Source organism: Marmota monax, unplaced genomic scaffold (assembly GCF_021218885.2).
Source record: "Marmota monax isolate L192 unplaced genomic scaffold, Marmota_monax_Labrador192_F-V1.1 WCK01_AAM20220418_F8-fsc00052, whole genome shotgun sequence".
Taxonomy (NCBI): Eukaryota; Metazoa; Chordata; class Mammalia; order Rodentia; family Sciuridae; genus Marmota; species Marmota monax.
The window spans coordinates 6,422,280-6,535,909 of record NW_026693473.1 but is presented as its reverse complement, the minus strand read 5'-3'; the positions used below and the strand labels follow the sequence as shown (position 1 = coordinate 6,535,909).

General features: G+C 39.3%; 3 protein-coding genes, 1 non-coding gene and 2 pseudogenes across 6 annotated transcripts; all 6 read left to right on the top strand.

The window, feature by feature from the left end:
* Positions 1–11,906: 11,906 nt before the first annotated feature.
* On the top strand, positions 11,907–22,139 carry LOC124101722 (palmitoyltransferase ZDHHC19-like). The gene is made up of 8 exons (XM_046457841.1): positions 11,907–12,037; positions 12,386–12,507; positions 13,053–13,192; positions 13,963–14,135; positions 14,586–14,667; positions 18,046–18,131; positions 18,484–18,676; positions 22,026–22,139. The coding sequence occupies exons 1-8, from the start codon at positions 11,907–11,909 to the stop codon at positions 22,137–22,139; spliced, it is 1,041 nt and encodes a 346-aa protein (XP_046313797.1).
* A 9,928-nt stretch (positions 22,140–32,067) lies between these two features.
* Positions 32,068–32,274, top strand: LOC124101743 (guanine nucleotide-binding protein G(I)/G(S)/G(O) subunit gamma-5-like). The gene has a single exon (XM_046457852.1). The coding sequence runs from the start codon at positions 32,068–32,070 to the stop codon at positions 32,272–32,274; it is 207 nt and encodes a 68-aa protein (XP_046313808.1).
* A 1,764-nt stretch (positions 32,275–34,038) lies between these two features.
* Positions 34,039–34,496, top strand: LOC124101696 (small nuclear ribonucleoprotein E-like; annotated as a pseudogene).
* A 3,584-nt stretch (positions 34,497–38,080) lies between these two features.
* Positions 38,081–103,905, top strand: Snx4 (sorting nexin 4). Of its 3 annotated transcripts, XM_046457973.2 has the most exons (14): positions 38,082–38,267; positions 53,706–53,827; positions 58,103–58,238; positions 58,313–58,462; positions 64,746–64,793; positions 70,307–70,362; positions 78,107–78,179; positions 84,757–84,818; positions 89,068–89,133; positions 93,659–93,748; positions 95,536–95,635; positions 98,463–98,608; positions 100,606–100,720; positions 102,742–103,905. In XM_046457973.2, exons 1-14 carry the CDS (start codon positions 38,127–38,129, stop codon positions 102,787–102,789), a joined length of 1,353 nt encoding a protein of 450 aa, XP_046313929.1. In that variant the 5' UTR covers positions 38,082–38,126; the 3' UTR covers positions 102,790–103,905. The 3 variants fall into 3 exon arrangements, with proteins under 3 accessions (XP_046313930.1, XP_058439513.1, XP_046313929.1); XM_046457974.2 differs by lacking the exon at positions 58,313–58,462 and having other exon boundaries at positions 38,081–38,267; XM_058583530.1 differs by lacking the exon at positions 89,068–89,133 and having other exon boundaries at positions 38,081–38,267.
* On the top strand, positions 53,834–58,096 carry LOC131424671 (poly(rC)-binding protein 2-like; annotated as a pseudogene).
* Positions 66,178–66,284, top strand: LOC124101901 (U6 spliceosomal RNA). The gene has a single exon (XR_006854741.1). It is a non-coding gene; the product is annotated as a U6 spliceosomal RNA (small nuclear RNA).
* Positions 103,906–113,630: the final 9,725 nt, after the last annotated feature.

The following is a 113,630-nucleotide window of genomic DNA, read 5'->3' as shown; positions in this document are numbered from 1 at the left end:
TCTTTTATATCAGGAATAAAATAAAGAAAAGATGGCATTTCACTTTTATTTCTTCTCCAGTGCTCTCCTTTTCTTTATGTAGATCCAGGTTTCTGATCTACATCATTTTTCTTCTCCTTGAAGAACTTGTTTGAATGTTTGCTCAGAGCAGGTTGCTGGTGATGAATTCCCTTTGTTTTTGTTTATGTGAGGAACTCTATTTCTGCTTCACTTTTGAAGAATAATTTCACTGTTTTAGTCAGCTTTTGTATCACTGTGACCAAAATACCCAACGAGGAACAATTTAGAGGAGGAAAAATTTATTTTAGCTCACATTTTCAAAGGTTCAGTCCATGGTCAGCTGACTCCATAGTGCTGGGCTCAAGCTGAGTCAGAGCATGAGGGCAGAAGGTGGCAGAGAAAAGCAGCTCAGAACATGACAACCAGGAAAGAGAGAGAGAGAGAGAGAGAGAGAGCACTTCAGTTCACCAGGAACAAAATACAAGCCCCAAAGGCATGCCCCTAGTTGACCCACCTGTCTACACATATCACTGGGTTAATCCTTAACAGTGGATTCATCTAATGATTAGGCTACAACTCTCACAATCCAACTGTTCCACCTTTGATATTCCTGCATGTCTCCCACATAAGCTTTTGGAGGACACACCATATCAAACCATGATACGCTGGATAGAGGATTATAGGCTGGTGGGTTTTCCTTTCAACACTTCAAAATTTCACTCAACTCTCTTTCTAGCACATTTTAGGAGAAGTCCACTAAGATTCTTATCTTGGCTCCTCTATGAGTAAGATTATTTCTTTGAATACCATCTCTTTGGCTTTGATTTTCAGCAATTTGAAAGATGCTAGGTGTAGATTTTGGGTATTTGCCTTGTTTGATGTTCTCAGAACTCCCTGTATCTATTACTTCATAAAAGTTTTCCGTCATTATTACTCGAAGTCTTTCCTCAACTCTGTTCTATTTTGCTTCTCCTCCTCCTATTCCAACTGCACTTGTGTTTATCTTTTGCAATGGCCCCGTTGTTCTTAAATTTTCTGTTTCAATTTTTCTTTTCTCATTGCAATTTTACCTGAGAAGTTTCTTCTAACCTACCTGCAAGTCCACTAATATTCTCCCCAGTCATGTCCAGGATACTGGTGAGCCCATCAAAGGTGTTAAGCATTCATCTTAGTCATTTTGATCTCCACTCTTTCCTTTTTTTTCTTGTTTACCATTTCCATCATCAGCTTACATTATCTTTTCTTTAATATTCTTGTTCAGCTATAACCCTCTATAACCCTTAGCATCTCAATCATAGTTGTTTCAAGTTCCCTATCTGATAATTCCCACAGCCTCATCATCTGAGGGTCTCATTCTAATGCTCGCTTTATGTCCTTAGACTTTCTTTCTTTTTGCTTTTTAGTATGTATGCCTTATAATTATTTTTGATTGAAAGCTAGACATAGTGTACTGAATAATAGGAACTGAGGTAAATAGGCCATTTATTTGGTGAGATTTTGTGCTCATCTGTCTAGAAGTTCGGTCATATTTAGTGTTTTCTGTCACCAAAGAGGCCAGAAACTTTCAGATTCCTAAAATGTGTTTATTTTCATTTCTTGCTCAGAAATAATTTGTGTCTTCAACTCTTTCAGCTGTAATTCTCTAGAGTTGTGCTGGAGGCTTTTTGGTATAGTGGCATAGTAGAGAGGAAGGAAGGATTCTGTGGTCTATGATTAGATCATGGTGTTCAGTGAGCCTGCATTGCTGGAGTGTGACTTTCACTGTGTTTCCTCATTTCCCACCACCACTAGCACCTTGCATGAGACAAGAGCCTGGAGTAGGAGAAATGCCTTCCCCCTCAAGGGACAAGGCTCTGGTGAAGTCCTTGTCCTTAGAGAGTAGGTTTCTGTTCTGGAGAATGGATGCTCTTTTCACAATGGTTACCTTTCTCCAACCCCTGCCTGAGCCATGAGGGTATCTTCATTGGCTCTTCAGCAAGAGAAGCTAGGTAAGGTTCCTGGAGGATGCCTGAGGGGCGGGGGCTCTCTAGGGCTGTGTCCCAGGAGTTTCTCACTCTCACACTAATTTACCAGCAATTTATCCGAATTACCATTAGGTGTTCCTACCAGTTGATGGCTCCCGTGGCTTCTGCTTCAGGGGAACAGATCTGTCCCATGACCCTGGATTCACCTCTTTCTCCAGGTTTCATGGTGGCAGTGTGCCCTGCTACCTCAGTTCCCTGGTGGGGATGTAAAAGTTGCTGGTTTTCCATTTGTTCCTGTTATAAAGCTGGAAGTCACAACTTCCAAGCTCTTCACATGTTGGAACTGAAACCAGAAGTCTCTTTCAGCACTTTAAAGATCCCTCTCACTATCTTCTGACCTCTATGGCTTCTGGAAGAAATCCAACCATTATTATTTATATGTAATGTATCCTTTTTCTCTGGCTGCTTTCAAAAAACTTTGGTATTCAGTTTTTAGCCATTTGATTTGTATGCACTCAGGTCTGTTTTCTTTGTATATAGACTGTGTTGGGGGGCTATGTATATCTAGAATGTGTAAATTTATGTATTTTGCAAATTTTTGAACAAATCTCGTCCATATTCTGTTAAATGTTCTTTTCCACTCCTGTTCCATTACATCTGTCTTCTCCTTCTGAGGTTAGGATTCCATGTATTTTGGGACTTTTGGATATAACCCTTCAGCTCACTAAGGCTCTGTTCATTTTTTCCAAACATTTTCCTCTATGATGTTCATATCAGATGGTTTCTGTTCTCTTCCTTCAACTTCACAGAACCTTTTCTCCTTTTTCTTTATTTTGAAACTTCTCTGTCTTTGTGTGTTTACTATGTATTCAATCTTGAGTCATGCCTATGAGATTAGCGTGGAAGGTGAGCTGTATCTTTGATCCAATCATCTGTGATTCCTGAGAGGGAACAAATATATGCCTGACTCTTTAAAGAGGCTGGGCAGAGAGAGGCTGGGGAGTATGTGGAGGCTGGAGAACCAGGAGAGGCTCTCTCTAGGCTGGCCAGATGGGCCAGGTTGAATCAAAGAACATCTTCAAGCCAATGAGGATAATGCAGACCTCTAGACAAATGGGAGTCAGTGTTACAAACAACCAGCTGGTCACCGATGGTGGCAGCTTGAATACTTGTCTACCTGTTGTCCACAGCAGCTGGAATACATGTCCTGGTGTGTTTATGCCAGGGAAGTGCTTTGGATGAGAGTGAAATCCTATAAGGAATCCAAGGAGAATAGAAGAAATAAAGTTGACCTTATGATAGCTAGAAGCTAAAAGGTTTGTTCCTTCTAGTTATTATTATTTAGAATGTTCTCTCAATGGACTCTTTCCATACGCAGTAAGTCAGGAGAAACCTGGATGACAACACTTTAACTTCTCAATGAAACAGCATCATGCTAACTGAATGATCAAAGTTCAACATTACCTGTACTGGACAACAGATGTTAAGTTTCCCAACCCCTACTCCATGAAATAAGTATCATCTGTCCAATTCTTGTAGAAAATGTTTTGCCTAAAACAGATCATGAGGAGGCAATCAGAAACATTCAAATTCTGCAAAACAACTATCCAGGACACTTCCACAATGTCAGTGTTGTATAAAAAAACAAATGTCAGAAAACCATTATAGATTACAAGATTCTAAAGAAAAATGACAACAAAATGTAACATGTGATCCTTGATCATATCCTGTATATCTAAAAAAATCCAGCTAAAATGGATTTAGGAAAATTTGAATATGGACTATATACCTGATAGTAGTTTCATATCAATATCAAATTTCCTCAAAGTGATATTAGTATGGTGGTACAAGATAATTACATAGCAAAATATTAAAATTGATGAATTTAGCTGAATAATATATGGGTGTCATGCTAATCTTCATTTTTGCTTGACATCACATACATATAGAAAAGTATACAGATTATGGAGCACACAATATTGTACTGTTCTTGAATCTTTCCTATAGGATTGAACATTTTAACGTAGCATTTTAGTGAAAAAAAAAAAAGCAGTGTTGAGAGGCAATGTTCTACATAGTCTGAGTTAGTTGCACATACCTAAGCACACAGACTCTAAAACTAACGTTGCTTCTACCAGATGGCTCTTCTACTTGGGGCAGTGCTCTGAGGTCAAGGTAAATTGCTTTCCCTCTTACTAGCCCTTGCCTCAAGCCTGAAAAATCTCTGGGAAGTAAAACAGTGAAACATCACAGGTCCACTATGTCTTGTGAAAGCTTTCTACCATAGACAGAATTCTCCATAGTCAAGGAGAAGAGTTACACCTACGATTGTTTACAGACTTGGAGATTTTCTTAGCCAGGTGTGTGTCCCTCCTGCACCCCACTGCCCTACCTGAGGGACAGGGCTGGCAAATTTGCAGAGGCCAGGGAGCTCAAAAGCAATCCTGATTTCTTCCTTTTGAAAATTCACATGTTGGAAGTTCTCGGGTGGGCTGAGATGACCAAGTGTGGGGTCAGCTGGCAGTAAAGCACTCCAAGTAGCTCCTTCCACCTCCCTATAAGCTCCCATAGAGAGGCCAGGAGAAGCAGCATATGCAGTCAGAAAACAAAAGGACCCCAGTCTTCCCCAAGTGTGAGCTCCCTGCACTGGTTGGTGTGAAAGACTGAGGGAAGCAGGGGGTCTCCTCAGGCAGGACCCTGTGGGTTTCTTCCTTCCCCTCTTTTGCCAGCACCAAGCTCCTAAAGGCAGAGAGAGCTGGAGAGAATTCTTGGGCAAACCCAATGGGAAGTCCTGAAGGAAACATCGTTTCCCGTGAACTTGCCTGTGGGGTGGCATAGTGATTAGTTAGAACTTTACAAACAGATGCGGGCATATTTGTGTTCCAAGCTGGTAAAGCAAGTTTTAGTGTAGCAGGGGTCAAAGTCATTTTCAAAGTCAAATGTTATCAGTCTATTCCCCATCTGCCAATCATACACCCATGCACTCAAATCAAGGACATGTTCTAATGCTCAGTTGCCTCCCTCCCTCCTCTCCCATCTCTCCATGCTTTGCCGTCCTCCCAGGTGGACAGGCAGTGGAAGTACTGACTGTGCCCAGTGAAAGATAGGAAGATGAGTCTCAAAGAACCTGGAGCTTGCTCTAATAACTTGGCTTCTCCTTCAAAGAGCCTTCTAAACTCCTCCACTCCTTTCCTCCCACTCAATGAGGAACAGTAGAGTTCAGATTCTGCATAAAATTCTTGTTCTATTAAAAGAAAAATCTGTCCTCTCTTATTCGTAAAGCAATCCAAGAGAAGGATTATGCATTTGCTTGAATTGGTTGGTTTTGAATCAGGTCTCTGAGTCAGGACAAACGTTTTAAGTGAAATCACACATTCAAATTTTGTATGTATAGGACAGTTTCACCTGGAAAAGTCAGAATGCTACTAAGAATATTTTTTTCCAACTTCAAAATGGTGAAGTATTTGGAGGCCAGTACCCAGGGTTGTGAATTCTGCCCTCAATTTCATTATTTCATTGTTTCATTTGAGCTTCTTTATTGCAATGTAAATATATGTATTTCAACATAGAAGATAATCCATCCAACAGTCCATCCCAGACAACAGCAAAATTGTATTCTTTTACTCTTGACAATATCTCTATAGCACCGACTAGAAAGGGTTTATGTTTACCCTGGGAAGAATATCAAAAGTAAAATGTTCTCAAAACTTTATACACTTAAGTTGGAGCTAAATAGCACAAGAGCTACCAACGTTCTTCCTGCGGCTAACATCATGGTTTCATTTTAAGACCAGGCACAGTATCTAGAAATAAATTTCAATACCCTGTTTGATGTTTTGCTGTAGGAAGGCTTAGTTGCATAATGGCAGGAAGACAGCCAAAGGCAGGTCCCTCTCTAACAACACTGCCTGCATTCCAGCTATGAGACTGCCCTGAGCAGCAGAGTGATAGAAGGGGATCTTGTCACTGCCCAAACCTCTTCCCATGCCAGGCTCCTTCAAGCAGGACCCTGAGGCAGCATATGTGGCCTGGATATATCAAAGGACCTTTCAAATGACCTGGAGCCCACATTGATCCTCCCACTGCCCACCCAGGACCTTCCACTGTCCCAGCTGTAACATCTGTGTGGAGGTGAGTGCTCCACCTCCCTGTCCAGTCACCAATCGATCCCTGGACACCTGGTCAGGACTAGGAAACTCACAGCATATGTGGGCCACAGGTGGGTATGAGACCATCTTCCCAGTCTCCTAAAAGTGGCTCCCAGACACTCTTGGTCACTTACATCTGTTATTGCCTCCAGTTCTGCACCTGTCCTGGGAGGCTGGCCTTGCTTGCACAGGTGCTGACATGCAAAGGGCATCCCCTCTGTGCTGAGCCTGGTGGAGTCGGGGGAGGAAAGGCAGTGACTGTCCCCTCCCCTGGCTTGCTGATAGTAGATTCCCAGTCTTCAAGCTGACTGCTGCCCTGTCCTGGGGATCATTGCATGTCTTGGTCTGGGTGTCCCAGTTGGAGGGTTTCCTGGGTTCTGAGTGCGTTTGTCTGATGTGCCCACCCTGCTCGGGTTCACAAGGGCAGGCCGCTGGTTGGGCAAGAATGTTTTTTTCATCCTCATCCAGTATCTGAGAAAACGGAGGCCCAGAGTTGTTATATACTGCTCTAGGTGACACCAGGCAGGTCTTGTCTCTAAAGACCTCACTCAGGACAGGTGACCTGATGAGCCATGGGGTCCTAACTGTGCTCTAACCAAGGAAACATCAGGTTCTCCCTGAGATGGGAACCAGTGTGTAGGGCCAAGAGCAGGCAGCCTTGAGGGCTGCGTTGGAGGAGGCCTGAGCATTTAGGGGTGATGGAAGTCAGGTCAGATAGACCCTCGAGGTCTGCCTCTTCTCCCCTAGGAATTTGACCACCACTGTAGGCTGGTGAACAACAGCTTGGGGCATCTGAACATCTGGCTGTTCCTTCTGCTGCTTGTGTCCCTTTGTCTGTACCTGGGTGCCCTGCTGGTGATGTGAGTTGTCTTCCTTGTGCCCACCAGACAAAGCCTTGGACAAAGCCATGGCTATCCACACAGTCTCAAGGGCCCACACTGGGAACAGCAGTCCTACAGATTATTTATACATTCACCAATTGAAGGATTGTTCATTGTATCTAGTTTTTCCACAGTGTTTTTGTTTGAACCCAGGGGTGCTTAACCACTGAGCTGCATCCCTGATCCTTCTGCCCCCTTTATTGTTTCTTACATGTCTTTTTTTTTCTTTTGAGTCATGATCTCATTGAATTACTTAGGAACTTGCTAATTTGCTGAGGCTGGCTTTGAACTTGCAATCCTCCAGTCTTAGCCTCCCAAATGTCTAGAATTTAGGCATGGGCCACTGTGCTTAGCTAGTTTTTCACAGCTATAAAGAAAGCTGCTACAAACATTGGTGTACAGGCATGCAAAATTAAGTTTTCATTTCTTTTGGGTAATTCTTAGGGGTGGCATTGCTGAGTCATAAGGTAAACTGTAGGTGGAACTTTGTAGAAAATTGCCAAATTTGTCTTTCAAAATCATTGCACCATTCCTAATTTCTACCAGCAAAGTATGAGAATTCCAGTTGTTCCACATGCTCACCAACATTTCACACTGTCATTTGTTCTTGTTTTGTTTTCTCTTTTTATTTTAGCCTTTCTAACAAATGAGTAGTGGCCTCTCATTTAAGGCTCTAAGATGAGCAATGATGTTGAGCATATTTCATGTCTTCTTGCCCACTGGTAGGTCTTTGGAAAAGTGTTTGCTGCAATCTTTTTTTCTTTTAAAAAAAAGTTTTGTTTTTTTTCTTACTGAGTTTTAAGAGTTCTGTACACTGGGTTTTGCAAATCTTTTCATTCAGTTTTCTTCATAGCATCTTCCAAGGAAGCAGAAGTTCTTAGTGGTGTTGTTTTTCCAGTTCTGGGGATTGAATCAGGGGTGCTCTGCCACTGAGTGTTGTTATTTATTCTACTTGGAAAATCATGTCCTCTGTGAGGAACAGTTTTATTACCTCCTTTCCAACATGTGTGTTTTTTATTTCTTTTTCTTTTTAGTGATGATTAGGAATGATAGGAGTGGGCATCTCTGCCATGATTCCTTTAGTATGGCAACCGCTTGACTAAAGGCTCTTTCAGGAAGACTGGTGGGCAGCATCAGTGGGAGGGCAAGCTGCAGACCCTGAGACAGCTGAACAGACAGAGGAGCCAGTCTGCTCATCACCTCCCATCCTTTTAGTCAGCACCCACTACTGCCATATGTGGTTCCCTCACACCTGTGACTCCTGTGCTTGGCCCTTATTCCTCAGCCCTGTGGTCTGCCTGTCTTCTCCTCTCTCCAGCTTCTAGTATCATCATTGAGTTTGCCTTGCAGCCTGTTACCTCCCTCCATCTTGTGGTTCTTCCAGCCCCAGGTGGGGCCATAGGCCATCGCCCTTCCTCCTCTGCTCAGAGTGAGGCCCTTCATGTCCAGGATCATTATTCTCAAGGGACCTAAGTGTGGTCTGCCCTCTGGGACTCACCAATCAGGGCTCCTTTCCATTATTGGCAGCACCCATCTCAGGCACTGATCCCATGCTCCAACTTCACTCCCTTTCCACTCTGCCCCCTGACTGCAACTCCTCCTGGAGTCACTTGCTTGTGATTGGTGGCAAGGACTCTGGAGCCAGACCTCATAAGTCCAAATCACAGCTCTACAACTGTCCAGCAGGGAGACCATGGGTAGCTACTTAGCCCCTGGTCAGTCAACTTCCCTATCTGTAAAACAGGGAATTGTGGGTTAATTCATGTAAACCACATAGAACAGTGGCTACACCAGAAAGTGCCCTGGGTGCTGAATACAGACCACAATAAATGTTGATGAGGATGTGGGGGAAAAGGTACACTCATACACTGCTGGTGGGAGTGCAAATTGGTGCAACCCAATCTGGAAAGCAGTATGGAGATTCCTTAGAAAACTTGGAATAGAACCACCATTTGACCCAGCTAACCCTCTCCTAGGTCTATACCCAAAGGACTTAAAATCAGCATATTACAGAGACACAGCCACATCAATGTTTATAGCAGCTCAATTCACAATAGCTAAACTGTGGAAACAGCCTGGATGCCCATCAATAGATGAATGGATAGAGAAACTGTGGTCTATATACCTAATGGAATATTACTCAGCATTAAAAGAGAATAAAATTATGACATGTGCAAGTAAATGAATAGAGTTAGAGAATATCATGCTAAATGAAGTAAGCCAATCCCCAAAATCCAAAGGCTGAATGTTCTCTCTGATAAGGAAAAATGGAGGAACTTTGATGGGGCAAAGGGGAGGCAGATGTGAGGAGGGGGCATGGGGGTAGGAAAGATGGTGGAATGAGATGGACATCATTACCCTAGGTACATGAATGAATGCACATATGGTGTGACACTACATTGGGTACAACCATACAAATGTAAATTTGTGCTACAGTTGTGTACAATGAATTAAAATGCATGGTGCTGTCATATATACCTAATTAAAAATACCAAACAAAAAAAGAAACCCTAAGGCTAGCATGGTCTGTTCCAAAGCTCAATAGACCCGGTAGTTATGATTCTAGTACCACTCCTGACCTTTTTCCATGACCCAATGCATGTCATCCCTTCTTGTGCTACAACAGAAATTGACATAAAATTTGGAGGTAGACTGTGACCCAAACATCACTTCATTCTCAGTAGAAACACAACTGACCAAGAGAAATCTGAAAAAGATATTCAACATCACTAATCATTAGAGAAATACACATTAAAATCATAATGGGATACCCTCTCACACCTATTAGAATGGCTATTATCAAAAAGACAAAAGAACCAGTGGCACATGCCTTCATCCCAGTAACTCAGGATGCTGAGGCAGGAGGATTATAAATTCAAGGTAAACCTCAGCAACTTAGTGAGACCTGATCTCAAAATAAAAAGTAAAAAGGTCTCCAGATGGCTATCAGGGGTAAAGTCCCCCTGGGTTCAACCCCCATTATAAATAAAAGAAAAAAAAAGACAAAAGATATTAAGTACTGGTCAGGATGTGGAGAAACTAGAATTCTTGTACTATGTTTGGGGGAATGTAAATTAGTGCAGTCATTATGGAAATCAGTATGGGAAGTTTCTTTAAAAATTGAAAATAGATGGGGCTGGGGATGTGGCTCAAGTGGTAGCACGCTTGCCTGGCATGCGTGCGGCCTGGGTTCAATCCTCAGCACCACATACAAAGATGTTGTGCCCGCTGAAAACCAAAATAAATAAATAAATAAATATTAAAAAATTCTCTCTCCTTCTCTCTCTCTCTCTCTCTCTCTCTTTCAAAAAAAAATTAAAAATAGAGCTCAGTTGGTAGAGTGCTTGCCTTGCATGGACAAGGCCCTGGGTTCAATCCCCAGCACCATAAAAAAACAACAACTACAAAAAAAACCTACCCTATGGTCCAGCCAATCTGTGGTGAATGGATACAGAAAATGTGGTTTAGAAATGTAAGGGGATACTCTTTAGTCTTTAAAAAAAAAAAAAGGAAATCCTGTCATTTTGACAAATGAATGAGGCCAAAGGACATTTTATTGGGGGAAATAGCCATGCACAGGGCAACAATCACATGATCTCACCTACATGTGGAATCTATAGAAGTTGAACTCTTAGAAACAGAGAGCAGAATGGTGACTGCCAGGGGCCCAGGAGTGGCTGGGCGGGGGATGGGGAAGATGCTGGTCCCAGGAGAACAAATTACACTTAGATGAGAGGGATGAGTTTAAGGGATCTATTGTGCAATATAATGACTACAGTTAATAATAACATACAACAGAATGAGTACAGTTGATAATGTTATCTACACTAAAAATGACTCAAAGAGTAGATTTTAAGGGTTCTCACCACAAATAATATGAAGTAATGTATATGTTAAAAAAACTTGACTCAGACATTCTTCAATGTATACATGTTTCAAAATATGTTGTATGCCATAAATATGTACAAATTATTATTATTATTTTTATCATCATCATCATCAGGGATTGAACCTAGGATTATTTAAACATTGATTCACATCCCCAGCTCATTTTGAGAGAGAATTATGTCATAAAGCCCACCGTGGAAGTGAGGGAAACTGGGAAGATATTTAGTTGGTAGATTTCTACCTCCTTCCCCAAACTGGAGCTCTGTTACAACAAAAAGGAAGAAGTGGCGCTAGGATGAGCAATGAGCACTGTTGACTCCAATTAGCACTGGGCCTGAAAGGGGAATAACCATCACCAAACTTCTCCCCATGCCATCTTCACATATTTTATGGCCTCTGTATTAGCCTGCTTTCTGTTGCTCTAACAAAATACCCAAGAACAGATAATTTATAAGGAGGTAAGGTTTATTTAACTCAGAATCCAAGATTTGGCAGCTCCTGCAAGTGATCTCTGGTGAGGGTGTTCACAACATGGTGAATGGCATCATGGTGGGAGGACATACAAGGAGTACAGATTGCATGGCCAGAAAACAGGGAGGGACCAATCTGGCTCTTTTTATAACAACCCCCTCTCACAGGAGCAAATGGGGGCCCATGAGAAGTCCATTACTCCCTTGAGAGGGCATCTTGCAGAGTGACTGAGTTACCTCCCACTAGGCCCACCTCTTTCAGGTTCTATCACCCCATCACTGAGGACCAACCCTCCAGCCTTTGAACCTTTGGGGACAAACCACATCACATCATCACAAGCTCCAACAAAGCTACCATCATAAGAGCAGGATGTCCCAGTCTACAACATGTGCGTATGTGGGGGTGGGGGAAGGTTGATCTCAGAAGTCACTGGAAGCAGCCAGAGCCCCCATTCCAGAACCTCTGTGATGTCACTTCTGTTGTCATGGCAGTCTGGGTGCCAACCCAGAAGAGTTCGTTGGTGGCTTCAGTCTGTGAGACTAAGTGGTCTAGCCATGATCTCTTCACAGAGTATCACGCCCCCAAATGAACCTCCGATCGAATCCTCATGGCTGAAACCAAGCCTGTTTGCAGCTTTTAATGCAATGCTTCTTATTACAATAAGTGGCATCTTTTTCGGCTTCCCGTGAGTCTCCCATGGAAGGTGTCAGTGTCTTAGACACAGGAGAGAAAATAGACAACGACAGTACAGAGGCAGGGAGGGAAGTGGAGAGAGAGGGTCAGCAGGAGAAGGAGGATATAGAGTTAGAGGGAGCCCAATGTGCAAGCACAGAGGTCTGGAGTGCCTGACGCATTTAGGGAACTGTGAGAGACTGGTAATGCTGGTGGCATTTGGTGGAGTCTCCATGGTCTGTCTCTAACCTGGATATTTAGATCTGTCCTTAAGGTGAGTGAGTCCTACCTCAGGTGAACTAGGCCTCGTGGGGAGCTCTGGGTTTCCCCAGACTAGGTCTGAGTCTGGCTCTGGTTTCAGGTGCCGGTGGTTGGCTCAGCATGGGCAGTGGGAATTTGCTGTGGTTTCGGGCCTACTCTTTCTAGTGTCCTTCTGCAGCCTCATTTACCTCAACGGGTCAGACCCAGGCATTTTACACAGAGGTAAGGCCTCAGACCCCTGGAGAAGGAGGTGGTACCCCAAGGGCTGATGCCTATAGGGGTGATTTCAAAAGTGCTAACCCCCCCTCAACCCCACCCCCCGCCCCCGTGGCCTCAGGATCCCTTCCCTCCATGTCATCATTACTTGGGCCCTGGCACTTCATTTCCCAAGCCACTGAAGTGTGAAAAAACAGAATCCTGGAGGTTTTCCAGCTGCTTTAGAAGGGAGGACTGGGCAGGCTGGCAAAAGAGGCCAGCAGGCTCTTCCAAACCACGCAGTTCACTCCTCCTCTTTCCCATTTTACCCACCACTTCAAGCACTGATCACTATTCCAAAGGGGGAGCTCCATGTAGAGCTCCTGTGGCTGGACAGCCCTTTCTCTTTGACTGCCCACCCATCTGAGTGGTCAGCTTGCTCAACAGGGACCGGGATTCCCCTGCCCACCTCCTACCCACCTTCTTGATGCCCAATGATGCTATGGGGCTGCCCCAAGCAGTAGAGTGGTGGAAGGACCTCCTGCCACTGCCCAAATCTCTTCCCCTGCCAGGCTCCTTAGAAGAGGACCCCAACATTCAATACATAGCACGAGTGAACAATGTGGCCTTCCGCCTGCAGTGGTGCTCAAAGTGTTCTTTCCATTGTCCACCCCGGACCCACCACTGTCCCTTCTGTAATATCTGTGTGGAGGTAAGTACTCCTCCTTCCTGACCACTCACCAACCCATCCCAGGGCACCTGGCCAGGACCAGGAACCTCACATCATATGTGGTCCAGGGGTGGGGGGTAGGTATGAGACCATCTTCCCACACTGCTACAAGTGGCTCTCAGCCACTCTTGGTCACTTATATATGTTATTGCCTCCAGTTTTGCACCTGTCCTGAAAGGCTCGCCTTGCTTGCACAGGTGCTAACATGCAAAGGGCACCATCTGTGCTAAGCCTGGTGGAGTCAAGGGGAGGAAAGGCAGTGACTGTCCCAACCCCTAGCTTGCTGATACTAGATACCCATAACTTTAGGCCAGCTGCTGCCCCGTTCTGGGTACCTTTGCCTGTCCACCTCTGGGTGTCCAATTGACGGTTTCCTGGGTTCTGAGTGCTCTTCTCTCATGTGCACATCCTGCACGGGTTTCCAAGTACAGAAGGCTGGCTGGGCAAGGAATTCTTCTCATCCTTACCCAGTATCTGAAAAAAATACAGCTTCAGAGTTTTTCTGTATCCTGCTCAAAGTGACACCAGGCAGGACTTGTCTCTAAAGACCTCACTCATGACAAATGACCTGATGAGCCATGGCGTCCTAACTGTGTTCTCTCCATGGACGTGCTGGTTTCACCCTGGAGATGGGGGCTCACGTGCATGGCCAAGAGCAGGAGGTCTAGGGGCTGGGTTGCGGGGGGGCCTCAAGATTTGGGGGTGTTGGGCTAAGCCAAATAGACCCTCAAGGTCTGCCTTCTCTCCCCTAGGACTTTGATCACCACTGCCTGTGGGTAAACAATTGTGTCGGTCAAAGAAATTTCCGCGTATTCGTGCTGCTGGTGGTGTCCCTGTGCCTTTATCTGGTTGTTCTTCTGGCTACCATTTTGCTTTTCTTCATTCGTACAAGACGCATGCCCTGGTCGCTGGACTCAGCCATGGCGTATCCACACAGTCCCAAGGGCCCATACTGGGAAGAGAATGGGTTGTGGGGAGGGACGGACAGCCAAGGGGCAGGACAGCCAAGAGGCGGGGTTAACTGAGGGCAGGGCTGAGGTGTGAGCAGGGCTAAAGGGAGAAGCCACTTGGGAGGACCTGTGAAGGACAGGTTGAAGGCGAGTGGGGTCAGGTAGATGGGCCCGGTAGGATGGATTATGGAGTTAAGAATCTCGGGAGGCCAAGAAGTGGGGTAATGAAGGTTGAAAAGGGACAAGTGGGAGGACAGCATGGTGGGGTGAGGTTTCTCTTGGGTGTGCTGGATTAACTGTCCAGGCCAGGGAGGAACAAGTGGGTGGGCGGGGCAGCCGGGGCGGGGCTACTGAGGGCGTGTCGGTCGATGGGCGGGGCCAGGAGAGAACAGTTTGGCTGTTCTTCTCAGCTTGTGTGCGCACAGCATCACAGTAGCTGTACCGGTCTTGGTATTCCTGCTGCCTGTCATTCTGCTCCTGATGGTCCAGGCTGTGTCCGTGAGCAAGGTAAGCGAGTACTGCAATACCAGACGGTGCGGAGGCATCTTGCCTCTTTGGGCCTCAGGCACTTTCTGCTGATCTTCACTGCCCTTGGTCCTGATGGTGCCTCCTGAGTCCTTCCAGACCCACCCCTTAAGATGCAGCTCAGATCTTTCCTCCCCCTGGAGCTCAGTGGTCATTCTCCCTCCTGGGTGCATTGCATGGAGAGCCTGTTATTTGAGGGATGGGTACATCCTGCGCTTGTGTTGGTAAGAACCCTGCGATCAGTATAACACCAGCAGACGCCTAGGAAAACGCTTGAGACGGGGGTCGGTCCTGAGTGGTGTAGCAGCCTGGAAGAAACTGAGTTTGGCGAGGCCAGCATTGTAGAGGAAGGACGTGCCACTCTTCCTGTCCTAGGTGTGATTTTGCAAAGGTAGAAGACAGGAGGGTGTTGTCTGTGAGAGGCACACCTTTGCAAAAAGGCACAGAAACCCGAAAGTACGATGTTAAGGAAATGAGGAGGAAACTATTCTAAATCAAACCCAAGGTGGCATGGGCAATGAAGTTGACCCCGTGGGAGTCAAGATTAAAAAGCTCCTAAAAGTGGAGCGTGAAATTTAGTTTTGACAAAGTGGAAACCTGGAAGCCATGGTGGGATTAAAAAAAAAAAACTCATTTATTGAGGAATAAATTAAAACTGCAAAATTCACCGTTTTAGTCTAGGATAAGGGATTTTGACAAATGGATACTGTCCTGCATTCTCCAGCATGACCAAGTTTAGGCAGTTTCTTTACTCCAGAATATCCTTTCATTCACCTGTTGTTGTCAGTCTCTCTCCCTATGTCCTTCTGGTTTTTCTTTTTTTCCAGGATCACATGTAAATGGAGTCATTGCCTTTTTTCTCTGGCTTTATTTATTTAGCACAATGTATTTGAGATTCATCCATCTTGTCGCTCATATCAGTATTTTATTTACTTTTATTGCTGTGTAGTAGCGTATGGATGCCCTACAGATTGTTTATACATTCACCAAACGAAGGATTTTTTACATTATATCTAGGTTTTGCCAGTATTTTTTTTTCATACTAGAAATTGAAGCTGGGGATGTTTAATCTCTGAGCCACATTCCTAGCACCCCTTCCATTATGCTTTAAATTTTTTTTTTTTTTTTAAATTCTGAGACAGGGTCTCACTAGGTTGCTTAGTGCATCACTAAGTTGATTAGGCTGACTTTCAACTTGCCATCCTCTTGCTTCAGGCTCCCAAGCCTCTGGGATTACAGGTGTGGGCCACTATGCCCAGTTAGTTTGGGGTAGTTATAAATAAAGCTGCCCCAAACATTGATGCACAGGCATGTGAACATAAGTTTTCATTTTTCTTAAATAAATTCTTAGGGGTGGCATTGCTGAGTCATAAGGTAAACACATGTGGAACTTTGTAGGAAATTGCCAAGTTTGTCTTCCAAAACAAGTGTAAGGTTCCTAAATTCTACCAGCAATGTTTGGGAGTTCCAGTTGCTTCACATCCTCACCAACATTTCACACTTTTTTTTTTCAAATATCTTTTAGGTATCAGTTGACCTTTTATTTATTTATATGCAGTGCTAAGAATCGAATTCAGTGCCTCACACACACTAGGCATTCTACCACTGAGCCACAACCCCAGCCCCTCAAACTGTCCTTTGTTATTTTGTTTTGTCTTTTAATCGTAACCTGTCTTATTAAATGAGTTGTAGTATTTCATTAAGGTTCCAGGTTGTGTTTTCCTAATGAGTAATGATGTTGAGCCTATTTTCATGTCTGTTTGGCCATCAGTAGGTCTTTGGTAAAGTGTTTACTCCTGGCAGGGCACAGTGGCGCACACCTGTAATCCCAGCAGCTTGGGAGGCTGAGACAGGAGGATTCCGAGTTCAAAGCCAGCCTCAGCAAAGCGAGGCACTAAGCAATTCAGTGAGACCCTGTCTCTAATAAAATACAAAAAAATTGGACTGGGGATGTGGCTCAGTGGTTGAGTGCCCCTATATTCAATCTGTGGTACCCACTCCCCAAAAAGCGTTTACTCCAATCTTTTGCCCATTTGAAAAAACGGGTTGTTTTCTTATTGAGTTTTAAGAGTTTTCTACATGAGATTCAGATCTAGGTTTTGCAAATCTCTTCTTGCAATCGGTGACTTGTCATTCCATTTTCTTCATAGCATCTTCCCAAGAGCAGGAGTCCTTAGTGTTGTTTTTCTAGGACTAGGGGTTGAATCAGAGGTGCTCAACCACTGAGTTCTCCCCCAGCATTTTGTGGCTTTTGTACATTCTACATAGAAAATTGTCATCTGTGAAGAACAGTTTCATTACCTTCTTTCCAATCTGTGTATCTTTATTGCTTTTTCTTTTTAGTGTTGAATAGGAATGATAGGGGTGGGCATTTCTGCCATGGGATTCCTTTAGTATGGCAATCACTTGACTAATGGCTCTTTCAGGAAGACTGGTGGGCAGCATCAGTGGGGGAGGGGACGCTGCAGACCCCAAGACAGTGAACAGACAAAGGAGCCTCTCTGCTCATCACCTCCCATCCTTTTAGTCACCAGCCCACCACTGCCATGTCTGGTCCCCCTCCCACCTGAGACTCTGTGCTTGACCCTTATTCATCAGCCCTGTGGTCTGCCTTTACTTTGAGCTTGACCTTTACTGCTTTGTGTACTGAAGGCCTTCAGCCCAGATTTTCCTGGACCATGTGATTTTTGACTAGGAAACTATGATTGGGCCTCCCCACTGCCCCTGTCCTACCAGATAGTGAAATTCAATTAAGGCATAATTTTAGAAATAAATGAGAGGTGGAGAAATGAAGTGGGAGTGGGGTGGTGACATTGTCTTTGGAGCAATTGAGCAGCACAAGGAAGAGTTTAAAAGGTATCTGAAAGGGGCTGGGGTTGTAGCTCAGTGGCAAAGAACTTGCCTAGCATATGTGAGGCACTGAGTTCGATCCTCAGTACCCCATACAAATTAAAAAAATAATAAGGTCTATCAACAACTAAAAAATATTTTTTTAAAAAAGGGGGGGTATATGGAAGGATGAGGTAAGAGGACAGGTGTAGCCAATGGAGACAGAACAAGGATCTTGCACAGGGAGGCACAAGATGATGAGGAGCCCTGAGAAGGCAGGAGAAGGGGGTGCAGTGTCAGCACTGTCTGGGGAGAGCTGCTCACAAGTGGGTCGAGGGAGGTCACTCTTCCTAGGAGCCTAGGAAGGCAGGAGGCCCTGGGTCATTCTTGGGCTCCCCTGCCCTTAGAATCTTGCTCCAGGCCCGGGTTGAGCCCTGGCTTAGTTGACTAACTTAGGAAGGATCACTGGGAGATGGCCTTGCCCAGTCCTGCTGTTTCTGAGCTCCTCTTCCCATCCCCATCTCCCTCCAGGGCAAATCATTCTGGAACAACAACCCCTTCGACCAGGGCTGTGCCAACAACTGGTATTTGACCATTTGTATGCCACTGGGACCCAAGTGAGTTGGTAAACTGGAGGCTCAAGTGGTGGACCTGGGGCTGGTGGGAGTGGGGTGGGATAAAGCTGGGTCTTCTTCTCTGGTCCCTGACCCCAGCTCCGAGGCCCTGTCACCCATTGTCCTTTCCTTTGGGTTTTTCTCCAGGGTACTTTGGGAGCCACTGGGAACGTCCCTATTCATTGCCCTTCTAGGTTCTTGCCCTAAGAAATGGGGTAGAGGTGAACTGCAGCCGGGATGAGACTCCTGGCTCGGAATCCTGGGCTCTGTGCTTTCCAAGCTGAGGGTGAGGGTGGTCAGGGGCACCAGGCCAAGGTGGGTAGTGACTCCCTGCATTTGGTCTGTCGCACCCCAGGTACATGTCTGCAGCTATTTGGATGCAGCAGGAGGAAGGCACGGAGTGGGACCCTGAGCAAGGGAACCCAGTGCACACACAGTTCTCGCCACAACATTCCCGTCAACACCGTCCCACAGAGCTCCCTGGGCCCACATCTCCAACACATAGGCAGGGCCCCCCAGGGAGTGGCGAGGCTGCAGCTTTACAGGAGGTGAGGAATAGTGGGTATGCATTGGGAGAGGGATGTCTGTGGGTCGCACATGTGTTGGGGGAGGCCCCTGAGGTCAGGCTGGCCCTGAAGCTGAAGCACATGGAGCTTAAGGAATGGAATTATGGACCTGAGTGTGCGGGGTCCAGGTTTCAGAGCACTCCCAGGTGTTGCTGAATAGACAAAGAGAAAAGACTGCACCACTAATTTGCTAGTTGGCCTTGGCCAGTCCCTTACCTTTTGAGGCCTCAGTTTCCTCAGTTATTAATGAGCACTGAGACTAGTAATCTATGTTTTAAAGGAGATTCTTTTTTGGGGGGGAGGGGGACAGGGAATTGAACTCAGGGCACTCGACCCCTGAGCCACATCCCCAGCCCTATTTTGTATTTTATTTAGAGACAGGTTCTCACTAAGTTGCTTAGTGCCTCAATTTGCTGAGGCTGGCTTTGAACTTGTGATCCTCCTGCCTCAGCCTCCCAGGCACTAGAATTATAGTCATGTGCCACTGCCTGGCTCTTTTTTTTTTTTTTTTTTAATGGAAATTTGTACTTGAAATCCCATGTGAAACTTATGAAGTGGAGCATTAGGAGTTCAGTAGGGTCGATAACCCATGGTGCCCCCCACGGGCCCTTGCAGTACTTGAGGTACCAGCCCTCTCCTTTGTCCTGCCTCCTGGGGCCCAGGGCCATGACTGTGAACTGCAGGGTAGAGGCTAGAAAGAACCCCCATGTATTGACTTATGTGTTTAGATTTCCATCAGCCCGATGCCGCAGCAAAAAACCCACAGAGAAGGCTTGGCCTCCCATCCACGAGCCTCTCACTCACCCATTCATACTGCTGGATACCAGGATATCTGAACTTCACCTCCTGAGCCTCCATGTGGAGGCCTCTCGTAGCTGAGCCCTCAATCACTCCCCTATTGGGAGTGCTAAGACTTCCATTCCTGTTGTACATTTGTAAATAGTTTTTACTTCTTCCTATGGCTGCTCTGTCTGTTTGTTCTAGGTTTAGAGAAGCGGTGTTTCCTGGGGGTGTAGGGAGGCTCTGAGGGGCTGGAACAAAGCCCTCTTGGAAGGGAAGATCCTTGCTCTCTGGAGACCCGAGCTTGGGAACCAACATTGTCTAGCTCGTTGACCTTGAGCAAGACACTTAGCATTTCTCTCATCCTTAAAATGTGGCAACAGTAATAATCACAGTGACTGACCTGGCTGGCTTCCTGGCAAGGGCTGAAGATGAGAGGAGAGAAAACCCCCAGCTAGCACTGGGGATGGAACAAGCCCTGCCCTGCAGCATCCCTGTCTGACTGCAGGGGGTGCCCGCTGCCCAGCCCTCTTGTGGCAGTCTGGAGCCCCCTCCTGGCTGCCTCCTCCCCAGATGTGAAGGGTGGGGGCATTCATCCTGCATCTCTCCTGCAACTGTGTCCCACCCTGGTCCCTTCCTCCTGGGGTGCATCAGGTGCTGGTTCTGGTCCTGCCCCTGGGGTACACTCAGGTCTTTTGAGTCTGCAGGCCCCAGAGTGTGGGGCAGGGGGCACATCAAACGGTGGGTATGTGGTATGTTAGTCTCCAGAGTGTGACCTTGGGACTGGGAATAATATCACCTTCATAGTAGGTTGTTGGAGGAGGAGGTGAGGTGTTTCATCTGGTGCACAGCAGGCAAGCAATGTATGCAGCTGGAATGATTTATGGTTATTTTCTCCACTAGTTGGGCGACCTGACCATGTCAGAATTTCCAGAGTACTATCAGTGGTTGTGGGGCACTCTGAATTTGTATCAAGGACCCCATATCATCTTGCCACATGAAGCATCAGGACAGCCACAAACCATACTGCTTCTTTCCATACTTGTATCTGGGTGAAACCATCTTGTGTGATAAAGGTGGAGGCAAAAGGATGTCACCCAAGGGATCAGATACATGTCCCCTAGGGTGTGTGTGTGTGTGTGAGAGAGAGAGAGTATGCACATGTGTTGGTATGAGCTCGTCCTCGGGGGTTTGTTCACCCAGCCCCTTATCCTTTCTGACCAACTTTAGGAGGTGGGTGACCTACGATGCAGGATGTGTCTCCAACTCTGCAGACTACAAAGTCCCACCACAAGACTGCTCTTCCCTCTTCCTTTCCTCCCCAACCTGTCCTGGGAAGCCCAGGCCCAGCCCCACCCGCCTGCCCTGGCTGGAACTCCAACTCTTCTCATCCCCTTTCCCTGTCCCAGTATCTATCCCCCTGGGCTCAAGTCCCTTTGGGGCTTAAGGCTTTTCTCAAATCTTATTCCTGCTCACTTCCTCTGTCTGGGAAGCCCAAGTTCATGGGCACATGGCAGAGAAGGAGGGGGAAGTCTTTTTGAGTCCCTGTGCCCAGGTTTTAGTGCCTGTGAACCTGTGTGTGCAGAAGGGATGGCTCAACCCTGCTGACCACCAGGGGAAAGGCCGAGTGGGGAAGCCAGAGGCTCCCAAGCTCATTCCCAAAGGAGAGCCCTCCCGATAAACTGGATCTGGGTGAGGGAGGAGAGAGGTGGTCCAGGAGCCTGGGCCAAGGCCTGGATGTGCATCATGGAACTGCCTGGGTGGGGAAGTGCTGGAGGGAGTCCAGCTCCACGGGGGGCTGAGAAGGCCAGGCCCCAATCTCTGGGGAGTTCATGTTGCCTCCTCCAGCCCCACTGGCTGTCCCCCTGCCATCCTGCCTATCCCCCTGCCATCCTGCCTGGTTCAGGTCTGCACTCATTGGCTCCTGCCTTCAGGTATACAGGGTCTCACTCAGTCTCAGGCAAGGGCCTTCCAAGTCCTAAGCTAGATGTGAGACATCTCCTTGACAATCTGGTCCTCAGTTTCCCCACTAGGGAAGGATGTAATTTCCCTCAGATTCTCAAAAGAGGACATGGCCTTTCCAAAGGCAAAGACTTCCTGCTCTGGGATGAAGATTTTATGTGTGTCCGCCCCCTGCCCCCAGCCTAGGATTCCTGGGATTTCCTTAAGAAAGACCCTTGGATCAGGCTCACTGCTTCTTGAGCGTTAAGTGGGACATAGAACATTCCTTCCTTTGATGTCCTCCACCATACCCTCTACCCTAAGCCTTGGGCCAGTCTTGTGACTCCTTGCTGCACCCCCTTCCCTTTTTGCCCCCTTCTTATTTCTGCTGAATGTGCCCTTGATTCTCAGATATTCCCCACCTAATCCTTGGCCTATGAATAAGGCAAGGGGTGTTATAGGGGGCCCAGTTATGGGGCCCACTGTCCACATACCCAGGAAACTCTGCCATCCCTGGGCCAGAGCCAAGAAATGGCCCCCACACCTGCAGGGCTACCAGGTGCCCACAAGCTCCTAGAACTGTAATGCCAGATTCGTGGGACCCCAATAGACCTCCAGGAGCCGAATCCAGTGCAATTACACAAGAGTCTTTATTGTAGGCTCGAGCCTGGACTCTCAACCGTTTCCAAAGCAGCGGTCCCGAGTAGTGAGTCCCAACCCTTAGTTCAGTGAGGATTTATAGGTTTTGGGGGGATACTCTATGCATCACAACATCACACAGCAAATCATTTTATACCGCGGGAAAATCAAACAATTCTTAACATTGATTAATACATTCACTGGCGGCAACAAGTTGGGTAAGGGTAGTTGGTGAGTTCAAATGGTGGATACATTTGAACTGATTGGTTTAGGCCGGGAGGGGTTGCAAGAGTGTATATGCCAAACTGCAGGGTGGCCTAATCATGTTATCAATCACCGAAACTACTGGGGGGTCACCTGACATTTCAGATAGTTTTCCTGTCTCATGCTGATTGGTGGTTGCTAGGGGGTCACTATGGGTCCTCACCTAGCATAACTGAGTCAGGGGCACCTAGTGCCGCAGATCCCTTCTGTTAAACAACTCAGCAGGGTGGATATGTGCCTAAGAGCCTTCTGTGGGTTTTTCCAAGGACAAGAGTCATGCCCCCTCCCTCTGGACAGGACTTGAGGTAGAAGCTGGTTTCTCAAAAATGGAATCACATCCGTTTCTCAGAACCTGGGATGGAGAGCCTAGCATCTCCAGACCTTTCCTCTTGGGCCTCTTGGGAAGTCAGGGCATATAGGATGAGACTCAACTTAGTCACCCAGCTCTGCTGCCAACTAATGTGCCACAGGAGAATCTGTCTTCCCTTTGCTCAGACTTGGAGTCCTCAAGGTAATCATAGATACCACACTGAGGGTCACAGACTAAATCTTAAGTCTTTAGGGAGGGAAGGGACTCAGGGCTACCTCATCCAGCTGTCTGCCACCCCCAGTTTCACAGATGGGGCTCTGGGACCTGCAGAGGGAAGTGGTTGCCCAAGATGACCTGGTGGCATCAGCCTGATGGCTTTCTCTGGTTCCCAGGGGACCACTGCCATTCCTGCTTCCAGGGCCATTCCAGCAGGGGAAGGGCTTGGGCAGTGACCACAGGGCCCAACTCTCTAGGCAAACTTAGAGGTGGGCAGTGAAGTTCAGCACAGGGCTGTTTGCTGAGAAGGCAGCCAGTTTGAACCTCTCTCTAACCCTGCACTGTGCCCATAGTGCTCCTGCTGCCTCTGGCTCAGCCCTACCCTGCTCTGCCCTGACCGCCCCACCCAAGAAGGCCCTGCAAGTGGCTGAGGGTGAGGCAAGGCTAGGACCCCTGGGGCAGGGGAGCTGATTGTCTGAGGAAGTGGGTGTGTCCTGCCCTTTTTACACACTTTAGAATTCCTTTGTTCTCATGCCTTCTCTTCCCCACAACCTGCTTACTTGACCTAAAAGCTGGAGTGATCCAAGGGCCAGAAGGAAGCCCACCAGCAAGAAGGGAGCAGCCTAGGAGGCTTTCATTAACAGCCCCTACAACTCCCTGCAGGGAGGAACAATCCCTGGAGGCTGGTAACCTTGGCAACAGGTGGAAAAGGGGAAGTGCTCTAGAGGTATTAGCATTTTATTACTTTTCTTTTCAAACCAGCCCCCAACTTTCTGATCTGACCCGTTATTTATTACTTGCACTGTCCTTTTGCCCCCACCAACAACACTTTCTGAACATGTGTCCTATGAAGACAATGAAATTTGATTCCACGTGTACAGACCACTGATTACTTCAATTTTCCTAACCTCCAATCACCTCCCCCCCCCACCTTAGACCTCCCTGCTTCTTTATCATAAATATCCCTAAACCTTATGGGGAGGGAGATCTGACACTTGATCTGTCTTCTGGCTTGGCTGCCTCCTAAATAAACCTTTTCTCTTTTGCAAAACTGGTCATTTTGAGATAGTAATTTGAGAAGATAGGGAGACTTACTAGTGTCAAAAGAAGCACCATAAACCACTGAAATGTGAAAGGTTCCCTCCAACAGTTGCAACTTTGAGGGCAAAGTGCAAGTGAGGGTGTGAAATTGTGTAGCTCTACCCTGCCTCCACTTCTAGTCCAGCCCCTGTTAGACCACGACGCAAGAAAAGACCGCTGACTCCAATTAAAATCAAATTAAAGCAAGCTTATTATTTCGACCAGCCGGGCTGCCTTGCCCATCAAAATCGTGGGAGCCAAGGACAGTGGCGAGACATCTTTGTGGCCCAGTTTTATAGCCCAAAACGTTACACAAAGGGGGGTTACAGATAACAATGTAAGGGTCCGGCGAACGTCGGAGGAAGAGACCACCAAGAGACCGCGGCTCATGCAACAGCAAAAGGGGTTTATTGAGGATCCAATCCAGCGCGCTGGGGCTCCGTGCTCACTCAGAAAGAAGAGCAGCCCAGAGCCCAGAGCAGGGGTTGTGCAATGCTTAAGTACACTTTTTGGGGAGGGCGGGGACTTTACATACATCACAGTCCTCTTTAACAAATCCTAAACATGATTTGTTCATTCATTGGTGGGAACAGTTCGGGTGGGGGTGATAGGTCAGTTCTAAAGCAGGGTACACATTCAAACTGATTGGTTTAGGCCCTGCGATGCCTAAGTGCAAGATCGCACAGGGCCCTAAGTTATTAAACAACCAGGCGGTCGGGGAATATTTACTGGGCAGTTCGAGTATTGTCTTAACAGCTACAGGAATTTCAGGTTTTGCGTGTAGCATAGGAACTTAACAATACCTGGTCCTTTACATTTTAACTCAGGCCTTGCAGCTTAGAAACTTTACAACGCCCAGTCTTTTACACTTTAACTTCAATTTCTTTTACCCTTACAACAACACTCTGAGGAGCATAACACAAGTTTACATTTTTGCTGGCCCCGGCATCAGAATTTATGGAGATCTTAGAGAATCAGAGAGGGTCGTTATCCGTTATCCGGCCAGGGAAGGCCAGAATTTATGAGGCGTCACTAAGGTTTAGGAAAGGGTTGTTATCTGGTCAGGGAAAACCGGACATGGGTGAGTTCAGGGCACAGGCAGGCATTCCAATCAGCTTTACAACATCAACTAATGGCCAGGCCATACAGACATCCTAATATTTTTACAGAAAACAGAAATGAATCCTTCATAACTTGTGACAAGCTGGCTTCTGATCTAATGAGAGAACTAGGCTAGGTATATCACCCCTAGCAATCCTCCCTCTGCAAATACTAATACCCCATACCAACAGGTTTCTGTCTGTCTCTCTGGAGATAGCCTGCTTTACCCCAAAGGGGTCTCTCTCTTAAGATAAGACCCCATTCTTCCTTGAATATGTATCTACTTCATAAATAAACCTCTGTCTCTGCCTTTGACTGGTGCATGGTAAAATTCTTTTCTATCATGTCTGCAAGAACCCTGCTGGCCCTTGTAAGGGTAAAAGAAATTGAAGTTAAAGTGTAAAAGTTAAAGTGTAAAAGACCGGGCATTGTAAAGTTCCTAAGCTGCAAGGCCTGAGTTAAAAAGTGAAGGACTAGGTATTGTTAAGTTCCTATGCTACATGCAAAACCTGAAATTCCTGTAGCTGTTAAGACAATGCTTGGAACCGCCCAGTAAATATTTGTTGTTTAATAACTTAAGGGCCCTGTGCGATCTTGCACGTAGGCATTGCAGGGCCTGGACCAATCAGTTTGAATGTAACCCCCTCCTTAGGAATGACCTATCACCCCCGCCTGACCTGTTCCCGCCAATGTATGTACTAATCAAGTCTAAGAATTGTTGTTTGACTTTCCCGCGGTGTATGATGATTTGTTAAAGGAGACTGTGATGTATGTAAAGTCCCCGCCCTCTCCAAGAAGTGTACTTAAGCAGTGCTCAGCCCCTGCTCTGGGCTCTGGGCTGTTCTCCCTTCTTGAGTGGGTACAGAGCCCCAGCATGCTGGAATGGATCCCCAATAAAAAACCCCCTTCTGCCAATTGCATGAGTGGTCTCTTGGTGGACTCTTCCTCTGACGTTCGCTGGACCCTTACAGCCCTGAGTCAAGTTTCCCCTTTCTCTGGAAACTCCTCAAACCATTCTTCAGAGTAATATCTTCTCCTGTGACCGGTTCACTGATTGGCATGCCATCTATGGGAGGCGGGTGGCCAGGACCATGTCTAATTCAGTAACTGACTGTCATGGAGAAGAGATGTCTCCCAAGAAGGGTCCAAAGAGTTCCCAGAGGGAACTCAGGGCAGCAAAGAATTTCAGCATGAGTCTGGCAAAGGCAGAGACAAAGGTTTATTTAGAAAGTAGATACACATTTAAGGGAGAATGCCATCTGTCTCAGAGAGTGAGAAGCCCCTCCTTGAGTTGGAAGTCCAACATTTGTAGAAGGGCCATAGTCAGAGACAGGACTGGAGGTGGAGACAGGGTGGAGCTGCACAATTGTAAGCTCAGTTTTCCCTGAGTTTATGTATTTCCCTCATTTTACAAGGACACGAGCCAAGAGCCTGTCAAGATTTTAACACAGTGACTCCCACTGCTTGCCTTCCCCAAACCTGTCTCTTTTGTCTAAAGAAAACAGACCAAGCTAGAATTCTCACAGGACCAAGCCCATGGGGAAAGGGCTGAGAAAGGAGTGCAGGTTTGGGGGTTGGGGAGGGAATACTGAGGAGATAGCTCTGGCTGTCTCCCTATTCATTCGTACCTACTCCCTTTCTTGCAGTTTTGGAGAGAATACAGGTATGGGGGGAAGGCTGCAAAAGGGGTGGGGAGAGGCTTTCTTTTCGCCCCAGTGGTATCTGAAGAGCCAAAGTGGGCAGCAGGCCAGAAGCTGACTCTCTTGCCTAGCTGACTTATTAAAATAAAACAACAGTTTTTATTATTTGATTGCTTGTTTTCTTTTGTCTGACTGTACCTACCCTCAATTTTGCCTAAACACACACACTGGCTCATTAATTTAGCAGGCATACGCTGAATACCCACCAGTGACAAGAGTAAGATATGACCCTGTGCTCATTGTTCACAGACCTAGACAGGGAGATGGACACTTAAAGAGTTAGCAAAAAAGATGAAAAGTGCCAAAACAAGCAGGACTGTCTGTGAATGTATTAATCATACCTTTTTATTCTGATTTTTGTTGTTGTTGTTGTTGTAGTTTTTAAATAAGGGACTGCTTCTTTGGGGTTAGCCAATTCCTGAAGACAGTAAAAAACTGCCTAAGGCTCACCTCTTATATGCATACCAACCACTCCAGGGCCTATACTCCTAACCTCTTCTTTTAGCAAGCTCTTAGTGTTCCCTTTACCTAATTGCCCCAGGGCCAGGTACCAGATTGCAATAGACATTCCTAAATGCTGCAGCCTGTTGGAGTTAGCCAAACCAAACAATTCAAAACTTAAGCTCCTTCACCCAGTCGGTCCCTTGGAAACCACAATAAAGGCTCTGACCTTGTTTTCTGACTGAGCTGGTATTTCCCTGTGTGCTCCCCATTCACAGCCTGCAGTGCCTTCTGTTTGTAGGGATCAGTGGTATAAGTCCCTTCTTCCTTCATGACAGTACTTTCTTTGTCTATGTGACTTAACACACATTTCAAACAAATCCTGGGGTTGGGTATGATGGTGCATACCAGTAATCCCAGCAGCTCAGTAGGCTGAGACAGGAAAATAACAAGTTCAAAGCCACCTTAGCAATTTAGCAAGACCCTGTCTCAAAATGAAAAATAAAAAAAAAAAAAGGATGGGGATGTGACTCAATGATTAAGTGCCCTGGGCTCAATCCATGGTGTCAAAACAAACAAGGAAAAAAAAAACAACAACCACCATTTCTGGTTACACTTAAAACAGTGAATGTACCTATATCTCCCCTACTATTTTATTTAGTATAAACAAACACAACTAGATAAGAGTTTGTTCCCCACATGAGTTCTGTTTTATCATTCTCAGAGCAAAGAGTCTACTTATTTGTTTATGAACTATCTTAGTATGCCTGGGATGCTAAAATAATAAACAATAAATTTACTCCTCACAGTTCTGGGGACTGGAAAATGTAAGGTCATGGTACCAGCTTTCCTGATTCATAAATAACTTCCTGCTGTGTCCTCACTTGCTGAAAGGGGCAGATAAGCCCCCTTGGTTTATTTTGAAGAACACTATCCCATTTTTAAAGATAGTAATCTCTGGCAATAGGCATGCACTGTATACAGGTATATAGGGCTCTGCCCTCATGACTTCATCATCTTCCATAGGTCCCACTTCCTAATGCCATCACCTTGGAGGGTTAGAAATTCAACATATGAATTTGGGGGTTGGGAGTAGGGATACAAATATTCAGACCATAGTAAGAATTTTTGTTTAAGAAACTGGGTAGGGGCCTGGGGCTGTAGCTCAGAGGTAGAGCGCTTGCCTCACACGTGTGAGGCACTGGATTTGATCCTCGGCATCACATAAAAAATAAATTCATAAACAAAAATATTGTGTCCATCTACAACTAAAAAAACAAAAAAAGAAAGAGGGGCTGGGGATGTGGCTCAAGCAGTAGTGCACTCGCCTAGCATGCGCGCAGCCCTGGGTTCGATACTCAGCACCACATACAAATAAAGATGTTGTGTCCGCCGGAAAAAAACTATAAAATAAATATTAAAAAATTCTCTCTCTCTCTCTTTAAAAAAAGAAAGAAACTGGGTGGGATTTGGAGGCGGTTGCTGGGGAAGTTTGAGGAATTAGGAATATCCCATATGTAATGAATTCTTAGTAAGTTTCAAACAAAAATCAGGTAGTCTGACATCTTCTGAATATCAAAGAAAACTATCCATTTCTAGAACTTCAATTGCCAGTCTCCTCTGTGTTTGCAAAATATCTTTACAGTTAATCTGTCATTACTCACATATGATAATAGTTGAGAGATGCTATAAGACTCACTTGGCTTGAAATACCTTGGCCAGTATGTAGTGGAGATTTCTTGGAAAGCTGGGAATGGAGCCACCATTTGACCCAGCTATTCCCCTTCTCGGTCTATTCCCTAAAGACCTAAAAAGAGCATGCTACAGGGACACTGCTACATCGATGTTCATAGCAGCACAATTCACAATAGCAAGACTGTGGAACCAACCTAGATGCCCTTCAATAGACGAATGGATAAAAAAAATGTGGCATTTATACACAATGGAGTATTACTCTGCATTAAAAAATGACAAAATCATAGAATTTGCAGGGAAATGGATGGCATTAGAGCAGATTATGCTAAGTGAAGCTAGCCAATCCCTAAAAAACAAATGCCAAATGTCTTCTTTGATATAAGGAGAGTAACTAAGAACAGAGTAGGGACGAAGAGCATGAGAAGTAGATTAACATTAAACAGGGACGAGAGGTGGGAGGGAAAGGGAGAGAGAAGGGAAATTGCATGGAAATGGAAGGAGACCCTCAGGGTTATACAAAAGTACATACAAGAGGAAGTGAGGGGAAAGGGAAAAATAATACAAGGGGGACAAATGAATGACAGTAGAGGGGGCAGAGAGAGAAGAGGGGAGTGGAGGGGAGGGGAGGGGGGATAGTAGAGGATAGGAAAGGCAGCAGAACACAACAGACACTAGTATGGCAATATGTAAATCAATGGATGTGTAACTGATGTGATTCTGCAATCTGTATATGGGGTAAAAATGGAAGCTCATAACCCACTTGAATCAAAGTGTGAAATATGATATATCAAGAACTATGTAACGTTTAGAACAACCAACAATAAAAAATTAAAAAAAAAAAAAAAAGAAATACCTTGGCCAATAACCTGGGTTTCCTCCCACTCTATTTGGTATAAATTGCCTAGTTATAGCCTCTATCAAATGGTAATTTAAGTTATCTGGCAGGGGAGAAATGTCTCTCTTTGATGATTTGCAGCTGTTGAAGATTTCTAGTAACTAGCTTGACATAGAAATTTGGGGATGTTTCTCAAGAAATATCAGCTTAGAGGGCTGGGATTGTGGCTCAGTGGTAGAGCGCTCACCTAGCATGCAGAAGGCACCAGGTTCCATCTTCAGCACCACATAAATGTAAAATGAAGGTATTGTGTCCACCTAAAACTAAGAAATAAACATTTTTTTAAAAAAAGAAATATCAGGTTAGGGTTTAATTCTGCTAATTCTGGGTATTCTTAGATGACCTCCAAAGCTCAAGTGTTGAAGAGTTGGTCCCCAAGTGTTCAAAGATGGGGGTCTTTGAGAACTGATTAAATCACGAGGGCTCTGACTTCAACAATGCATCCATTCATTTATGGTTCAGAGTTTACTGGGTTTTGAGTGAGAGGCTTTGTTATAAAAGCAAACTCTCCTTTGCTTCCTAGGCACCACGAGGTCAATAGCTTTGGTCTACCACATGCTCCCGCAGTGATGTTCTGCCCCACTATAGGCCTAAAAGCAACAGAATCAGCTAACCATGGAATGAAACCTCTGGAACTATAACCCAAATATAAATATTTTCTCCTTACTAGTTGTATATCTCAAGTATTTTGTCACAGTGACACAAAACTGATCAACAAACTGAATTCCAATCTTTTCCTTGGACATATTGCCACAAATCAGTTTGGATAATCACTTTGGCAGACACTGAGACTGACTGGGGCAGGATAGGTGTTCAATAAAATTTATTGCATGTTCAGTTGAATGAATAGAAGCTTTACTGCATCAGTTCCAGCTGTGATTTGCATAGAACAGGGACCAACTCTAGTTATACAAAGCAAATAGAGAAATTCCTGGAAGGGTATCAGGAGTTCATAGAATTAAGGAAGTTATCTGGCGTGTGGCAAATTGCAAAATCAAGGCAGTTCCAGGGAGCTGGCACAAATCCACAGGTTCATGAAAAATCTGGCCCTAGAATTGCCATTAGCCCCACCTCCAGCACCCCTTCTGATCCAAGATTCAAATTCCTGGGAGTTTAATGGTCTAAATTACCTGTTTGAAATAATTAACCCAAAGGAGATAAAAGAAGGGTCTTCAACTCCCAAGATGGGAGGCTGCAATGGAAGATACTAAGAATTGTTCCAATAAAGCTTTCACACAATAAGAAAAATTTCAAAAAAGAATATGGTGGTAACGGAAGAGGGGAATTAGATATTGCACTGTGAAGAAAGACAAATGTCATTCACATTGATACTAAAAGAGAGATGGGCTGGGTGGGAGGGCAGTTACTGGTAAAGGAGGAAATACAAGGGTGTAGTTTCAGAAGAAGGAGAAAGTGATCATCACAGTCCTCATGTAGCTGGCCAGACAGCTATAAGAACCTGGACAATGGGGAACAGAAAATAGGTATTTCATGGAGTTCCCAGGCTAACATAGGAGCTGAACAAATATTTGTTCATTGAATTCACAACAAAATGGAAACCTAAAACATGCTATTTAGATACAAGGAACTGAGTTTCCTTCTGTTAGCTCAGTGGGGAATGTGTCCCCATAGACAGTGACTCATCCTTAGAACCAGTTGAGACTTCCCATTTACTCTTAGGCCCTCATCAGGCTGTACTGGGTTATCTTTTGCCTTCTGTGTCAGAAGTATGGGGTCTCCATGAAGTTAGCCTTGGGCTTTCCCAGACTTCAACTACACTGGAGTGATTGCTTTCATGCTCCCAGGAGACATGCTTCTCTTTCTGGATTTTCAGATAAACAATCAGCCCTTAACCAGGTGAATGAGAAGTAATACTCCATTTATGTATGTTGTGTCAAAATGCATTCTACTGCCATGTAGAATAGAACAACAACAACAAAAAGAATCAGCCCTTAATTCCTGGCAATTATTTATCTCTTTTTCTATAAGAATCTCTTTTCTAGCCAATCACAGTGGTGCACGCCAGTAATCCCAGTGGCTCGGGAGTCTGAGACAGGAGGATCGTGAGTTCAAAGCCAGCCTCAGCAATGGCGAGGAGCTAAGCAACTCGTGAGACCCTGTCTCTAAAGAAAATACAAAAAAGGGCTGGGGATGTGACTCAGTGGTCAAGTGCCCCTGAGATCAATCCACAGCCCCCCCCCCCCCAAAAAAAAAAGAATCTTCTCTGCTGCACGCTGCCCAGTTGTCTGGCCCAGCTGACGGTGACCTGTGGACCCTCTGACAGAAGAGTCACCTGGCCCTCGAATGCACCATGCCTGGTTCCTCCAGCGTTGACACTATGAAGAAGGTGGTTCAGCAGCTCTGGCTGGAGGCCGGACTCAACCAGGTGAAGGTTTCCCAGGCAGTTGCAGACTTGAAAAAATTTTGTCTGCAGAATGCTCACCATGATCCCCTACTGACTGGAGTATCTTCATGTACAAGTTCCTTCAGACCCCAGAAAGTCTATTCCTTTTTGTAGTCATCTTTCTGAGGTTTCCCAAACCCACTGCTAAAGAACCAGTGAATATTCAAGAGAGCTTAATTTGAAGCCTGTACAAAAAAATTTCCCTGTAACACATGTACCATAATATAATCTTGTACTTTTGTCAATCCTTAACATCTACCTCTCTGAATTTTCATGAATTTCTATTTCACAAGGGTAATTATTTTATATACACTGGCAGCAACATACAATAAAATATTTATTTATTTATTTTTTGGTACCGGGGATTGAACTCAAGGGCATTCAACCACTGAGCTACATCCCTAGCCCTATTTTGTGTTTTATTTAGAGACAGGATCTCACTGAGTTGTTTAGTGCCTTGCTTTTGCTGAGGCTGGCTTTGAACTCTCGATTCTCCTGTCAGTCTCCCCGGCTGCTAGGATTACAGGCACGTGCCACTGCACCTGGCTCAAAATACTTAGTATTAAAAAAAAAAAAAAAAAAAAAACAACTTTCTTCTTCCTCTTGCAGAGAAGCCACATAACCCAGATATTGAATCCTGGTGTACTATAAATCTGGATTTCAATCTTAGGTCTTTCCCTTATTTGCTGGTTGTCTCATCTTGTTGAATATGACCAGAGCCAGTTCATTACTCTGCAAAACTCCTGTCCTACAGGAATTTTGAGTGAAAATATAGTTAAAGTTCCAGACACATAAAATACTGTATTTCTCATGATACCCAGCCATCAGGTCATGTCCAAAAGATAGACCTATTAAAAATAATGCTCAAGGGCTGGGGATGTACCTCAGTGATAAATCGGTTGCTTGCATGAGGCCCTGGTTTCAATTCCCAGCATTGAAAACAAAAGAAAAGTTCAAGATACCACCTCCCCTCACCCCAAAATAATATGTTAGACAGGTGTGGTGGCACCTGTGATCCCAGTGGCTTTGGAGGATGAGGCAGGAGAATTGCAGGTTCAAAGCCAGCCTTAGCAACTTAGTGAGGCCCTAAGAAACTCAGTGAGACTATGTCTCTAAAAAAATACAAAAACATGTTGGGGATGTTGCTCAGTGGCTAAGCACCCCTGGGTTCAATTCCCAGTACCAAAAAAAAGAATATGTTAGCTGGGACATGAGACTGATCAAATTATATGCATGCAAGAATACGGTATAATGAATCCCAGTATTATGTATAATTTTACTAATAAAAATAAATAAATAGATTCCAGTTTTTTACTTGGGGAAAAAAGCAATGTATTAGCTTATCAACAACCCCAGAGTAAATCTGTAAATCTGATGGCTGGCATCATAAGTGTATCTGGTGGGTACAAATAATCATTTTCTAGAAACCCATTATTTTGTCATACAGCAACATTTCATTAGGTACTATCTATCAGAGCTTGAATAACATTTCCCAGTAAAATCTCTCCATTCTGGTCCAATGGTGTCATTCAGTGGTGGAGCAATTGCCTAGCTCATGTGAGGCTCTGGATTTGATCCACAGCACAGGGATCTCCCAAATCCTTTAAAGAAACAAGTGGTTCGGTACACAAAGATGTTTGTTAGATAGAAGGAAGATCACCACAGTGTAAAAGTAAAGTGTAAAGCTTGAAATTACTACAGAGAATTAAATAAATTATAATATAAATTATAATAATTTTGTTATAGATTTTTATGTAGCCGTTAAGAGATCCTGCAGAAATATATTTACTCACAAGTGGCTTTCTGAGGTAGTAGCAGTGAGAGTGGTCTGTCAGAGATTCCACCACAGGTATGGTCGGGCCAAAAGCACAGAAGGCAATGGTGCAGCCCATCAACCTCTTCTTCAGATGCTTGCAAAATAGGTGCCAATTTCAGGGGTGGTTCTATGAGCAAATGAATATAATGATAAGGGCTGTATCATTGGTTTTGATGAGTACATGAGCTTTGTATCAGATGATGCAGAACAGATTTATTTTAAAACAGTCAAGAAAACAACTGGGTTGGATCATGCTAAAAGAAGATATATTGGGCGGGGTACAGTGGCGCCTGCCTGTAATCCCTGTAGCTTGGGAGGCTAAGACAGGAGGATCTCAGATTCAAAGCCAGCCTCAGTAAAAGCAAGGTGCTAAGCAACTCAGTGAGACCCTGTCTCTAAAATAAAATACCAAATAGGTCTGGGGATATGGCTCAGTAGTCAAGTGTCATGAGTTCAATCCCCAGTACCCCTCCCCCCAAAAAGAGATAATATTATTCTGTCACAAAGTGTCTCCAACTAGAAATGATAACTGAAAGGCTAGGACTGTAGCTCAGTGGTAGAGCACCCGCCTTACACATGTGAGGCACTGGGTTTGATCCTCAGTACCACATAAAAATAAAGAAAGATATCGTGTCCAACTACAGCTATATCTATATCTATCTATCTATCTATATATATATATATATATTTGGGGGAAACATTTTTTTCATATTGTTTTTGTTACCTTTTTGTTATTATCAGATGACAATGCTGTGGGGTTGATTTTATTTTAAAAAAGTTCTGGGCCAGGACAGTGGCATAGGCCTAAACTCAGGAGGCTGAGACAAGACTATCCCAAGTTGAAGGCTAGCCTTAGCAACTTAGCAAGACCCTGTCTTAATAAAAAGTAAAAAAGAGTCTGGGATGTAGCTCAGTGATGTGTCCCTTGCCTAGGATACAATAGGTCTGGGGTTCAATCCCCAGTACCACACACACATACAAATAAAGGCTGGGGATATAGCTCAGGAATAGAGTGCTTACTTAGCATATGCGAGGCCCTGGTTTTGATCTCTAGCACTGCACGCATGCGCATGCACACACACACACACACACGTATATATTTAGTTACACAGAAAGGTATTCTATAGAAATAAATTATAAAATTATATCGGGGAGGTGGCTGGGGTTGTGGCTAAGTGGTAGAGGGTATGCCTTGCACGTGTGAGGCACTGGGTTTGATCCTCAGCATCACATAAAAAAAAAAAAAGGTATTGTGTCCATCTACAACAACAACAAAAAATTTTTTAAATTAAATAACATTATATGTAATCCTTTTTCTTCGCAGTATTGGAGATTGAACTCAGGAGTGCTCTATCAGTGAGCTACATCCCCAGCCCTTTTTGTTTTGAGACTGGGTCTCAATCAATTCCTGAGCCTGGCCTGGAACTTGGAATCCTCCTGCCTCAGCCACTTGAGTCGCTGGGATTACAGTTGTGTATTACCATGCCCAGCTGTGATCCTGGTTTTATCATGTATATGTATGATTTTTTAATATAATTTAATCTTTTTAAAAAAAATATTTATTTTTTTAGTTGTATTCGGACTCAATATCTTTATTTATTTTTATGTGGTGCTGAGGATCGAACCCAGGGCCTTCCACATGCAGGCGAGCGTTCTACCACTGAGCCACAACCCCAGCCCTAATGTAATTTAATCTTTAAAAACTTTTTTTTTTTTAGTTGTAGGTGGACATATTTATTTGTTTGGGTACTGGGGAATTGAACTCAGGGGCATTCAACTACTGAGCCACATCACCAGCCTTTTCTGTATTTTGTTCAGAGACAGGGTCTCATTGAATTGCTTAGCGCCTCGTTTTTTGCTGAGACTGGCTTTGAACTGGTGATCTTCCTCCCTCAGCCTCTTGAGCCTCTGGGATTACAGGCATGCACCATTGTGCTCATTTATTTATTTTATTTTAATGTAGTGCTGAGGGTCAAACCCAGTGCCTCACACATGGCAGGCAAGTGCTCATCCACTGAGCTACAACTTCAGCCCCAAATGTATGATATTTAAGGGGATATATAATAAATATTATCAGTGCTTATCTAATTCTCCCACAATTATATGTACATAAATTAGGGGGAAATGATCATTGCATCCTTTTTGCCTTGACATTAGCCTCTTCAAGTACCCCATTTTTTGGTACAGGGGATTGAAATAGGGGCTTTCACATGCTAGGCAAGTGCTCTACTAATGAGCACCATACCCAGCCAATCCCCCTTGGTTTTTAGACAGGGTCCCCCTGAGTTGCCCAAGCTGGCATCAAATTTGCCATCTTCCTGCCTCAGCCTCTTGAGTAGTGGGGATGAGGAGACATGTCCTGCAATGATTGGCTGAGACTAGATTTTTCAAAAAATTTTTTCTCAAGGATCTCTCTTAAGAAGATACAGGAACAAAACTGTGTCCAGAAAAACAATTTAAAATGTATATTGAAGGCAGACGTGAAAAGAATTTTTTTTTCATACACGTAAAAAAAAGGAGGCATGAAAGAGAAACCAATGTACCTGATTGGTTTTACTTTTTTCTTTTTTTTTTTTTAAAGCAATATGACGGTCTCCCCTCACTGACTTCTTTGCAGAGTCTGGAGCCTTTTCCTTTGTTCTCACTCACCACTCACGGAGGGGTGAGATACATACCTCACCAGCTCACAGCAATTATCCTGACAGCTTTAGGATCGAGTTTTCTGGATATCTCAAAATTGAGCAAAGGGCACACGATAATGAATACTAATATGTTCCTGGAAAGATATCCTTCTGTGATAAACTCATAGTCTCCTGATTTAAAAATGTTTTCTTGGCCAGGTATGATGGGTGGTACAGGCCTGTAATCCCAGCAACGAAGACTGAGGCAGGGAGATGACAAGCTGGAGGCACCTTAGCAAGACCCAGACTCAAAATGAAAAATAAAAAGGGCTGGGGATGTAGTTCAGTGGTAGAGCACCACTGGGGTTTAATCCTCAGTAACACATACAAACACACACAATTTTCTGAACATTTACCTGGCATGACTAATCTGTAATAAGTGGATAAAATTCCTTTAACTATGTTTGTAAATATCCTAGGTTTGGGAAAGAGAGGAGAGGGTCTTTCCTTAAAAGCGTCCAAAGTCTAGGGCTGGGGACATAACTCAGTTGGTAAAGTGCTACAGTGCTTCCCTTGCATGCACCAGGCCCTGGGTTTAATCCCCAGCACCACAAAAAAAAAAAAAAAAAAAAAGCCAAGTCTAGCTGGGGGAGATGGAAACATAAATAAAAAGTGTAAAATAACAAGAGAAAGATCATAATAGGTTTACTCATAAACTGACAAGTTTTAGGGATGCATGGAAATTTGTCACCAGCCCAGAGACAGGGGAGCATTCCAGAAGAAAAAATTGAGTGTCACAATTTTAACTCACTGGGCAGGAAGATCAGTTCCCGGCCTTGAAAAAACGGAGACCAAACCTTGTACAGAAAGTACCTCAAAGTACCACTGTCAGCTACAGCTAGTGAACATCTCCACAAGTTACCATAGTGAATGCTTGTCCAAGAAGCAAGATCAGGGACTCAAACAAGAGACATTTGTCGAAAATTATCAGAGATCTCTAATACTTTTGTGTTTAAGCCTTAAACAACAAGGGAACTGAAATCCTGTTTCAGCCAAAAGCCTCACTTTCCTCACAACACTGCAAGTGTTGCCTTTTGCTGAACCGATTACTCAACCTGTCGAGAGCTATTAATTTATGCCGCCCGGATCTCGGCGAGAGAAAAGAGAACCAATAATGGCAGGCAAAGCAGAGGCCTAGTGGGTCCGGCTGCGGTCTCCAATTTCTTCTGAGTTTCACATTTTCTTTAGATGATCATCAATCTAAATGGTCCTCATACCTACTCCTTGTGCTCGCCCTTTCCCTCCTTCTCTCGCTCTACCAGTTTCTCCAGATTTCGGGAACCAGAGTTAGTAGCTGACCAGGTCCTCCCGAGACCAGCCTTTTCCCCACGCCCTAGCTGCAGCCGCAGCCCCGCCTTCCCCAGCCCTCACGGTCTCAGCCGCAGGAGCTGAGCCGAGGGGCGGGGCGGCTGCGGGCCGGGCGGCGGCGCAGGCGCAGCGGCACTGGGCTCGCCGCGCTGAACGCAGCTATGGAGCAGGCACCGCCGGACCTCGAGAGGCAGCTGAAACCTGCGCCCCTGGAGCCGCTGGGTCGTCCCGACGCTGGGCTGGAGGCTGTGGCCGGTGAGGAAGCCGAAAAGGCCCGGGAAGAGGGCTCCGAAGCTGACACGGTGAGGAGAAGGGGCGGCGGAGGCCTCGAGGCCTGGGTCCGGGCCTAGTGGGCTAGGCTGGGCTGTGCGGGTGGGCTCGGCCTGGGAGGCCCCGGGGTCGCGGGGAGCGGCTGGGCAGCAGAGGCCGCAGGTGCAGCACTGGGTGTGTGTGAGGGGGAGGCTCTTCGTGTAAAGCAGGGGCTGTGGGTGGGGAGCGAACGTCAAGAGCACGGCGACCGACGGGAGGGCTTCGGAGGCGCGGCTGCGGGGCTGCGGGGCTGCGGGGCTGTGGGGCTGTGGGTGCGGGGACCAGTCCTGCCTGGGAGGCTGGAGGAGCGGCAGCTTTCAGTGGTCGCTGCACCTGATGTCTGGTCCAGAAAGTGCATTGCTGATTTTCATGCAGTCTGACAAGGGTTTTGCTGGGAAGATGGCTATTTAATGGGGGCACCGTGAGCGATGGACAGCGGTATTCGAGAAGGAAGGGAACGCCAAACTAGAGTGAGCAGCAAGTCGGAGCTATTAATAAAGAGGGGTTGGCTGGGTGCAAACTGAAGAAAGTGCAAGGTTCTAGGTAAGGTGCAGATGAAATATTTTTTGAACTACTTGTTCGGCTCTAATTTCTTTACTTGGGGTAAGGTGTCATTTTCTATTGGAGACTTATCTGAATCCCTTTGGATAATTAGTGATTTTCACTTGTGTGAAAATGTAACATCTTATATTTGTAAGTGATTTCATTCCAAAGTGTCTACACTTGTAATGCAAGGTTTGTAGACCACGTTAAATAGAAGGACTTCAGCAATTCAGTACAGTGCTTCCTGTTAGACCTTCCTGCCCAGTCTCCTTCAGTGTGCACTGCTCATCCAGTCATTTTGTTTCTTCGCACCCCCTCACCCCAACACGTGTTAGTGCTAATATGAAACTGCCTGTTCTTAAGATTAATGGATAAGGAAAAGTCAAAAGTTGTTTGCTAAATGTAACTAGGAAGACTCTTAACTTCAAGTTTAGAGATCAGGTAATTAGAGTCTTAAGTACAGGAGTTGAAGGTTTTGCCTGCTTAAGAAAATAACAAGCCATAGTAGCATGAAGACTTTTTTCAATGTACTTTTAAGTTATAAAAATTAATTTTTTAAAGAACAGTTTTAGGGCTGGGGATGTGGCTCAAGCGGTATCGCACTCGCCTGGCACGCCTGCGGCCCAGGTTCGATCCTCAGCACCACATACAAACAAAAATGTTGTATCCGCCGAAAACCAAAAAATAAATATCAAAAACTCTCTCTCTCTCTCTCTCTCAAAAAAAAAAAAAAAAAATTTTTAAAAAAAATTTAAAGAACAGTTTTAGGTTCACAACAAAGTGGAGAGGGAAATGCAGAGATTTCCCAGTACTCCCTGTCCTCACATATAGCCTGGTGCATTGTGAACACCTTCCATCAGAGGGTACACGGTAACATTGATCATCATCACCCAGTCCATGTTTACAACAGGGTTCACTGTTCATGCTGAGCATTCAAAAAATTTCATGATGACACGTATCCACCATTATAGTATCATACAAACTGTTTTCACTGTGGTGAACAGTTTTTCTATCCTACCTGGTTTTTCCTTTCTCCCCACCCTATTCCTGTTCGGTGACAACTATTTATTTATTCATTTTTTTAATGTTTCTATAATTTTTGCCTTTTCCAGAATGCCCTGTCTTTGTAATCATACAGTACCTAGTCTCTCTGAGACTTCTTTCATACAGTAGTATGAAAGACTGGCTTCTTTCATACAATCGTATGCTTTTAAGGTTCCTTCATGTCTTTTCATTATTTGATAGCTCATTTCTTTTTAGCTCCAAATAATATTCTGTTGTTCAGATGTACCACAGTTTATCCGTCTGTTTATTGAAGGATATCTTGGGACCTTCCAAGTTTGGGCATTTATGAATAAAGCTACTATAAGTACGTACATGTGCAGGTTTTGGTGTGGCATTTTCAACTCTGTTAGGTAAATACCTAGGTGTACCATTGCTGTATCATAGGTAAGAATGTAGCCGGGTGCTCATGCCTCTAGTCCCAGCTACTTGGGAGGTTGAGGCAGGAGGATCCCAAGTTGAGACCAACTCAGCAACTTAGTGAGACCCTGTCTCAAAATGAAACATAATGGCTGGGATTGTAGCTCAGTGGTAGACCACTTGACTAGCATGTGTGAGGCACATGGTTTGATTCTCAGCATTGCATATAAATAAATAAAATAAAGGTCCATGAACAAGTTAAAAAAATATGTACATATATATAAAACAAAAACAGTTTAAAAAAATAAAATATAAAAAAGATTGGGGGCTGGGGATGTGGCTCAAGTGGTAGCACGCTCGACTGGCATGCGTGCGGCCCGGGTTCGATCCTCAGCACCACATACAAAACAAACATGTTGTATCCGCCGATAACTAAAAAATAAATATTAAAAAAAAAAAAAAAAAAAAAAAAAGATTGGGAATGTAACTCAGTGGTAAAGTGCCTCTGGGTTCAGTCCTCAGCAGGCCATCCCCCCCCAACAAAAAGATAAGAATTTTTTTATAAGAAAAAAATTACAAACTGTCTTCCAAAGTGCCTGTACCAATTTGTTCTCCCACCAGCAATTAATGAGAGTTCTTCTTGCTACACATCCTTGCTAGCATTTGATATTGTCCGTGTTCTAGATTTAGAACATTTTAATGTGTGTATAGTAGTACCTCTTTGTTTTTTTAATATTTATTTCTTTTAGTTGTACACAATGCCTTTATTTTTATTTATTTATTTTATGTGGTGCTGAGAATCAAACCCAGGGCCTTGCATGCACCAGGCGAGCACTCTACTGCTGATCCACAACCCCAGCCCCTTACTTCTTTGTTTTAATTTGCATTCTCATGACAGATGATGTGCAGCATCTTTTCAAATGCTTATTTGCCATCTGTATGACTTATTTGGTGAGATGTCTATTAAGATTGTTTATCCTTTTAGTTTTTGGTGATGAAACCCAGAATGAAGTGTGCCCATTGTTTTAATTACGTTGTTTTATTATGGTTGAATTGGTTTTTGTTTATTTTGTTCTTCAATGTTTTTGTGTATATGGTACTGGGGATTGAACCAAGGGCCTTGAGCATTCTAGGCAGGCTCTCTACCACTGAGCTACATCCCCAACCCTTTTTATTGAGTTTTAATATTAAGTTTACATTTTTTCTTCTCCTAAGATAAAATAATAATTTTAGAATTATTTGTGGAGTAGTCAGGATCTCATTTAAATATGAGAAAAGTGTGTGTATTCTGTAATGCTTAAATAATTAGTAGTAGTTTTTAAATAATTTTTGTGCGGGTTCTCACCTGTGACTTAATTTTTCTATTTTTGTTTAATCATTTTTATTGTGAAGTATGTTAGTAATGCAAACCAGCTTTCACAAAACAATTCTTTTGAAGTCCCCACATGCTCTCCTGGATTACCATCATAGAGGTAACCAGTATTCTGCATCTTGTATTAATAATTCTTTTGCTTTCCTTATAATGTTACCATATTTTTCTCTAAACAGTTCGTTGTTTAGTTTTACCAGATTTTAAATTTTACATAAACAGAACATTTTTTTCTTTGAGGATTCCTCTAAAATGTGGCTTACTTTGTTTATGTTTGTAGCTCTGTAGTATGCCATTTTATAGGTGTTCCACAGTTAATTTATCTCTTCTTATGGACATTGGAATAATGAAATTTTTGGTATTTTAAAAAGTTACTACTACCATGAACTTCCTCCTATATATCGTTTATTGTATTATATCCAAAAGTCTAGTATAAATTTAGGAGTGGAATTGCAGGATTGATTGTAGGGTAAGATGCTCAACCCTAGTAGGTAGTACCAGATTATTTTCCAAAGTGCTTGTACAGTTTATACTCCCATTAGTAGTGCCTGATATCTTTACCAGTGCTTAGTATTTTGAGACTGGGGATTGAACCAAGGGCCTTGAGCATTCTAGGCAGGTTCTCTACCACTGAGCTACATCCCCAACCTTTCTTATTATATTGAGTTTCAATATTAAGTTTACATTGTATCTTCTCCTAAGATAAAATAATAATTTTAGAATTATTTGTGGGGTAGTCAGGATCTCATTTAAATATGAGAAAAACTATAAAATAGTTTTTCAATCTTGTGGTTATTTCTCTCTTTCTGTCTCTGCCTCTATTTTTATGATGCTGGGGATCAAACCCCCTTATTTAGCCCTATGCCTCTTTTTGTATCATGGACACTTAAATTTTGATTATGACAAATTTTTATAATCATTTTATGAGAAGTTGTCAATATTTAACATAAAATCATAGTATAGAACATAAAGACTATCTGGGTTAACTAAGAAGTGATTATTGGGCTGGGGCTGTGGGACAGTGGGTCAGTGGTAGAGCACTTGCCTAGCATGTGTAAGGCACTGTGTTCAATTCTCAACACCACATATAAATAAATAAATAAAGTCCATTGACAACTAAGAAAATATTAAAAAAAAAAAAAGAAGAAGTGATTATGTCACCAGAGAAGGGGTCTGAGGAGGTCCTGAAGAAGGGAGAGGGAGAAGGGGGACCCCAACTCACTCACTTCTGTCAGACGATGATAATGATGATTTTCGTACCAGGGATTGAACTCAGGGGCACTTAACTATTGAGCCACATTGCCAGCCTTTTTTGTATTTTATTTAGAGACAGGATCTCACTGAGTTGCTTAGGGCTTTGCTAAGTTGCTGAGACTGCTTTTGAACTCATAATCTGCCTGCTTTAGCCTCTGAGTGGCTGGGATAATGCTCCTGGCCCCTTTCAGATTCTTGACTTGTACTATAGAGAGGAATTTCAGGTTACATCAAAGGAGGCACAAACTATGAAGATGTGAATTTGGTGTCAACATACCTTATATATAATCAGAGATATGATAAATTATGATATAATGTTGTGTTAAGAATTGTAATGCAAAAATAAATAAATAAATAAAATTTTAAAAAAAGAGGCACAAACTTTTTTTTTTTTAAAATAACTTTATTTTCTTTATTTATTTTTATGTGGTGCTGAGGATTGAACCCAGTACCTCATATGTGTTAGGCAAGCTCCGTAATGCTGAGCTACAATCCTGGTCCCAAAGGAGGCACAAACTTTTAAAGAAAAAAAAACAAAACAAAACAAGAAGAAGATTTGTTTAAGAAAGCAAAGAAATTACTTAAGAAAGCAAGCAAGGGAGAAAGAGTATAGGTAATTTAGAGTGAGATGCACATTTGGAGACCTGGGCTCTCCCTAAATAGTGATCATGGGAAGTTCATGTGTATGTGTGACATTATCCTTGTGAGCTCAGATCTCTTAATCATAGAGCACAGGTGGGCCATAGTGGTCTGGTTTTTTCAGGATCTCCAGATTGTTGTCATCCAGTCAGTTATCAATTAATGTTTGGAAATACTCTGATGACAAGTCTCTAACAGTATTTTTCCTAGGCTTCATTTAATCTAAAGAAAGGAAGTTCATGGTAGTAGTAACTTTTTAAAATACCAACAATGTAGTTGACATTAATCATGTGTACTCACAAAAATCTAAAATTCAAGGGCTTTTTAAGAATTTAGGCCTGGTAGAAAACAGACTTGAGGAAAGTTGAGGGTGTTTGTGGAACTTTGTAGATTTAAAGTTAGTTTCTTTTCCTTTCCCTGTTAATTTCCTTTCTACCTATTCTATTTCTTCTCTCTTCCTTAATCATAGGACTGAGGATATAGCTCAGTGGTAGAGAATGAGTTGGCAGACACACACACACACACACACACACACACGACAGGTGTATTGGCATACAGCCTGTAATTCCAACTCTTTGGGATTCTGAGATGGGAAAATCTAAAGTTCAAGACCAGCCTGGGTAACTGAGACCTGTCTCAAATAAAAAACACAAAGGGCTGGGGGTGTACCTCAGTGGCATAGCATCCCTGGGTTCAACCCCCATACCACCAAACAAAACCCCCTGAGAACTAAAAGTGATATAAACCAATGTATATCTGAATCTAAACACCACATGGTACCTCATAAATATGTACAACTAGTATGTGTCAATAAAAATTAATACACTAAAAATAAATAACTTAGGTGGACACTGTGGTGACGGCCCAGCAGCTCCGGAGGCTGAGACAGGAGGATTGCGAGTTCAGAGCCAGTCATAGCAAAAAGTGAAGCATTGAACAACTCAGTGAGACTCTGTCTATAAATAAATATAAAAAATAAGACAGGGGGTGTGGCTTAGTGGTTGAGTGCTCCTGAATTTAATCCCTGGTACCCCCCCAAAATAAAAAACTTTAATAATGCATTTTTTATATTTATTTTTTAGTTATAGGTGGGAACAATATCTTTATATTTTATTATTTTATTTTTATGTGGTGATGAGAATCGAACCCAGTGCCTCACACTTGCTAGGTGAGTGCTCTACACTGATCCCCAGCCCTAGCCTCTGCATTTTTTTATTAATTAAATAAAACTGTTTATTTTTGAAAGTACAGAGATGCTATCCTATAAAAGACATTGTACTTATGTATTATTTCCTGACATTTTTTGAAAAATGTTTGAGAATATATGTAACAAGAAGCCATCCATTGGTGACCCTAACTTATGGGGGTTCCTAAAATAGCTCTTTAATTTAGTGATTCATAAAGAAGTACAAGCCAGATGGGCATAGTGGTACATATAATTAAGCCACTCCAGAGTCTGAGGACAGAGGTTCAAATTGGAGCTAGCCCCAGCAACTTAGCAAGATTCTGTCTCAAAAAGTAAAAAAAAGACTGGGGATGTAGCTCAGTGGTAAAGTGCCCCTGTGTTCAATCTCTAGTATGGAGAGGGAAGAATAAAAAAACAAACCATAAGACATTTGGACAGAAATTTTATATTATCTGTTTAAACACTCATTTATTCAATCCCCCTTCAAAAAAACCAGAAACTTTAAGGGTTATCTGAACTCTTTCCTCTTTTTCATCCTCTATTCCATTTAATCTGTCTCTAGTTGAGCAGAATTTCAATAGCTTTTTAGCCTTGGGCTATTGTTATTGATAGGACTGTGGGCTGAGTAGAAAAGGGAAGTTGGATTTTTTATTTATGAGGGTTCTGTAGAGTGGGGCTCTACTTTCCACTAAATTCTCAAAATTACCCCCAAAATATAGGAAAGTGAGGAATCAGAAGCTCAGAGAGTAGTTTGGCCAAAGTTAGAAGCTTGTTAGTAGCTTGACTGGAATTAAATTAGTGCTCTTTCCATTAAGCCATTTTGTTTCTTTAAAAAGGAAGGAAGGACAGAGGGAAGGAAGATAGGAAGGAAGGAAACTTTAAATTAGTCTTGTAAGTTGTTCCAGTACTGTGTTTTAAGGTTTTTAGTGTAGTTATGCTTAAGTTGCAATTTAGAGAAGGAAATAGAGGCTATAGAAGATATGTTGATCTATTTACAAAACTTTCTGAGTGTTCAGTGGCCAGAAGTTTGCTGTATCAGCCTTATTTTTGACTTTGCAGATTGGACAATCACCATGTTCCAAAGGGTGGTGGAACACTGCCTAGGAGTCATGAGACTTCTGGTCTTCTGTCTCAGCAATCATCATTCTTGAAACTCTGCTGTGGCTTTTTCTGTATTCTTTTCCTTGTGTGTCTTAAATCCTTTTCTTTTCCATTGTTTAATTAGAAATCTCCTGTCATTTCCTTTTGTACATTTCCCTGTGAGGAAGAGTACATTTAGTTTTGAAAGTATAGTCAGTTTTACTTAAAATAACTTGGAAAATGGAAAAAATGAGAGGGGAATCAAATCTCTAAGAAAGTAGTAATTAGCTCTAGCAGAAGGGATTGGAAAGAGCAAGGGAATAGAATACTCCTCCAGACTGGAAGATTCCATTGAATTGACAGTTAAGAGGCAGGGTTGGGCTTATGGAATTTGCCAGAGGAGAACCATTGCCTGAGGAATTCGTAAGTGAATTTTTTAAGCCTGCAAGTGCTCATGGAGCACAGTACTTAAAAATTCCAGTGCACAATTAGCACCTTCTCTGACTGATAGCAGAGAACTGAGTAGACCAGAACTATAAATAGGTTTGAGGTATTCTGAGGGTGAGGATAATACAAAAAGAGGGCAGAAAATTTATAGGCATAGTGCTGTAGTTTGGACCCAACATTTTCGGGGTGGGGTTATGTGTTAAATGCTTGTTCCCCAGCCTGTGGCACTACTGGCAGCTGGTGGAGATGGGGCCTAGTGAAATAAAGTTGAGTCATTAAGGACATGCCCTTGAAGGGGATATTGAGACCTTAGCCCTCTTCTTTCTCTTTGCTTTCTTGCTGCTATTACGCAGTTTTGTTCCTTTGTGCACTTCCATCTATGGTGTGCTGCCTTGCTACAGGGACTAGAACTTCCAAAACTGTGAACTAGAAGAAACATTTCCTCTTTTTTTTTTTTTTTTTTTTGGTAGTGCTGGGATTGAATCTAGGGCCTTGTGCATGTAAGGTGGACACTACCAACTGAGCTATATCCCCAGCCCCAGAAACCTTTCCTTTTTTTTTTTTTTAATTTTTATTTATATCAGTTGTTGATGGACCTTCATGGTTTTTTTTAATTTATATGTGGTGCTGAGAATCGAACCCAATGCTTTACACATTTGAGGCAAGCGCAGTACCAATGAGCCACAACCCCAGCCCCCCTTTTCTTCTTTTAAGTAACAGAAAGCTCACATGCAGAGTTATAGAATATATCAGTTAAGCAAGCTAAGCAGCAGATGATTAAATCATACTCAGGAAATTTTTATTTTATTGAATTATTTTTTTTCTACCACGGGTTGAATGGTGTTTAATTACTGATCCACATCCACAGTTCTTTTTTTTTTTTTTTTCTGTTTTTTCTTTCATTTTCAGATAAGCTCTCATTTAGTTGCTTAGGACCTTCCTAAGTTGCTGAGGCTGGCTTTGAACTTGTGATCCTCCTGCTTCAGCCTCCCAAGCTGCTGGGATTATAGGTGGGTGCCATCATGCCCAGCTCAAGAAACTTTTTAAAAGTTATTTTCTAGCTCAGTGATGATTTTCTGATGTTTTTGAAGGTGACTCAGTTTTGTTTTGGGTTTTTTTCTTTTTCTTTTTTTTTTTTTTATGGTGCCAGGGACTAAACACAGGGATGAACTATCACTGAGCTACATTCTCAGCCCTTTGTATTTTTTATTTGAGACAGGGTCTTGTTTAGTTGCCCAGGCTGGCCTCAAACTTGAGATCTGCTCACCCTTCCAAATAGCTGGGATTATGGATGTGTGCCACCATACCCAGCTCTGTTTATTTAAATATTTACTACAATTTGCAGGTTTTGTATATTGAGCTTGTATTTATTTTTATTATCAGAAAAACTTAAACTTACCAGGTATGATGACACATACCTATAATCCCAGGGCCTTGGGAGGTGTGGCAGGAGGGTCTCAAGTTTGAGACCTGCCTTGGCAATTTAGCAAGACCCTCAGTAACCCAGTGAGAACCTGTCTCAGAAGGAAAAAGGATTGGGGATGTAGCTCTGTGTTCAAGTGCCCCTGTACCAAAAAAAAAAAAAAAAAAAAGAAAGAAAGAAAAAAGAAAAACTTAAGCAAATATTGACTAATTGGTAATATGGAGCTACATGCCAGGCAACTTTCAAAACTCTTTTCATACATAGACTCATTAAATGTTCTCAGTGACTGTTGAGTTAGGTACTGTCTTTGTTTGTACTGCCATAATAAAATCCCAAAGACCTTACTTCTTAATACCATTATTTTGGGGGTTAGGATTTCAGCATAGGAGTTTTGAGGGACATAACATTCAGTTCATTTTAGGTACTGTTGTTTCCATTTTACAAATGAGGAAACTGAGGCAGAGAGAGGTTTGACAATTTGCCCAGAGTTACACAGCTAATATGTAGCAGCGATGGTATTCAAATTCTGGCAAGACAAGCACTGTTATTGAGTCACAACCCTAGAGACTTTATAATTTTTGTGCTTTGGGTTGTGTTGTTTTTGGGGGGGTGTGTGTGTATACTGGGGATTGAACTTAGGGGCACTCGACCACTGAGCCACATCCCAGCCCTATTTCATATATTATTTAGAGATTCAGGGTCTCACTGAGTTGCTTAGCACCTTGCTTTTGCTGAGGCTGGCTTTGCATTTGTGATCCTCCTGTCTTAACTCCTAAACTGCTGGGATTACAGGTGCCTAGCCTTGGGTTATGTTTTAAATCCTAACTGACTTTATTTTGTTTTTGTTCTGTCATATTTTATACTTTCTTACTTTGGTTTCTATTTTGGGGTTTTCCTTTATAGACCATAATTTCTTTTGTTTTATCTTCACCAGTAATTTGGAAGGTATGTATCCTTTTTCCTCCCCAATACATAAGTTTAACAAAGTTATTTATATTATGTATAACCATTTCAAATTTTAAAAAAATCTCCAATTTATGAGTAAGTACAGTACAAAGAACCTTTTTTGCTGAACTATTTGAAATCAGGTTGCCAACATGAATGTTGCCTGTTCTCATCTGCTTATGTATTTCAGGGACACAGATATTCTCCTACCTTACCATAACACTACCTTCAAAATCAGGAAAAAAACATTGATAAATGAGTATTATCTAATCCTCAGACTCTATTTGTGTCTCTAGTTGTACCAATAATGTTCTTCAGGGTTAAATGCTTCAGTGCAGAGTCTTTATTGAATTTAGTTGTAGCTAAATTCTTTGGTCTCCTCCAATCTCGAAGAGTTCCTCAGTTTTTATTTTTATGACCTTGACCTTTTTGAAGAGTAGAGACCAGTTTTGCAGAATTGCCCTCATTATTAGGTCCAGGTTGTGCATCTTTGGCAGAAATTTTCACTAAAGTGATAACTGTGTTATAATTAGATTTTTTTTTTTTTTTTACTTTGCACAGGATTTCAGTTTACTTAGTTTGAATACTTTGAACATTATTGTTTTCCTGATTGTAAAGATACTCTTTTCTTTTGTGTTTAATTTTATGGAGACAAGCTTTGAAATTATGAAAATATCTCATTTCATATCAAACTTTATATTTGTGTATTTATATCAGTATAAGCTAGTGGATTTTATTTTGTTTTCTAACCACTTATTGAGGTATAATTTATATCCCATAAAATTCACTTATTGTAAATGTATAATTCAGTCTTTTTCAGTAAGTTTACAGAGTTGTGAAACCATCATCACAAGTTTTAGAACATTTCTATTTTTCCAAACAAGTTCTCTCCCCCTTAGAGTTTAATCATCTCACTTCCCATCCTCAGTCATATAATTGGAATTTTTCAATCTGTTGTCATTTGAGTTTGGCTTCTTAGACCACATAATGTTTTTGACTTTCATATGTTGTACAGTGTATTAGTAGTTTCTTTTTATTGCTGGAGAATATTTGATTGGATCTTTCACATTTTGTTTACTCACCATTTTATGGATATTGGGATTGTTTTAGTTTTTAGCCATTACAAATTTTGTGTGGATATGTGTTTTCATTTCTCTTGGGTAGATTGGTAGGAGTGTAATTGCTGATCATATGTGTAAGTTTATATTTAATTTTTTAAGAAGCTGTCACTGTTTTCCAAAATGATTCTACCATGAATCATTCTTACCAGCTATAGTGGCGAATGCCTGCAATTTGAGCAACTTGGGAGACTTGGCAGGGGGTGGGTGGGAATCTCAAATTCATGTCCAGCATCAGCCACTTAGCAAGACCCTAAGCAACTTACTATCTCAAAATATTGTAAGGTCTAGGGATGGAACCAGTGATAAATCATGAAGAAAACAAATAAACAACAAAAAAAGTGGAGTTTATAATCTGCTTTTACAGTAATATTAGTTTTGTGATTGTCTATGTACTTACTTTTCATTGAGATCTGTTTTCCTTCATATAGCTTTGAATTGCTGTCAAGTGCCTTTCAATTTCACCTTGCAGATCTTCTTTGGGCATTTCTTTTTCTTTTTTTTTTTTTTTTTAATATTTTTAGTTGTAGTTGGACACAATACTTTTATTTCACTTATTTATTTTTATGTGGTGCTGAGGATGGAACCCAGGTTCTCCCACATGGGAGGCAAGCACTCTACCGCTGAGCCACAACTCCAGACCTTCTTTGGGCATTTCTTATGGGGCAAATCTAAAAACTCCCTAGGTTGTTGTTTTTTGTTTTTTGTTTAAACCAGGAATTCAATCCAGGGATGCTTTACCACTGAGCTATATCCCTAGACCTTTTTATTTTTAATTTTGAGACATGATCTCACTAAGTTGCATGTGGCCTGGCTAAGTTGCTAAGGTTGACCTTGAACTTGCTTTCCTCCCGCCTTAGCTTCCCAAGTTGCTGGAGTTAGAGGTGTGCACCACCATGCCTGGCTCCCTCAGTTTTTGTTTGAGACTGTCTTTGTTCCTACATCTTTATTGGATATTTTTGCCAGGTATAGGATTATTGTTTGACAGGTTTGTTTAGCACTGTGAACACTCACTGCCCTTTAAACCAGAATTTTTTTTCTTTCTGAGTACTGCTTATTAAACCTATTGCTTTGCACAGACTAGGCAAGGACTCCACCACTGAATACGTCCCCATCTCCTTTTTAACACTTTATTTGAGATGGACTCCTAAGCTGCCAGGTTGACCTTGAACTTGTGATCCTCTTGCCTTCCTCCTGAGTAGCTGGGATTACAGGCATGTACCATCACGTCTGGCTAGCTTCCAGAGTTTCTTTTCTTCTTCTTCTTTAAATCAACCTTCAATGCATAAAAAATACCTACTCTTACATGATAGAAAAATATCTACTCCACGTTTGCATTGATTCACACCCAAGGCTTTCCCCAAAATGTACAATATGAGGCAACACTTAAACTATGGTGTGGACGGACCACGTGGAGAAAACCTTTGGAGTTTCTGATGAGAAGCCTGCTGTAATCCTATAGAGAATCCCTTGTATGTAATGAGTTGTTTGTTTCTTGTTACTTTCAGGAATCTGTCTTCTCTTGGAAAAGTTTGATTAAAATGTGCCCCAATGGACTCATTTTATTTGGAGTTTGTTGAGCTTCTTGTTTATATTTATGTCTTTTATCAAATTTGTAAAGTTTTCAGTCATTTCTTCTGATATTCTTTTTTAAAATATATATGTATTTTAGTTGTAAATGGACCTTTATTTTATTTATATATAGTGCTGAGACTCAAACCCAGGGCTTCACACATGCAAGGCAAGTGCTGTACCACTGAGCCACAACCCCAGCCCCTCTTCTTCTTCTTCTTTTTTTTTAATATCTTTTAGTTGTTGGTAGACCTTTATTTTATTTATTTTTATGTGGTGCTGAGAATCGAACCCAGTTCCTCACACATGCCAGGCAAGTGCGCTACCACTGAGCCATAACCCCAGCCCATCTTCTGATATTCTTTATGCCTCTTTCTTTCTCCTGTCTCTCCTGGGATTTGCCACAGTATTCCTTTGGACACTGTTCACTTCAGTCTTCTTTCTTTCCTTCCTTCCTTCCCTCCCCTCCTTCCCTCCCTTCCTCTCTCCCTCTTTTCCTCCCTCCTTCCTTCCTTCTTTGCCTTGAACTTGATAATTTTTATTTTCCTGTCTTCCAGGTTGCTGATTTCTTTATGTACTCACTCAAATCTGCGTTTGAATATCTCTAGGGAATTTTTATGTCAGTTCGAGTACTTTTCAGCGTCAGCAAAACTTATTGTTTTTTGTTTGTTTGTCTGTCTGTACTGATATTTGCATTGTGTTTACAATATGAGGCAACACTTAAACTATGGTGTGGAAGGACCACATCATTTTCTTGACTTTCTCCACATCTTTCTTTCTTCTTTGAACATCTTTAAGGTAGTTTTTTAAAGTCTTTATCTAGTAGATACACTACCAGGTCTTTTCAGAAGTAGCTTCTGTGTATTTATTCATTTATTTTTCCTTTGAATGGGCTGTACTTTCTGGTTCTTTGTTTTTTGTTTTGTTTTGGTACCAGGGATTATACTCAGGGGCACTCAACTACTGAGCCACATCCCCAGCCTTTGTTTGTTTGTTTTGCATTTTATTTTTTTTTGGGGGGGGGTCTCATTGAGTTGCTTAGTGCCTTGCTTTTCCTGAGGCTGGCTTTGAACTTGTGATCCTCCTACCTCAGCCTCCCAAGCCACTGGGATTAGAGGTGTGTGCCACTGCGATTTTTTTTTTTTTTTTTTTTTTTTGATGGTACTGGGAATTGAACCCAGTGCCTTGTGCATCCTAGGCAAACATTCTACAACTGAGCTACATTCCCTGCTTTACTTTACTGTTCTTTGTATGCCTTGTGATTTTTTTTTTTTCTGTGTGTTGAAAACAGGACCTTTGAATCTAAAAATGTGGTATCTCTGGAAGTCATATTCTCCTACCACAGAGTTTGCTGTTACTTGTTATTATTTTGAGGGTTTTTTTTTTCCTTATAGGCTATGTGCCAAAGATCAGTCTGATATGTAAATTGAAAATCTTGATAGGTTTTTTTCAGAGCCTGATCCTTTCCCTGCATATTTGTGGTCACTTTCTAATTTTCCACAATATCCAGTTGTTTTTGAATTTCCAGGTGTTTTAATATTTAGCTTTTAAGAGAGAGAAAAATGGAGGGTAGAAATAAAGGGTCCCCCACAAAAGTCACTTAAGCCAGAGGGAGGCTTGTAACAGTATGAGAATGTTCAATAACAGTGGCCACCACTTTTTTGTGTCTGTCTAATTAGAAGAGGCAACCAACAGTAGAGGACATGATGTGTTTTTGCCCACCTTGATTCCTGTAAGCTGTATGCAAGCCACTCTAGGTAACACTGCACAGCTGTCTTCCACAGGGCTAGGGTGTGGATTGGGTCACTACCAATATGCACAGACCTGAAATTGATCTTAATTAACTATACTTTGTTATCCAAGCCTTCCTCTGGAAGTTGTAAGCTTTCTTCAGACTCCAGAGTTCCCAAATATTTATATCACAGTCTTCCAGTGTATTTGTTGTCTAGATGGGAAGATAGATTCCTGGTGCTTCCAGTTCTACTATCTTCCTAGAATCTTCTGTATATGTGTCTTTAAGATGTTTTCTTATACTTTTGTATATAGACTTATTTTTGGCCACTTAAAGGAAATGTCTGAATTTTAATAAATGTATGGTACCCATTTAGATACCTCTGAAAAAGTTAATGTATTATGATATGTTGATAAAAAGTACTTGTCATTTGATGCTGTCATTTAGCAATCCCTAACAACGTAAGGAATATAACAAATTATCTAGAAATATGTACCAATGATTTTTTGTTTTTGTTTGTTTGTTTGTTTTGTGGTGCTGGGGATTGAACCCAGGGCCTTGCGCATGCCAGGCGAGCGCATGCCAGGCGAGCACTCGACCAACTGAGCTGTATCCCCAGCCCCCAATGATGAGTTTTATTAAATTAGCTTTGGGCTTTTTAATAACATCTTAAAGTTTTTTTGTTGTTGCATTTTGTCCAGATGACAGAAAATAATTTTGGATTAAAGAAGATAGAAATCAGTGTTTCAGAGGCTGAAAAGCGAACTGGAAGAAATGCCATGAACATGCAAGAAACATATACAGCTTACCTCATTGAAACAAGGTTGGTGATGAGAATTAGACTTAAGTTTAGATAGGAAGCTTTTTTTCTGGTAGCTTTAGTTTAAAGTTTGGTGGAATAAGATTGAGTAAGGATAAAGTCACTGGTTTTTAATTCCCTTTGAAGTTTTTGTGTGTGTTCCTGTTTGTAGGAAGATTTTTTTGTTTTGTTTTGTTTTGTTTTGTTTTTTTGGTTCTAAGGATTGAACCTAAGGCCTTGATGGTATAGGAGATGTACAGATAGTATAGGTATTATTGAATAATCATTCCACGATTGGATAAATGGGGTAGTTTGGGGGGTCCACTGAAGTCCTACCTATGTTTTGGCATTTTGCACTGAATAGATCCTGCTTTAAATGACCATTATTGGGGGAGGTACTGGGGATTGAACCCAGGGGCACTTAACAACTGAGCCATATCCCCAACCCCACCCCTTTTTAAAAAATTTTTATTTTTTGAGACAGGGTCTCGCTAAGCTCTTATTAGGGTCTCACTAAGTTGCCAAGGCTGGTCTTAGACTTGCAATCCTCCTAAGCCTCCCAAGTTGCTGGGATCACAGACATACAACACACTTGGCTCCTTTTTTTTTTCTTTTTTGTTATGCAGGTTTTCTACCTACCTTGTAGGTGTGCTGGTTATAGGCTTTATTTATTAGCAAGATATTGAACCCAGGAATAATTTCCCATTGAGTTGTATCCCCAGCTTTTTTGGGGGGAGGGGGTGCCAGGGATTGAACTCAGAGGGTACTTGACCATTCACTGAGCCACATCCCCAGCCCGATTTTGTATTTTATTTACAGACAGGGTCTCACTGGGTTGCTTAGTGCCCTACTTTTTGCTGAGGCTGGCTTTAAACTTGTGATCCTTCTGTCTCAGCCTCCCAAGCTGCTGGAATTACAGATGTGCCCCGTGCCTGGCTTAGTTTTATTTTTGAGACAGGGTCTCACTAAGTTGCTTAGGGCCTTACTATATTTTTGAGACTGGCCTGGAACTTGCAGTCCTCCTGGCTTAGCTTCCGGAATCCCTGGGATTATAGACATGCACCATTGTGCCCAGTGTAAGATATAGGTTTTGTTGGTAGCTAGTTTGAAACTTGAGATTAACCCAAATATTTCTTCAGCTAGGGTTAGAAATCTGTTTGTATTAATTTTTTGTTGTTTTATCTTGTGTTTTGTGGGGTTTTTTTGTTTGTTTCTGATGTGTTTTTGTGTGTGTGTGTGTGCTGGGGATGACCTGTGGCCTTCTTTAAGCTGGGCAAGCACTCTACCTCTGAGCTGTATATCCCAGGCCTTTTTTAATTGTTTTGAGGCAGGTCTCACTAAGTTTCTCAGGCTGGCATTGACCTTGTGATCCCTCTGCTTTAATCTCCTAAATTCACTGGAATTATAGGCCTGTGCCACCCTACCTGGCTTCCTGGATTGGAATGGTTGTTTGTTATAGCTAATGCTTAGGTCAACTCTTTAAGATGAGTTTTGCTTTAATAGTTCCATATTTTTCCACAGAAGCCATTTGTACACTTTTGGATTTCATATTTTGTTTCCTTTTTATTAATGCATAATTAAATAGATTTAGTGGTTAACTTAATATATAAATAATAAAAGCAAGCAACTATTGCCAGATGTGGTGGTACATACCTGTAGTCCCAGCTATTCAGGAGGCTGAGGCAGGAAGATTGCTTTGGGTCCAGGAATTTGAGGTCCTCCTGGGCAACATAGCAAGACCCTGTCTCAAAAAGACAAAACCAAAAACTTAATAACTATTTTTCTGAGCATAGAGTGAGATAAATATGTTTTCAAATTTTACTTATTTCTGAAACTGATGTAGCCTCTGGGTCTTTATGCACATTGTGGCATATGTGTATTTCTTGGAGGACAAATAAATTATTGTCAAGCAAATACTTAGAAAATGAGAAGGTCTTCCCAGATCAGCAGAAGCAGCAGCCAGAGCAGCTGCAGCCTGTGCCCTCTGCCACTGCCCCCCCCATTTCCTCTTTCCTCCTCTTCCTCCTACACCTGGCCCACCAGTTTTTGGCTTTCACCCCCACCAGTGACCAAAGACTTGACCACTCGAAGTCCAGCTCCCCATAACACTGCTCGACATGGACACCGGTGTTATTGAAAGTGGATTAAATGTCACTTTCACCATTTGCCTACTTATGCATGGAAAGGAAGTTGGCAGTATCATCGGAAAGAAAGGAGAATCAGTTGAGAAGATGCTCGAGGAGAGTGGTACATGCATCAATCTCTTAGAAGGGAATTGTCCCCAAGAGAATTATCACTTTGGCTGGACCTGCTAATGCCATCTTCAAAGCCTTTGCAATGATCATTGACAAACTGGAAGAGGACATTAGCAGCTCTATGACCAATAGCACAGTTGCCAGTAGACCTGGTCATTCTGAGGCTGGTGGTCCCTGCTAGTGTGGCTCTCTTATTGGTAATGGTGGCTGCAAGATTAAGGAAATATGAGAGAGTACAGGGGTTCAAATCCAGGTGGCAGGGGATATGCTCCCCAATTCAACTGAGTGGGCCATCGCTATTGCTGGCATTCTGCAATCCATCATTGAGTGTGTCAAACAGATCTGTGCGGTCATTTTGGAGTCCCTACCCCGAAGGGTGTGACCATCCCATACCTGCCCAAGCCATCAAGTTCTCCAGTCATCTTTGCAGGAGGTCAGGACAGGTACAGCACAGGCAGCGACAGTACGAGCTTTCTTCACACCACCCTGCCCATGTTCCTCAACCACCTCTAGAGGCCTATACCATTCAAGGACAATATGCCATTCCACAGCCAGGTTTGACCAAGCTGCCCCAGTTGGCAATGCAACAGTCTCATTTTCCTATGACGCATGGTAATACTGGATTCAGTGCAGGTTTGGATTCATCTGCTCAGACTACTTCTTATGAACTCACCATTCCAAACGACTTGATTGGCTGCATAATCTGGCGTCAAGGCACCAAAATCAATGAGATCCGTCAGATGTCTGGCACAGATCAAAATTGTGAACCCAGTGGAAGGATCCACTGATAGGCAGGTTACTGTCACTGGATCTGCTGCCAGCATTAACCTGGCTCAGTATTTAATCAAAGTCAGGCTTTCCTCGGAGACGGGTGGCATGGGAAGCAGCTAGAACAATGCAGATTCATCCATAATCCCTTTCTGCTGTTCACCAACACCCATAATCCATCTGCATAGTTTCCGAACAGTCAGCGATTCCAGGTTTTAAATAGTTTGTAAATTTTCAGTTTCTACACACTTTATCTTCCACTCATGATTTTTTAATTAAAGCGTTTTAATTCCTTTTTCTGTTCAGCTGTTAATGCTGAGATCTATATTTAGTTTTATAAGCTTCTCCCTTTTTTTTTTTTGGCTCATGAATTTTTCTGTTTGTCGTGGAAATGTAAGAGTGAACTATTAATAATTTCAGTTTAGTTCTGTAATAGGAATTTTTCAAAAAAATTAAAAAAAAAAGAAAATAAGAAGGTTTAAAAGATTGATGGTTTATAACAGTGCTTGCATTGGGAGACTTTTCAAAGCAAAATACTTTAAAATGTCCTTTATATGATTTTACCCTTTCTCCCAAATATAAGTTGAACTGTATATAGATGACACATGGCATTTTCTGCCAGCTCTTTATAATTATAATTGAAGATGAGTATTGATGAATTTTTATAACTTCTCTTCCGCACACTTTCACAACTAATTAATATTTTACTCTTGTGCATATCTCTTGATACTCAGATTCATTTAATTCATTTATAACCTGAATTGAGGTTTTGTGGGTCTCGGTCTTTGTTGTGAATGTTGTCATCTCATTGGACAATAGTGAAGTTAAAATTACTTTCTTCTTAATAGACTAGCTAGCTGAGCCTGACTTTTATCATACTGTAAAACCAATTATGAGAAAGATTGAGGCTTTCAGAATATTCCTAATACAATTATTAGGTTCAAATCATTTTTCTATAACAGGAAACAAAGTGCTTAGGAGTAAGGGCTTGGTATCAGGTGGATCTGAGTGCTCTACCCACAGATCCTTGTGATTGTAAGCAGGGTACATATGTGCAGCTGCTTCCTCATCTGTAGAATGAGGATAGTAAATCCCTGTTTCACCAGGTTGAATAAATTAGTGAAAAAATACATGAAAGTTCTTTCCTCAATGCCTGGTTGAAAAGCAGTTAGGAAATAGAAGCAAATAGTACTTAGAGGTATACTTTTTAGAGGATGTTTTGATTATGTGTATGTATTTTTATAAAGTAATAAAAATGTTTTTTGATTCCTTTCAGGTCAGTTGAACATGCTGATGGTCAGAGTGTCCTAACAGACTCACTGTGGAGGAGATATAGTGAGTTTGAGTTGTTGAGAAACTACCTTTTAGTTTACTATCCACATATTGTTGTGCCACCTCTACCAGAAAAACGGGTAAGAAGCAAGATGGCAGTAGTTAAAAGTACTATACATTGAGACTCTTCTTAATGATTGTTTTATTTACCTAGGCAGAATTTGTTTGGCATAAACTGTCTGCTGACAACATGGATCCGGATTTTGTGGAAAGACGACGGATTGGTTTAGAAAACTTTCTCTTAAGAGTTGCGTCACATCCTATCCTTTGTAGAGACAAAATCTTCTATTTGTTTTTAACACAGGTATCTTTTTAAAATGTTCATTTGACTTATTTTTTTTTAATGACAAATTCCACTAATATGTAAAATTATAATGCACCTATTTAAAACATGTAGAATATTTATTTCTTTTTTCTTTTTTGGTGGTTCTAGGGATTGAACCCAGGGCTTTGCACATGATAGGTGAGAACACTATCAATGAGCTTCATCCCCAGACCTTTTTAATAAAAACATGTTTTGAATCAGAGTCTCAGTGAATTACAGGAGCTGGCCTTGAACTTGTGATCATCTTTCCCCAGCCTCCCAAATAGCTGGGCTTACAGGCATGCACCAACTCAGCCAGCTAAACTGTAGAATGCTTTTATTTTGGTACAGAAATTGAACCCAGGGACATTTCACCACTGAGCTATACCTTCAGGTCTTTTTTTATTTTTTTATTTTTTATTTTGATACGGGGTCTCCCTGTGTTGCTTAGGGTCTTCCTAAGTGCTGAGGCTGACCTCAAACTTGTAATTCTCCTTAGCCTCTCTTTTTTTTCCCTATAGCTTTATTGAGATAAAATTAAAGTACAATAAAATGTACATATTTTAAGTATGCAATTGATCAATTTTGACATGTATGCAACCAGTACAATCAATATAGAAAGCATTTCTACAAGTTGTTTTTAATTTGAAATCATGCAAACTGTATTTCTTGAATGATTTATTAAACCTTAAGATATATAGATATACACCTCACCCCACATGTCAACTATTTCAAAATTAAATGGCATGCTTATCTCAGAGGTCAAGGAAGAAAGCACAAGAAAAGTAATTAAAAAGTGCTTTGAACTAAGTGATAATCAAAGCTTAAAATATCAGGATCTCTGGGATGGAACAGTACTCAGATGAACATTTATAACTTAAAGTATTTGTATTAGAAAGAATAGAATAACAAATTATTTTCAAATTATGTAATAGGAAAGAAAAAATAAGAGTAGGAGCAGAAATATATGAAATAGAGAAGAAATAATACAGCTAAAAGTTGATAAAACATAAACGAGTATAATCAAGAAAAAGCAAGAACACAAAAATTAACATCAATGGAGAGGGAGCTATCAAAATAACCCTACAGATGCTGAAAATATACTAAGGTAATATTACAATTGTATGCCAACTTATGTGATAGCTTACATAACGTGCTCTATATTAGAGAAGGATCTGTGTGCTACTGAGAAGAATATGTATTCAGTCATTAATGGATGAAATATTCTATATATATCTGTTAAGTCTAAATTATCAAATGGTTGGTTTGTTTGTTTGTTTTGATACCAGGGATTGAATTCAGGGACACTTGGCCACTGAGCCACATCCCCAGCCCCAGTTTGTATTTTATTTAGAGACAGGGTCTCACTGAGTTGCTTAGCGCCTTGCTGTTGTTAAGTCTAGCTTTGAACTCTTGATCCTCCTGTCTTAGCTTCCTGAGCTGCTGGGTCAATGTATTTTTTACTTCTATAGCTTTATGTAGTTATTGCAGGATCTATCCAGTGGTGATAGAGGCATGCTAAAGTTACCCAGTATTATTGTGCTGTGGTCTGTTTGATTCTTGAAATTGAGAAGGGTTTGATGTATGTAGATGCTCTATTGTTTGGGGCATAAATATGTATGGTTGTTATGTATTATTGATCTATAATTCCCTCACGCAGTATGAAATGGCCTTCTTTGTCCCTTCTGATTAACTTTGGCTTGAAGTCTACTTTATCTGATTTGAGGATAGAAATCCCTGCTGATTTACACGATCCATGTGAGTGATATGTTTTTCCCCATCCTTTCACCTTTGGTCTGTGGATGTGTTTGCCTATGAGATGAGTCTTTTGGAGATAGCATGTTGTTAGGTCTTGTTTTTTAATCCAGTCTGCCAGTCTGTTTCTTTTGATTGATGACTTTAGGCCATTAATGTTCAAGGTTATTATTGAGATATGATTTATATTCCTGGTCATTTGGGTTCATTACTAGTTTTTAATTTGAATTAGTTTCTCCTTTGATTAACTATTCCTTTAGTGTAGCTCCTCACTTTACCAGTTTCACTTTTTTTTTTTTTTCATTTCATCTTCATGGAATATTTTGTTGAAAATATTCTGTAGTGTAGGCTTTCTGTTGCAAATTCTTTAGTTTATCATAGAAGATTTTTATTTCATCTTCAAATCTGAAGCTTAATTTTGCTGGATATAGGATTCTTGGTTGGCATTCATTTTCTTTCAGAGCTTGGCATATGTTATACTGAGGACCTCATAGCTTTGAGGGTCTGGGTTGTGAAATCAGCTGAGATCTGAATTGGTTTCCCCCTATATGTATTCTGATATTTTCTCTTGTAGCCTTTAAAATTCTATCCTTATTCTGTATGCTAGGCATTTTTATTATAACATGGCTTGGTTTGGGTCCTGTAAGCCTCTTGTATTTGATTTTCTATTCATTCTTTAGGTTTGGGAAATTTTTCTGATATTTTTTCATTGAAAAGATTTGTGCATTCCTTTGGTTTATATCTCCACATCTTCATCTATCTCAATAAATCTCAAATTTGGTCTTTTGATGTTATCCTATAGTTCTTGAAAGTTCTATTCATGATTTCTTAACATCTATCTCTCCATGGTCAACTCTGTTTTCAAGATTTTATGTTTTGTCTTCATTGCCTGAGGTTCTGTCTTCCAAGTGGTCTAGTCTGTTTATAATGCTTTCTATTGAATTTTTAATTTGATCTATTGTTTCCTTCATTTCAAGGATTTCCCCCACCCCATCTCTGCTTCTTCTTCTTTTTTTTTTTTTTTAGAGAGAGAGAGAGAGAGAGAATTTTAATATTTATTTTTTAGTTTTTCAGCGGACACAACATCTTTGTTTGTATGTGGTGCTGAGGATCGAACCCGGGCTGCACGCATGCCAGGCAAGCGCGCTACCGCTTGAGCCACATCCCCAGCCCCCCATCTCTGCTTCTTTATTGAAGTGATCTTTCACTTCCTGTAGTTTCTTTCTGGTTTCATTTTTTATTCTGCCCTTTACTTTGCAGATCAGTTTAACTATGTACATTCTAATCTCTCTCTGACATTTCTTCCACTGTGTGTCAATGGATTCTGTTCTGGAGTATTTTGGCTTGTTTGGGGTGATTTGTTCCCTTGCTTTTTAATGTTTTTTGTGCGTCTACCCTTTAACAGTATGGATCTGAGGCAGTAGAGTTTCTACCCTGTGGACTTATAATGTCCCTAAAGGTTTCCAGTACCTCACCATTTAGGGGGAGACAAATGATAACAACAACCAATGCAAACAATATACAGCATTAAACCAAATAATTCCTGCTATGACATCTACAATGTTAATTATCACAATAAACAGAAATGATGAACAGCTATTGCCTACCATAAAAACAGCGAATTTGCAAAAGGGTTTATAATTTCAAATGGTGAACAGGGAAAAGGACAGAAGTGATATAGGATGTGATGATTATGAGGAAGAGAGAAGAAGAAGTAAAAAATTAAAGGAAGAGTGAAGGAGAACAATAGATATTGGCTGATAACAGAGGAAAAGAGAATCAAGGGAAACAGGAGAAAAAAACATAAAGTAAAATGTTTTTTTAAAAATTGAAAATAAAAATAATATAAAACAAAACTAAAATATACTAATCAAATGTCCTGGTTCACAAAAAACCAATTCATGAAAAATTGCTGGCTTCAAAAATGCTAGAAGTGAGGGGAAAAAAAGCCAAATATGAATATGTATAAATGTCCATGTACCATTAAGGTCACAATTAAACAGAAAAAGAATTAAAAAAAAAAAAAAAAGATCTTGATGAAAATTTGAAAAATTCTTTCCATTGGAGTTCAAAAGATTTTCAGCTTCTCTTGTCAGCAGTTTTAGGTGGGATAATCTGGAGCTGATGCTCCACCCTCTTTATTGCTAGAATGAGAGATGTAATCCAGTAGGTGGAGTTCCTGGAGGCAGGGTTTAGGTTTAGGTGGGTTCCAGGCTCTTTGCTGATTGCCAGTTGTTCTGGAGATTTTAAATCAGCACCTCCAGCACCCAGCACTTGCAGGTCCACGCTCGAACACTGTACCCTAGGGATCTCCCCTGGATTCTACTTGTGTTTTGGGGGACCCAATTTTTAGTCCCCTACATCACCTGCGGACCCCACATTTCCTCTCAAGTTCAGTCTCCAGAGAAGAGAATCTCTCCTGCCTCTGCCCTTCCAAGTTCCCAGCCAGATGCATCTGTCTCAGCAGGTCCTGTGAACAGTCAGATTGGAGAAGGAGGGATAGAGCCAAGTAGGTTTTCACAACCAGTTGTCCACTTTGTCAAACTCTCTCCACGTTTGATTTTTCTCTTGGTCACTTAAGCACACTCTATTTTGTGAAGTGTATGTTTACCAGGCCTGTATTTTGGGCCAAACTCCGTTTTGCCAAGAATGGGCCCTCTCAGGTGTGAGCCCCGCAGTGGCTGCAAAATGGTTCCTTCCTTTGTCTTCTACACTCCTTCTGGAAAGATGGTGGCTTCTTTCTCCGCTCACAGATATTGTGCGGCACATCTTTCAGGTTTGCTGGGCAATGCTCTTGATCTCTAAATGCTCTGTACATGCCTCAAGCCTCCCCAAAATGCGGGTTCCTTTAATTTCCTTATCCCTCCACAACTGTGGCTGGTGCTTTTGGCTCAGTTGCTGCAGCGACTATGCCTCTAGGGATTTCTTCCTTATTTTATTATATCCAACTTCCTGTGTCCCCAGTCTGCTTTGAATGTCTAGTTTTAAATTCCAGTAAAGTCCCCCTGCTTTTTTTTGTTGTTGTTCACCCACTTTGCTGGGAAGCTGCCTGTTTGCTTTCTTGGTTTCACTATGGAGCAGCCAGGAACATGACCCCTTCTTATTCCACTATCTTGAACACACACACACACACACACACACACACCCCTGCACGTTAGCCTTTCGAGTTGCTGAGATTACAGGTGTGCACCACCTAGAATGCTTATTTATTCATTTATTTATTTGTACTGGGGATGGAACCCAGGGGTGCTTGATCACTGAGGCACACCCCAGCTCTTTTTTTTATTTGGGTATGAGGGATTAAACACAAGGATACATAACCACTGAGCCACATCGCCAGCCCTTTTTATTTTTTATTTTGAAGCAAGGTCTTACTAAGTTGTTTAGAGCCTCAGTAAGTTCCTGAGGCTGGCTTCGAACCTGCAATCCTGCCTCAGCATCCTAAGCCACTAGGATTATAGGCATGAGCCAGCTCTTGTTATTGTTTATTTTGAAACAGAATTTTCCTTAGTTGCTTGGGGTCTCAATAAATTTGCTGAGGCTAAATTCAAACGCAGTCCTCCTCTCTCAGCCTTCAGAATCACTGGGAAAAAAAAGGTTTGAGACACCACACTTGATTATAATGCTTATTTTTTCCCCAATTTTTATTTGATTTTTAAAAATAAATGACAACAGAATGCATTACAATTCATATTACACATAAAGAGCACAATTTTTCATATCTCTGGTTGTATACAAAGTATATGGTTATAATGCTTATTTTTAAGGATGTTTTTGGAGCAGGTTTTTTATGTGCAATTTATTGGGTTGGGTTTGGATTTATTGAATTGTTTATTATTCAATTGCAGTATTTTTTTGGTTAGCTTTTTTTTTTTTTTTTTTTTTTTTGGCACCAGGGAATGAACTCACGGATACTCAATCACTGAGCCACATCCCAGCCCTATTTTTGTATTTTATTTAGTGACAGGGTCTCACTGAGTTGCTTAGTGTCTTGTGATTGCTGAGGCTGGCTTTGAACTCGAGATTCTCCTGTCTCAGCCTCCCCAGCTGCTGGGATTACAGGCGTGTGCCACTATGCCCAGCTTGGTTAGCATTTTTATACTTAATTGAAGATATACTTTTGGTATCACTTAAATGATATCAAAATTAGTCATCAGTTTTTGAAGCCCTAATCTCTAAAATCTTGGGTCCAAATTCTGTTTTATCTTTTGAAATCTGAACTATATGTTTAATTAAAAAATTTTGTTTTAGTTGTAGATGGACACAATGCCTTTATTTTATTTATTTAGTTTTATGTGGTACTGTGGATCGAACCCAGTGCCTGACACATGCTAGGCAAGCGCTCTACCATTGAGCTACAACTCCAGTCCCTTATGTTTAATTTTATAATGAAAGAGTTTTTGTAAACTTTTCTCTACCATTTCCCTTGAAATAAGAACAAAATAATACTGAATTATTTTGGATTTTTTTTTTTTATGTATTGTTTTGCTTTGCAGTAATGGTTTCTAAAATTAACTTTAATTTTTAGGAAGGTAACTGGAAGGAAACTGTGAATGAAACTGGGTTTCAGCTGAAAGTAAGTATATTTGTATGAATAATTTGCCGTATTTCTTTACAGTTTCTAGCACAATGCTATACTCTTAATGGGTACTGGGTTAATTTTTTGAATGAATAAATGTCAGAAATCATCTTTGCATCTAATATCATTGATAAGCTTTTCAAAAAAAACACCACAATTCACTTTTGATTTATGTAATTTTTGTTACTAGTTGGACTATAATGGTCAAATTTATTAATTTAATTTTATTAGATAAGAACATTTTGAAGCAGTAATCTAAATACAGGCTATAAAATTTTTCCCCCACAGTATAAACATACTTTTACATCTTTTTCTTTCCTCTTTCCTGACCATTTCCACATGCACCCCTGCCTCCGACAATTGATCACTATTACCAGTGAATGGTACTTCTCAAGAGTCTAGCTTGGATTTTTCCACATGAGTAAACTAAAAGATGAGTTTTTGGTCATGCTGCTTCTGTCAGTTGGGACATGGTGGCCAGTTTGAAACCGATATAGGTATCATTTTGAAAGAGCATCTCTTAAGTGATAAATGCATATTTAGTTTTCATACAGTTTTTTTCAAGTTTAATCATTAGAATTAATGTTTTGAAATGAGATTGTTATCTGAAAATTGAGGAGTATTGTGGTGAGATGGCTACCCTAATCTACTCTGCTCTCCAAATCTTTCCCCAAAGAAATCTATTGTAAGTTAAAAGCTTTTAAAAGTCTGTCTCTTGTAACCTACTAAGGTAAGTAGATATATAATATAAATTTACATAATTCAGATTGCACATTCGTAATCTGAAAATCTGAAATTCAAAGTAGTCTGAAATCTGAAATGCTTCAAAATCCATTTGAGGGGCTGGGGATGTATCTCAAGCGGTAGCACGCTAGCCTGGCATGCGTGCGGCCTGGGTTCGATCCTCAGCACTACATACAAACAAAGATGCTGTGTCCGCTGAAAACTAAAAAATAAATATTAAAAAAAAAAATTCTTTAAAAAAAAAAATCCATTTGACTGATGCCCACTCAATATGTTTTGGATTTAGGAATAGTTTGGATTATTATTATTAATTGTTTTTGGTACTGGGGATTTAACCCAGGGGCACTCAACCACTGAGCCACTCCCTAGCCCTCTTTTGTATTTTTATTTAGAGACAGGGTCTCACTGAGTTGCTTAGTGCCTCGCTTTTGCTGAGGCTGGCTTTGAATCACAATCCTCCTGCCTCAGCCTCCCAAGCCACTGGGATTATAGGCGTGAGTCACCACACTTGGCTAGTTTGTATTTTGAGATGAGGGATGTTCAACCAGTAGTCTATGAAAAATATTCCAACATCTCAAAAAACTCCAAAATCTAGACTTTTGGTCCCAAGCATTTCAGATAAGAGATATTCAACCCGATGCTCATTTTGGCAGCATACATGCTAAAATTGAAATAATACAGAGAAGATTAGCATGGCCCCTGCCTAAGGATGATATATTAATTCATGAAGCATTCCATGGTTTTTATATAATTGAAGTGACACTGTATAAATGTTGACAATGAATTCTGGATAAGTTTCTTTACATTTTATGGAAGCAATATTCTATGTTATAATTTTTTTTTTTTTTTTGTACCAGGGATTGAACCCAGGGGTGCTTAACTACTGAGCCACCTCCCCATCCCTGTTTATGTTTTGAGACAGGTTTTGCTTAGTTGCTTAGGACCTTGCTAAGTTGCTGAGGCTGGCCTTAAACTTGTGATCCTCCTGTCTCAGCTTCCTGATCCTCTGGGATTACAGGCATGCACCACCATACCTGGCTTTATGTTATAAATTTTTAAATAAAATTCTATTGCTTGCAAAAAAAAAAAAACAGAAAAAGATACTCAACCTGTATATAGCATATAAATTGATAAATTATTCACAGGATAATGTAGTACCAAAAGTCATTATAGTATATCCCATAAGAAGAACAAAATATATTCATTCATTTAAAAAAATACCACCCAGATCTTTATGCATTGGTATACAGGTAGTTGAATAGCACAAAATTAACTACAAAATTATTTTCATATAGAGAAAATGTAATCAAGTTTCTAATTTTGCATGATTAGATTTTAATTTATAAGTATTTTGTTGGCAGTTATACATTAAAAAATTACAGTTTTCTTGATTGAAACTCATTACTTTATAATGCTCAGAGGGAGTGATGGAATTTAGTTTAGGCAAGGACTTGAAATAACTTGAAACTTAGAAAATCATTCTTTAATTTAATAGTGTCTTCTGAAAAATAATCCAAGATATGTTAGAAACTAATAAAAAGTGTAAAAAACCTAAAATACAGTTGTTTTGATGAATTGCCTTTATATAATACAAAATTTTAAAATTTAGTCATTGATTTGTCACCAGTTTAGTCACTTAATTATCTGTGGTTTGTCCTTGAACCCAGTGTTTGGTTGTAACTTTGGAGACCTTGGAAAAATACCTGAATTTCTCTATTATTATAGACTGTACTATTTACATAGCGTGCCATGAATCTTATGTGTGCTTGCTGTTTAAATATTTTGATATAATGTTTTCTATTTGGGTAACCTATAGTTTAAAGCTTGGGTATGGTTTAGACCTTTGGGTTTAAAGTATTTGAAAGGTAGTGCTTAATATATAGTATTAATAATTCATAAAGTCAGTCTTTCAATGAAGTAAAGACTAGAAATAACCTTTATGGAGAGAATTCAGAAACCCACCTGTCGTCTTCTATTCCTTATTTTGTTATGGACATTTCTGACGTCTTTTCTTCTTCCATCAAGGACATGGGCTCTTTAGGGGCAACCTCACATACATGAATATGTACATGCATTCATACAAATGAGGTTCTCCCTGTACATACGTAGGTGTATGTGTATATATAGATGTAAAGTCATGTTTTCCTTATCTGGAGATCATGTGTTTGATGACAATTTAATCACAATTGGAAGCCAATATTTAAGCAAATCTGACTTTTTTGAATATTCAAATGGGTGTAACATAGCTTACTTCCATGCTTTTAGAAATACTTTGGTTCTCTCAGAATTCACTTATTTTATTATAGTTCAGATAGATTGGGCTATTTTACAGACTACAAATATTTTGGCAGAAAATTTACTAAAGTTAAGTAATAGTGAAGACGAGCACATTGTGACAATAGTGACAATGACAACTGAGTCTGATACCAGAAAAGGAGGTAACAAGTGTACGAGGGTCAGATGCACAGTGTAGGTACATTGGGCATGAGGCCAAATCTTCACATATCATTTTAGCCTTCAGGGTCTCAGTGCATGAAAAATGGGTTTGCTAGTAGTTGTTTATAGGGGTTACCTGAAGGCCTCAAGAAAAAGTGAAATTATGCTTGCTTTGTACTGTTAATTCAGTTAATTGTACTGTTAATACACTGTGTGCTTCTCAGTTGTTGGGATTGTTTGTTCAAAATACTCAATCCTGAGTTTTATCCCATACATACTGATTCTTGTTGGTCTAAAACTTGGCAACTCTTGCTCTAAGGTGATTGAAAAGACTTTTTAGGAACATGCTTTTATTTTGTGAGTAATTTTTAAAATATTTTGGTGCTAGGGAGCAAATCTGAGTCCTTGAATATACAAAGTGTGTACTCTGGCACTGAGCTATACCCTCAGCCAATAATTTTAGAAAAACTATCTAAAATGGTTTAAAAAAAAAAAAACTTTTCAGAAAGTTTTTACCTGAATATCATCAGCATATATACTTACTATGTGTTTAATACAGTACTTAGCACATAGTAAGCATGTATGCTGGTTTTATAAGCATATAGGCTGATACTGTATTTTATTTTGCTCAGTATTGCCTTAGTACCTTTGAAGTTATTCAGTATTCCCATTTTTTGGATGAGGAACTCTAGAAGGTGACTTCCCTAGTGTCACATGATTATAAATGATGAAACCTAAATCCAAGTTTAGGCTTATTTGACTTAAAGACCTTCTTAATTACAGTCCCTGTTATTTCCTCTCTTTTTGCTTATTCTTTATGTAATTAATGCATGCAAAAAGGATTGGTAAGGGAAAGCTCTATTTCTGGGAAAATGAGATCATTCTGAATCACACCAAATATTTATATTCTTTTTTGCGGGGGGCAGTGGGTAGTTGGGCTTGAACTCAGGGGACTCAACCACAGACCCAGGCCTATTTTGTATTTTATTTAGAGACAGGTTCTCATTGAGTTGCTTAGCACCTCACTATTGCTGAGACTGGCTTTTAACTGGTGATCCTCCAGCCTTAGCATCCTGAGCCTCTGGGATTATAGGAATGTGCCATTGCGCTCGGTGTTATGTTTTATATTCTTCAGGTAGCTGTGAATTTTGGGGGGTCTGGAGCTCCAGCAGGATGAGTTTTTGAGTGACATATTTGTTGCATTTGTTTTTATTTTCTTAGTCAAGTAATCTGGGAAGCCCTAATAATATTTTTGAATTGCTTTCTTCATTTGTTTTGTTAATTGAGAGTATTTGTAGTTGTGAGTTGTAAGTTGAAATAACAAAATTTTCAAACTGTTGAGGTCTTCAAAACCAAACCATAATTTGAAAATGATTCCTAATACAGCTATCTTTTACGATGAATGCTGTAGTTTCTATATCTTGGATAGAAAAGTATTTGACTTTCTTTTTCCTTTCTTTTTTAAAAGTGAGAATTTAGGATAGGATTTGGAGATGTTAAGGATACATTTCATATTGTCATGTATAACTAATTAGAACAAATTTTTAAAAATCCTAAAAAAGAATTCATTTCATGCAATGAACTTATTATTTAGTGTTTATCTCTGTCTCCTTTGAGAGCAGTTAATCTAGAAATAAATAAAGATGTGAAAAAGATGTTTTGTCTATTTTTTGGTATGGGGATTGAACCTAGGAGTGCTTTACCACTGAGCTACATCCTCGGGCCTTTTGAAATTTATTTTGAGACAGTGTCCCTAAATTGCTAAGGCTGACTTTGAACTTGGTGGTCACCTGCCCCAGCCTCCAAAGTGGCTGGGATTAAAGGCATGTGCACCCACACCAGGCTAGATATGTTGTCTTATAATATTTTCCGCTAGCTTGTTTTACGTCTTACAGTATTAATTTAATTACAGGTATTTCTTTTCCTTAAATACTGATGATTATAGTGTAAAGTCCCAAGGTTCCTTTGTATTCCATCTGAGAACTACCCTTGGTAGTTCTTTTCTTGGCTTAGTGTAAAGCTATAATGAGTTTTTTCACATGACTTATTCTGATTTGTAGTCATATGGAGCTGTATGCCTACTAATATATTGTTTACATTTGTTTTACTTTGGAATCACTGAATACCATGTACTTAGTCTAATTTATTATGTTTCTGAAGTGTTCTCAAAAGTAACTACCAAGCTGTTGTTTTAGGTATGCTTAATGTGTTTACAACATTTAATATGAAGAAAACTGTATTTAGCATCTAATTCTAAAGGGAAAGTAAAACTGTTTGAATTTTATACCCTGAAATGTAATTGTATTAAGTGAACAAATTATTTTTTCCAGGCAGACTCCAGGTTAAAAGCGCTTAATGCAACATTCAGAGTGAAAAACCCAGACAAGTAAGGTTTTGTTTTAATAACAATTAAATGTTGTTTTGAATGGTGCCTATCCGTCTATTTAATTTTTCATTTCTGAATGTATGCACTTCATTTGCCAAATATTCTTAGTGGTACTTCACAAATTTCTTTTTAAGTCTAAAACTGATTTTGAAATTTGGTATCTTAATTGGATTTAAGCTTATAAATAACTGAAGTTTAAAAAAATTAAACCACTGCTTTTTTCCTAGAAAGATTTATTAAATGTTGAAGGTATCAAAAAATGATGAAAGTGATTTTAATTTCATAATTTTTCTTTGTATGACTTTGCTTGTCAAATATGCAGAGCTTAAAAAATTATGTTGTATATTTAAAAATAAAATACCTACTTTGTATGCCAAGAAAATTTGATAGATAAATGCATTTTAGCATAATTTTATGCAGATTTTCATTTGATAAATACTTGACTTTATTAATATCAGTTTGTAAGTGTATTCCTACATTAAAGGAAATCAGTGTATTCAGAAATGACTTCTTAGGATAAGACCTAGATTTGGTTTGGTTTGGCTCATTCTCTAAATTTTGTGGGTATTTCAAGATCTTCATTATATGGTCCTTTACCTGGCAGTTTGGTTCAGTTATAGGAGCTTTTCAGTTAGAAACGCCTAGACAGATGAGGCCTTTCCATTTACAGCAACCAAGTTTATGAAGTCTGTTAGAATTTCTCTAGAGTCCTTCAGCTTTAATTTCCCTGTAGTATAAATTCTTATCAAAAATATGCAAAAGTCTGTTTGCATTTTTTTGATGATCTATCATGCAGCTTTATAAACCATGACATTAACAGTAATGCCTCTGGTTTTTAATATGAATTTTGAATATAAAATATAAATGAATATTATTATTATTTTTTGCAGTGCTGTGGTTTGAACTCATGGCATCACATATTCTAGTGTTACACATTCTTGCCCTAAAAAAAATATTTTTAAAGTTTTAGTAACTAGGAAGTTGTGGTAACCACTGAAGGTTTTTTTGTTTTATTTTGCTTTATTTAAAAATAAAACTTGTGTTGTTGCATACACCTGTAATCCCAGTGACTGTGGAGGCTGAGGCAGGAAGATTGTGAGTTCAAAGCCAGCCTCAGCAACTTAGTGAGGTGCTGAGCAACTCAGTGAGACCTTGTCTCTAATAAAATACAAAATAGGGCTGGGGATGTGGCTCAGTGATTAAGTGCCTCTGCGTTTAATCCCCAGTACCAAAAATAAATAAATAAATAAAATAATAATTAATAAAACTTTTATTTTTTAGAACAATTTTAGATTTACAGCAAAATTGAGCAGAAAGCACATCCTCAGCACCTCCCCCTCACCAGAGAACTATGTTTATTACAGTAAATGAATCTACATTGACACAGCATTATTACTGGAAGTCATCATTTACGTGAAGATTCACATTTGCTGTTGTATATTTGCTGTTATACATTTTAGGAGTTTGGGATGACACTACTATAGTATCATACAAAATAGTTTTATTGTCTTGAAAATTCTCTGTGCAACCCCTGTTCTTCCTTTTATTTCTCTAGCATGAGCCTCCATTGATCTTTTTACAGTTTTCATAATTTTTCTTTTTCAGCATGTTTATGTCATATTTGAAATTGACCTATTTGATTTAATAATATGCATTTAATGTTCCCTGAAGTTTTTAATACTTGCATGGTATATAAGAAGTGTCCTCTTAACGAAGAACTAAAATTATAAATCACCCCCCCCAAAAAAAAAGTTTTGGAAAACTTAAGCTACGTTTGGTGGATGTACATTCATTAGAAAATCATGTAGCTGATATTATTTCTTGTTTGTTAGTATAATATTAATATTTTGATTAGTATTTTCTAAACTTTAATGGTTTATTTTTTATGAGGTGCTGAGGATCGAACCCAGTGCTTCACATGTGCTAGGCAAGTGCTCTACCACTGAGCCATAACCCCAATCGCTTCTGTCTCTCTCTTTTTTTGGGGGGTGTTTCAGGGATTGAATTCTGAGGCACTCGACCACTGAGCCACATTCCCAGCCCTATTTTTTGTATTTTATTTAGAGACAGGGTCTACACTGAGTTATTTAGAGCCTCACTTTTTGCTGAGGCTGGCCTTGAACTCATGATCCTCCTGCCTCAGCCTCCCGAGCCATTGGGATTATAGGCGTGCTATACTGCACCCAGCCCTTCTCTCTTTTTGAGGTTACCTGAATTGCTAAATTTTACTCTTTTGTACATAGAATTTTAAATGTAATATGACCAGTATTCTCAAGGCAGTTTTTGCTCCTATATTGTTAAAGTGTAAAATCAGTGTATTAGTAATAAAATTTATTGGCCTCAAATCCTAGATAGGAGAATTGTCTACATCAGTTATTGTTATAACCATTCTTTTTAAAAAAAATATCTTTAGCTGTAGTTGGATATAATGACTTTAGTTTATTTATTTTTCAATATGGTGCTGACAGTTGAACCCAGTGCCTCACTGATGCTAGGCAATCACTCCAACACTGAACCACAACCCCAGTAGTTGTTATAACCATTCTTAATATATAGATATCTTTTCTAGGTCTAGTTGACACAGTAGATTATCATTGGTGCTATTGTTAGAAGAATATATGTCTTCAAAACAGTTTTATTCTATCCTTTCATAAAATCTAGAACACCAGAATGATTGTTTCACAGAGTTATTTCCAAAATGATTCTTTAGTACTTGTTTCCTGCATGTTTGTGTTTCCGCAAACAAGATTGTTAGGAAAAGTGAGAAGGAGAACCTGGGGCCTTCTACTTGTATGTGGACTTAAGAGCTCAATGTCTTGGATTGCATCAATTGCATAAAGAAGTGCATCCAAGTTTTTTTGTTTGTTTTTGTTTTTTCTGTTTTTGGTACTGGGGATTGAACCCAGTGGTGCTTAACACTGAGCCACATCCCCAGCCTGTTTTATTTTTTGAGACAGTGTCTTACTAAGTTGTTCAGGGCCTGACTACATTGCTGAGGCCGGCTTTGAACTTAAAATCCTCCTGCCTTAGCCTCCCAAGCTGCTGGAATTACAGGCATGTGCCACTGCTCCTGGCCAAGTTTTATTTTTATGTCCACTTCTAGAGTTTCTTATATTGTGTTGAAAATAACCTAAACCCATTAAAACAAAATCCAGATGACAGACAAACCAGATGAAAGAAGTAACATGTCATTTATATAGGTTTTTTTTTTTTTTTGGTTTAATTAATTAGTTTATTTATTTAGGTACCAGGGATTGAACCCAGGGCAGGAGTGCTTAACCAGTAAGCCACATCCCCAACCCATTTATGTATTCATTCATCCTTTAATTATTTATTCATTTATTATTTTGAGATAGGGTCTCACCAAGTTGCTCAGGGCCTCACAGAATCTCTAAGGCTGGCCACAAACTAGTGATCCTCCTGTCTCAGCCTGCCTAGTTGCTAGAATTACAGGCATGTGACCCCATTCCCAGCTTACATAGTTTTTAAAATCTACTGTTTATTGTAGAAGCAGTGTAACCTCTCATGTCATGTGCTACCATGCCCAGTAGAAATTTCATTGACTATAGCTTTAGTTGCCAGTTTTTCTTGGCTAAAAATTAATAAAAGAAAATCCATATGACCCCAATGAAATAATTTATAAAATTAGTTTTCTTCTTTTAGAAGAAAGCCAAAGGATGGGGATGTAGCTCAGTGGTAGAAAACTTAAATAGCATGCACAAGGCCTTGGGTTCAATCCCCAGCACCACCACAAAAGAAAAAAAGCCAGGCCATGCAGTAACATAATTAAGGTTAAAATTTGCTTGGTTTATTCCTTGAGTTTCAAACTGTCAGAATAGATCACTTTCCTATGCTGAGTTTGAGAGCAAGAAGGATGGATACAGGAAGAAATTTATCTAGTGAGTTTTCAAGGGGTTCAGGGTACCATATTAGGAACTCCCACAGATAGGCAGCAAGGCAGGACCTGGAAGTGCAGAAACTGGAAAAGTGGGAGGAGACTGACAAATTTATTGTTTTTCATAGTCACTCAGACTTTCAGAATTCATTGAGTTCATTTTCTTTGGGGATTTATGTAATAGTTGATGGTATAAGTTGTAAAGACGTGTAAGAAAATCTGTATGGTTTGATGTACTTTCAGTAGAGTAGGGTGGAAAAAATGAAAGCCATATGAAAATATGAAAGCAATATGAAGTAGACAAGTTAGACTCCGCACTATATTTATACCATCTAACTTTGAAATTGAAGAGTGGTGTTCAGAAAAAGCCTTGATGGAGGTTATTTCTAAGGTGAATCTTGAGTAATGAATGAGATTTGTTTAAGAGAGACACCTGTCCAGGCTTAGATGGGGAGATGACTACAAGCAAGTAAAAGCAGACTTTGGAGAATAAAGGGAAATATAGAGCCTATAGTTGTGGTGGAACTGTTTTGAAGAGAAGAGAAACTAAGGTTAGTTGAGGCTTTGAGATACATTAAGTGTAGACAACCTCAAACTTACAGTCTTACTAGAATCTGCATTTACTTGTTGATTTTTACATGCCTTACAGGTAGGGATTTTAGACATTTAGTGTTTTGGGAGGGAAGTTTTATATCATCATCTCCCCAGTCTGGACTCTTTGTTAACTCCTTCCTTTCCAAGGAAATTACAGCATTTTGACATTATTATATATGCTTTTTACTCCTTAACTTTTCTCTGAGAACAGCTAATCATTTAGGGTAGGAGAGTCTAGCAGACACTGCTAAATTTTGACTTTGGCAAAGAACTTAAACTCTCTTTTCTGTGAAATTCATTTCTTTTTCTTTTTTTCTTCTAGCAGTATTGGAGTTAGGGCCAGTGTCTGTCACTCTACCACTGAGCTACATCTCCAGCCCTTCTCATCTTTTATTTTGAGACAAAAATCTAAGTTTTTGAGCTGGCCTTGAACTATGGATCCTTTTGTCTGAGCCTCCCCAAGCAGCTGTGCCTGGCCCATTCCTTTATTTCTTAAATACACAGTGTTATCTAAAGTCAGTGGATTTTTCAGTTTTCACTTTAGGTCTTCTGATTTCCCAATGAGAGATTTTTCCAAAGATGCACATTTCATCCCTGTCACCAACATTTTTATCCCTGTCACCAACATTTTAACCCTGACTTTCTTGCAATATGATCCCTTGATGATGCTGTTACCTCCCTCTCTGGCTAGCTGGCTATTTCAGAGAGACTGTAGCTAGGTGCCATAGTGCAAGCCTGTAATCCCAAACTTGCTAGCTCTTTTATTCTTGGATTATTTTCTTAGCTGAAGTACACTGCCTTGAGAGAAGTTAAAAGTGGTGGAAGTGTGTTGTCTAATATCCTTAACTTTGCTGGCTGCCTCTTTTTTTAGATGAACCACAGTTAACTGTATGCACAAGGTTAGTGAAAAGCCACATTAAGGAGTTTGGGCTTTGTTTCAGGATCATGGCTGATCTTTGCAGCAGAAAGAAACCTGCTAAAAGGCGGAGGAGTATGTAGGTTTGGACTCCAGGACTACCATCCAAGCAGAGTGGTTTATGAGAAGCCTAGGATCCCAATCAGGAGGATAGTATGAGAATTCCAGATGAGAAGTGATGATGCTAATTTGAATCTAGGTTATTGGCAGAAAACAATAGAGCAATATGAGTGGATTTGAACAGTATTTAGGTGGTATAATTAACAGACTGGGTGATTAGTAAAAACCTGGGTGAAGCAGAGGGAAAGAAACCCAGGTCTCACTCTTTTAGAACATAGAAGAGAGTTGAGGATATAGGAAAAAATAGGTTGAGCTTTGGACATATAAGCAGTATAAGCAGGTACAAACAGGTCTGCTAATCAATTGGCTTAATAGATCTGTAGAAGACATATTTGGACTGGAGATAGAAATTAGAATTTAGTGGTTGGGGTTGTGGCTCAGTGGTAGAGCCCTTGCCTAGCACGTGTGAGGCACTAGGTTCGATCCTCAGCACCACATAAAAAGATAAACTAATAAAGTTTTTTTATAAAAAGAAATTGGAATATAACAGTATGTTGATCATAGTGAATTACAAGTCATGTAAAAAAATATGTAGATTGAAAGATTGAGTGGAAGATGGCTAAGAACCTAGCGCTTGACCCTAAAGAATGCCAACACCATAAGGGTGTTTTCCAAAATAAGGGGTCACCAGCATCTGAATCCAGTGGTGGTTTGTTATAAACTCAGATCTCTAAGTGAGAGCAAGTCCTGAGTGTACAGTTGTAATACTCACTCCAACTAAAATACCTCAACATAAATTTAGATACATTTTAGAAATTCTTCACACACTGAAGTTGAAGATGTTAGAGAGGGGTGAAAGAGAGTGAGTACTACAGTAAAAACTTCAGGAGTAAGAGGAAAATCATGAGGAAATGGCAATGCTGTCAAGGGAACAAATTTTCAAGAAGATGAAGGTAATATCAGTTGTTATATGACCAAGAGAATCAAGTAAGAGGGGACTGAAATGCTTCATTGAATTTTGACAACATGACAATACATGTTGACTTTGTGAAGAATATTATAGTTTTAAAGGGAAAAGCCATATTCTTTTTTTTTTTTAAGAGAGAGTGAGAGAGAAAGAGAGAGAGAGTTTTTTTTTTTTTTTAATATTTATTTTTTAGTTTTCAGCGGACACAACATCTTTGTTTGTATGTGGTGCTGAGGATCGAACCTGGGCCGCACACATGCCAGGCGAGCGCGCTACCGCTTGAGCCACATCCCCAGCCCAGAAAAGCCATATTCTAACAGACCAAGAAGTAAATGGGAAGGGAAGTAGTGGTTATTGCTAGGGAGATGCTTGCTGAGAGTTCACCTAGAAAGCAGTGTATGTTGAGAGGGTGTTAATAGTTGGGTGTGTGGTCAAGGAGTGTGTGTTTATTTTAATCCAAGAAGATCTGAGTTAATTGGCATGCTAAGGAGAAGAAAGCGGTGCTAGAGAGAGGAAGTTGGGAAATAGGAACATTTCCTATTTCAAGCTGAAGTAGAATCTCAAGTGCAGGATAGGAAGAGATTCTAGATGAAAGGAAAAATTGATGTAGATTTGAGAAAGTTTTCTCAAAAAGTTGGCAGGAGGTGAAGGTGGGAGCTGTTCCATCTGATGATGTCTAGTTTATCTATGAAGCTTGGTTGTTTGGAAAGTGACAAGTGGTATATCAAAGAGTTTCAGATCTTTATGGAGAATGTCTGATAATAGAATAAGGAAACAAGGGTTACTGAGAAGCATTTTAAGCTTGATATTAGAGACCACAATTTATGGTTACTTATCTTTTTTTCAAATATTTTTTTAGTCGTAGACGGACACAATACCTTTATTTTATTTTATTTATTTATTTTTTTATGTGGTGCTGGGGATTGAACCCAGTGCCTCTCTCATGCCAGGCAAGTGCTCTACCACTGAGCTACAACCCCAGTCCCTATGGTTAAGTCTTAAGATTTTTTTTTTTTAATCACCATAAATATTTTTTTTTTTAAGTTATTTTTTCTACTGACGAATTTAATCTCAACCCCTTGATGTAAATTCTAAAGTATGGCATCTTTTCTTGGCTTTCAAACTGTCAAAAGAAAGTATTATTTAACTGTAGAGTTTTTGTATTTATATTATTATGTAAGTGTTCAGGGCTAGTATATATATGGTTATATAGAACCAGTTTTATTATTCTTAGGAGCTGCCATTTTATATTTCAGCCTTAGACTGCTTGTTTTCATGAGAAGAATGATGTTTTATTTATTTCCTGTTTTAGGAGATTTACTGAACTGAAACACTACAGTGATGAACTACAGTCGGTCATCTCACATCTTCTTCGAGTCAGAGCTGTAAGTGGACCTAGAGCTTTTTCCATTTGTAAGGAAGATCCTTGTCATTTAATCATCATCTTTTAAGTTATAGGTGGTATTTCTGATGAATAACTGATTTTTACATTCCTATGTAGTATATTCATTATGCAAGCTGCATTTTTTAAAGAAATGCAAAATGTTTTCTGTCATTAACAACTTGAAGAATTTCAGCCCTCGAATAGTATAGTTGTTTTGACATCTTGTCAAAAGGCCTGTCATTTCAGTGCATGTTGAATATAATTAAGTGTAGAATTTTAGATGTATATATAATAATATAATTATGCTTCCAGGTATTTTTTCCCCCTCTTGAAGGTCAGGGCTAGTATATATATGGTTTATATATATAATAGTTTATGGATGTTAGACTATCCTGTGTCTGGGCTCTTAAATTCTACTAAATACATTTATTGGGACAGTAGTTCGCCATGACAAAGAAACTAGAAATTAAGGAATAATCATTGTATTTAGCCATATAGTTTGGTTATAGTAGACATGGGGAAGAATGCTTTTCAGTATTTTAAAATGCCTGGAAAATGTTATGTCATCCATTCTTGTCCTTAGGGTAACCTAGAGGGTATCTTAGAACTTCATTCTGTCAGTGGCTTTGAAAGAGACTGGGTGGTTACCAGATCTAGGATGTCATCCTGTGCTGATTATACTCCCCTTCAGATGAAATGTATTGTCTGGGATTTACTTTACCAGAGTCCACTGATGATTCACGAGTGGAGAGTTGGGGGCACTTTTAGATGAAACTAGATTGATCATATATATCATAATAGTTGAAGCTGAGTGTTAGAAAGTGGAGGAAAATTCTTTTGTTCTCTATGAGAAATGGAGTTATATCCTTTTGTACTCTGTACTTTCTGTATGTTTAAAGGTTTCTGTAATAGTATAGAAAAATAAACTAAAGGCAGAATATCTTTCCGAAGATCCTCATATTGGCTGATCAAATGTTAAAACATTTAGAGTATCATTTCCTTGTCATTCTATTATTGCTATTGTCCTTGTGGCAACACTGTCTGACATTGTATTACTTTAATGATCGTTAATGATTTTCCCCACTAATGTATTTGAATTCCATAAGAGCCGATACTTTGTTTTCTTACTGCTAAATTCCTGGAATATTGTCTGACACATAGACTTAAAATATACTGAATGAATATATAAATGTGTAGGCTGACAATTTTATGTGATCTAAAAAAAGTAATAAGTTGCTTTTAAATATTTAATTTTAACTAACCAAGAGTGTCGCGACCCCTCGCCGGCAAGGGAAAACACGACACAGGATTCTTCTTTCAGCAGTTTATTCAGGCCTTGTTTCATGTATCATCTTCTAGCGACCCCCCCGCCGAGCGCCCAAGCACAGCCTAATAAAGCCTCCCGCATACCAATCCCAAGCTGCCACGTGGATCTCTCTCATAGGGTGGTAAGGGATTGCGCGCCAACTCTCCAAAAAAGGAGTTGTTTATCACAGGCCACAGTGGAAGCCGGCGCCATCTTCTAATGGCGGCCACGGTCTATAAGAATGGCTTACCACAAAGAGGATCTGGTTGGTCATATATATGTGATATGATCCTTCAAAGTGACTTTGTCACAAGGAGTTTGTAATAGGCAAGTAAGAGAATTCTGGGTTTATATATTTATCCTATACTTTAAGAAAACATGCTTCAGAAACTATTGACATGAAAGACAGTGTGAGATCTTGAAAGGAAAGGCAGCACTTGATTTTTTAATAAGTGAGAGAAATATCAATGAAAAATACATGATGCCTTCCAAATAGCTTAGGTTTTAACACAGTATTCCAAAATTTGGAGAAAGGACTTTTAGACATGGACAATAAGAGAAAAATGACATGAAGTTTAAAACGGACATTAATGCCCTTCACTGACAGAAGCTTGCACACCATTCAGAAAGCACCACCAGGACCTTTTCATGAGAGCCATAGTGTCAAGTGTAGAAGAAGGTGTTGATGGTATATGAGATAGAAGATGAATTAGTAATAGATGAAGAGAAAATAGAATTATTGACTACTTTTTTTGGTCAAGAAATCTTTTGAAACTCAGGTAAAAATATGTTACAGATGGATCAGAGTTAAATATTTAAGAAGTCAAAATAGAACAACCAGAAAGGTCAGTTGACCGTGAACTAAGAAGGTCTGAATTTGAAACTGGTCTTTGCCATTTACTGTATCCGTAGGCAAATCCAGTAACCTTTGAGAGTTTGTTCTCATTGCTGGAAAATGAGAATAAAACCTGCCTGGTGCATAGCAGCTACTAAATTTTTGCTACCTGAATACATGCCTTACAGAATTAGGAGGCAAAAGTCAGAACTGTGCTTTATGAACTAAAGTAAAAGGACAATAATACCAATATCTAACATTTATCACTGTGTACGTAAGCCATGGTACTCAAGCGTAATAATATCCTTACTTAATTCTCCCAATAGTCCTTGCAAGGTAGTACTGTTATTATTCCCATTTTACAGATTAGGAAAGAGGCAAATGAAGTTAAATAACTTGCCCAATATCTCACAGTAAATATACATATGGAACCAGAATTTAGACAAATAATATATTAACCAAGGATGTGAATTGAAGTAGCATAAAAGAAGAGAACTCACACCTATTGAGTCATCTGCTTGTTGCCAGAACCTGACAAACATTATTTAAGCTTTATAAAGTCAATGATGAAGGTCGTTTCCACATCTCATAAAGGAAGATAAAATACAGAGGCTTGGAGTATTGTAATAAACTCTCCAAAGTTGAACTTGCATATGGCTGACTCCAGGTTTTTTATTTCTTGCTACCCTGTGCTACCTCTTTAGGGGAAATCAAATTTAAAAGGGAGGGAGATGTTTAACTTTGCTAATATTTTCATAATTTAAGATACAATCATTGAGATACTATTTAATGTTACTTTTTAGCCAATTATAAAGAAGGTAATATCTAATGTTTTGAAATGCTTCCTGATGATGGAAATATAAAGTGTTACAGCTCTTTTGGAAACCGTTTTGGCAGCAGGTATCAGGAGTCTTTAAATTTCATAATCTTGGGAGAGAGAGCAAGTGAGGAAGATTACCTCTAGATAGGGAATAGGGGTGGGAGGGAAAAGGAGGGAGAAGGGGAATAGCATGGATGGTGAAAGGAGACTCTCATCATTATACAAAATACATATATGAAGATGCGAATTTTGGGTCAACATACCTTATCAGAGATATGATAAATTTTGGTATAACGGTGTATTAAGAATCGCAATGCATAAATAAATAAATAAATTTTTAAAAATAAATTTCATAATCTTAAACTTCTTAGGAGAATCAAGGGGGAAGAAAGCTATATGTGTTCAGATTTTTAAAGTAACATCATATACTAACATGTCATAGAGCTTTGTCTTTTTTTTAATATTTATTTTTTAAGTGTGGATGGATACAACACAATGTCTTTATTTTTATGTGGTGCTGAGAATCGAACCCGGGTCCCGCCCATGCTAGGGGAGTGTTCTACCGCTTAGCCACAATCCCAGCCCCAAGCTTTGTCTTTTTGAATATTAAATCACCTACTACTAAACTTTAGTGAAGGACAAAGAAGGTATTCCCAATTGAGGAAGGATAATCAGATGAAGCTGTCATATTTCTTTTGTCACAGGATTTGCTATGTGTCACTTCTCTCCTGACAATTTTCTGATGATTAGTTTTTTAAAAGAAAGACTTTTCAACAAAATTAATCTGAAGAGCAGTCTGGATTAAATCATTTCCCCTAGCACCAGTTTTTTGATTATCAACAACCATTGAATCAGTTCGGTTTCAGGTTTTAATCATTCATGTTTTACTTCTTGGACATTTTTGTCTTTCCTTTTCTTTAAAATTGATAATTTTTTTTTGTCTTAAGTTTGTAGTTTTTCTTAGTTTTATCTTCTTAATGCCTAATGATCTATAGATTCACTTTATGTTTTAGTTGGCTAGAACAATTTATTTCCATCTTTGAAGAATTCATACCAGAAACATTGTTGGTCCAATAACAACTGCAGAGTGTTTGTTGCCTTGTTCATGGGTAGAGTAGCTTCCACATAAGTGGTCACTCATATCTTTGAGGTAGATAGACTTTCCTCTTTGGGTCACACCCTGTGGACCTGTATACACAGAGCTCTAGTTGCATGGTAGAACCTTCTTTTGCATCAGCTCCAGGAGTGATTTACTTTAAGAAACAACCATTCACACCTGGGATTCACAAAATTTTTCTTTGAACATTATTGTGGATCTGCACTGTGCACTTACTTAGGTTGCTTAAAAGTACCTGTTTATAAAGTTCTTTCTCTTCCATGTTTAATATCTTGAAATGACAGAATGACTGTCAGCTTTTAGGAAGATACTTCAATGTCTGAAAGTGCAAAGATGTAGAAAAGTTAGTGGTGTAAAATTGCATTATCTATCATTTATTCTTTGGAGTATTAGTACTGTAAGATGTTCCCTACAGCAAATCATCTCTGTCTTGTATAGTCATTATTCATATATGATGTTAAAGATGTAAAAAGTTGGGCTGGGGTTGTAGCTCAGTGGTAGAGTGCTTGCCTAGCACATGTGAGACACTGGGTTTAATTCTCAGCACCACATATAAATAAATAAAATGAAGGTTCATCAACAATTAAAACAAAAATTTTAAATAAATAAATTAAATAAAGGTATTATGTCCATCTACAAATAAATATATCTTAAAATTTAAAAAATCTGAAAAGTCCTATAGGCAAAGAACCTGTTTTACTTTATTACCTCAGTGTTTCCCAAACTTACTTTATGATGGAATCACTTCAAGAAGGGAAGGGAGAGAGTCAGATTTAACAATATAGAGTACCCAAAAAATAAACTGGGATGTGATATCTCAGAGAGATCAGTTTTGAGATCTGAGGACAATGTCGAAGTGTTTCATGTAGAATGAGGAGTATGAGCTTTGTCATGAAAGCTGAGTCTAGTGTAGGGATCAGCAAACTTATTTTGCAGACAGGCTGGTAAATATTTATGGCTTTCTTGGCTATTTCACCTTGTCACATCTCTTCAGCTGTGCTGTGAAAGCAGCCATAGATGTGCTAACATGAGTGAGCATGACTATTGCAGTAATACTTGATTTACAAAAATAAGCAGTGGACTTGTAGCATGTTGACCCCTTCTCTGTGGGTGTATGTCCTTCAAAGCAGGCCAAGTACAGAAGCAAAACCTTTTATGATCCTCTTAACACCTACACCTATATTTTACAATGGTGTTTCTTTCACTTTAAGCTGAAGTCTTGAAATGATTAAGATCTGCTGTACAGTTAATATAAATTCTGAAACTACTTGTGTTTGAATAAGGAGTCAAGTAGCTCACTTAATCCTCTGAGCTTACATTTAGAAACTATATACCAAAACTTTTTTTTTAGGATTTTATATAGGATTGCCATTTGGTCTTCCAGTTCATGTGTGTAATACTTTTGAAGATGATAAACTGAAACATTTACCACATGATATTTTGTTTTGTCTTTTGTAAAATTTATGTGACTGTCTAGGCAGTGTACATTTCATCTTGGTGATCTATATTGTAATTCTGTTGATATTAAAATATCTAATATGTTTGTCAGTTGGAAGTTATCTTTTGACAAAAGCCTCATAGAAGTATATCAGCATTTATGTATAAAACTGTGGATCAATAGAACTGAACATACGTATTTTGTTTCCCTAAGGATTCCACTTTGGGGACTTTATCATAAGGAAACAATCTAAAGGAAAAACACTTATTTTCAGAGATGCTTATTACAACATCTTAAAAAATATTTTTAGTTGTCAATGGTCCTTTATTTTATTTATTTAGATGTGGCGCTGAGGTTCCAACCCTGTGCCTCACACATGCCAGGCAAGTGCTCTACCAGTGAACCATTACTCCAGCCCATATTACAACATTATAATTCTGAAAAAAATTCAGATAACTAAATACCCAACAAGGTTATCGAAAAAAGAAAGTTTGTATATACTGTTCAGTGGAATTTTATGCAGCTCTTTCAAGTGTTATTTGTTAAAAATAATGTTAACCTTCTAGATAAAAATATTACCACTCTTGCTATAGAAGATTTAAAGGTAGCAATTAAAAACTACACAATATAAATATAAAGATACAACACAATACAAATATAAAGAATTACTGAGGCAGGGGCTGTGGTTGTGGCTCAGTGGTAGAGCGCTTGCCTAGCACACATGAGGCACTGGGTTCAATCCTCAGCACCACAAAAAAATAAAGGTATTGGGTCCATCTATAACTGAAACAAAAAAATAAAAATTAAAAAGAAATAAAAAATTACTGAGGCATAATATAATTATGGTAGGGCAGCACTAGTTCTATTTTAGAGTTTTTTATGATTGATTTTTTGAGATTATATTTTTCTTTTTCTCTATTTTTCAAGTTTATTATACAAAACAGAGTTTTTGTTGTTTTTTTGTGGGGGGGCTTTTGATTTTTTGAGGATGATTTTTTTTTATTAAAGTGAACTGTGTATAACTTTGACCTGATAGCAATTTCTGTTAAATATTGGTTTCAGAGAGTAGCAGATCGACTCTATGGTGTATATAAAGTACATGGGAATTATGGACGAGTTTTCAGGTAAGTATTATATAAAAATTTAAAATAAGCAGTTATACTTTTTCTAAAAAAATCTATGATGTAAAATCTGAAGATTTTATGAGTCTGGAAAGTAGACCTTTTTTTGCTTAACCACTGAGTCATATCCCCGGCCTTATTAAAATTTTTTTATTTGAAACAGGTTCTTGCTAAATTGCTGGGGCTGGCCTTGAATTTTTGATCCTCCTGCTTCAGCCTCCCAAACTGTTGGGATCACAAACATCCATCACCACACCTAGCAGTGTGACATATTTTATTGAAGAAAGGCTATTGGCATTGTAAAAATATAAACTTTTTTTGGTTTGTTTTTGGTACTGGGAATTGAACCCAGGGGCTCTTAACTGTTGAGCCATTTTGAGACAGGGTCTTGCCAAGTTGCTTAGGACCTCACTAAGTTGCTGAGACTGGTCCTTTGACTCAGCCTCCTCAATTGCTTTTAGATTTAGGTACATGAGTCATTTCTGATTTTATTATATTTCCAAACCATAACTCCAGTTAAGCCTGGTAACAGTGGTTATTTAAAAACTAACAGATGGCTGGGCATGGTGTTGTACACCTGTAATCCAAGTTACTTGGGAGGTTGAAACAAAAGGATTACAAGTTTGAGGCCAGCCTAGGAAATATAATAAGACCCTTTCTCAAAACAAAATATTAAAAGAAAGGGCTGGAGATGTGGCTCATTGATAAGAGTGCCTTTGGGTTCAATACTCAGTATTTGAAAAAGATAAAAATCAGCCGATTAAGATCTCTTGAGGGGCTGGGGTTGTGGTTCAGTGCGTGTGAGGCCCTGGGTTCAATCCTCAGCAGAGCATTAAAAATAAATAAATAAATAAATAAAGGTATTGTGTCCAACTACAACTAAAAAACAAAATTTTTTTAAAAAAAGATACCTTGAAAATTAGCATAAATCAGACCATCTCAAAAGTGGCACATTTATTATAATTAATAGATGAACTTGTATTAGAGAGGCAAGAATGTAAAATGCCCATTCTGCTTTAGTAGATTTGGAGTGAGTCCTGTGGTTTTATGTTTCTAGCAAACTTCCAGTTTTTTGCTAAACCAGTTTGAGTAGCAAAGGTCTAGACCTTGAGGGGAAAAGTCTTCATTTTGATCATTCTGATACCTACCAGAGGTTTGTATGTAGAACTTAGTAAATATTTCTTTTCTCAAATGTATTAGTTCATAATTGGTTCATTTTACCTGCAACTATAAATGTTAAGTATTTATCAAGCACTAAACTATTTAATAGGAATAAGAAAAAATTTAACTAAGTCTTGCCCTCCTCACACCAAGTTTTAGTCTTATTTAGGAATCAAAAGAATTAAATTCTTTTATGTTCATCTTGAGGTGGTACCAATAACAAAATGCTAAAAATTAGATAAATACCTATGGGACATTCAGTAGATAATCATCTGGATGGTCCATTATTTCCATTAACATGATTGAATGGTTACATTGATGTGATCACCATGGTATACATTCGGCTAGTTGCACTTGATGTCTTCTCAAACTCTCAGATTTTATTTTCCTTGAAAAGATGTAGTGTTTCAGTGAGGTTTTTCATCGCTATGACCAAAAGACCTGATAAGAGCAATTGGAGGAAGAAAAGTTTAATTGGGGGCTCATAATTTTAGAAGTCTCAGTCCATAGATAGCCAGCTACTTTGCTGTGGTTCCAAGGTAAGCAGAACATCATGATGGAAGCGTGGTAGAGGAATGCAGCTTAGGACATGGTACCACAAAGCTGAGAGAAAGAGTGAGCAAGTTCTCTTTACCACTACAAAATATAAACCTCAAAGGCAGGAAGGAGCTCAGGGATCCAAGTCGTCCAGCTACACCCTACTTGCCTACAGTTAACACCAAATTAACCCCTATTAGAGAATTAATGCACTGATTAGATTAAGACTCTTTTTTTTATATATTTTATTAGTTATTGATGGACCTTTGTTTACTTGTTTATATGTGGTGCTGAGAATTGAACCCAGTGCCTCACACATGCAAGTCAGGCGCTCTACCACTGAGCTAGAACCCCAGCACGGTTAAGACTCATATAACCCAATTATTTCACTTCTAACCTTTATTGCATTATCTCACAATATCAATCTAAGTTTTAGATATGTTGAATTTGAAATGAAAGGTTTGTAGCACAGTGGTAGAGGGTTTGCCTCATATGCGTGAGGCACTTGGTTTGATTCTCAGCACCACCAAAAAAAGATTCAAGTGAGAAAAGTACATTAAAGCAGAATTGTCTTGTGGGCATAGAAATGTGGCTTTGGATCTACAGATAGATATTTAAAAGCCATTTTTTTTTCCTTCTGGTAGTATAAGCATACAATCTGATATTTCAAGATTATGATATAAAAACTTTGTATTAAAAGAGTAGCAGTATTTGGGACTGGGGATATAGCTCAGTTGGTAGAGTGCCTGCCTCACATGCCCTGGGTTCAATTCCCAATACCACAAAAAAAAAAAAGCAGTATTCAGCATTTTTTTAAATGTGTATTTTAATCATTCTTATTTTTTTTTTTAATGTGGTGCCGAGGATCAAACCCAGTACCTCACACATGCTAGGCAAGCACTCTATCACTGAGCCACAAACCCAGCTCCAGTATTTAACATTTAAAAAAATTTTTTTAGTTGTAGATGGACACAGTACTTTTAATTTTTATTAATTTTTTAATATTTTTTAGTTGTAGCTGACACAATACCTTTATTTTATTTATATGTGGTGCTGAGGATCCAACCCAGGGCCTTGCACATGCCAGGTGAGCGCTCTACCGCTGAGCCACAACCCCAGCCCTACTTTTTTATTTTATTTATCTAATGTGGTGCTGAGGATCAAACCCAGTGCCTCATGCATGCTAGGCAAGTGTTCTACCACTGAGCTACAACCCCAGTTTCTTACCATTTTTATTATACATTCTTTAACAACAACAACAAAAATCTCAAACAGCCTTGTAGGAGCAGGAAAATGGTTCAAAAGATTGTGGGTTGCCACTTGAAATTGTGTTTAGAAAAATTGTTGGAAATGTAATGGTATGGGGAAAACACACAACACAAAATTGCTTATACAATATAATTGTAGCCAAATTAAAATACACAAATAAAAACATAGAAGGACTAAAATTATGTCATATCTTAGTACAGATTAAGTATCCCTTACCTGAAATTCTTGGAACTGGAAGTGTTTGGGATTTTGGCATCTTCACATATGTATAATCATATATCTTGGGGATGGAACCAAAATCTAAACACGAAATTAATTTGTTTCATATTTACCTTTTACATATGGTCTGAAGGTAGTATCATGCCATATTTTTAGTACACCTGTGTTTTGACTGTGACCTACCACATGAAGTAATGTGTACAGTTTTCCATTTGCATCATCATGTTAGCATTCCGGAAGTTTCAAATGTTGGAGTGTTTCCGATTTTTATTTATTTGTTTCTCTTCCTCCCCTTCATTTTAGATTTTTAGATTAAAGGTGCTCAACATGTATTTGGGATTATAGGTTTGTTTTTCCACTTTACTATAATATCACATATAAGTTTCATAACAAGAATTTTTTATGAGAAATATTTCACAGAAATAATAATAAAATGATCAGTGTTTCTTCTCATGTAGCATGCAAATTATTACTAAAGTTTTACTATGCACCTAATGTTTCTGTACAGTACTTTTTTTTATTAGCTATAGAACAATGTCATGTTCATCAATATCATCCAGTGAGCATTTAAAAATACACATTGGGCCAGGGTTTTGGTTCCGTGGTAGAGTGTTGCCTAGCATGTGTGAGGCACTGAATTCGATCCCCAGCACCACATAAAAATAAAAAATAAAGGTATTGTGTCCATCTACAAGTAAAAAAAAAAAAAAAACTACACATGTCCCAGAGATGACGATTAAGTAGTTAAAAGTAACACCCCATTTTTTTAAAAACTCCTCAATTGATTTAAATCTTTAGGATTAAAGAATTTTACCTATAAGTATAAGCTGTTTTGTTATGTTACTTACCTTGCTTTAAGCAGCAGATACCAACTCTGAAGCCTTTACTTACAGTTAATTATTAAACTTAAGGGGAAAACAGCATATTTGAGTCACAGAAAATAAATCCAAATATGGATACTATAAAGTATTTCAAAGCTAGCTAGAAAAGAATCTTGTAAAGGATTCCATTTAATAATATTCCATATCTCTAGTTCATGATGCTTCTGGTTTTATCTTTCTTCCAGTGAATGGAGTGCCATAGAAAAAGAAATGGGTGATGGGCTACAGAGTGCTGGTCATCATATGGATGTGTGAGTACCTAGAGAACTTAACATAAACCTGAGGTGAACTTGAGTAGGGGAGTGTTAGTGACTTCTAGGCTTCTGTTTTTATCAGGTTTACTGGAATTTATATTATGTTTTGTGTGTGTAGATCTGACTTAATCTCAAAATGCACAATTAGTTTAATATTTAAAAATTAGTCTTGTGGGTCTGGGCTTGTAGCTCAGTGGTAAAACACTTACCTTGCATGTGTGAGAAATTGGATTCGATTCTCAGCACCACATATAAATAAGTGAATAAAATAAATGTCCGTCAACAACTTAAAAAATAAATTAAAAAAAAAATGGGCTGGGATTATGGCTCAGTGGTAGAGCGCTCGCCAAGCATGAGCAGGACCCAGGTTCGATCCTCAGCACCACATAAAAAAATAAAGGCATTGTGTTGTGTCCATCTACACCTAAAAAATAAATATTAAAAAAAAAATTAGTCTTGCTAGGCATGGTGATGCATACCTGTAATTCCAGTGGCACAAGAGGCTGAGGCAGGAGGATTGCCGGTTCAAAGCCAGCCTTAGCAACAGCAAGGCACTAAGCAACTCAGTGAGACCCTGTCTTTAAAAAAAGATACAAAAAGAGCTGGGGATGTGGCTCAGTGGTTGAGTGTCCCTCAGTTCAATCCCTGGTCTCTCCCCAACCCCTGCCAAAAAAAAAAAATAGTCTCATTCATATATTAAAGGAATAAAGATAAAAACCTGCATACTCATTTTGATATATGTAGAAATATTTATTTGACAAATTTCAACACTCATTTATAATAAAAATTCTCATCAAACTAGAAATAAAAGGGAATTTCTTCTGTCTGAAATTCATGTCTAGTGTTATATTAGGTGGGCACAGTGGTACTTAGGTATAGTTCTAGCTGCTTGGGAGGCTGAAATGGAAAGCTCACTTGAGTCTAGGAGTTTTGAAACTAGTGTGGGCAACATAGAGATACCCTATCTCAGAATAAATAAATTAATAAGAGTGAAATACTGACGTTTTCTCCTAAGGTCATGAACAAGGTATGGTTTCCTGTGCTCACCATTCCTAATAAACATTTTACTGCAGGTTCTACTCAGTGAATTGAGGCAAGAAAATTAAGTAAAAAGCATAAATATTGGAAAAAAGTAAAATTTTCTTTGTTCACAGACAATAAGATTGTTTACTTAGAAAATCACAATAAATCAACCAAAAACCTATGGAACTAAAAACTGAATTTTAATAGGTCAGGATATCAGATTAATATATCAGAATCAATAGTTTTGCAAGAGCTGTGGTACATACCTGTAATCCCAGCAACTCCAGAGGCTGAGGCAGGAGGATTTCAAGTTTAAGACAGGATTCAGCAATTTAGTGAGACTCTGTCTCAAAAGAACAATTTTTAAAAAGTGGGTGCTGGGTATATAGCTCCATTGTAGAACACCCCTGGTTTTAATCCCTGGTACCACAATTAGAAAATAAAAATTTTAAAACTATATGGTTTATAATAGCATGAAAACATAATACTTATTGATTGATGTAATGAAAGATGTTGGAAGACCTCTACACTGAACATAAAACATTGCCTGAAGAACTTAAAGAAGACCTAAATAATCATGTTCATGGATTAACACATCCATTCTCCCCAAATTGTGGTCCTAGTCAAAATTTCAGTGACTTTTCTATGGAAATTCTATGGACCTAGAATAGTCAAAACAATTTTGACAAAGAAAAAAACTAGAATATATTACCTATTTTTAAGATTTACTATAAAGCTATATTGTAGGGTATTGGCATAAACAGAGCAATAGAACACAACTGACTGCAGAAATAAATTCACAATTTTTTTTTTTAATTTATTTTTTGGTGCTGATGATGGAACTCAGAGCTTCACACATGGTAGGCAAACACTCTACCACTGAACTATATAACCTAGATCCATACTTCTATAGACCATTTCAACATAATGATGCTAGAAAAACTGGATGTCTATGTGGGGAGACATGAACCTTGAAACATATATCACATTTTATACAAATTAAATTTGGATTATATATATAAGTTTAAAAACCAAAATTCTAGGTTTTAGTTGAAAATATTGGAGAATCTTGTTGCCACATTGGCATAAGCAAAGACTCTTAAAGAGACATTAAAAGAAAAAAATAATGTTAAATTGGGCTTTATGAAAATTTGAAATTACTGCTTACCAAAAGAGATATCAAACTGGGCCCAGGAGTACATGCTGTAATCCCTGCTACTCAGTAGACTGAAGCGGGAGGATCACAAGTTTAAGGCCAGCCTCAGCATCTTAGTGAGACCTGAAAACAAAATAAAAAGGCCTGTGGATATAGCTCAGCTAGGAAGGCCTTGGGTCCCCTCCGTCCCCAATACAGGGGGGGAAAAAAGTCCATTTGGGGAAGGAAAAAAGAGAGGGGAGTACAGTTTCAGTTGGACAGATGAAAAGTTCAGAATACTTGATAGTGATGTGAAAGGATTTAATGCCACTGAACTCTAGATTTACAATTTGTTACAAAGGGCTTGAGTCAACAGTGCATGCCTTTAATTCCAAGGACTCAGGCCACCAAGGAGGAGGATTAGTAGGAGATCAGCCTGGGCAACTTAGCCAGACCTTGTCTCAAAATAAAAAGTAAAAGAGCCGGGGGTGGGCTGGGGCCTTAGCCCAGTGGCAGAGCGCTTGCCTGGCGTGTGAGAGGCTAGATCTTAAATTTTTTCATACAAAAAAGTGTGTCAGGTGACTGCTATGTTAATTAGCTTGAATTAATCCTGGCACAGTGTGTACTTATATCAAAACATCACATTGTACACTGTAGTTACATATAGTTTTAGTCATTTCTATCTTAAAGCTATGGTGGGGGCAAAAAAAATATTTTATATAAATAGGGCTTTCTTTCCTCAGGGCCATATTTTTTTCATAAGTTTTCCTGCATTCTGTTAATTTAGCATTTCAGTATTTGCAAGAATTCAGGATCATTTATTGACATGTTAAAAATTATTCTCAGTATATATATCTTAAAGTCTTTACCATTTATTCTCCTCTGAGGATATGATATGACAGATTATCCCTACATTATAATTTTAATCTTCAAGCCCTCAGCCCTATGGGTCCCCTTTTTTTGTTCATTTCTTAACATTAATTCTTCTAAAAGCATAGATTTAGATTTATGAACTAAAGCCAGATTTTCCTCTTTTTAATTATTTATTTATTTAATTCTTCAAGTGCTCTTCTTTTTTTCTTCTGCTGGGGATCAAACCCAGGGCTTTGTGACAAGCACTGTACCACTGAGCTAGCCCCTAAGATTCTCCTGCTCTTAACAGTAGTTATCAAGACTTTGTCAGTTACATAGATAAAATTCCTCACAATTATAGATATAGGTTTGTAATTACATAATATATACGTTACCTGCTTTTATAAGTCCCCCAAATATGTTGCTTTTCAAATGAACTTGAACATAGTTTTATTTTGTTTTACAACTTTGGTAAATGTGGTTTATTTGTATAGCTGAAATAGTCCTGGAAGCATAAACTATATGTACTTTTTATTTTCATGCTAAGGGATTAGAATTAATTCGAAAGATGCCTCTTATAATGACAGAGAAGCACTATATACACATAGCCCTTGTGTTTACAGAATTTACAGTGTAATCAGAAATAAAAACAACAGGTGAGACATTACTTTGATAAAATTTTAATTATAAATTGTTATTAAGAGATCAGAAATAAGCCCCAGCCCCAATTTCTATTATTTTCTATTATTTTCATTTACTTTTTCCTCTTGCAGCTTTTTGGTATTACTATAAATAGTTGCAATCAAAAACGTGTGTACCAATTATACCAAACTCATACTTTTTATGGATTTTATAGCCATTTTATAATCTCTTTGAACAAAAGATTCCAGTAGAGGGCTGGAGTTTTAGCTCAGTGATAGAACACTTGCCTAGCATGTGTGAGGCACTAGGTTCGATTCTCAGCACCACATACAAATAAATAAATAAAGGTCCATCAACAACTATAAAAGATTAAAAAATTAAAAAAAAAAAAAAAGATTCCAGTAGATCAGGTTTTCTTTTTAAGAAGGACTATTTTTTATTTGTTTGTTTTATTTCTAAGTCTTTGTAGTTCGGCAAAATTCAGTAAAATTAGCATACCAATTACAAATTGCCATTAATGTTTCTAAATGATAATTTTCTTTCTTTTTTTTTTTTTTACAAATGGTTCTTTTTTTGAGAGAGAGAGAGAGAGAGAATTTTTTTAATATTTATTTTTTAGTTTTCGGTGGACACAACATCTTTGTTTGTATGTGGTGCTGAGGATCGAACCCGGGCCGCACGCATGCCAGGCTAGCACGCTACCGCTTGAGCCACATCCCCAGCCCCTATGATAATTTTCACTTTTCCTAATTTGTCACTGACAGGTAGTCAGTGGTCTGTGGATCATACTTTGAAAAACACTTTTTTAGAATGTTAATGCTTTGTGTCCCAGTGAAAGTTACTCGTTTAATGCAGTGTTTTTAAAAACAGGTATGCATCTTCTATTGATGATATTTTGGAAGATGAAGAACATTATGCAGATCAGTTAAAGGAATACCTTTTTTATGCAGAAGCACTACGGTGAGTAATTAATGAAAGTTCCAGATGCAGTCCTGTGATTGATCCTCATACTTTCATTGTGTTTGTGTAGAATACAGATAATAAGGTGCTTTTTAAATGAATTAATTTGGACTGGGGCTGTAGGTCAGTGGTGGAATGCTTGCCTATCACGTGTGAAGCATGGTGTTTGATCCTCAGCACCACATAAAAAGAAAGGTATTGTGTCCATCTACAACTAAAATAAATAAATAAATGAATAAATTCATTCCCTCAGATAGTGAATGAGTTCTTATTGTATTCTCTGTGTTGCAGAGTGCTAGGTGTAAAATTATAAGAGAAGGCCTGTCCTTGAAACTGCGTAGCTATAAAACCTGCCAGTCTCAGGCATGTTCATTGGCGTATTTGTTTTTTCTACTTTCTCCAATTTGAAGATTGGGAGCAAAATACAGATGGAGTGTTGTGTAGCACTGTCACTGGGTTGTATATTGCCATTTTTAATTTTTATTTATTTATTTAGTTAGTTAGTTTTTAGTTTTTGGCGGACACAACATCTTTGTTTGTATGTGGTGCTGAGGATCGAACCCGGGCCGCACGCATGCCAGGCGAGCGTGCTACCGCTTGAGCCACATCCCCAGCTGTATATTGCCATTTTTATTCTGCATTTTTTCTCATACTTGTATCCCTTAGCTTAGTAGCTTTTAAAACTTTTTAATATCAAGGATATTGCTTCTGTTTTTATGGTATTTTTTAAAAATATTTTTTAGTTGTAATTGACACAATAACCTTTATTTTATTTATTTGTTTGTTTGTTTATTTATTTATGGTACTGAGGATTGAACCAGGGCCTCGCACATGCCAGGCGAGGGCTCTACCACTGAGCCACAACCCCAGCCCATGTTTTTATGGTATTTTCTTTGGAACCAACAGAATTCTCTGCTAGATAATCCTATTTGATTTTTTTTTTTTAATTACTGTATTTTTTTTTTCTATTCAGTTTAGGGAAATTAATCATTTTTCTGGAAGAGGTGACTTTTGATCAGTTTCCCTATTGCAAAAAAGCAATATAAGAATTCTGTTAGGAAAACAGAAGAGTAGTATAACTGTTAAGTAATTGTGTTTTAAAACACTTGCACATTGTTAGCTTTTTTCCTTTAGTGATTTCAGTAGCAGTCAGTTTCACCAAAGTATCTTTAAGTCACCAAGGAAAAGAAAGTTGCTGAATACAGTGGATTCTGTGCAGTTCCTAAAAATAATGATTAATGTATATTGACATGGCATATATAAGTAAGAAAAGTTGTAGAACCATTTGGAATGTGTGAACTTTGTAAATGCCTATCTAAATTCTAGAAGGAAGCCAGGCATGATGGCGCACCCCTGTAATCCCAGCAGCTCAAGAGGCTGAGGCAGGAGGATCTCAAGTTCAAAGCCAGCCTCAGCAATTTAGTGAGACCCTCAGCAACTCAGCGAGACCCCATCTCTAAATAAAATACAAAAAAGGGCTGGGGGTGTGACTCAGTGGTTAATCACCCATGGGTTTAATCCCTGGTACCAAAAAAAAAAATTCTAGAAGGCTGTACATGAGTTGTGCCTGGATAGTAGGAGTGGGGGAAAGAGGATTCTTGACATTTTGATGTTGTTCATTTCTGTATTAGAATCTCTTTCTCTCTCACTCTCTCTCTTCCTCTAGTAAATGTCAGAACTAGTAAGGAATTGTGAATGCTTCCCTGCACTCCTGAAAAAAAAAATTTCTTAAGATGTTAAAGGAGAAGCCAGAAAAAGTTAAATGGCAGCACTATTTTCATCCCCAGGGCTGTGTGCAGGAAACATGAACTTATGCAGTATGACCTGGAGATGGCTGCCCAGGATCTAGCTTCCAAGAAGCAGCAGTGTGAAGAACTTGCAACTGGGGTGAGTATTTTTCTTTAGGTCTTTGGTATTATTATAGCAAGGCTCATGAGGAATCAGGTACAGTTATAATACACAGTATGCTTGTACCTTTTACAGAATAATTTGTAAGCAACTGTATTAATTATTTAGTTTTCTTGATATAAGAAGATATCAGGCTCCATGCGGTGGTGCACGCCTGTGATCCCAGCGTCTTGGGAGTCTGAGACAGGAGGATTACAAGTTCAAAGCCAATCTCTGTAAGGTGAGGCGCTAAGCAACTCAGTGAGTTGCTTGTCTCTAAATAAAGTTGCCCTGTCTCTAAATAAAGATTCAAAATAGGGCTGGGGATGTGGCTCAGTGGCCGAGTGCCCCTGAGTTCAATTCTCTATCAAAAAAATAAAATAAAATAAAATTACAAAATAGGGGTTGGGGTGTGGCTCAGTAGTCAAGTGCCTGAGTTCAATCCCTGGTACACCCCCCCCCCAAAAAAAAAAAAAACATGTTCTGTATGATATTATAAGAATTTGTCAGGCCTGGTATGGTGGCACACACCTGTAATCCCAGCAGCTTTTGAGACTGAGGCAGGTGGATCACAAGTTCAAAGCCAGCCTCATCAACTTAGTGAGGCCCTAAGTATCTCAGCCAGACCCTGTCTCTAAATAAAGTATAAAAAGGGCTGGGGATGTGGTTCAGCGGTAATGCACCCCTGGGTTCAATCCCTGGTACCAAAAACGAGCGGGGGCTGGGGGGGATTGGTCAGGTTTAATTTAATTTGGAAAGGTATTTTATAGAAGTTTTAGTTTACTTTGAAAAATTTTATCCAATTAGAATCAATTTATCTCTCCTAACAAGGAGCTTTTTGTGTACTTTATTCTTTAATGCTTACAATGCATACTTGTAAAGAAAATGTTGTATCTTTTTTCTTTTTCTGTGTGTGTGTGTGTGTGTGTGTGTGTGTGTTTTGTTTTTAAACTGGGAATTGAACCCAGGGCACTCTTTCACTAACCTACATCCTCAGCCCTTTTTATTTTTTGTTTTGAGACAGGGTCTCCTTAAGTTGTTAAAGCTGACCTTCAACTTTCAATCCTCCTGAGTTGCTGGGATTATAGATATGTGCCACCACACCTGGCCCAATATCGAATTGCATATACTTAGGTCATTTTTATAATCAGCTCTGTACTGTTCAGCTACTTCACTGAAATACATTAGCTGGTACGATGAGAGACATATTTTGAAAGTATTTGTGAAGCAATGATAGTGCCACTGTTTTCTCAGTCACTTCATGGTTAACTAGTACTTGAGTGGTTTTTGTTTAATATTTATTTTTTTAGGTGAACACAATATCTTTATTTTGTTTCTACGTGGTGCTGAGAATCAAACCCAGTGCCCAGCGCATGTTGGGCGAGCGCACTACCACTTGAGCCACATTCCCAGCCCCTAGTACTTTAGTTTTAAAAGTGGTTTTCACATAGATTATTCACTTGTAACATCTATGAAAAGTAATACATATGTGTAGGAAAAGATTTCTGACCATAAGCCATTAGATTAGGTCTTTGATTTATTCCTGAACTCATAGGAAGTCCCAAGACATTTTCAGTAAGCATGGTTCTCTGTTACTTCATGTGATGGGAAGTGCTTTCATTAACAAACTCCAGTGAGTAAGGAAATAGTAAAACAGCAAAGCTTGAGGTTGCCCTGTAATGCTTGGGTTTAGGCATCCTGTTCTAGTAATAGATTCTTAAGATTCAGGGTGAGATATGCAGATTTTAAATATATTTCTTTAGTTTGGTTTATTTCCATAGTTGCTTGTTGAATTTTATCTGTTGTTGTTTGTTTTGTTTTATTTTTGTCAGAGTAATCTTTTATTTTATGTGGTACTGGGGATGGAACCCAGGGTCTGTGCATGCTAGGCACTTTACCACTGAGATATCCCTTTTTAATTTTATTTTTTCTTTTGAGAGGGTTTTGCCAAGTCTCAGGCTGACCTTGAACTTGTAATCCTCTTGCCTCAGCCTCCTTAGTAGCTGGGATTACAGATCTGTGCCACTAATTTCCTCCTTTTTGACAATTCTTTATTATTCCGGTATTAGAAATCATATTAGGAGTCCTGTGGTTATAAAGATTATGGTGCTTCTATCGAAAGTAGTAGGGAGAAATGGCCAGTGTTTTTTATTTCTGAGAGTGGAGAGCTATGAAATACACATAACATAAAATTTACAATTTTTATATGCATTTTTAGTTGTAGATAGACAAAATTCCTTTATTTTATTTATTTTTATGTGGTGCTAAGGATCAAACCCAGTGCCTCATACATGCTAGGCAAGCGCTCTACCACTGAGCTATAACCACAGCCCCAAGTTTATCATTCTTAACCATTTTTAAAGTGTATAGTTTAGTAATACTAAATATTTTTGTATTGTTGTGCAAACCCATCTCTAGAGCTCTTTTCATTTTGCAAAACTCTGTTCCCATTAATCAACTCCTCTTCTACTTCTCTGTAATTCCTGGAAACCACATTTGCTTTCTTTCACTATAATTTTGACTACTCTAGATACATCAATTTAAGTGGAATTACATAGTATTTGTCTTTTATTTTATTTATTTTCGTATGCAGTGCTAAGGATTGAACCCAGAGCCTCACACATACTAGGCAAGCATTCTGCCACTGAGCCACAACCCCAGCCCCATAGTATTTGTCTTTGACTGGCATATTTCACTTAGCATAATGTTCTCTAGGCTCATTTGTGTTGTAGCACATGTGATAGTTTCCTTCCTTTTTAAGGCTAAATAATATTCCACCAGGTATATATATCGCACTATCTATTCTTCTGTTTCTATTTTCTTTTAGACTGTGAGGACATTCTCTTTGAAGGGAATGACTACCAAGCTCTTTGGTCAAGAAACTCCAGAGCAAAGAGAAGCCAGAATCAAGGTGTTAGAAGAACAAATAAATGAAGGAGAACAACAGCTAAAGTCTAAAAATTTGGAAGGCAGGTAAAAATTCTGAGAAGTTCAACCTGGACTACCATTGGATTATTTATTTATTTAATAATATTTCCCAGCTTCATTGACCCCTCTGGGTATAGCCTGTTCCTCTAAAATGTAGTCATTACATTCCTAAGAAATTTAAGTTATCAAAAAATCATGTTATAGAAACATTTATATTAGTGTGGGGGGAAAAGGAAGAAAACATGGGGTTTCAAGTTCATAATATTACTTTCATAGACTTCCTAATTTCTATTCTTGGCACATTCTCTCTGCCCTCTTGCCCCATTTAGCAAAAAGCCTGATCATCTTCAGTACCCAGCTTAAGGGTTATTTCACTGTGAAGCCTTCCCTTATCTTCTCAGGCGATCTTAGCACTTGATTCCTGACGTTGAAGCATGGCAGTTCTGTGTTGGGTGGTTGGTTGTTCTGTGTAGCTCTCCCTGGATAACTTCAAAGTTAAGGACTGTGTCTTACATTTTTTTGTTCTTCGATACCTTGCATAGTGCTTTTCATGTAATTAATCTGTAAATATTTCTAGAAATTCAGTTCTCAGATCTGCTATCACTGTTTAGTTCGTTTTCTTTATTGTTGTTTTCATCTGACAGTCAGTCAGTAAAATGTACCAAGGCAGTCCAAGAGTGTATTATTGGCTTACACCAAATAAGTCAAAGTGAACTTTCATGAGTTGAACTGAAAAGGAAAGTGCCTGTGAGCATTTAAAATTTTTTTTCAGACAGGGTCTCACTGTGTTGCCCAAATGGTCATGAACCCCTGGGCCACACAGCTTGGATGGTAGCTGTGTACCTCTGTACCCAGCACTATTTTTATTTTTGGTACTGGGGATTGAACCTAGGGGTGCTTAACTACTGAGTCACATGCCTAGCCCTTTTTATTTCTATATCTTTATTTTATTTTTATGTGGTGCTGAGGATCGAACCCAGTGCTTCATGCATGCTAAGTGAGCACTCTACCTTTGAGCCACAACCCCAGCCCCATAGCCCTTTTTATTTTGAGACAGGGTCTCACTCAGTTACCTAAGCTTAGCTAAGTTGTGATGGCTGGCTTTGAACTTGGAATCCTCCTGCTTCTGCTGCCTCCCAAGCCACTGGGATTATAGGCGTGTGACACTGCACCTGGCTACACAGTTAGAATTTTTAAAACCCTAGACATTATTTAAACCATGTACATGCTGAATGTGTTTCATAATCCATCTCAAGAGTATATGTTTGCCAAGCACTGTGGCACACACTTATAATACCAGTACTTAGGAGGCTGAGCCAGAAAGATTTCAAATTCAAGACTAGCCTGGGCAACTTATTGAGACCCTGCCTCAAAAATAAAGTGTGTGTGGTGGGACTACAGATGGAGCTCAGTGGTAAAGCTCTTGGCTAGCATGCATGAGTATGCCCTAGGTTTAGTCCCCAGTGGAAGAAAAAAAAAAAGGTATATTTTTTCCAGTGAACCCAGGAAGGCACTTCATTGTGGCATCTGTAGGACTTGTGAGCTGATTCAGGGAGCCAATTTACAACTGTTTTTTTACACAATACCTTTATTTTGTTTATTTTTATGTGGTGTTGAGGATCAAACCCAGGGCCTCGAGCGTGCTAGGCAAGCACTCTACCACTGAGCCACAACCCCAGCCCCTACATCTGTTTTAAAGGAATAATTTGTGAACAAAATGTAGTTATTAGAATGTAGATGAGTTATATCTCTGACATTTTCCCCTCACTGTAATTTATAGGAAAAGGAAAAATAGAACTGTCTTATACAAGCAATAACTTTGGTTTTGATGTAGCCAATTAAAAACCATCTCTGAAGAGAATGGTTAGTTGAATTTATAGTGTACAGTCTATTTATTTTATTATTATTTTTTTGTGTGTGGTGCTGGAGATGGAACACAGTACTTTGTGTATACCAGTTAAGTGCTCTATCACTGAGCTACATCCCATCCAATGTCTATTTAATTTAACTAAGAATACTAATAACTTTATCTTTTATTTCAGAGAATTTGTGAAAAATGCGTGGACTGATATTGAACGATTCAAAGAACAAAAGAACCGTGACCTAAAGGAGGCCCTCATAAGTTATGCTGTCATGCAGATCAGCATGTGTAAAAAGGTAGGTTTGAGTTCTGCAAAAATAATGGATACGTTCACAAGTGCTTACACATTTCTATAAATTCTCTTGTTTGGCCCCCAGAAATATTTTTTTCATTCTTCCTTTCTAAAACTTTTCCAATTTTCTCTACCTAATTTTGAAGGATTGTAATTAAAAAGGTCAGTTATTGTGTTTCCACTTTATAAATAAACTCTCAAATCTATATGCCCTATTTATAACTTGTATCTGAAAATATGTACTGACAGTATAACTTTGATTATATGATGTTCTTGACAGTGCAGTAAAATATCATTCCTAATAATAATACCAAAAGAAAAAAAAGAAGGGATGTTTTCTGTTTTATTCTTTTTTGGGGTACCAGGGATTGAACTCAGGGGCACTCAACCACTGAGCCACATCCCCACCCCTATTTTGTATTTTATTTAGAGACAGGGTCTTGCTGAGTTGCTTAGTGTCTCATTTTTTGCTGAGGCTGGCTTTGAACTCACAATCCTCCTGCCTCAGCTTCCCAAGCCACTGAGATGACAGGTGTGTGCCACTTTGCCTGGCTCATGTTTTATTTCCTTGCCTAAGTAGAATAGATTTTTATATATGAAAATGAATAATGTCCTTTTGTTTAGAATTAAGTGCCACAAGTCAAGATCAACATCAGTTTTTCTTGGATAAATATCAGTGTCTGTATTTTATATATTTTACTTGTGTGTGTGTATATATATATGGCATCATTATAATTTCAGCTATTCAAAGTGTTAATTGAATATAATCCAAGTGTTACTTGAATATAATCAGATGAGTTGTAGTAGTAATAAACTGAAATAAAAACTGAATGAAGTATTTTAAAAGTAAATAGAACTTCTAAGTGTTTTTTGGTCTATATTTTCATTGGCAATCTGTCCAGTTTATTGAATGAAGTAGGCTAAAGCCTTTAAAAAACAATTTTTCAGTTTATAGAGTTTTAAAATTAATTATTATAAAAATAACACATGCCCATTGCAAAAATGTCAAATAATTCAGAAGCATGTTAAGTAAAAATTCTCCCCTATCTCCCCCAAATCCCTTTATGTGTATTCTTCCAGATATTTTTGGATATATATACAATTATTTAAGAAAATATACACAAAAACAGGATTGTATTATATACATTAGTTTTTGTATTATATACATATAGTTTTTCTCTTTCATTTGATATCTGATGGACATCTAACTTTGACAGTACATGAGATCTATCTTATTCTAACAGTGAATACTATTATATCTAGTTACTTATCCAGCCAATCTGAGACATTTTAAAGATGTTTTGTTTTTATTATTTGCCTTTTGTATCCCATTAAGGAGGAATGAAACTAAATTTTTTTTCTATTGTTTGAAGCCTTGGTGAATATTGATATACTTTAATGCTTAAGTATTGAAGAAAACATTCCTCTCTCATAAATCAATTATTGTAGGATATCTTATTGAAAAAAAAAATCCTTTGTTTTTATCTCTTAGTTAGGTTTTACTATTATATCTTTATAACCATGCTTTTTTTGTTAAGGCATATTTGGATTATCTATAGCTTTGTGTTAAGTAGTGTACCAGAACCATGAGAGGGATTTCATAATTTAGAACACAGTCAGTTTTTAGTCAATAATTAACTTAATCATTAAATTATTTAATTATAAAAATTAGTTTTGTCAATAATAAAACTTTTGTTTAAATATTACTTTGAATAAAACTGCCAGAAAACTTGTTTGGTTTACTAGTAGAAATAATAAGCATGACATGAGTAAGAGTTTATGGTTGAACCTTGAAAACTCAGTTTACAAGTTACAGAAGTTCTTTTTCTATTTTGGAGATAAGCTCATTTAAGAAATTCTCTTACATTTTCAGAAGCATTAGATATTTCCTTATATTAGCTATTTACTGGACTTGTTAGTTAACTTCAAAAAGCAAAACTTAGTATGCCACTAAACCAAATATGTGGGATTTTAGAATCTTTCCAGAATCACATTTTAAAGATACTTTTTTTTTTTTTTTTTAAGGGAATTCAAGTTTGGACCAATGCTAAGGAATGCTTTAGCAAGATGTAATCCTATGAAATGACTTTTTCTTCAATCAAAGTACCCCAAAACAAAGCACAAGTAAATAAAAGAAATTTAAGTTGCTACCCTGTATACTTAAAAATATACAATAAGTTGAATCAGTTCAGCTTTATTTTAACTGATTATAGTTGTGTTCCTATAGCACAAAAATTATGTATTTTAATCAAGATTAAATATTATAATTTGAGGTTTTGGGGACTGGTGCTGATTTCAAAAAAAGTTAATTTAATAATATATACCAACAGATTATTCATCAGGCTTCTGAACCAATGATTGAATGTTAAGGCGTTAGTTAATTTCTAGACGCTCCTTTCAATGCCAACTCTTTCAGATTTGTTCATGCAGGAAGTTCTTTTCCTAAGATTGAATTCCTATATTTACTTGGTGAGACCCACTAACCTGTCATAAGGGGGCATTTTCTCTTGCCTTATAGTTGAGCTGTTTGGTTTGACAAAGCTCAGCAGAAATTTATTGTGAAATCTAGGTTTTTCTTCCACATTTGTTGATGCCCCTGTAACACATCATACACTAGAAAATGCCTTCAGTTTGTGTTTTACCAGAATTTTGATACTGGTCAGAAATTTTATACTGCCAACGAATAAGTCTCAACTTCTCAGATATAGAGTGGAATACATTCTTTTGTTCCAGGAATTGCTATATAGAAAATTTTAATTGAGTAGTAGTATTCTCAACAATTCTTAACCTCAGTGATGAGCCCAATTTCCTTTGCTTGGCTCTCTGCACATGGCATTTCAGGGTACAAGATGTAGCATTTCCATGTATAAGATAAATGTGGTCAACACATGAGCTCATACCTTTATCATTAACAGCCTTCGTTTCTATTGCTTGGCTATAATTTTTGTAAAGATAAATTATATTGTTTTTTTTATGTATGTTTTGTGGTATATGTTCAGAAGCCAAGCACCCTCATTTTCGTAGCTTTGCAGAATCTTAAATGTGTACTCATTATTTCTAATGATGTTTTAAAAAATCCCCATACCATTCAACATTTGACTTTTTTACATGTTTAAAATGTTGCTGGATTTTTGTGCTGTTTGCCAAACTTATACAATAAATAAATGAAGTATTGTGCTGAGTTTCAAAGGTTTTTTGTTTGTTATTTAAAAAAGATGATCCATATACATTAATATGTGATGATCTGTGGAAATAATATGCCATGTTATACTTTAAAATATTTAATTGTATAAATGTGTCTTATACCCAAATGCTGTTTTTAAAAAAAAAATCCTGTGATGAGATCTGATTTTAAAAAATTTTTATTTTTTCCTCCCCAGTACTGGGGATTGAATTTTGGGATGCTTTACATACTAATGTATGTAAAGCATCCCAAAATTCAACCTTTTTTATTTTTTGTTTTGAGACAGGGTCTCAGCTAAGTTGCTTCAAACTTTAAATCCTCCTGCCTCAGCCTCCTGAGACTCTGGGATTACAAATTTATACTATCATGCCCAGCTTACTTCTCTTTTTTAAATAAAATTGGTAGAAGCAAAAGTCATCTGCAGGTATATACTTTTGAATCCACTGAATTGTATCATCTCTTGACTAGTGAAATGACATACCTTCCCACTTGGCATTTAAAAATCAAAAGCCTGGACCTAGGGATGTAACTCAGTAGTACATTATTTTCCTAGCATACACAAGTCCTGGGTTTAAGCATTTCTAACTAACTTAAGACTAAACGTAAAGTGTATTAGATTTTTTTCTGTTAGCAGACCTGATTTGACCTATATTTTTAAAAGATAAATTAGAGCTGAGTACAGTGGCATACACCTGTAGCCTTAGCTACTCTAGAGGCTAAGGCAGGAGGATTGCTTGAGCCCAGGAGTTGGAGACCAGCCTGAGCAATATAGCAAGGCCCCATATCAAAAACACAATAACAGAATACTTTTCCTACTTCATTCTTTTTATCTTCTCTAATACACATACACACACACACACACACAAGATTATTTCTTTATTTAACTGGGAATATGCTTGGTTGGTTTTGATCATTGTTTAATTTTATAGCATATTGTTCCTTTAAAAAGAATTCTTTTTTTAAGAATTTAAAATTTTTTTTTCAGTTGTTGATGGACTTTTATTTATTTACATGTGGTGCTGAGAATGGAACCCAGTGCCTCACACATGCTAAGCAAGTGCTTTACCACTGAGCCACCATCCCAGCCCCTTTAAAAAGAATTCTTGGCTAATCCCAGCAGCTGGGGAGGCTGTGACAGGAGGATTGCGAGTTCAAAGCCAGCCTCAGCAGCGGTGGGGCACTAAGCAACTCAGTGAGACCCTTTTTCTAAATAAAATACAAAAAAAAAGGTTAGGGGATGTGGCTCAGTGGTCGAGTTCCCCTAAGTTCAATTTCCAGTACTAAAAAATAAAAAGAACTCTTGAAGGAATTTTATGATAGAAACCATTTTTTGTATCCAGGATAAGTATAAAGAAAATAATAAGCTATTTCAATAACACTTTATAGTATTTAAAAATCAGGAATTGAAATGAATTATTAAAAAAGTGAGGGAGTTAGTCCTCAAAGATAAATATAAAAATATAAGCAATCACTAAAAAAAAAAAAAAGACTCATTAAATTAGTATAAGCGGGACTGGATGCGGTAATGCACATCTGTAATCCCAGGGACGTTCAAAGCCAGCCTCAGCAATGATGAAATTCTAAGCAACTCAATGAGACCCTGTTTCTAATGAGAAATACAAAATAAAAAAATATTTGTGGGCTGGGGGTGTGGCTCAAGCGGTAGTGCGCTCACCTGGCATGCGTGCGGCCCGGGTTCCATCCTCAGCACCACATAAAAACAAAGATGTTGTGTCCGCCAAAAACTAAAAAATGAATATTTTTAAAAAAAAATTCTGTCTCTCTCTCTCTCTCTCTGTGTCTCTCTCTCTCTCCTTCTCTCTTTAAAAAAAATATTTGTTTACTATATGTCAAAATACATTCTACTGTAAAATTAATTAATTAAAAAATAAATAAATAAAAATAAAAAATAGGACCTGGGATGTAGCTTTGTGGGCGAGTACCCCTGAGTTCAATCCCCGATACCAAAACTAAAAGTAAAAAAAAAATAGTGTAAGTCTTTATAACAAAGGAGAATTTAATCTAGAGAATGTACTAGTGTTGCTGTTGGTATGTTATAGTTAAACCTTTAAAATAGGCTGGGGTTGTGGCTCAGCAGTAGCACGCTTGCCTACCACATGGGAGGCCCTGGGTTCAATCCTTGGCACCACATAAAAATAAATAAATGAAACAAAGGTATTGTGTTCAACTACAACTAAAGATAAAATATGTAAAATTTTAAAAAAATTAACTGAAGTCATATTTAACCTAAATTTACATCCAAAAACTTGAGTACAGATGAATGAGTCAGTGGTAAATTACAACATAGCATTCAAAACCAGAACCAAGGATTCTTAACATTCAAGCATCTTTAGAGTAAACACATGAAACCCAGTTTGAGATGGAGTGAAAATATCAAGAGTTATGTAACAGGAGTATGAGGCTTTTTAGATCCTTATAATATTCTTTAGATTCTTTTTTTTTAAATTTTTATTGTTGGTTGTTCAAAACATTACATAGTTCTTGATATATCATATTTCACACTTTGATTCAAGTGGGTTATGAACTCCCATTTTTACCCCGTATACAGATTGCAGAATCACATCAGTTACACATCCATTGATTTACATATTGCCATACTAGTGTCTGTTGTATTCTGCTGCCTTTCCTATCCTCTACTATCCCCCCTCCCCTCCCCTCCCCTCCCCTCTTCTCTCTCTACCCCCTCTACTGTCATTCATTTCTCCCCCTTGTATTATTTTTCCCTTTCCCCTCACTTCCTCTTGTATGTAATTTTGTATAACCCTGAGGGTCTCCTTCCATTTCCATGCAATTTCCCTTCTCTCTCCCTTTCCCTCCCACCTCTCATCCCTGTTTAATGTTAATATTCTTCTCATGCTCTTCGTCCCTACTCTGTTCTTAGTTACTCTCCTTATATCAAAGAAGACATTTGGCATTTGTTTTTTAGGGATTGACTAGCTTCACTTAGCATAATCTGCTCTAATGCCATCCATTTCCCTGCAAATTCTATGATTTTGTCATTTTTTAATGCAGAGTAATACTCCATTGTGTATAAATGCCACATTTTTTTTTTATCCATTCGTCTATTGAAGGGCATCTAGGTTGGTTCCACAGTCTTGCTATTGTGAATTGTGCTGCTATGAACATCGATGTAGCAGTGTCCCTGTAGCATGCTCTTTTTAGGTCTTTAGGGAATAGACCGAGAAGGGGAATAGCTGGGTCAAATGGTGGTTCCATTCCCAGCTTTCCAAGAAATCTCCATACTGCTTTCCAAATTGGCTGCACCAATTTGCAGTCCCACCACAATGTACAAGTGTACCCTTTTCCCCACATCCTCGCCAGCACTTGTTGTTGTTTGACTTCATAATGGCTGCCAATCTTACTGGAGTGAGATGGTATCTTAGGGTGGTTTTGATTTGCATTTCTCTGACTGCTAGAGATGGTGAGCATTTTTTCATGTACTTGTTGATTGATTGTATGTCCTGCTCTGAGAAGTGTCTGTTCATGTCCTTGGCCCATTTGTTGATTGAGTTATTTGTTACCTTATTGTCTAATTTTTTGAGTTCTTTGTATACTCTGGATATTAGGGCTCTATCTGAAGTGTGAGGAGTAAAGATTTGTTCCCAGGATGGAGGCTCCCTATTTACCTCTCTTATTGTTTCTTTTGCTGAGAAAAAGCTTTTTAGTTTGAGTAAGTCCCATTTGTTGATTCTAGTTATTAACTCTTGTGCTATGGGTGTCCTATTGAGGAATTTGGAGCCCGACCCCACAGTATATAGATTGTAGCCAACTTTTTCTTCTATCAGATGCCGTGTCTCTGATTTAATATCAAGCTCCTTGATCCATTTTGTGTTAACTTTGTGCATGGCGAGAGAAAGGGATTCAGTTTCATTTTGTTGCATATGGATTTCCAGTTTTCCCAGCACCATTTGTTGAAGATGCTATCCTTCCTCCATTGCATGCTTTTAGCCCCTTTATCAAATATAAGATAGTTGTAGTTTTGTGGATTGGTTTCTGTGTCCTCTATTCTGTACCATTGGTCCACCTGCCTGTTTTGGTACCAGTACCATGCTGTTTTTGTTACTATTGCTCTGTAGTATAGTTTGAAGTCTGGTATCGCTATACCGCCTGATTCACACTTCCTGCTTAGCATTGTTTTTGCTATTCTGGGTCTTTTATTTTTCCATATGAATTTCATGATTGCTTTCTCTATTTCTACAAGAAATGCCGTTGGGATTTTGATTGGCATTGCATTAAACCTATAGAGAACTTTTGGTAATATCGCCATTTTGATGATGTTAGTTCTGCCTATCCATGAGCAGGGTATATTTTTCCATCTTCTAAGATCTTCTTCTATTTCTCTCTTTAGGGTTCTGTAGTTTTCATTGTATAAGTCTTTCACCTCTTTTGTTAGGTTGATTCCCAAGTATTTTATTTTTTTTGAAGATACTGTGAATGGAGTGGTTGTCCTCATTTCCATTTCAGAGGATTTGTCGCTGATATACAGGAATGCCTTTGATTTATGCATGTTGATTTTATATCCTGCCACTTTGCTGAATTCATTTATTAGCTCTAATAGTTTCTTTGTAGACCCTTTTGGGTCTGCTAGGTATAGAATCATGTCATTTGCAAATAGTGATAATTTAAGCTCTTCTTTTCCTATTTTTATGCCTTTAATTTCTTTCGTCTGTCTAATTGCTCTGGCCAGTGTTTCAAGAACTATGTTGAACAGAAGTGGTGAGAGAGGGCATCCCTATCTTGTTCCAGATTTTAGAGGGAATGCCTTCAATTTTTCTCCATTCAGAATGATGCTAGCCTGAGGCTTAGCATAGATTGCTTTTACAATATTGAGGTATGTTCCTGTTATCCCTAGTTTTTCTAGAGTTCTGAACATAAAGGGATGCTGTACTTTGTCGAATGCTTTTTCCGCATCTATCGAGATGATCATATGGTTCTTATTTTTAAGTCTATTGATGTGGTGAATAACATTTATTGATTTCCGTATATTGAACCAGCCTTGCATCCCAGGGATGAATCCTACTTGATCATGGTGCACAATTTTTTTGATATGTTTTTGTATCGATTTGCCAGAATTTTATTGAGGATTTTTGCATCTAGGTTCATTAGAGATATTGGTCTGTAGTTTTCTTTCTTTGAAGTGTCTTTGTCTGGTTTAGGAGTCAGGGTGATACTGGCCTCGTAGAATGAATTTGGAAGTTCTCCCTCTTTTTCTATTTCCTGAAATAGCTTGAAAAGTATTCGTATTAGTTCCTCTTTAAAGGTTTTGTAAAACTCTGCTGTATACCCATCCGGTCCTGGGTTTTTCTTCATTGGTAGTCTTTTGATGGTGTCTTCTATTTCCTCAGTTGATATTGGTCTGTTTAGGTTGTCTATATCCTCCTGACTCAATCTGGGCAGATCATATGACTTACGAAATTTATCGATGCCTTCACTATCTTCTATTTTATTGGAGTATAAGGATTCAAAATAATTTATGATTATCTTCTGTATTTCTGAAGTGTCTGTTGTGATATTGCCTTTTTCATCCCGTATGCTAGTAATTTGAGTTCTCTCTCTTCTTCTCTTCGTTAGCATGGCTAAGGGTCTATCGATTTTATTTATTTTTTCAAAGAACCAACTTTTAGTTTTGTCAATTTTTTCAATTGTTTCTTTTGTTTCGATTTCATTAATTTCAGCTCTGATTTTAATTATTTCTTGCCTTCTACTTCTTTTGCTGTTGTTTTGCTCTTCTTTTTCGAGGATTTTGAGATGAAGTATGAGATCATTTATTTGTTGGTTTTTTCTTTTTTTAAGGAATGAACTCCAAGCAATGAATTTTCCTCTTAGAACTGCTTTCAATGTGTCCCATAGATTCCGATATGTTGTGTCTGTGTTTTCATTTATCTCTCTAAGAATTTTTTAATTTCCTCCTTGATGTCTTCTATAACCCATTGATCATTCAGTAACCTATTGTTCATTCTCCAAGTGATGCATGATTTTTCCTTCCTTCTTTTATCATTGATTTTCAGTTTCATTCCATTATGATCAGATAATATGTGTGGTATTATCTCTACTCCTTTATATTGTCTAAGAGTTGCCCTGTGACATAATATATGATCTATTTTTGAGAACGATCCATGTGCTGCTGAGAAAAAAGTGTAACTGCTTGATGTTGGGTGGTATATTCTATATATGTCAATTAAGTCTAGGTTATTAATTGTGTTATTGAGTTCTATAGTTTCCTTATTCAACTTTTGTTTGGAAGATCTGTCCAGTGGTGAGAGAGGTGTGTTGAAGTCTCCCATGATTATTGTATGGTGGTCTATTAGACTCTTGAACTTGAGAAGAGTTTGTTTGATGAACATAGCTGCACCATTGTTTGGGGCATATATATTTATGATTGTTATGTCCTGTTGGTGTATGGTTCCCTTGAGCAGTATGTAGTGTCCCTCTTAATCCCTTTTGATTAACTTTGGCTTGAAATCTATTTTATTTGATATGAGTATGGACACTCCTGCTTGTTTCCGAAGTCCATATGAGTGATATGATTTTTCCCAACCTTTCACCTTCAGCCTATGTATGTCTTTTCCTATCAAATGCGTCTCCTGTAGGCAGCATATTGTTGGGTCTTGTTTTGTGATCCATTCTACTAGCCTGTGTCTCTTAATTGGTGAGTTTAAGCCATTAACATTTAGGGTTATTATTGAGATATGGGTTGTTCTTCCAGCCATATTTGTTTATTTATGTTACTAAACATGGTTTGTTTTCCTCTTTGATTATTTTTCCCCCTTTACTGTCCTACCTCCCACTGTTGGTTTTCATTGTTATTTTCCATTTCCTCTTCCTGTAATGTTTTGCCGAGGATGTTTTGAAGAGATGGTTTTCTAGCTGCGAATTCTTTAAACTTTTGTTTATCGTGGAAGGTTTTAATTTCATCTTCCATCCTGAAGCTTAATTTCACTGGATACACAATTATTGGTTGGAACCCATTTTCTTTCAGTTTTTGAAATATGTTATTCCAGGATCTTGTAGCTTTCAGAGCCTGTGTTGAAAGATCAGCTGTTATCCTGATTGGCTTACCCCTAAATGTAATCTGCTTCCTTTCTCTTGTAGCTTTTAAAATTCTCTCCTTATTCTGTATGTTGGGCATCTTCATTATAATGTGCCTAGGTGTGGATCTCTTATGATTTTGCACATTCGGCGTCCTGTAGGCTTCTAGGATTTGGGATTCTGTCTCATTCTTCAAGTCTGGGAAGTTTTCTCGTATTATTTCATTGAATAGATTGCTCATTCCTTTGGTTTGGACCTCTATACCTTCCTGTATCCCAATGACTCTTTTAAGTTTGGTCTCTTTATGTTATCCCGTATTTCTTGGATGGTCTGCTCATGGTTTCTTAACAGTCTTGCTGAGCTGTCTATGTTCTTTTCAAGTTGAAATACTTTGTCTTCATTGTCTGATGTTCTATCTTCTAAGTGTTCTACTCTGCTGGTAGTATTCTCAATTGAGTTTTTAAGTTGGTTTATTGCTTCCTGCATTTCTGGGATTTCTGTTTGTTTGTTTTTTATAACCTCTATCTCCCTGTATAGTTGATCTTTTGCTTCCTGGATTTGTTTATGTAATTCATTGTCGAAGTGATCTTTCATTGTCTGATTTTGCTGTCTAATGTCTTCCTTGATACTCCAGATCATCTGAAGCATGTGTATCCTGAATTCTTTATCTGACATTCCATCTGCAGCAGCTATTACCTCTTCTAAAGTTGAGTTGACCTGCATTGCTTGTGGTCCTTTCTTTCCTTGTCTTTTCATACTGCTCGCGTTTCTTTCTGCTTGGTGAAACTGTTGTGTTTTTAAAATTTTCCCCCTATATATTTATATTGCTCTTGTATAGTTGAAAAGTCTCCCTTGCAGGGGCGGGCGGCGGCTGTGCTCCTCCTCCAATTGGGGTGATCTGTCTACCACGCTGACGGGCCACTGGGCCTGTTCTGCCGGTCGGTCGCAGGTCTGCCTGCCTTGCAGGCGTGGGCGGCGGCTCTGCTCTGCCCCTCCTCCAATTGGTGTGACGTGTCTACCACGCCCGCGGACCCCTGGGCCTGTTCTGCCGGTCGGTCGCAGGTCTGCCTACCTTGCAGGCGCGGGCGGCCGGTCTGCTCTGCCCTTACTCCAATTGGGGTGACGTGACTACCACGCCGGCGGGCCGCTGGGCCTGTTCCGCGCGCGGGCGGCGGCTCTGCTCTGCCCCTACTCCAATTGGGGTGACGTGTGTACCACGCCGGCAGGCCGCTGGGCCTGATCCGCCAGTCGGTTGCGTGTCTGCCTACCTTGCGGGCGCGGGTGGCGGCTTTGCTCTGCCCCTACTCCAATTGGGGCGATGTGACTACCACGCCGGTGGGCCGCTGGGCCTGTTCCGGGCGCAGGCGGCGGCTCTGCTCTGCCCCTCTGGCTTGATGACAAAGTGAGAGAGACTCGGGTGTTTGTGACTCACTTTCTTTGCCATGAGACCAACTGTTTCTGTCGCCACTGGTATCGATGAAGTTCTCTCCTCCGCCGCTTTCTGATGACATCAGATCTCTGCCATGTTGGTATCCCATGCGAATGGCAGCATTTCGTTCCCTTTGCCAGGTGACCAAAGCAACGGGTGAGTCCTCACCGGCCCTCACAAGCCCCGTCTCAATCCTGTTGCCACTGCCTATGAAGGCTCGGTTGGTATTTACCTCCACAGTATTCAGCAGGACCCGGACCGAGAAGCAGTTTCCGCGGGTTTTTTAGCCCTGGGCCAGAGCAGTTCCCGGAGCCGGAATTCGGCCACTCCGGGCTCGGTATATGTTCTGATAGGAGCAGGCTCCCAGAAGCAGTTTCTGCGGGTTCTTTATCTCTGAACCTGAGTAATTTGTCTGTGAGACGCAGGCGAATGGCAGCCTGAAATTACCTGTTCTATGGCTGAATGAGCTGCGATCAGTCGAAAACAGGGATGGTGACGTCAGCTCTCCAAGATGATGGCCGCTGGCTTCCTCTGTGGTCTGACCGGTGTGGAGAACCGAATTGGACTGCTTCCTTCCCCCGTCTCAAACCCAGAATTCAGCACTGAGCACAGTGATTGCACAGCTGGCAGGAGCCCGCAGAATCCGCAGTGCTGTATCTTTGTTTCCCAGCGCGCGCCGCAGACTCTAGCCGCGGGGCGATTTGCTGAATAAGCAGCGTGACCCTCCGTGCGGACAAATCGCTCGCGTTTGAGCCCCCGTAGCGGATCCTCGTGCGATGGAAATCCTTCCTCTAGGTTTTGGAGCACCCCAATTTTGCTGGAAATTCCTAACAAGATAGCTTTTAGCCGTTCTAACTCGTCATTCTCCCGCACAGTGACGTGGTACAGGGGGTGATGCACTCCCTTCTCCGCCATCTTTAGATTCTTATGTATACTCTTCTACGGGTATATTTACTGAAACACTAGAAAGTTTTCCCTAAGAAAAGAATTAGAAATTTCTTTGAAGGTTGAGTAAACCAGAGAAGTAAACAAGTAAAAGACTAAATCAGTAATTGTATTTGCTTCCTAAATTATGTAGCTTAAAATATTTATGTATTTGAAAAAAAAGAAACCAGAGAAAAGTTTTTAAATCTAAGTAAGAAGAAATATTCAAGATAAATGTAAAAATCAATTATATTGAAAACTGATTAGCAAGTATTACAAAGCCAAAAGTTGGTTCTTTGAGGTTAGTAAAGTTAAACCCCTAACAAA

Bases quoted from the DNA above. Each gene is read 5' to 3' on its own strand.
- Snx4 (XM_046457973.2), top strand. From the start codon at position 38,127: ATGGAGCAGGCACCGCCGGACCTCGAGAGGCAGCTGAAACCTGCGCCC. The intron at 58,463-64,745 runs GTATCTTTTTAA...TTTAATTTTTAG, and splicing joins TCTATTTGTTTTTAACACAG to GAAGGTAACTGGAAGGAAAC. The intron at 98,609-100,605 runs GTAAAAATTCTG...CTTTTATTTCAG, and splicing joins TCTAAAAATTTGGAAGGCAG to AGAATTTGTGAAAAATGCGT.
- LOC124101722 (XM_046457841.1), top strand. From the start codon at position 11,907: ATGATCTCTTCACAGAGTATCACGCCCCCAAATGAACCTCCGATCGAA. The intron at 12,038-12,385 runs GTGAGTCTCCCA...CTCTGGTTTCAG, and splicing joins GGCATCTTTTTCGGCTTCCC to GTGCCGGTGGTTGGCTCAGC. The intron at 13,193-13,962 runs GTAAGTACTCCT...TCTCTCCCCTAG, and splicing joins TCTGTAATATCTGTGTGGAG to GACTTTGATCACCACTGCCT.
- LOC124101743 (XM_046457852.1), top strand. From the start codon at position 32,068: ATGCCTGGTTCCTCCAGCGTTGACACTATGAAGAAGGTGGTTCAGCAG.